General features: G+C 41.3%; 1 protein-coding gene across 3 annotated transcripts; it reads right to left on the reverse strand.

The window, feature by feature from the left end:
• Positions 1-15,547: 15,547 nt before the first annotated feature.
• ZBTB44 (zinc finger and BTB domain containing 44) lies at positions 15,548-79,832 on the reverse strand. 3 transcript variants are annotated; one of them, XM_054579461.1, is made up of 6 exons: positions 79,316-79,832; positions 37,027-38,100; positions 29,257-29,341; positions 26,708-26,820; positions 25,040-25,340; positions 15,548-22,690 (listed from the first exon to the last, which is right to left on the reverse strand). In XM_054579461.1, the coding sequence occupies exons 2-6, from the start codon at positions 38,042-38,044 to the stop codon at positions 22,408-22,410; spliced, it is 1,800 nt and encodes a 599-aa protein (XP_054435436.1). In that variant the 5' UTR covers positions 38,045-38,100; positions 79,316-79,832; the 3' UTR covers positions 15,548-22,407. The 3 variants fall into 3 exon arrangements, with proteins under 3 accessions (XP_054435436.1, XP_054435435.1, XP_054435437.1); XM_054579460.1 differs by having other exon boundaries at positions 26,708-26,871; positions 79,316-79,830; XM_054579462.1 differs by having other exon boundaries at positions 22,547-22,690; positions 25,257-25,340; positions 26,708-26,871; positions 79,316-79,829.
• Positions 79,833-143,688: the final 63,856 nt, after the last annotated feature.

Raw genomic sequence — 143,688 nt, forward strand, 5'->3', positions numbered from 1 at the left:
AGCCTCGCCCGGTGCCCCGCCAGGTGCCCGGAGCTGTGGTTCGCTGGCGTGCCCTGCGGTCCTGTCAGAGGCCTGGAAGCTTCACACACTGGACGACTGGAAGCACAATGAAGGGTCAGTGCCTTTAAAAAAATGGTGGAGCGAAACCCAGTGTTACTTCTGACTAGAGATAAGAACAGGCTAAGAACTGGTACTAGAGGGAAGTCAAACTCATCGCTCTGAGGCTCGACACTGATAGCTCTAATGACGGACGGCAGGAGCACTGGTAACCTTAGCTGACAATGGAGTGACAGCCAGCCTGTGTCCACCCGTCCCTGCTGCAGACAGCGCTGCAGGCTGGGAGTGGTGGTACACGCCGCTGCATTGGCTGGGCTGGGAGCCAAGGGCCAGAGGCCTGCCTGCCTGGGCCAGCTGCTGGCGGGGAGGGGCTCGTGGCCTGAGCCATTTTGCACACATTTGCATTTTAAATTCAAGCAGTCCAGCTCCAAGCTTGGGACAGAAAAGGAAACTTGATTGGTGCAGTCCAGCGTGGCTGTAGCTAGGGCTGCAGTGCAGGCCATGGGAGGAAGGTGCATTTGGAGACCCATTCAGGTCATCGCACTTGGAGTCAGATCGTTGAGAGCAAGACAGAGTCCCTGGCCTGCTTCCAACAGCCAGTCAGGGCTGTCACTGGGCAGGTGCGTAGGCCCAAGGGCCTGGCGCTTGGCCCAATGCTCTGTGTTGCTTTCTATAAAGTCTTAATAAATTTTTTTATCCTGGTTGGAGGATATGCTTATTGATATTAGAGAGAGGGGAAGGGAGGGAGAGAGGGAGAGAAACATCGATCATTGCCTCTCGTACATGCCCTGACTGGGGATGAAACCCACAACCCAGGCTTGTGCCCTGACCAGGAATTGAACCTGTGACCTTTCCATTTATAGGACGATGCTCCAAACAACTGAGCCACACTAGCCAGGGCCAAATTCCTAATGATTTTTTAACAAAGGGCCCTGCGTTTTCATTTTGTAGGGAGCCCCCCCAAATTATATAGCTATTCCCACAGCCTTATGCACAGGGCATCTCTGGGTTCCCTAATGTGGTCTCGGTGTGATCTGGGTGGGGAGCAGGGTCTGGGGAGGTTCTGACGGGGTGGAGTGAGGCCTGGGATCCGCTGGGAGGTAGAAATGACCTCTTCCAACCCCTTCACTGCCTCCCTGTTGCGTGGGTTATGGGAGGGGAGGGGTCTGCAGGCCCCTTCAGCAAACCTGGTGAAAGGGACCCTGGTATCCTTTGCTCCACCTGCAGGTATGGGACTCCGCGGCAAGTCAGGAGCAGCTGAGGTCTGCAGGGTGAGAGGAGGTGGCAGGGGCGGTGCCGACGGGGTGGCATTGCAGCCCACGTGAGCGCCAACGGGAGTGGCCCCGGCTTCCCAGGGAGGCGCCGCACTCTTGGCTGGGTGCCCTCCACAAGCTCAGTGACCCATCGCGGAGTCCTTCCCGGACTGAACAGCTTTTTTTAGTTGTTAGGATCTCGAAACTATCCATCTCTTTGGTCCCACCCCCAAACTACTTGGCAGTATCTTAATTTTTTCCACCACCAGTCAAAAACGTTTCAAGTTTTGTGCTGTTTAACCCTATTGCGTAGATCTAGGTTCTGCAGGAGTAACGGGGATACCTGGGTAGGTTAGGACTGACTTTATTGACCAGCTAAGGGCCCAGCCTGGAAGTCAGGGGCCCAGAACCGTTAGTGCTGAAGGGAAGGTATTCAACCACTAGGGGGCATCACAGAACTTCCCTTCCAGGCTTCAGGCCGTGTAGTGGCAGGTCGCACTCACCTGCAGGCGAGGGGCTGCCCATTGCCTCGTGGGGGCAGGCCGAGGCTGTGAGGTGAGCTGGGACAGGGACGGACCCCAGGTCCAACTGTTCTTGGAAGGCAGGCTGCTGCTTTCTTCTCACTTCGTAGTGCAGTGAAGATGCTGCCCTACCTCTGGGTGAGCACCCAAGGGCTCCCAGCACGAAGCCTTCCCTGTCGGTCCTTTGGCTCTTCACCCCCCTCCCCACGTCTGCAGTGCGGACCTGCTGGCCCTCAGACCTGGAACACAGGTGGCCTGTGGGCAGAAGGCGGGTTTGATCTCGGAGTAGCTAGCACATGTGAACATCCCATTGAACACTCAGCTATCAGTGCACACAGGCAGGCACGTTCTCATATACGCACATGGACACGGGGGGAGTAGGGTGTGCATTTTAGGAATCCAGCTAGATTATGCCGCAGGAGCTGTTTGTGACACCAGGGCTCCTCCTCCTTCCCCAGGGGACCTGAGGGTGCCTGCAGACTAATTTAGTGGGGGCCTCTGCCTTTTTGGGATGGAACGATGCTTTTCACTTTCAGGCTCGGAGTGTGTGTGTGGGATGCGCACCTGCAGTCACGTTTAAGGGACATTGGAGCTCTAAGCCAGTGGTTCTGAGACACTTAATATCTTGGAACTGGAATTATGAGCAAACAAGGGTCTGACTGACACCTGCGACGTTTCACCAGGGCGCCTTCACTGTGTTCGAGGTGCTTTGCAGATTTTACTTTAAATTCCCAGCACCCCCGCGGGCACGTGCATTCTACAGAGAACCAAGGCACCAAGCCTTGAATAACTGTCCCAGATCCCACGTGTAGGAACTGTCGGACCTAGGACTTGTGCGCTGGGGGTCCGGCTCCACGGCCTGCACTTTCGGGCCCTGTCCCACTGAGTGCGTGCAGTATGCGATTCTTGTGCTGTCATTTCAGGTAGAAGGGAAATGGTAACATGTTGGACAAAGGTAGGCCACGCTGTTAGAACACCTGGGGATGACATTTGGGAACTGCTCCTCCGAACCCGCGTCCTATGTTTTGGGAATTCTGACAAACCTGGCCACCACGTGGTCACGAGGCCTTCCTGCCATTAGACCCGGTTTCCTGGCTGTGGGTTGGCTTTCAGCTGCGGCGCACTTACCTTCCATCTGCTCTGCCAGCCTGGTGGGATATTGCTGCATATGGGGTCCCTGGGTCCCTCTAGCGAGCACGGGGGTGGATTTCGGCAGCCACCGGGCCACCCCCATGTGCCCAATGAGGCTGGTCAGGTGGGGGAAGGCGGGGGAGAGAGTGTTGGGAGAGGCAGGGGACAACTGCTCTCTCAGGTGAGGTCTCTGGTCACTGGGCTGGGATTCTGTACGGTGACAATCAGGAAGGAAGCCTGGAAAGCCACCAGAGGACCCCAGAGAATGGTGGGACTCATCCCCAAAGCAGGAACAGGAGTGTTTATCACCTGCTTCCACATGGCGAGATGGCCTGGAAGACGGCTCAGCCTCCTCACACAGGAGGACAAGCGTGGGCGGACGACAGAAGGGAAGGCTCCAGAGAGGTTCGGAGCAGCGGTCGTGTGTCGTCACTCCTCTGCGCCTGTGCGGTGGCGCTGGCTCCTGCCACCCAGCTGGCTCTCCTTGGATCCAGCTGTGGCAGAGGCAGGAGGAGACGGAGCTGCCACCACGGGGCGTCAGGAGTGAGAGCACAGGGCTGGCACCGCGGCTGCGTAGGGGAGGCCTGTCTTTATGTTCAGGCTGCTCCCCACCGCCTCCCCCCATGAAAGCTGCTGAAGAAAGAGCAGCTCTCCGAGTAGTGCTTGTGCATCACGCTCACTGTCTTGTGGCCTCATATGCCTGCAGATGTGACATTATACTGTGACGAAGCCCCAACTCTTCAGGTTTCAAGCAGTTCCATTACCCTTTCCTGTTTCCCTCTTTTTCTCTGCTCCCAAGTTCCATCAACACTCAGTGTCTACAACACCCTTCTATCCGTGCCCCTCACCCCCGATTGTTTCCTAAAAAGCCTCTGTCTGGAGTTGCTTCCAGGTGGAGGCGGAGTCCGTTCCATTGTCTGGCTCTTCCATGGCCTCAGACTCTCCCCAGGGGAGGGATGGAGGGACGGAGGAACGTGCGTATTTTCCTGGGATGGGACCACACTTTCCCCTCCCCTGGCATTCTCTGCTTTCCCTCCAGGCCCGGGCATGTGTCCCTCACCTCGGAGGTGTCACTGTTTCCCTGCCCGCGCCCCTGTAATGGAGAATAACGCAGTCTCTGTGCCAGGCCTCTCCTGGACTCTCACGCGGACTTGTTTAACTCAAGAAGGAAATTCTTCCATCCTTTGCTTGCGCGCTTTTCCCAATGAGCTGCAAGAACATGGTTGGGGGGCGGTGGGGAAATGAGGTCCAGCAGCGAAGCTCTCTCACTTGCTTTCGCTCTCCCCACCTCTCTTCACACAGCAGTACCTTCAGAGAACAGTCCCCAGAATCAAAAGGGCATCAGATACCTCTTTATTTTATTTTTAATTAAAAAATTTTTTTTTATCTTAACCCAAAGGCATGCCTATTGATTTTAGAGAGTGAAGGAGAGAGGGAAAGAGGGAGAGAAACATCAATGTGACAGAGAGACTGCAATCGGTTGCCTCTCGTGTGCACCCCAACCAGGGAATGAACCCACAGCCCAGGCGTGTGCCTGGAGATGGAATAAAACCTGCGACCTTTGGTTTATGGGACGATGTCCCAACCAAGTGAACCACACCGGCTGGGGCACATCAGATACCTCTGTGAATTTTGTAATCTAAGTACTGTCCAAATACTTGACAGGACAAGAAAAAAATGCATAGAAACAGACTAGGAAAAATTGAAATGTATGTTTGACATGTGACTGTTGGGAAAAAGTGCTGACAAATGTATTTATATAAGCCAGAGGAAAGCCTTTTTGTCGCTGCCACTCTGTGCCCTTTGCGAAGGGGGAAGGGCAGTTGATGTCAGGCTCCTCAGGCCCTGGGCCGGGCAGCCGCTTAGAAGGCGGGCCCTGAAGCAGGCGTGGGCCTGGGGGAGAGGTCACATTCTTGGGAGGCGGGAGGTCCCAGGGCCTGGCTACCTGCCTGGGCTGAGTGCCGGTGACAGGTGCCTTTTCCGGTGCGCACGGGCTTCTCCGAGATCCTTCAGTTGCTCTGTGGGAAGCATTTCCTGGGATAACAGCTGCCCGAGGGGCAAGCTTTTAAAACTGGAAGAACACCATCATTTCACCTCACAGTGGCTGGGGTATTTGCACCCCCTCCTCCACGCTGTGTGGGCACAGACAGGCTCCCAGGGGCAGGAACTCACTGCACCGCCAATTGTCTTTGTGCATCTGTGCTGCCAAATGGTGTTCCAAGTTATGCTGGTGCCTGTCCCCCCACTGGGTGTCTGCGCTGGGCAGGATGCTGGAAGGGCACCTGCTCCATGGTTTGTGTCAGGAACAACCTGCAAGGTGTGCCCAGTGCCATCTCATTGCATCCCTGTCACAGTCCTCTGAAGTAGACTTCATCATTCTCATTGCATGAGAGGAAACTGAGGCCCGGCGCTGGCACCGGGTCTTGCTCGAGACTCCTCAGCGAGAGAAGAGGAAGGGTGCAGACCCAGCTGTTGAACTCCAAAGTCCAGGACTGCCTTTTGGAACCTCCACCTAAAGCCTCGAGGTGCTGGGTCCAGGTAATAAACTCACTGGCTTAGCCCACGAGGGAAAGGCCAGAATGAATGTTCATTAGCTGGGCTCTGAAACGGCTCCTTCTGCATTTCAAAATCTTTCCCTCTCCCATTTCCTTGGCTACCCCCAGCAGCCCCTGGGCATTTCCCTTCCTCCGGGGCCAAGCCATCTGCTTTCTCTTATCCCTCTGCCTGGGGCCAGTGCAGACGGAGGGAGAGAATGTTTCCTTGAGGTCTTGGCTGTGAGCAGCGATGACACATTCTGACCTCTGATTCAGAGGGATCAGCGGCGGCCCCTCATCTTCCTCCCTTGAGCCGTTTGTTTCTGCTGACTGCTGGTTGGCCTTGGGCGAAGCTTAAGCAGCGGAACTGAGGCCAAAAGCGATGAGGGTATCTCGGCGTGGAGCAGCGAGTGGAAAGGAGGATAGAAGTCCTGCCAGGGCTACGGAACATGGACCAGGTCCTGCTGAGCCCGAAGAAATCCCCTTCGCTCAGCTTTCCCAGGCCCAAAGGCAGCGCACATAGTGGGGAGAAGGGTGGGGAGGGGGCGAGAAGGACAGAAATCTTTCTCACTCACCAATGATAAGGATTTTCACTGAGACCTGGGGGAATGTACCTATCAGCTGAAAAGACTACTCCATTCTGTTCTAGCTCAAAGGTCTTTGAAAAATAAATAAATGGCTAACCGTTTGAGCTGTTTCACAGTGTTTATTTTAAACAAGAGCCTTTTATTTTGGTTTGAAAAATATTTTGTGCCCTGGCTGATGTGCCTCAGTGGATTGAGTACCAGCATGCGAACGGAAAGGTCAAGGGTTAGATTCCCAGTCAGGTCACATGCCTGAGTTCAGTCCCCAGCTCGGGGTGCGTGAGGGAAAACCGATGGATGTATCCCTCACACATCACATTGATGTTTTTCTCCCTCTTTTTCTCTCTCCCTTCCACCCTCTCTAAAAATAAATAAAGCTTAAAAAATATTTTGTAAGTTTGGGTTTAAAGGCAAAGAAAAGATTGGAGTCGCTCCCTGTCCTGGGGCTCATTCTTGGTGCGAACAGTAGGGGGCGCTCACACACTACCTGTCATACATTAAGCAGCGGGAGGCCGGAGGGAAGTTTCGGGCAGCTCCCCTCTCTGCACAGCCCACTCCCATCAAATTGACGGAGTCCTGGGGGCACAGAGGAAAGGGCCGTGTGCCCCGTGTGGGAACGCCAGGGCTGGACCGGGCTGGAGGCGGCCTGCCTGCCTCGTCCTGACCCCTCGAGGCGCGAGCGCACAGCGGCGACGGCGCCGCACGGCCGTCGCTCGCGGTTGGAGACCGGCCGACCCGGGGGAGGCGGCGGGCGCTGCTAAGTCGCACCTACGCGTGTGCGCTGAGCTCGCGCTCCGGCGGTGGGTCTGGGGCACCAAGCTGGCCTCGTTTGCGACGAAGGGTCGAGCCTCGCAGGGCGGTGGGCAGATCCCTAAGCTGGAGCCGGTCTTAGGGGCCAGGGGCTTTCGGGACCACGGTCACCACCATGGGGGAACCGAGCCTTTTCTTTTCTCTCTCCTTCGGGGTGCACAGCCCCCAAGAAGCGCCTCGGAGCCCCCTTTCCGGTGCTTGGATTTCATCCCGTTTAGATGTCTGGAAACAGTTCACGTCTCGCAGGCTTTTCTTCTCTAAGGGCAAATGACGTTAACCTGTTCGGCCTTCCTGCTGTTTTTTCCTGGCCCCCTAGCCCCGTTCACATCAAGTGCTAGGGAAGCGAGGAAGAGCGTGGCTTCCCCATGACCAGGCGTTTCTTCATTATTGAGGATCAAAATGACGGACGTAGGAGGTGTGTCGAGATTCGTATTATACTCGAAAAAAATTGGCTATAGCTTGATGAACAGGTGTCCTTCCGCGCCTCCCGTTTATTCACGCCCGGGACCCTGCTGACCCCGCTCGGTGCGCCGGCCTCGCCGGCCGCGGCGCTCGCGGGGCGACCCTGAGGCTGCGGCGGGGCAGGGGCCGCTCGCGGGCGGGACTCTGCGGTTCCTGACCCCACACAGCGCCCCGTCCTGTGCCGCTGCCACGGCAGCGCAGACGGGAACCTTAGAGGCGCAGGGAGTAGAGCCGATGTTTCCTGGAAACCACCGATGCCCGGCTGCTAAAGGATGAGTCGGGGGCTCTGGAAAGGTAGGCACATCTGTTGCCACGCGTCCCTGTCACCCTAGACTCACACCACCTTACACCGAGTCTGAGCTACAGTCCGCCTTGGCCTCCCCAGACACTTTTCTTTCTCCTCCGGGTTGGTGACCGTCTCTTCTGTACTTAGATTGGTCATAGGACTGCGTTACCACTTAAGGGAAGCCACCACTGAACTTCCATGTCGGCCCCGGGAACAGGTTGTACAACTTATTTGTATAACCTGCTTCAAGATGGCCTCTCGGGAGGATGCGTGGGGCGAGCTGGCGCGAGGCCCGTCCCGGGGCGCAGGAACCCGGGTGCTGAGCCCTGTGCTGATGGCCGGGCCCGGGCGGGACATCTGGTTCCCGTTGGAGGCTGGGCCTGGCCGGGCTAAGCTGAGCTGCAGGGTTTTTCCTTTGTTCCTGGCTCCGCTCATCACCGCCCGCCCCGCCTCACTTTCTGGTGCGGAAGAACTGGAAAATCCTCTGACGCACAGGGGGACTGACTGATGATCCCCAGAATGAACGCATGGCTGAGAGTGAAAGGGTCCAGGTGAGAGAGTCGGCAGACTGGGGAAAACCTTCCACACCTGGCGCCTGCGGCGGAGCCGGGCACTTGGTCTGGCTCTGGATGGTGGTGCTTGCGACAGCGAGAGCAGGAGTGGGGGAGGGGAATGGCAGGCTCCCCTGGGTGCACACTCAAGCGCTGCACACGAAGGGGCTGTGGGTCCCGGGTGCTGCAGGCTTGGAGGCTCAGGGCCCCACAGCCCCACGCGCCCACGGGGAGGGCCTGGTAGCAGTGCTGGGAGCGGGCACCTGAGCAGGCGTGATGGTTGCAGTAGCCGTGCAGTGACATGGGGAGGAGTAGAGCCACAGATGCACCCTCTGCCTGGAATAGAGAGGGTTTGTTTCTTCAGATGGTCCTACTGTTCACTGAGGGAAGTTGCGCCTATACAGACATCGTCAGCCCTCTGAATCCGCGGGTTCTGCATGGGCAGGGCCAACTGCCTGCAGAGCGAAAATATTCTGAAAAATTGCTGAGGTGTGCTATGCAGGTGGGCCTACAGCGGTTGGATGGTTGCATCTGTACTAAAAATGTACAAGCTTAAAAAAAATCATTATCCAGTAAGCAATATGGCCTATTTACATAGCCTATTTACATTGTATTAGGTATACTCTAGAACTACTTTAAAGTGTTTGGGAGGATGTACCTAGGTTATATGCAAAAAGGACGTTTCTTGTAAGGGGCTTGAACATCCCCAGGTGTCCTGGAACCCGTCCCCTGTGGGCACAGAGGGATGGCCGTATGCGGGAATGAGTGTATGTATGTATATACCTATGCATATTTGAATGTGGGGCACATGCGATGTGCAAGGCAGAGTTAAACTGTTCTCCAAAGCTAATCTCTGCCAGTCCTTCTCCTGGGACCATGGAAACTCCTCTGTGCCTGACAGTAGATTTGAATTTTCACAAGGGCCACAATTGGCACGTGGGAGGCCCGGGAAGATGCGGAACCCCAGCTCTGGACAGAAATTATGCACAAATGTACCTGGCACCCGCTGGGTCCTATTGGGTGAACTGTGCTTAGCTTTTCCATGCGTGTGCACATTTTCCTGTTTAAATCTCACCCTTTTCCTAGGCCCTCCTTGCTCCATTTCTTCAAAAGGCACTTCATAAAAATTTCCAGGGCAGCTCTGTGTACTCCTCACGTGTCAGGAAGTTCTTAGGGGAAAAGAAACTGTCCTGCAAACGGCAGCTCGTGTTCACTGGCCGAGCGCCGATCACGTGCTTAGGGAGCGCTGCCGCGTGCGCGTGCACCTCTGGGCTTGGTGCACACGTGAGGTGGGGGGCGGGGGTGTGGGCAGTCGGTCTCCCAGTGGAAAGGGAGTGCCCGGGGATTTGACACTTGCGGGTCTTTGAAATGGCATTTCAGGGAGAATGAACTTCGCTGTACAAAAAAAATGAAAGCCCGCAGTTGCCGCCAGCCCCTGGCCGGTCAGCAGGGTTTCTAGCTCAGAGCGACCTGCTCCTGGCGTGGGGCGAGCCAACAGTCCTCCTCCGAGTGCGTCCGGGAAAAGCCGCGCGCTGCGCCCAGCCACACCCCTCCGCCAGGCCCAGCTTCTCCGTCTCGCCGTTAGTCTCTCTGGCATTGCCTGTTCTGCTTTGGCTTCTGCCCACAGGCGCCTCGAAACACCCATCTGGGTGGGACCCTGGCCCCCGGCCGGCAGGCACGGCCTCCCGCTCAGCCCGCAGCGCTCCTGCCTTCAGCTCCGTGGGACCTAAACTCTCTGACCTGCCCGCTGACACTATGTGTATCTCGGTTATTGTTGGTCTGGCCTCCTCCCCTGATCCCTTCCCCACCAAGAGCGCAAACCCCACGGGCGCACGGCGGTGCGGCCGAGGCTCGGTGCCTGGTGAAGGACGGAGGGGGTTGTGCCGTGAGCGGCACAGGGGGTCGGGACTCGAGAAACGCGGACCTGGCTGGGCAGCAGCGGGGCTCTGCCAGAGAAGCGCCGCCAAAGGGCTGTGTTTGCACGACGCTTCCCAGGGAGGAGAGGTGTCTCCTCAGCCGCACTCCGGAACCTGGCTCAGACTTTGCCTAATTCTCACCCTAGTTTCGCTGGGACACAGTTTTCCTCCTCAAAAACAAAAGCAGGTTGCCCAAGAATTGTATGAGGTCAAGTCTCCTGACAGGCCTCGGAGGGCAGAGCCCGCCGCTCACAGGCCTCCCGCCGCCGGCCCGCTGTCCCCGCGCGCGCTGCCCTCTCCCGGGCTCTCCCCTCGCGCGCCGAGCCACTCCCCGGGGCCCCGCGCGGCCCGCTCGTCCCCCAGAGCCGGCGCTGGCGCGGCCGCCCCGCGGATGTGCGATGCTGGCTCCCTACTTCCTACCGAACCCAGTGCCTGTCCCGCAGGCCGCCTCTGATGTGGTTCCAGCCCACGTTTCCGGCGTTCCCTCCAGGGACCCGGCAGGGCGCCGCCAAGGACGCTCCTTCCCTGCTGGGCACACTCCGCCTCCCGTGCTCGGCGCGCCCCCCAGGGAGCGCCGGCCTCCCTTTCCCGCGCTTCCGCCCGCACAGCCCCGGCCCCCTCCTCGAGGCGCCCGGCTGCGTGTTCCTCCTTCCGGGGCGCCGTCGCTACCCCTCCTGCAACTCACACTTCGCCGTGTTTCTCTCATGGCAGCCGGTGGTTTCTGTATTAGCGTCCATTCTCTAATTCTTTATTTTACTTCAGAAACCGTAAGCACCCAAGGTCAGAGGCTTTATTCCTTCGACTAAGCCCAGGCCCGAGGACAGCTTGGTACGGTCCGTCCTAATGGCACTTCGTCTCATGGCACTTGGTCCAACTGATGTTAAGTGATCAATGCCAATGCGATAAAAGTATAGGATGTTGCTTGACCCCGATAGGAAATCCCAGCCCAGCGTGGGGAGGCCGTGGGAAATCCTCCTGAGAAGCGATCCGTGGGTCTGGCCTCGGAGGAGGGTGAGCCTCACAAAGGGAAGAGAGTGGCAGGACCAGGGTTCCAGGGAACAATTTGGGGACAAGCTGGCCAGGCTGATGGCAGCTGTTCTGAGGACTGAGTTCTCAATCAATGCCCCGCAGAGCCTTGTATTTCAGACCTTCATTTAAAACTGAGTGAGACTCAGATATATAGGAAGTGAGAATTGAGGCAAATCATCAGGTTACATGACGGAAATAAAAAAACCGAAACACTCCAGGTGCCGTGTCCTAAGGGTCCCTGGCGCGTGACCCTGAGCATTCTGGTCGCTGCGCTGATGACCACCGCTCGGTGACACGTTTTCTGCGGGCTCTGCCAGGCACTGCCAGGGATACACAAATAAGAGAGAGTCTGAGGTCAAGAATTCAGTGGGGTGGGGGGCGGGCAGAGACACACTCGTCACAACAAACTTGCAGTGACTACACACTAGGTGCCACTCCAAGCGTTTTCCGTAGGATTCACTGAATTCTCACAACTACCCTAAGAGGTGGATTTACAAGACAGAGTGACTGAGAAGCGGTTTGGAGCTAAACAAAGTCTGCTCTGAGGACAGACAGGAGGGGCCGTCCGCCCAAGCCACGTGCGCGGGAAGGAGGGCTGAGGGGCCGGCTCCCGCAGAGGCTGATCTCCCGCCCTGCCCCCCCCACCCCCGGAGGCCCCCTGGGAGGCCGGCGGAGGCGGGGCAGGCCAGCAGCCCACGCGGGAGAGACTCTGGTAGCAAGTGGGGGGCAGCCTGGAGGGGGCCCCCTGGAGAGAGGGCAGAGCAGTCAGGAGGCTGCTTCCACTGGGCCCGAAACAACAAAGGTTTCAATGGCGCTCACTGCAGTAGGGATGGAGAAAACGATTAAAAATGTTATCAACAGGGGCGGGAGGGATAACCAAGCGGAGATACTAACCAAGTGAGAGCACATGACCAGCCCACATCTTTAGGACAGGGTCACATACCTTTTTTCTTCCTTAAGAAAAAGGTAACCTCTTACCCTCCTTTAAGAGAACTAGATCCTGGCATAAAAGATAAAAACACTCATCTGCTTTATTTAGTGAATGTGTCCTGCCGGTTATCACCCTCTTCTCTCAAGTGTCCCCCAAAATGCTAGTCCCCCAGAGGATCGCGCTGCCAGAACCGGCGGGATCGGGGCTCCTGGCTTCTCCCCCAGCGGCTGTGGGAGCGCCAGGCCCACTTGGGGGGGGGTGCCGGCCGTTATAACGTGGCCTGACCACGCGACATCTAAGGCCTTTCTTCAATGGGTATAGGAAGGACACTATGTGGACCATTCATTTATTACTTTCCTTATCTCACTGCGTTTCTGAAGGCCTTATCACTAGCAGTGCTAGTAGCATTTTGTGTACTGTAAAACATCTGAAAAAGGCCCCGGCTAGTGTGGCTCATGGGACTGAGTGCTAGTCTGCGAACCAAAGGGTCCGCAGTTGGGGGCGTGAGAAAGGCAGGTGATTGATGCATTTCTCCCACATCAACGTTTCTCCCCTCCTCACCCCCCAAAACAAATATTTACAAATAAAAAAATCTGAAGAATTATGAATCTTGCAGGTAGACTCATATGCGTTCAATAAGGAATTAAGAAATTTTTTAAAAAGATTTTATTTAGACAGAGAGGGAGGGAGGGAGAAAAAAGAGGGAGAGAAATATCAATATGCGGTTGCCTCCCACAGGTCCCCCACCACGGACCTGGCCCACCACCCAGGCACATACCCTGACCGGGAATCGAACCTGCGACCCCTTGGTTCACAGGCCAGTGCACAATCCACTGAGCCACATCAGCCAGGGCAGAAATTTTTTTTTTTTAAATTCTCACCCACCCAAGGACACGCTTATTGATACTAGAGGGAAGAGAGTGGGAAAGAAACATTAATGTGAGACACATCGACTGGTTGCCTCTTGTACGTGCCCTGACCAGGGACTGAACCTACAACCGAGGCATGTGCCCTGACAAGGAATCAAACCCACAACTTTTCGGTTTGCAGGGTGACACTCCAACCGACACATCGGCCAGGGCAAGAATTCTGTTCTTGACAGACTGACAGTTGACAGAGGGGATGGGTGTTGGGGGGCTGGGTGAAAAAGATGGATTAAGCAAAAAACAAAAAAACACCAAAAAAACCCTACCTCGTAGACACGGATAACTGTGCGTGGTGATCACCAGAGGGAAGGTGGGGAAGGTGGGAGAGGGTAAAGGGAGAGTAAAGGTGATGGAAGGAGGATGGACTTTGGGTGGTGAACACAATACATACAGATGGTGTATATTATAGAATTGTACCCCTGAAATCTATAAAATTTTATTCATCAGCTACCCCAATACATTCAATAAACATAAATATTAAAAAAAGGAATCCTGTTCTTGGGTAGTCCTGCCGTATGCACTGCTCCTGCCTGGACAGCCAGGGAGCCTGTCTGCCACAGCCCCTAACTTAGAATGCACTGCAGGACCCGCTTTTGGCTCTGGTCATTTCTTCTTCTGTCTGAAAGCAGCTTTCCCAACAGCCTCCAGCCGGCAGGGATTACGGGAGGCAATGCCTTCAAGGCTGGCCCTCCCCTGGGGGCGGCCTGGGTGAGTGTGCACTGCCTGTGTGGCTAAACCTGTCCACCTTTCCAGCTTCTCTGATGAGACTCACGGATTCACCCAATGACCTTCAGCCAAAGGCAGCCGGCAGTGAGCTGTGGAGAGGAGATGAGACCGGGATCGAGAAGGGGGTGGGGTCCTGGGCCACAGCCTGCACCACGACTCCCGTGCCAACCCTGCCCAGAGCTTCTGCAATGGTTTGTTGCTTACCTATAAAACGGGTAGGTATAGGAACTTCGGATATTCTTTGTAGGAAAGTTCAAGTAAACCAATCAAGTTTAATACTAAAAAAACAGCTTTCCCTTTGTCTCCAAGGCTGTTTAAATTGTAGTTTTAAATCAGTTTGCTGGTAAGAAATTTCTTTGATTGAAATGCCCTTTGTTTTTCCATCTATGTAACACTTCATCAATACATGAAATGAATCGCAGCCCTGGCCAGAGAGGCTCAGTGGACTCAGTGGCAGCCTGCTGACAGGAAAGAGCCAACCAGTCGACCTCTCTCTTGAACATCGATGTTTCTCTCCCTCTTTTCCCCTCCCTTCCCCTCTCTAAAAATAAATAAAATCTTTAAAAAAATTACATTAAATTTGGGAATTTTGTATTTATAAGCAAGTTCTCCCCACTTAAAATTCTTGGCATATTCATAGGTTTTGTTTACTGTCTCAGTTTAGTACTTAGAACATTCCTGTTCAAAAGAACTATTAACTCTTAGCTCTGTCCTGGGCATACTCATCTTTGGTTATTACCATTGGCATTATTCTCTGAAAGGACTTTTTTCTGGTGTGTAATTCACATGCAAGCCAAACTAGGATGTACCTATTTTAAATTCTACATTTTGCGTTTACATATTATCATCTGTGTGTGAGGCTACTGAGGAACCCAACAGTTTGAATGGTTTGGTAGATTGGCATTAAAATCACACACTCATTGAACGAAAGTGAGTGCTGCTAAAAATTTCTCGTCTTCCTTTCTGAACTTCATTCTCAAGTGACCCTGGTAGCTTGGGGTCAATGAAATGATTTTCTTTGGCTGTTGTTCTCATCTATAGGCAAAGTAAATGTGAAGTGAAAAAGCCCTTCCTCGAGCCCCCGCAGGGTCAATGCCCGGTCAGCGAGCTGGTTCTCCCATAGGTGCCTGTTGTCTACTCCCTGGCTGGTTAATACATCGCGTACTGCATAGAAATCTCTAAGACATACGCCAGGGTCGAATGATCAAAATATAATGTAACTGCAATGCTTTATGGGATCGTACAATTATATAGTTTTTTGTAGATTGACCTGCATGGTTTCCACCAATGAGATCGCTTCATTCGATGTGGACAAGACAGTGTGCTGACATCTAAAGTCCGTAACAGATGACGCATGAAAAAGGAGAAAACTCGTGAGCAGTCTTAACAGATGGCACGTGAAACACGAGAAAACCTGTGAGCGGTACGCAATGTGTTAAGACACGATTGAAAGGTCGCCCGCAGGTCTTTAATTAATGAAGAGTAACTTCAGAAAGATTTAGAGCAGTTTCTTAGCGCCCACCACTTAATCAGGATGGAGTTTTGCAGGAGAACCTGGTTCAGCAGCAGCAGGATTTAATGACCCTCTAGCCTCCTTCACATCCTTTTTAGTCTGAGGGCTGGTGTTTGTGCAACCTGCGCACTTTCAGCTCTTCCTCGCGTGCCCCGCACGCTGACAGGCACTGTCTCATGTCACACTCTAGTCTGCACACACTCAGTGAGTGTTTACTTAGGTAATGCATTATGCTGACGACTTTACTTATCCACTTGACCTTAACCAACACCACCAATTCTTCCTTCCAGCCAACAATAAATAACAACAGCAGGAAGTTTTACTCCATAAAGCATTAAAGATATTTTAATGAGGAAAAAACCCATAGCTTAGTCTTATGTTTCTATTCAGACACTCAAAACTAGTTTTTCCCTGCCCATCCCTTCTAACTTTAACTTTATTTGTGACCATGTAATAAAGGCCAGTTTAAAGATTTTTTTTTTAAAAAGTTTAAACCTTTTTTAAAAAGATTAAACAACCAGGCTAGCAAAAAGGTACTCAATACATACTTTCCTTATATCAAACAAGCTAATATTTCAGTACAATGTAACTATACAGAATATATACAATACACGTATGTGCACAAAGCAAACACTATAGGCTCAGAACAGATTTGAAAAAACATAATATTCACATCGATTACAATAACTCTAAAAATGATTGTAACGTTCAAACGGCACTTAGTTTACAAAAAGTCACAAAAATATATATATGTAGTCACCAAGAACTATGGTTCCTGTAAAATACTAATAGCCAGATACTAGTATACAAAATGTAAAGTTCTGACATTGTGTACATTTTTAGGAAATAAAGCAAAATCCAAAACCATTTTTGTTATTGTTGAAAGTCAAACATGCCAAGTAACTTAGCTATGGCCACTGTCACCAAGTAAAGCCATACTTGAATGAGATGACAACTGGATACAAAGCTGGTGAACTGGGGGCTGGTACAGTCAGGAGAGCTGTACTGGTTCTGGGAGAGGGGTAGAAGACATAGAAACACCCATCTACATAATTTAATTTACATTTCCTCCTCAGTGTTAGCCTCCCCCAAGGGTTTCACAAAATGCCAGTGCCCCAGAAGAATCACAATGCTGTGACTAGCAAGTTTCCCCACATCTCCTTGATGCTGGGCTACAGGCAAATATTAAAGCATGCATCAGCTAAATAAAGCAGTCACCCATCCGGAAGACTGTGGTGCAGTTTCCTCTTAGGCTGGTTGTACTAGAAAGTACTCCAGTTTTTAAATGGAGCCAGATTTATATGTTAGCTCTGTAACATACTGAGCTAAGGTAGCAGCAAATATTACAGAAACAAAACCAACTTTATTTAAAAATTCACTTCTGTTACATCAAAACATTTTTTTCTCCTTCACATCTGTCTCCTTTAACCAGACATCAATTTCTTCTATGACTGAGTTATGGTGTATTATCTCAATCTGACTTTCTCATTTTGTTGCTGTGGAAAAAGACATGTCCTAATCCTGGAAGGTTTAAATTTACTTTTAAAAATGGGAATACAGGAATTTTAAAGTAAAAGTCTGTTCTAAAAGTATCTCTCACAAATATATATATTTAAATATTAAAATAGGCTACATAGGATTTTTATAAAATGGCTTTTGAAAAGATAGTAGAGGCACACAGCAGCCACATACTACCCTCCACGCAGACAGATAAGGTGCCATTCGGGGGCCCTGTGAGAGGCAGGCAATCTTCCCCTGGTGCGGGAGCACCAGTAACCACAGAAACACCAACTCTACTATTGGGGCTTGGTTTGAAACCAAAGTTTACCCTTTTAGGGACTGTTGTGTTTCAAAAATATCTTGAAGCAGAGGCATTTGAAGCCATCTCTTTGTACAAGGAAGAAAATGAATAAAGTTTAATGATCTGACGCCTTCCAAACATGTGATGGTGTTCATTCCAGGCACCTGAAAGATGAAAAGCAGTGCAACTTCCCACACCGCCCCCGCTGCCCTCAGCGTGAGACTCCACACAGCACCTGTCAGTGGGGGAGTCAACAGAGAACTGGAAAACACAGTCCGACCACAGAAAAGGTTCTCTCTAGAAAGACGTGTTTCTAGGAGCTGCACAAAAGGCTCCCCATCTTTAAATGAACAGCCTCCACTAATACCAAGGGACTCACGGTGCTGGGAGATGACGGCCCCCCTACAGCAGGAAGATACGGCCTCCCTGGGTGGGTGATGTACTTTGGTAACTTAAACATTCAGGGACAGGAAGAATGTTCTTTTTAACTGAATTGAATAATGAAATCTGAGGATGGTTAGATGGCATTTGGGAAAACAAGGACAACCGAACAAAGTTATGAAACTGCTGCCCCTCAAACCATCAAGGAGAACTTTTATCAACGTTACATCATCACAACTGAGCCCAGGGCTTTAAGCTTAATCAGAAAAATTATTTAATTTCTGAAAAGAGAAAGGTAATAATAAAAAAAATTGATTTTATAAACCAGGCACTTCAAACTGAAATTAAAATAATGAGTTAAAAAAATTTTTTTTTAAAGTTTTTGTTTTCTATCAATGGCCTGAACTCTTTAAGCTCTTTGTAAACTACTATGTAAACAGGAACCTTGGTATTAGTTGGAGCTGCCCGGGGTCCTAGACAGAGGGAGCTGCAGAACTATAAACTACACGAACATGTCAACGCAGCCTCATTTTTCAGATGCCACCAAAATGAGATGCCAACAACACTGTCTTACATTTGTGCAGAGACTATTTGTAAGGACATAAAGACATGGGTCTGTTATTTTTTTTCTATCATAAAAGTATAATCACTATGAAAGAGTGAAAATATCTAACTATAGTTTAGTATGAAGTAAAAAAAAAAATTACAACTATGATGTCACCAGTTTTCATCCCTAATTTGACAGATTTAACTTTCCATTCATAAATCTCAACATACATATAATCTAAAAATGAAATATCCACAGTGTCTGTTTCTAAGCTGAACTTGGAAATTGATTCAATTTTACTTCATTGTTTAATGTGAACCACTATTGCTTTTTGCAAACTGGTCTTGCCGAGGACTTCCTATTGTTACTACATCCCATCAAGCAATTGAAAGATAAAAATAGGTATAGGAAAAATAAGGAATTACTCAATTTAAATTTTGATGATTTTAATTCAAAGACTGTAGGACTATGCTTAGCTATAAATATTCCTCATAGATGTCTCTCGGTAACTTTCAAAATCTAAATATATTATAAAGCATCTTATATCAATAACTTTATAGCAAAAAAACCACATTTACTACCTTTTAGCAACTTTGGGTCCTTTCCAAGAGAACTTAATGTGTCCCCCCCAACCCCCGTTAATATTAACATCTAGAAAACTATTACCCCTCACTTGGATGTATGTTTCAGAGTTATAATTTCACATTTTGCAGGTGAGTGAAAACAGAGTTAAGTGCTGCATGAAAGTTTCTAATTCTCTTCATTAATTCTTCAAATTTCAAACTCCTTTCAATTAAATATTAGAATTTTAGGATTGTTCATTCATCAAGTAATAAGAATAATTCTCTCCATGTTGTACGCTAGTACAAATCACCATACAATAATGCATTTTTCAGGGGCTACAAAGCTAAAAGGGACTACTAAAGCATGATCTGAGAATCTTTAAAATAAAAGCCACTAAACTAGATATTTGGCCTCTATTCAAATTAAGATAAATACAAGAATAAAAAAATAGTAAGAGATAAAAGAAAATACTGAAAAGAGTGATGCAGCGTTCAAAGGCTCCCAGGGAACCATTTATATACACCGGGAGAGACGGGCTCAGTAGTTAGAAGGTAACAATGTTACCAATAGTAAGTACATTAGATGTGCTGACTAGGCCATTCCATTTGGTAAAATACTTTAGCAAATGGAAGTTGTTTTGTTTGTTTTTAAAGTTGAAGGGCATATGTCATAACATGGAATTAAATTATTGTAAGCCAGAATGGTTGCTGAAATGCTAAAAACGTGAGACTGAATGAGGCCACATTTTAGTATACTTTGCCTCACTGAAATCAAGAGCTTCAAAAACTGGCAATGTAACTAAATGTATGACTAATTACTTGAAATAAAAATTAAGATTACTTGAAATTCAAATGAAGAAAAATCCATTTAAATGTATTTGTGGGTAACTCCATTTGCTTTCCTTTACAGAAAACTTACAATTCAAAAAACCCCATCGACACGAATCCCTTTGCTTCTGAACCAGATGCACCTGCTGTTGGGACGAACACGCCGCACGGACGGCCGGGGCCGCAGGCGCTGGGGCGTCCAGCACCACAGCACACATCTTCGCTCCCTTCTCAAGTGCAGCACACCTATTTGGTAGCTTAGAAATGGAAAATAAATGATTTTCTTGTATAAAATACTTGGTTTTAAAAAGGCAATTTATCCCGCATCCTAAAATTTAAGCCCTTTAAATATCACGGTTACCCTCTTGGGCCTTAAGACAGCTATGCTTAAGTGTTCTGAACTGGAATTTTTAATGTTAAGTTATAGTTTCTAATGAATGAGATAATGTAATTGGCTCTCTTCTATTTGCAATGTTTTCCATATATTCTGGTAAAAATTACATATCCAAACACCCCTTAATTAAACGAATTTTAGATAAACCTAATTAACTCTATATACAATTATCTCTTGCAGCTTAGTTTCCTAAAAGGATCCATGAGCTAAATAAATATCACTAAGCTGTGTATCAAGAAAAATGCAGAGCCTCCATGAAATAGAGAAAAGAGGGCCTTTGTTTACATCGTTTTATGTTAAATGCTAATTAACCATATTGCTAAGATTTGGGGAGTAGACATGTAACCAAGTACATATTTTCATAGTACTGTATTTAAATTTTTCATAAAACTTGGAAATCTGTGCAATTTGTAATTACCAATGAAAATCTCAAGTTTCCCTCTGGGGGAGAGCAGCCAGAGGTGGCCTTCCCGCCTCCTGAGAACACGGCACAGCCCGGGGCAGCCTGCACTGCGCAGGGCCGTCCTTGGTTGAGTGCTTCGGCCAGATGTGCTGGAACTCTTTCAACCGACAAATCCCCAAAGGATTCTAATATGTTTCTTTAACCTATTTCTTTCCTTCTTTTTCTTTCTTTTAAAAATAACTCTTAGAACTAACTGAGGGCAACAACTGCTGGTCATAATTTTACCTATTCTTTGTCTTGTCCATTTAAGATTTGAAAATTAACTTTGACATTTATCTAGTGGTAGGCGTAGCAGTTTTCTAATGTATGACATTAAAAATAAAAATTCCAGACCAATTGAGACACAGCAGTACTGTTACTACCAGTCTGTTGCAGAAAGTAATTCAACCCCAGTAGTAAAGAAGTATAAATTGTGGGAAGCCCATCATAACCTGTATATGTTGACTTTCCTGGAGGTCATACACATACGATTGAGAGCAAAGTGGTAAACAGTTTATGAGTGAGATAAGGAGTTGGAAACAAGTTAAAAACAGTGGACTGTGGAAAGGGACTGAAAGAAAATTGGCCTAAAAAAATCTTGGATGAGTTTGCTTTCTCTTCCTTTACATTTGTGGGGGATAAATAACAGAAGTAGCAGATTAAAAAAAAAATAAAACAATTAAATCATTAAAACTTAAAAATACATTTTATTATTAAGGTCTACCATCTGGACAAAATTCAGATCTCATGTGTTGAATAAGAAACTATATTTTATTTTATTTTCTGATCTAATCAGGTGCTTTCATAATTATTAAACTTTGGGTATATACATAGAAAAAGAGTTACTCAAAAGTTCATTGTTCATGAACTCATAAATATTTAGGATCATCAAGGTATAAATGATACTTTAAATGGTGCCATGTGAAAAGGATACTCCAGTCTAGAGTATCATATGAATCAACTATTAATCAGAGAGTTTCCTATCTTTTAGCAGCAAAAGAAGTGATACTAAGATCTTTAGTTTTTCTTTAGTCTTAACAACTTTCCTCCCCAGATTTATGACCATCATTCACAGACTATTATTTTATAGCCTTTTCTCACCTTTTACATTATTGCTTATATTGTGTAAAAACTACACTAACTGATTTTAATAAACTTGGCAATGTCTAAAAATATTTTGGAACAAGGACAATGTATCACTGCCACGTGGGATTTCTGTAAACAATCTTAGCTGGGTTAAGAACGTAGCCTTAACAGAATTCTTCGTTGTCCAAAACAACACAATAAAAAACATCCCCAACAATTCATACACCTACATATAAAATATAGGCTATCTCCAATATTTTTCCTTTATATAGTATCACAGCTGTATGTGCAGGAGCAAGTGGTGTTGATGGGGCAAGAGGAAAACTGATTTAGGTAGAAGACCTAATATTAATCAGAGATTAACATTCAAAGACCAGGTAAACAACAATTCTAGCCAGCAAAGCAGTATTAAAGAGTTCCTATGAAACTGGGATTTACATACTACATTCTCCATGCCCAGTCATTTCATGCATAGCTTGACTATTCTCATCATGGTTCTTTGCCTTCTTTTGAGGAAGAAAGATAAGATTTTTGGGGGGACTGGTAATATAAAGGTACAGGGAATACCTATCCCAGTATCAAATTTGTACCATGAAAAATCAGAATAGAAATGACAAAGCTTAAAAAAAAGAATATTGGATTTCAGAAGTATTTACCCTAATAATTCTTAAGAAAGCTTATCATCAACACTTCCAAAACAACAGGCTTTACAAATATTGTACAATGTCCGGTGTATAGGAGTAAACATCTGCTCAGGCCACCTGTCAAATTCTTTTTCGTACTTTGTTTCTGGTGTACACTTTCATCTCAGCAAGGTCATTGTTCATCTGATTTCTTCTTTACCTAATAATCCTTTGTTAGCCTACTTTTGAAAATGGAAGAAGAAACTGATGTATGTTTTCAGTCAACTGATTCACCTTAAATATCATAGTTTGTATCATGTTTTGACATCATGTTACTGTGCACTTACAGAAGCAATCTCCCAATTATGAAAAAATACACATCATTTGAAGGGTTTACAAAGTAGGAAGGGAAATTCTTTCCCAAACCCTTTTTTGTTTAAAAAAGTAAATTTAAAGGTACAAGACCAAGCACAGGCACTTTCCAAAAACCAAAATGAAGCCAAACCATGAAATTACTCAATAGTTATAGAAGACAGCTCTGATTTGGGGGGATCATCTCTGGTTGCCTCGGCACAAGCACTGGTCTTTGGCTGCTCTGGCATTTCTTCCTCCTTTTCTGCCAGCCCACCAAGAGACCCCAAGGGAAAAGTGCTCTCACAATTCTGGGTTGAGGAGACCTGTGAAATTACAGGCATTTGAACAGAGGAGTTGCTTTCAAAACTGTGTTCTCCAAGATCATACTGAACAAGGGTCTCTTCTTGCTCGTGGTTTAAGTAGTCCGGTACTAGGAAATCACTAGATAAGAGGCAAAGGATGAAATAGAAGTTAATTTTTAACCCAGAAATAAACAAGACACAATATACAGACCTGCTTTGTAAAACAAGATAGGGCTTTTTTTGTTTTTCTAATTCTTGAATGAAGATTAAACTCAGGAATTTTACGTCTAAACTGTCCTAAATATGAACCAAAGTGACCCATTAGAACCAAAGTATGTATCACTCTCCCTCCCAGTAGCAGCAGGTAAGACTCAGTGTCACCTCAGCCACCTAAACACTGTATTTTGCCATGTATAATATGCATCCACATTTTTGGCCGAATTTTCAGGAAAAAAAAAAATCTTCCATTTTAATTTTTTAAATTCAATTACTCATTTACATTTAGAAACAAAACCAATTATTGTATTCTAAGGTATTATTTTGCATACGGATATTGTTATTGCTTTCTAGAGTTATACTTTTAACGCATAAGCATAAATAAAAGAATTAAAAACATTTATATAGAAACAGAATTAGTACTACCCATGTATAACGTGCATCCTTATTTTCCCCGCAAAAATTTGGGCAAAAAGTGCGCATTATACACAGCAAAATATGATAGTCTTTCTTGTTTTATGTAGCAGTTTCTGTTAGGCAAAGAGCACTTGAATAACTTACGCTTAATCTTTTTTGGACTATATATTTATTAAAAGGTATATAAACCTAGTGTATTACTTTCTGAATATAAGGTAGTTAAGAAACTAAATCCTTATGCATAAATGACCTTCTACAAAATTGACTATTTAGAGAAACATAAAAAACTTATGTGCCCTGCTATTAGATTTGGTATGTGAAAACTACTAAATTACATTTGAATCAGAATTTGGAAATATATAACATGAGATTAGTTACATTTTAGTCCTCAGAGACTGTTTACTGATATTGAAAGTATTTAATAGACTATTGATATAAATATTTAATTACTGAATGTAAAATTTATCAGAATTTTAACAGTACTTATTACTCCTGAGTGGCAAGATCAGAAAAGGGCTTTCATTTCTTATACCGTATTTTTTTACATTAACTCAATTTTCTACTATAAGCATTTTCATAGTTAAACATAAGTCTTATCTTAGATCCTTTATTTATATCTTTATTGCTTCATTATACTAGAAATATAATAACTAATACACTTAATAAAGCTGTAATTTAATTGTTCAGTATTAATAAAAATATTAAAATCTCATCTGTAAAGTGATTTAAGGTGTCATGTTATATTTTCTAGAAATTCTTTTGGTGTTAGACAAGATTAAGTGGAGCAGAGAGGGGCTCTGTGCAGGACAGACACAGACAGCAGGAGTGGTTAACTGGGGTACTGTTTCAGTCTCCAACGCTGTTTACTATGACATGTATAATCTAGGTTTAGTAATATGATAACCAGATGCTCAGTGTTAGAAATAATTACATTAAGTAAAGTGAATGTCTGATTTGAAGAGAAAAACAAAATCTATGCAGGGGTATTTGGAATTTACTGAGTAACAAGATTTAAGAAATAAAAAGTGGTTTAAAATTTAAGATTCATTTTATAAGAAACTGAGCATTCCTACAAGGTATATTAAAAATAGACAATTCAATTTTATATCTAAAGGGGACCTTAGAAATCACGTTTAATGCTTACATTTTATCTTTTTCTAATTTTCAAGCTTCTTCATCTGTAAAGTGACACACTGAATCATAACAGCAGTTAGTGGCAGAGCTCTAACTGCAACCTAATCTCCTTGGATAATCTATAAATCAGAAAGGTAATCCTATTATCAACTCTTAATATTAAAAGAATGAAGCTTTAAGTTGAAAGAAAAAAAAGGAAAGCTTCATTTAATCCATTGTAACTGCTACTGAAATTTCTCTCTTATTTTGCATATTTCTTTATATAGAATTAAAAGAGAGAAAAATGGTCAAGAATTTTATTAGCATCCAAAGAGTCCGACGTCATCCAGCATCACTGAGTATCGTCTGACATGGCAAGTTGTCCAATAAGGTCTATTTACGATCCACAGGATTACTTCAATCTTACATTATCAAAAAACAAAACAAAACAAAAAAGCCCCAACAACCCCCCAAAACCCCCAAACAAAACTGCAGAGGATGTCTAGCCTCCTTCTGTAGGAAAAAATTTTTAATTTCAAATAGAATGTTTTTAATTGTATATACTTAGAAGATTCATCAAAATTGTATCAGATGAGGAGGTTGGAGTATGGACAGTGGGAATTTAAAAGGAATGTAACTGATTACCTGGCAGCCTGAAAAAGACAAAGCAGGCTGCCCTAAAAGCAGGAAAAGAGAGTTTAGAAAGCAGTTTTCCTGGTTCCGTTTTCGTTGTGCGCCTCACCTGCTCTGGAAGTAGTTTGCTAGCTCTGACGCTTCATGGTTCAGACTCCTCAGGTGCACGATTAAATTTCCAGAGTTGGTGAACATGGCGCCACATGTTTTGCACTCGTAAATCCGAGGCTTGCGGATAATGTGCCGGGAAACCCTCATGTGGTGTTTATATTCCCCGAAGGAAGTGAAAGTGGCACTACATATCTGGCACCGGAAACAGCGTTTACCTTCATGCTTTAGGCGATGCATCTTTAGCGAGTAAGCCCTGGTGAACTTTTTTCCACAGCGGTCACACTGAAATGGTTTAATTCCTATAAAATAAAGCAAAACCAAAATATTACCTAAAAACAAAATGAAGTGAAAGGTCATAAACCTCACAAATTTCTGAGCTATAATTTTGCAGCAGTAGATATGTTAGAAAATACAGATTTCACCAGCAAAAATGAATTCCAATTCATTATCTCAGAAAAGGTACAGAACACATGATGTCACTACTGTTTTTATGAAAAAGAAAGAAAGGCAAGAGGGGGTGAGGTCAACTCGGCAATATACACTCAGACTGATTTCTGAAAACTTTTCTAGTCGTCTATTTTACAGACTTCAAAACACAATTTAACTGCAGTATTTAAACAGAACTCTTAAACAGAAATCCCCATCTAACATTTGTTTCATTTCATTAGTGAGGTTTATACTGAAAGGATGTGAAAAAAAAATCAGTAGTTACTCTTCATTCCCCATCTCAGAGAGAAATGAGAAGATGGAAGAAAAATTCTAACTTCTCTGAACATAATGATAGAACAACATTTGATGACTTTGGTTTTGGGGTATTTAATGTAACAGTGATAGAAAAAATATGTAGAAATTAACATGTATATTATACATTACATTAATGGTCTCTAAATTCATCATCACAGTTTTGGCAAAAATATTTTGAAACTTTCAAAATATAATCTGCTGATTAACAAAGTCATAGGGAACTGACATTAATCACAGGGACGATTAGGTCTATCTGAAGAAGAGGGAAGTGAGATCGCGCAGCTGAAAACAGCAACAGAGATTTCTTACGTATCAGAGGTCAGTGATTTACCTACGGGAGTTGTGTTGCCTTTACATGATCGCTGAACTTAAGTTTCAAATCTCTTTTATACATCATTTATTTAAAGTCTCTTTCATACTAAAAAGGGACTACAAAGCCAACTAGCCAGGACACAGAGAGATTCAGGATTGCAGAATTAAAATTAAATTATTACAATTACACTTTTCAAATAGTTTTTATTTGTAGGTAATTTCAAACTTAAGAGTTGTAAGAACAGTACAAAGCGCGCACACACACACCCTTTTAATCCCATTTGTTTTACAATCTGTATTCGTGCCTCTCTATCTCACATATACACACACACCTAATATGTCCAGTATCTTTTTTACTTACATATTATATACACACACAGCTCTAAGTTTTAATCAGAATACTTATGCTAATGGAAAATATATTAAGGAAACAGCTTTCTGACACTATCATTTCAGCAACAGACCTAGGCTTATCTGTTCTCATTTGACTGCCCAGAGATACCTATATATTTTTTAACTCAAAACCACCTGGTTTCTATTTTTAACTGGGATTCCAAAATAAAATGTTTCAGAGTACTCATTTATGCCCTAGTAGGGAAGGTGACATTACCTGAGTGGATGAGCATGTGCTGTTTTAGGTTCTGAATACGGGTGAATCGCACCCCACAAGTTGGACACTGAAAAGGTCTGTCTGGACCATTTGGACTTGGTCGTTCTGTACTGCTGGTAGAAGGAGCAATGTAGAGTTGGTAGGGATACTGAACATTTTCCAATCTAAAAAACAGACCAAAGAAGGCAACCAGGCTCCGATTTTTAAGTTGAATAAACATTCCCACACAACTTTAAATGAACAAAAGAAAAAACACTTAAAGACGTTTTGAAACTCTTTAACTGTTGGACGACAAGCTTCATTCACAACAATATGAAAAATGTTATTGTCCAGAATGGTCCGCATCTTAAGCAAGGACATAAAGACACAGAAAATACCATAAACACTTTTACCTCAGGTATCCTTACCCTTTCAAATCCTTTTCTTCCTACCATTGCTTTTATTTAGACCTCATCAATACAAGGCTGAATTAATAATTCCTTCTCTTTTCCCTACAGCCCTCTAATCTATCCTTCTCACTGTTTCACAATGATCTGATTCAATCGGCCCATTGAAACTCCTGCAATGGTTCAGTTATCGTCAGAATAAAGTCTAAATCCTTTCGCAAAGCATTCCTCACGGTCTGGGTTTTGTTTACTTTTCCAGCCTTGTATCTTGTCATGCTCCCCAAACATACACTATACCAAGCAGTTCCTCCTAATAGTTCTCCCAATGCTCTGTTTTGTCCATGTATCTTCCTCTACTAGCCTACCTCCTTTGCCTACATAACGACCAGTCCTCTTATGAAATGTAGCAAAGGCCCCTCTTCCTCTTGGAAGCCTTCTTCATCGGTGTTTTAGAGGTAAGTACCTTCCTATGCAGAGCAACAGAACCCTTTGCAGGTCACTCGAGGATATGTTTATAGGCCTATTCTTAACCTCTCTCCCTCCTCCAAAATTGGTTTGATCTCTTTTCATCAAGGACTACACATTTCACCTCTGATATCTCTACCACTTACCACAGTATCTAGTGTAAAACAGACAACCTCATTAATGTTTGAAATTAAGAAATCTAGGCACATTCCCATTTGTTTACATCTTCATTAATTTTTTTCAAATGACTCTGGTACTAACCTGCTCTGCCACACTTAGCTATTCAAGAATAAACCTTATTTGAGGTCTCTGAATCCTTCAGGTTCTCAAGAAATACAGTTTTTAAGTCTGTCCTAGACTCTGAGGATTTAATTCAGCAGAGTCTATATTAAATGGTCGGAGACAGATAATACTCAAGAAAATTATCAGAACAGAGAATTAAAATGGGGTGAACTAATAGTGATTAGTGCTGTTTTAGACTAGTGTTCAGGAACAGCTCCCTTGAGAACTAACATTTAGACAGTGGTCTGAAGGCTGAGGAGGAGATAATGATGTGAAAATAAGGGGAGGAAACATTTCAGGGAGAATACTGGCCCTAAGTGGCAGAAAGGCCCCAAAGTAGAAACAGATAGAGGCTATTCCATGAGAGGAAAGGAGACCTGGGTGGCTAAAAGGTAGCATGTAGGGAGAACGGTCTGAAGGGAGGCAGGCAGAAGTCCTATCACATAGGGTTTTAAAAAGCATTAGCAAGTTTAGATTTTAAGTGTGAATCTATAGGAAACATTTAAGAATCTATTGCTTACCATACATAACCTGACTTAATTAAAAACAAGATCATTCTAGCTGCTACATGGAGAATGAGTAGAGTAGGGGGAGGATGCGATCAGGGGCCAGTTGAGGCTGCTGCAGTGGTCAAGGCAAAAGACGGTGACTTGGGCTAGGGTGGCTGTAGCAGAGATGGAGGAAAAGGGGGCCGATGTGGGGTATGTGTTGGAGGTAGAGATCTGAGGACTTGCTTAAGGATTAAATGGGGGGAGGGAGGGCGGGGCCCATGGAGAGTAAGGGAAAGACCATTTATAATTTCTGGAGATACTGCTTGAGAAATTGGGGAATGATGTTGTTTACTGAGAGGGGAAACCCTGGAGGAGGAAGCTTTGAAGGGGAGTTCAAAGTTCTGTGTTGGCCAAATTAAGTCTGAAATGCCCCTTATATGTCTATGTGGAAATATGAAGCAGGGAGGGTCAACCTGAAGGTGACTTGGAAATTATGGGTAGACAGATGAGGGTCTGACAAATATTTTCTGTGGCAGGATAGGAACTATTTCTAGCTTTGCACGCTTCATGACCTCTTTCACTCACTCAACTCTGCTGTCCACAGATGATACATAAAAAAATGAGTGCAACTATGTTCCAATAAAACTTGATTAACAAATAAAGGTTGGTGAGGCTGGAATTGGCCTGTGGTCCACAGTTTGCCAACCCCTGATACAAATACTATTTGAAGTGATGGGACTGGGAGTTCTGGAAATGCTAAGAAAACCGCTGTATAGGTGGTTTGATTTATGATAATGATGTTACCTTGTTGCTCTGAAAAATATACTAAAATGAGGTCCCAATAAACTTCTTATATAGTTCCCAGATAAAATACTTAAATTTAAGAGTTGCAAGCACAGCCCTTAAAAGAAAACGACATACTAACCGATCATCATCGTCTGCATGAACATTAGTGCTAGAAGAGCTTTGAAGTGTAGGTAACCCTTCAGTGACGCCTTCGTCTACTGAGCCTGAAAATAAAAGACAGCTGTCAATACTTTGGTGTCAGTACGCCAAGATATTAGCTGCACGCTCTATCTTCAAGCCTTTAAAAGGACTAATGTGTATGTATATGCTGAATTATTAATCCAAAGTGTTTTGTAATATTTTACTTTAAATGTTGATGTGATTTAAAAAGAAGTCCTGGGTGGACTTCTAAAAAGGCTGCAAGACAACAGCCTTTATTACTTAAATTCTTTTAGGAATACTTCTTTGATATCAATTTTAGAAACAAGCAGAGTAATTCAATTTTAAACTAAACAAAATTTTGTATCAAATTACAGGTTAAAACAATTAAGGAACCAATTTTCATTCAGGTTTTTTTGCCAGCACCATTGTAGATGTCCCCCATCCCGCTTTGCCTACCTGCACCCAGCACCTTCTCCCCGACCCTCACCACACTGCTGTCGCTGTCCATGGGCTATGCATTGATGTTCTTCGGCTAATCTCTTCACCTACTTTTTATTCAGTTCCTCCCACCCCACCCCCTTCCCTCTGAGATGTCAGTCTGTTCTGTGTTTCCATGCCCCTGGTTCTCTTTTTTCAGCTTATTTTGTTTAATAGATTCCACATATAAGTGAGATTGTATGGTACTTGTCTTCCTCTGACTGGCTTATTTCAGTCAGCATAATACTCCCCAGGTCCATCTGTGCTGTTGTAAAAGGTAAGATTTCCGTTTTTTATGGCCGAGTAGCATTCCACTGTGTAAAGGTACCAGAGTTTTTTTTATCCCCTTATCTACTGATGGACCCTTGGGCTCTTTCCAGATCCTGGCTATTATAAATAATATTATAAACATAAGGGTGCAAGCATTCTTTCTGATTGGTGCTTTGGGGTTCTTAGAGTATATTCCCAGAAATGGAATTGCTGGGTTAAAAGGCAGGTCCATTTTACATTTCTTGAGGAAATTCCATACTGCTTTCCACAGTGGCTGCACCAATCTGCATTCCAACGAACAGTACACTAGGGTTCCCTTTTCTTCACATCCTTGCCAGCACTTGCTTGTTGACAATTTTTATTTACTTATTTAATATTTTAATCCTCACCTGAGGACATTTTTTCCCCATTGCTTTTTAGAGAGGGGAAGAGAGAAACATTGATGTGAGAAACACCAACTTGTTGCCTCCCATACATGCCTGGACTAGGGACTGAATGAGCCTGGACTGGGTATTGAACCTGCAACCTTTCAGTTATGGGACAACGCTCCAACCGAGCCAAACTGACCAGGGTGACAATTTTCATCTTTAAACATTTTTTATTGTGGCATACAACTTACTTATTGTACATGTAATTTTTACATAGAATTAAAAGATAGCTATAAAGTGAACACCTATGAAACCTCCACACAAGACCCACTAAAATACTGCCAGCATCCTAGAAGTCCCTATTTACCTTTTCCCTGATCACAAACATCTTCCAAGAGGTAACCATTATCCTGACTTTATTTTGGACTTATCTATGTTACAGGTAAGTGAAGTTTAAAAATTGTTGTATGACATTCATAATCAACCTACCTATTTCACTCTGGGTGGACAGTTTCAGGTTATTATGAACGATGCTGCTGTGAATATTCTTGTACAAGTAACTGAATGCATATATGCACGCTTCTTCCTAGGGTATCTAAACTCAGGAATGGAATTGCTGGGTCATAAGATATGTTTATCTTTATCAGAAAAAGCTAAACTCTTTTAGAAAGTGTGATTATACTAAATTTACACTAGTGTTATATTGCTCCATATCCTTAAAATTGGTATTGTCAGATTTAAAAAATTTTGACAATCAAGTGGGTGTGCAGCAATATTCTATTGTGGTTTGAGTTTCATTTCCCTTATTACTAATGAGATTGAGCTCATTTTTGTGTATTTATTGAACCCCCTCTTTTGGGAAATGCTTGTTCAAGTCTTGTTATTGAGTTGCGTGCTTCTCATTATGGGTTCTTTTTTATTTCAAATACAATCCCTTTGTCAGTGATACATGTAACAAATATTTTCCCTCTTCCATGACTTTTCTTTTTATGGTTTCTTTTGATGATCAAAACTTTAAAATTTTAATTTAATTAAATTTATTAGTTTTTTCCTTTATGGTATGGCTTTTTGATCTTGTTTTTCCAAAATCCCTCCCTATCTCAAATTATCTTACAAAAGATTTATATTTTGTCCTTGACATTTAGGTCTTTTCTAAAAAATCCACCTGGAGTTGATTTTGTGATTGAAAACATTTATTGAAAAGCCCGTCTTTTCTTCTCTGCAGTGCACTAAGCACTTGGTCTGTTTCCAGGTTTTCTACTAGTTCCATCTGCTTGGCTGTCTTTGCAGTGTGCCAGTCTTCAGTTACCATAGCTTTATAATAAACTTTGGTATCAGGTAGAGCAAATCTTCTCATCCCATTCATTTTCTTCCTGAACACCTAAGCTACTCTTGGCCCTTTGCATTTCTTTATACATTTCAGAATAAGTCTGTTGAATATACGTGGTTAATAATCATTCTATTTCTCCCCTTTTATTAGTTTGGAAATTACACAACCTTTTCCCATTCTTTTTTATTAGTTATTTTAGAAATTAGACCCATACTTATCAAAGTCGAAAATTAAAACATTTACTTTCTCCCTGGATAATACAGGATGGGAAAAAAGTAGGTTTACAGTTGTTTGTATGAAAACAATACAATAATTAATAATAAAACAAGAATAAACTGTTTTGTATACTCACAACTGTATAAGTATCTTAGAACACTTTAACTCCATTTCCTGCTCACTCTCTGAAATTTATGAATTATTGTGTGATATTTTACTTTGTTTTTGATAAAGCCCCACAAGACATTACACAGCAATGTTTAGCTACATTTGTTCACAAACTTACATTTCTTTGCCCTTCATTCCTACTTGTATATTAGACCTTTCATCTGTGCTCAGTTTACTTCTGCCTGAAGTCTACCCTTAGGAATTTTCTTCTTAAACTTAGAAATTTTTCAGTTACATCTGACATTCAATATTATATAATTAGGTGTACAGCATCATGGTTAGACATTTATGTAACTTATGAAGTGATGTGCCCAATAAGTTTAGTACCCCCTGGTACCATAACACAGTTATTACAGTATTATTGACTGGAATCGCTCCCTATGCTATTTTGTAACTGTTAATTTGTAGTTCTTACTCCATTTTTCACCTGTCCCCCTAATCCACCTCCCATCTGGCAACAATTAGTTTGTTCTATTTATGAGTTTGTTTCTCTTTTGTTCATTTGCTTTTTAGAATCCAATATAATAAAAATCATATGGTATTTGTCTGACTTGTTTCATTTAGCATAATACCCTGTAGGTTCCTCTATGTTGTCACAATGGCAAAGTCTTAATTCTTTTTAATGGTTGAGCAATATTCTATTCTATGTATGTACCACACTTCAGAATTTTCTTTAGTGATGATCTGCCGCATTGTTTTTGTTTCTTTGAAAATGTCTTTATTTTACCTTCATTCTTGAAAGGTACTTTTATTGCACATGTAGACACCTTATGATAATCCTTATCTTTTCCACTGCATTCTTTACCATTGTTCTCTGTGATGGTTAATTTTATAAGTCAACTTGACTGGGCTAAGGGATACTCAGCTGGTAAAACATTACTTCTGGGTGTGTCTGTGAGGGTGTTTCTGGAAGAGATTAGCATTTGAATCCATAGACTGAGTGAAAATCATCCTCACCAATGCAGGTAGGTGTCATCCCATCCCTTGATCAAACAGAACAAAAGGTTGCAAGGAGGTCAAATTTGCTCTCTGCTTGAGCTGGAATATCCATCCATCTTCTCCTGCTCTTGGACATCAGCTCTCCCGGTTCCCAGGCATTTAGGTCTGGATTAGAACCGCATCACTATCTTTCCTGGGCCTCCAGCCAGCAGACATCAAACTGTGGGACTTCTCATCCCCTATATCATGTCAGTGAATCCCTCCTAATAAATCTCTATCTATCTCTCTCTCTCCTTTTGGTTCTGGAGAACGCTGACTAACAGAGTCTCTTCTAATTTATCTTCTGATTCACCAATTCTCTTTTCTGCAAAGTCCGATCTGCTGCCAAAATGTTGACTGATACTTTTATTTTGGTCATTTCCCACCCCCCACCCCTAGAAGTCCTAGTTGGTTTTTCCTCAAATCTTCTACATTACTTTTTAGCTTACTACTCTGCAATTATTGTTTAAGCTTGTTTATTTTGTTAAACATAGTAAGCATATTTGTTTTATATCTGTGTGAAAACTATGCCAACTGGCTATGCCAATTTATTTCTGTTGCCTACTTCCCGCCCGTGTTGGTACTCTGTCTCCCATGTTACCTTGCGTGCCCTGGTTGTTTTTGACAGTGGTTACGGCCCTTGAAAATTCTTTGTAAGAGATTGATTTACGGAAGTTTGGATGCATATGTCCCTCTTCAGAGTAGCTTAATATGTTTCCTTCTGCTAGGTTCCCAGAGGGCGCTACCTACACCAAATTCACTGAGATTCCTTGGCCTACGCCTGCAGGCAACAATCAAGATGTAAATCTGCAAGATGTCTGGGTGGTGGCCACAACCTCAGGGGTGTGCTCCCCTCTTTTGTCTTTCTTATCTTCTACTCTGCCCAATGCCAACAAGCCTGTTTCTACAGTCTCCTGGAGTCTGGAGGTAGGGCAGCAGGTTTAGTCCTACCGGTACAGAACTTTGGGGTTCCTACTTAATGTGTAGAGCAACTGCTCTAAGAATTCACAACTTTCATATCGAGTCTTGACTTCTATTTCTCTCACTTTTTGAGTTGATGAACCAAAGTCCATTTGAGTTTTGGCATATGTCTTTTGGAAAAACTGGTTTTAGTGCTCTGATACCTACTTATCTCTCTGGGGCAGGCTGTCCCCTAAAATTAAACATCTTTTCAAATACTTTAAAGGTACCTTTACAAAATCACATTCTTGTTTTCAGTGGGAGGGTAGATCCAAACAACCTAGATTGTCCTGATCAGGCACTGAACTTTGCCAATGTCTTTAACCATATGCAAATAAGCTGTGGTGCGCCAACTGGATAAATCTTGATCTGCTGAGGCTGTGTAGTTCATTAATAGCAAGGAAGCTTTGGTTGCAATATTTTAATGAAAGCTAAACTGCACTAATTATAACAGTTTGCACAACACCATATAAATGTGTTTTGTTTCAGATCATGTGATCTGGTGCGATGCAGGTGTTCTTCTGTGAGACTATTTTATGTCCTGTGACCATGAGGCCCTGTGTTGGTGTCAGGCCAGTTTCTAAATATTAGGGGGCTGCCTTTTCTCTTCCTCAGTTAAAAAATGAGATATTCTTTTTAAAAAATTTAGAACAGTGGCCCTGGCTGGTGTGGCTCAGTGGTATGAATGGGCACTGGTCTGCAAACCAAAAGGTTGCCAGTTCAATTCCCAGTCAGAGCACATACCTGGGCTGCGGGCCAGGTCCCCAGTTGGGGGCATGCATTAGGCAACTGACTGATATATCTCTCACACATAGATGTTTCCCTCTCTTTCTCCCTCCTTTCCTCTCTCTAAAAATGAATAAAATCTTAAAAAAACTTTTTTATAACAGTGGCTGGCACATGGTAAACGTTCAGTAGTGGATGGCCACTGTAATTATTTTTCACCACCAGAAAAAAGTTTTTTTAAAGTGTACTTAGTACTTAAAAGAATACGTAGCAGCAAAAAATAGTAGTTAGTTTGATGTAACAATCAATGTTCCTTTCTCAAAACATCTGTGTTTCTCTCTCTCCCCCTTCCTCTTTCTCCCTAAAATCAATAAATATATCCTTGGATGAGAATTAAAAAAACAGTAATAATTAAAAAAGGAAATAACACAGTAATACAAAAATAAACTTTTGTGTACTCACAATCGTAAACTTACTTTTGTCCACCCCTGTATAATGTTATCAATATATTTCCTAATCATCCAGAGTACTCTGAACTGTCCTATATCCTCAATCCACCTGTTCAATACCATCAGGCAGTAATGATTCTTACTTTACATTTACAAAGTCTCTTAATACCCACTTGTTTGAATCCTCAACTCAAGAATATTTTTTTCATTGCATTTTTAGAGAGAGAGGAAGGGGGAGGGAGAGAGAGAAAGAGAGAGAGAGAGAGAGAGAGAGAGAAATAGATAGATATCAATGTGAGAGAGAACTATCAATTGACTGCCTTCTCATATGTGCCCATACTGGGGCTCAAACCTGCAACCTGGGTTATGTGCCCTGACAGGAATCGAGCCTGCAACCTCTTGGTCTACAGAGGAATGCTCCAACCAACTGAGCCACACCGGCCAGGGCTGTACCTATTTTCTTTATAGTTTTAGCCTAAGCATCTTCACTGAACCAACGACAACTATATGGTAACTGGTTCATCCAGACAAACTCCCTGCATATCAATACCAAATTAATTTTCCTAAGATATCTGTAAATATTTTATTTTTTATTCCCTCTAAAGTAGACTTCTTATCATCATGAAAATAAAATCTGAGCTTACCTGGCCTAGCTATGGCACACACTGCTAGTTGCACACAATATTCATTCTTCTCTAATTTTGTTTGAGGCAGTTATACACCTAGCTAACTACATGTCTTGTCAGATTCCCTTGCAGCTAGAAAAATCTGTGTGACAAAAATCTGGCAATTTTGAAGGAATTTTTTGGAATGTCTGTGCTTTCCTGATATAGCACTAACCCCCTCTAGAATATAAGGCTAAAGATGAAGCAAGAATTTTCTAACCACAAAGCAGTAAGGATGCAAATGAAACTGATGAAAATGAAATGAAATTAAGGATGGTAAATTATAAATATGCCAGGGGTCTAGGTCACTGATTACATTGTAGAGACACTGTACATGAATGCCTGGAATGCCTATTTCTGAATGTTTCACATGATGAAAAATTAAAATCCTGAAGGGATTCTGTTACATGCAGTTGAATGCAATCCTAACTGAAACCAGTGTTCAAAGCTCTTCACAACTTGCTCTCAACCATTCATTTTGTCTCATCTATTATTTTCCATATCCGCAGGCTTCCATGCTTTATTCCCATCATTTTGCACTGAATTTGCTGTTTACCAAACATACAATATTGTTCCACACCTCTATGCTTTTATACATTTTCAAAGAAATGTCATTTCCTTGCCTGGGCAAACTCCTACTCAACATCCAGCTTAAATACAGTGTTAACTTGTCCTTTCCTTTAGGAACCTGTAACACTTTGTTCATACCTCTAGCCTAGCACAAACCACTAATTCACACATCTACCTCCTCAATTAGACTACTAAATCTTCAGATGCAGTGACTATTTCTTTTTTATCATGTATCCCCAATGTTTGGTGCATGTTAAGTTTTCAATAAATATTTTAATAAAGAATAAAACACTAACTGGATTTTTTTAAACTGGTATTTTTTGCATTGAAAATAATTCACAATTCATTCATACATACCTTTATCTGCCTTTGTCCCATCAAATACTGTTCAACTATTTTCTTTCTTCCCCAATGCATAACTTATAAAAAAAAACTTACAGTATTAGTAGCATATAAAAAAACATCCAGTTATGTTTTATTCTTTCTAATATTTCCTATAGGACCCGGCATAAAACTTTAATCTAGTAAGCACTTATAAAAAATGTTTCAAAAACACAGAAAACATTATACCTATAGAGGAAGACTGTGGACTAATCAGAAGGTCCTCTTGGACTTGTTCACTTCCTGGCACTGTCTGCTGATCACTCAGTGAACTCTGAGATGCACTGACAGGCTGGGATACTTCCTCATGAACCTCCTCATCACTTAACCTTTCTACTTTGACCTGGACATCTTCTTCAGTACCCAGAGGCAAGGTAGTTTTTGTGCTTTCACAAGTCACAAAATCAGCCATTCTTCTGTCTGTCTCAGATGGGCCAGGTAATTCTAAAGTCCGGGTATTTTCTGCCTGTTTCACCTTATCAGGCTGAATCCTTCGATCAATTCCGAAAGGAAAAGTCCAGGGGAAAGCTAAAGAAGAGTCAACAGGTTGATTTCGGTTTTCTGAGTAGGAAGCTGAAGAATTCAATACCTGGGGAGAACTTGTTTGTGTGCTACACTTTACAGGACTTTCAGGAGACATAACAATGTAGCTTTTGCGCTTTCTCCGGGATTCTCGGCAAACAGGAATGGTTCTTTCTACCACACTGCACTCTGAAGATACTGGTGAAAGGCTTCCATCTCGAGAAGTAAAATTGCAGTTAGAGTTATTCTCTTGTCCAGCATCTAGACCCTTTTCTGGTTGGCTGTTGGGTGTATTCCATAAAATGCTTGATTTCATGAACTCTGAGCAGGTGCTTGCAACACTAAACATCTGCATATAGCTGGCTGCAGCAAGAACATCAATGATATTTTCTGTGTTAATTGACAGAGTGGCTGTGTAAGCATATTCTAGAAGGGGTATAAAACCAGTTACTGTAACATGATGCAAATCCAACACATTTTTGTTCTCATCCTCTGCTTGGCCTACAAGTTTGGTGCGAAAAAAATCACTGCAAGCTGCTAGTACCACCTTATGTGCCCGGAAGATTTTGTCCTGGACACGAATAGTGATATCACAAAAATGTCCATCATTTCGCAGCATATTTAGTTTCCCAAGCATTTCCTGGCTGTGAGAAGAAGAACTATGAGTAAATGTTTTCACACCCATCTTTTCCTTCCTCTTCTACAGATGCTCTTCAAGGATGCAAATGAATCAGAAATGACCTAAAAAATACATAAAATAAGCATTAATTGATGGTTTTAGTAGTTGAAATAGGCGATTTAGATAGTTTTCATGTAGCCACTGTGCTAAATCAAAAAGCTGATAGATGGCACATATATGGACACCTAATTTTTGATAAAGAAGCCAAGGATAAGCAATGGAGAAAGGAAAGTTTCTTCAATAAATGATACTGGGAACACTGAACAGTCATATGCAAAAAGACAAAGAAAAAAAAAGAAGAAGAAAGAAACTGGACTCTGACCTTACACTACACACAAAAATTAACTCAAAATGGATTAAAGATTTGAATGTAGGACCTGACAATAAAATACACAGAAGAAAACATATGCACTAAGCTTCTGGATATTGGTCTCAGAGATGTTTTTGTGAACTCGACTCCAAAGGTAAAGGAAACAAAAGCAAAAATAAACAAATGGGATTACATCAAACTAAAGAGCTTCTGTACGGCAAAAGAAGGCATCAATAAACAAAAAGGCAACCAACTGAATGAGAGAAGATATTTGTAAATGATATTTCTCTTTAAGGGGCTAATATCCAAAATATATTAAAACAGTACAATTTCACTTGTGTGGGATATATAACAGAAAAGCAGCAAACTCATAGACACAGATAACAGAATGGTTGGGAAGGGCAAAGAGGGGTAAAAGAGGTCAAGTACATGCTGACGGAAGGAGACTAGAGCACACAAGAGAGTATACAGATGTTGAATTATAATGTTGTACACCTGAAATTTATATATTATTAAACAATGTTATCCAAATACATTAATTAAAAAAAAAGTAAAACTTTTCGTAAAAGCTTCACATACAAAAAAAATTTTTTAAAAAATTTCTTTTATCTATCCTCCAAACTGTCCAATCAGTGGAGTGTATGAGCTAATGTTTTAATGAACTGCAGTTTTAAAATGCTTCACACTTGACAATTTATTCGACTGTCATTATATTTCTATCAGAGCATTATTATCCATTTGACAGAAAAGGGTTAATTACCTTGCTGAAGTAAGAAAGTTATTAAGTGGCAGACCTAGGGTTTAATTCTAGGTAGCCTGGTTACAGAACTTATTTAACTTCAATGCCATACACTGCCTCTTTTAGGACATAAAGTAAGTAAACATAGGGGGTTAAGAGTCCAGGTTTTAGAATGTGATAGGCATGGATTTTCTCCACAACAATTCCTAAGTGGTCGTTATGAGAACTAAATGAAATAATGTATGTCGTAAATGCTTTAGCACAGTATTTGGCACTCTGTAAATCCTCAACAAATAAAAGCAGTTATTGTTGTTGTTTAGATTACTAATACAGTAAAACCTTTTTGGAAGTAAATTTATGTAAAAAAGAAGTTTAGTAATCAATTAACTGACTGGATTTTCCTAAAAAAAAAAAAAAAAAAAAAGACATCTGGTTTGCTATTATCAGATATTATACTTATTTACTAAAAATATAAAAAAACTAAAGTTCTCAAACACTTTTAATTTAGCAATCTAATCATGCTTCAGCTTTTATAGCACTTTCCCCCTAACCTCTTTATACTCTCCATGTGAGGTGAGGGAGGCTTATATTAGGCCTTTGATAAAGACAAGAAAACTAATGCTCAGATAAGTGACTAATGAATGACAACCACAGCTGGACCTGGCTTTTCTGACCCTTAGGTCACAATACTTTTCCAATGCAAAACATACAGCTATGAACATTAATTATTTTACTTAAGTTAAATAACTATTTTAAAAATAAAATAGTTGGTACTGAAATAAATGAAAAACAAAGCAAATTTGGGGAAAATTTTTGTAAATCATTTCTAGATAAAGAAGATATCAGATACTTCAAAAATACAACCACCAATTAAAAATTATGTTAAAGATGAATATTTAATGGACCTGAAAAAACGTTTGGTTCTGCATATTAAATGAATGCACAATTACTGACATACAGTGAACATTCAATAATTGTAGTTATTACTTTTATGTATTTAGTGAAAAATGTGATAAAAGAATATATAAACTATGACCCCATCTTTGGGAAACGTGTGTGGGTGAATGTGTGTACGTATGTGCACGCGCGCCCCCCCCCCGAAGAGATTCATGGATTCCCTAAAGGGTCATGGTCCTTCTGAAACTGTATATATACGGAATGACTGCATGTATGTGCAAGAGTTTCCATCATATTCAAGGGACTCATTGGTAAGAGTATGGGTGTTTATTCTTTTCTTTTTGCACATTAACCAAACTAACCCCGGCCCCCACCAAAAAAACCCCCATTAAAAAACATACTACAAACATGCTACAAAACCCTGGGGTTTCAGGTACTTTTGGTCATACAGAGTAGGCCTACTTTGTCTTTTCCCTTGAAAAGGCTTCCAAAAACTGAAGACGGCAATCACATCCCACTCTTTCCTAAGGGGTTTTTTCTTTAAACTAGATATCCCTTGTCCCTTTAAGTGCTCCCTAAAAATTTGATTAATATCCTTGCTATTCAGATTGCTCAGCTCTGAACAATCTCTACCTCTCAACATTTCATTATGACTAATTCCCAGAACTGTACGCAACAGGCTAGGTATGGTAGGCTTATAACTGAGTATACTTTACTATTTTTATCTCCCTGTTTTGGACACATATATTAGTAAGGCTCAGCCAGGTATTCTAACAGTCAAATCTAACACTAACTGATTTTGTTTACATTATAAAAACTTAATTCAATAACTGACTTACTAGATTCAAAGCATTTTCTTAGGTGAAGGGAGGAAACATTTAAAAAAAAAACAAAAACAAAAAACAAAGGCATTGACCTCAATGAGCCTGCAGTCCTTATGAAGAAGACATAGTACCTGAGACTACAAAAGGCATGCTGCAGCAAAAGGCATGTGAAAGCAAAAAGTGAACACTTAATTCGCAGTGTGCAAGGCTGAAGAGGCATCACAGAGGACAGGACTAATGAAAGTCGAATTCTGCCAGGTGATGAGGCATAAGGGAGTTTCGGATTATCATGGGATCATGCATGATGTCAGTGAATGCTCCACCCTGTACAATGTGTGTACCGGAATGGCAACTTGTTAATGGGCATGCAGATATTCTAAATGTGAGGATGCAGAGGGCAAAGTCAGTTCAAACATCAAACAATCCATTACATAACATCCCTTTGAATGTTCTATGCAGGTAAATGTGTATGTGAAGGGGAAAAGAAAAAAAATAAACACTAAAGCTTTCCAGCTAAATATTCTAATATGGGAAGACAAAGTGATCAATCTGGTCCTCTTCCCTGTCTGAGAACACCATAGAAAGGATAAAAGGCATAAAGCCCTGTGCCAAGACAGCCAGGTAAGGTTACTAAAATAATTATCTTGACCATAAATCAGAGAGTTAACAGTTCAAATATATACTTGCACCACAAGTAATCAAAATGAGACACTAGACAGCTGGGATTGGTTTAAGCAAGCCATCATTTACTCCATTTACTGATTTTCATATGAAGGAGATGAAGAGGAGAAAACAGAGGGCTATATAAAGTTTACTTATTTCCTGCACCCCAGTACACTGGCTTCTTTTTTAAAATCCTGAATATCAAGAGTGCTTTGACTGGGATCATGTGGTTCAGGGAGAAAACATACCTTCAGAACAACTGATACAGTCTTAATCTAGGGACAATATGAACAAAGATATAAGGACAAGAAATTAAATAGCATATCTGGAGAATATATGCAAAAAGGTGTTAAAGTAAAACTTTTTCAATCTTTGGATGGAGGCCCCAAACAACAGATACTGTATTATAAAGTGAGGTGCAAGACCACCCACGCAAGGAGTTAGTGGAAAACTACTTTTCAACATTGAATTACACCTACTTGCAAGGTTCAAAGAGTTAAAGATCAAAAAATGATTTTTGAGGAGAATGATCAGAGTGTTTTGAGTTCCAAACCCTATCCCACTCCCTCCTACTCCTCTGCATGGGTAAGGGGCTGCATGTTAACTGTCTCAGGTCTACAGAAAATGTGTCACACTTGAAAAACATCTAAAGGGTACAAGTCTGATTTAAACTCTGGCCAAAACTGGGAGGTATGCTTACCATCTCCCAACAGTATGTAAAAGCAATGCAGTGGAGCAGTAGAAAGAGGACTCAGGAGCCAGAATGTTGGATTTGCACCCTCGCTCTACCATTTATACCTGTGACCTTAGGCAAGTCACTAACTGTACATTAATGTCTGCAGCAGTAATATAGGGACAAAAGAACATATCTCAGAGAGTTCTTAGTGTTAATTGGCTTAATACATATAAAATGCTTGTAACAGTACCAAGCACAAAATAAATGTAAAGGTTTTGTGTGTTTGTTTGTTTATTTATAAATGAAGGGAGGGAGGGAGGGAGAGAAACATGGATCCACTGCCTCTCACATACTCCCAGTTGGGGACCTGGACTGCAACCCAGGCATGTGCCCTGACCAGAATCAAACTGGTGATCCTTTGGTTCGCAAGCTGGCACTCAATTCACTGAACCACACCAGCCAAGGGCTAAATGCTATATAAACATTGGTTGCAGCTGCTATTACCATTAAAGACCTTATCTTCTTATTCAACTCTTGCCTCTCCCAATCCTGGAAAGGCCAGAAAATATAGTCAGAAAGTGAAGAGTGGCCCTCACTGTGTGGCTCAGTGGATTGAGCATCATCCTGCAAGCTGAAAGGTTGCTGGTTCGATTCCCAGTCAGGTCCCTGGTTTGGGGCATGCAAGAGGCACATCGATGTTTCTTTCTCTCCCTTTCTTTCTCTCTCCCTTCCCTGCTCGCTAACAATAAATAAATAAAATCTTTAGGGAAATAAAAGTGAAAATGAAGAGGAGTAAAAGCACAAAGAGGAGAAAAGACAGAAAGAAAAAGCAAAAAAACCCCTCACTTTTCACTGCAGGCCTGTAAGAGGCCTGAGGTAGGCAAGGAGAGAAACCTTTACCTCTGAATTAAGTTCTTGAAAATAATTATTTTCTGAAAGTGACTAGCAAAGTTATTAAGACTTGCCCTTCAAGAAACTGAAGGGAAAACTAACTCTGCAGAATAAATTAGAATGGACAGTGGAATAGACACTGAAGTAGAAGACACCCCCCCGCCCCGGATTCTGAGTACCTTCCATAACTCAAACTTGTTATCAATATAATGGCTGCACATATATGGTACAAAGTCTGACATAGCTGGAGGTATGACATGAGAGAAAGATGAAGTCAAACTGAAAAATGCCTTGTATGCCATGTGTTTATGACATGAATTTCCCAACACATAGCTATGGAAGCTTAGTCTCATTATATACTCTATAGTAAAAAATTACACAGGCAAATATAACTTGGAAATACTATAATATCATACATTGTGACAAAACTTGGGATGAATTACATTATTTGAAAAAGTCATGTGATACAGACCATTCAGAAGCCAGAAAATATAACCTAAAATTTTCATAAATAAGATAATTCTTTTAAACATATTATTTCTTTCTGTGTAGGTGAGTATGTATATGTATAGTTACATATTTGGTCATTTAAAATTCTTGAGTAAAGATAAATATTACTTAATTCCAATTACTAATATAGAATTTATGCAACATTAATAAAGATCTACTTGTGTAATAGTTTGTAATTTGAACTAGTAGGTAACCCAGAAATAGTTTCCTTTCCAACCCTTTAATTCCAAATTATTTATGGAATAGTGTACATGCCTCTCAAAGTGGTAGTTGCTGAACAATATAGACTTTAAGGAGAAAAAAAATCCTGTGACTTTTTTGGTAGTTCGGTTGAAAAATTTTTGTCAAATACGGTATATAGCCTAGTTGTTAAAAGGGAATGATTTTTGTTACACAAATCATACAGTTTGAATTCCAACTCGTCCATCTACCAGTCAGGCATTACTCTTAGTTAAGAGCATTAAAATATTATAGCACAATTCCTGGCATCAAGTGAGCATTCAATAAATGTTCGCTACCATTATTACCAATAATGTGAATAAAAATAAAATGGGGATCAAATTTCAAAATGCCTATTTCTTATACGACAAAAGCACATCATGATTATGTATATTTTGCTATGAAGATTAGCTCATAAGAATTATCACAGGATCTGATAATTCATCATGTCTTTTACAAAATATTAAGTAGCCAGCGTATAAAGTAAGGTGGTTATCTAAGATGATTTAAAAAAAAAGTTATGAGACTGCTTACCTTAAAAGTAATCTGGATGGGAAAATGTGACATTTAATAAGAATCTGCATGTTTAAATACCCAACCACATTTTAAAACTGGATGTTAACTTTACAAATGATACAAGATTTTAATTAAGCTAAAACTAAACTGAGATAATTTCATTCTTACCATATTTTCTAATTAAAACTAACCAAGGACAGAAAAAGTTTAGAAGAACATAGAGTTTAAGATACCTGTAAGAGATCTATCCAGATAAAAATATTGTTTGTACTAGCTAACTGTCTACTCTGTAGCAGATGTGACATGAGGAGCTTTAGATATTATCTCATAAGAGGTAAGATGACAATATTCTGATTTTGTAGAGGAAATTGAGACTCAGAATTACTATTCTGTCCATGGCCAGTTATGTTTACACCATGCTAAGGACCTAGGACTTCATTCAATAGGTATGGGTAGCCAATGGGGAGTAGTACAGTTATAGCTACACTTTAAAAAGATTATCCTGGTGACAATATAGAGAGTAGATTTAAGGGTAGCTATTATAACAGTATACGATAAATTCGAACCAAGTTGGTGGGGAGTGAGGGTAATTTTGAGTAGAAAAGGCAAGATAAAATACATCTGAGAGCCCTGGCTGGTGTGGCTCAGGTGAGTGGAGTGTTACCCTGTAGCTGAAAGGTCGCAGGTTCGATTCCCAGTCAGGGCACATACCTAGGTTGCTGGTCCAATCCCTGTTTTGGGTACATACGATCCCCAGTCTGGGCACATGGGAAGTAACCAACTGGTATTTCTCTCTCTGCCTCCCCCCATCCCCACCTCTCTAAAAATAATGGGGGAAAAAAATGTCCTGGGGTGAGGACTAAAAAATAATCTGAGAATACATAGGAATTAAAATCACCCCGGCAGGGCTGTGCATTGGGATGGGGTGGGGAAATAGCTGGGAGAGAAGAATCTGACCTTGGGTTTCCAACACAGATGACTGAGTAGATGGTGTTTTCACCAAACAAGATGGAGAATGAGAGGAAGAACCGGTTTTGGTAGGGATTAATGATGTATGGAAAAGAAAAATATCTTTTGATCCTGTCCAATATTGAGCATAATACACACACGAGTCAATGAAATATGTAAATGGATGAATATATGCCATGACATTTCTATCTGGTTTGGTTATTTAAAATGCCATGCCTATACCTATTTATTAGCTGTTGAAAGATGAAGAAAAAGTTGCAATTTAAACTTACAGTCTTTAATTTGAATTAAAAGCATCAGCATGAACTCATAATGTAATCTTCAGCAATAAATATCCTAGCACCCAGACTGGCTTTCAGATTCCATTTTCCACTAAAAGGAACCCATAGTTCCTTAGAAAAATTGCTGAGTACACTTCTGAGCCACTAAGTGTGCACCTGGAACAGCTTAACAGAGAACAAGGTAGCCATCCAAGATTATTAGGGGCGTGTCAAAACTCAAGTCAATTTAAGGAGGTTCTGAATGGCCAAAATGGACCAATAAACTGAAACACATGAAATATGTTTAAAGTCATGAGTTCACATGAGACTAGAAATAAAGACAAAACTAATTTGTCACCTCTAAAAGATGCTACTTGCCAGTGTTGGGGGACTGGGTGAAAAATGTGAAGGGACTGAGAAGTGCAGAATGGTAGTTACAAAACAGTCATGGGGATGTGAAGTACAGTACAGGGAATACAGTCAATAACATAATAACTGTGTATGGTGCCAGTTGAGTACTGGAAATTTCAGGGGGAACACTTTGTAAAGTATATAATTAATTGTCTAACCACTATGCTGTACACCTGAAACTAATATAAAACATTGTGTAAACTGTAATTTAAAAAAATTTTAAAATTAATTTTTTTAATAAAAAAGATGCTACTGAACTAAGTAATTATTTTGAAAACTAGTTTTAAAAAGGGGGAAAACAGAGAACTTATTCTGTCTTTCCAACACAAATGGCCTTTTTTTGGTAATCAGATAAAATATGAAGAAAGTATCTCTTATGGAAATAGTCTAGCAAATAAATGGAGAATCAGAATTAGAAGATTAACATTTTTGCACCCTTCCCCCCATAAACAATGATTTATAACCTCATAAAAAGAGATTAATAAGCCATTTAAGAGATAACAAACTCTGCTTAAGTTTCTAGATCCAACTACCAATTCACAGGAAATACTGACGTTGACAAATTTCCTATGGAATACGTTAAGGTACACCACTGCAATGCAAACAGCAAAATCTAGATTGTGAGAAACTGTGTAGGACAAAAGACTTGGTTATTTCAACTAATAAACAGCAAGGAAAACAAGATAAAGGGGGACTGAAAAAGGAAACTTGTAGATTAAAAGAAACTTAGAAGATTTTATGAATCAGTCATTCTGCATGCATCTCATCTGAAGAAAAACCAATGTATAAAATATAAATTTGTGAATTAATGGAAATTTGTTTTTATTGACCTTTTCATGTTAAGTACTGTTCATTTTTAATGAGGTAATAACATGACTATGTATTTTATAAAGCAGCTTTATTAAGATATAATTCACAAGCCATGCAATTCACCCCTTTAAAATGTTCAATTCAAGGATTGTTAGTACATTCACCAGATGTGCAACAATCATCAATTTTAAGTCATTTTCATCACCTCCAAAAGAAATCCTGTATATATTAGCTATCAACCCCTACCCAACAACACACACATTCAACTTCTAACCCTCTGCTAGCCCTAACCAATCACTAGTCTACTTTTTGTTGTTATAAATTTCTTTATGCAGGACTTTCATATGAATTTATATAATTTGTTAACTTCTGTGGCTGGCTACATCCACTTAGCATGTTTCAAGATTTACCCAGGTTGTAACATGTCATCAGTGCTTCATTCATTAATTTTTATGGATGAATTATATTCCATTGTCTAGACATAACACATTTTCTTTAGCCATTCATCAGCTAACGGACATTTGGGTTATTTCCAACTTTTGGCTATTATGAATAATGCTGCTATTTATATTCATATATAAACTTTTGTGTGGACATATCTGCAGTTTTCTTGAGGATGTATCTAGGAATGAAACTGAGTCTTATGGTAACTATAATTGTTTGAGAAACTGTCAAGACTGTTCTCCTAAGTGGCTACATCTTTACATTTGCTCCAGCAATGTCTGGGGATTCTTATTTCTCCACATCCTCAACACTTCTTATATCTGACTTTTTGATTTTAGCCATCCTATAGAATGTGAAGTGGTATCTCACAGTGGTTTTGATTTGTATTATTTCCCTGATAACAAACATCGTTGCACGTGCTTACTGGCTAGTTGTGTATTTTGCTTAGAGAAATACCTGTCCGGATACCTCATTTTTTAAAATTGCGTAGTGTGTCTTTTTATTATTGAATTGTGTAAGTTCTTAATCTCAACACAAGTTGCTTATCAGATATACATGGTTTACAAATATTCTTCTCCCATTCTGTAGGCTGTAATTCAATTTTCTTGATGGTTTACTTTGAAGTTCAAAAGTTTTACGTTTTGATGAAGCTTAACTTATTTATTGATACTTGTGCTTTTGGTGTCATATCTAAGAACCCATTACCAAATCCAACATAAAGATTTACTTCGTTTTCTTCTAGGGGGTTTTACAGTTTTAGCTCTTATATTTAAATCTTTCATTCATCTTGAGTTATTTTGTGAGGTAAAGGTCCAAACTCATTCTTGCACGTGGGGCTGAACAGTTCTCCCAGCACTATTTGTTAAAACGACTCCTCTTCCCCTTTGGTCTTGGCACCCTGCCCTGCTGGAAATAAATTCGGCATAAATACATGGGCTCATATCTGGACTCTCTTCTATTCCATTGTTTTGTATATCTATCCTTATGCCAGTACCAAGATGCCTTGATTACTGCTGCTATGTAGGAAGTGTGAAGTCGTAGAGTGTGTGTCCTATGAATTTGTTCTTTTCTAGTATTGTTTTGGATATTCTGGGATCCTTGCAACTCCATGATTATTATTGCCAATCTTTACAAAATGTCAGTGGGGATCTTGACAGGGATTGTGCTCAATTTGTACATTAGATTGAGGAGAAATGCTACTTTGCAACGTTGAGTCTTTCAATTCATGAACAAGGGATATTTTTCTATTACTTGAGGCTGTCCTTAATTCCTTTAAACAATGTTTCACAGTATGCCTTTTAAACTTCCTTTGTTAAACTTATTTCTAAGTAATTACTTTTGATACTATTGTGAATGGAACTGTATTCCTAATTTCATTTTTGATGGTTTGGTGTTCCATTATAATATTCCCTTTCTTCTGCTTGCCGCAGGTTTAGATTGCTTTTCTTTCTACAGCATCTTAAGGTAGAATATTGATGATTATTTTGAGGTCTTCCTTTTCAATATAGGTATTTACACCTATAAATTTCCATCTAAGTGGTGCTAAAGTTGGATGCCATAAGTTTTAATATATTATAAATTTATTTGCAATCACCTCCGAATGTTTTCTAATTTCCTCTTTGGCCCACTGGTTATTCAGGAGTATGTTCGTTTTTGAGTTATTTAAATACTTTGGATATTAAACTTTTATTGAATATATTATTTGGAAAGATTTACCAACATTCAGGTTACCTTTTCATTTTTTTTTTGACAGCTTTGCTGTGCAGAAGACTGTTGTAATCCCATTAGTTAATTTTTCTTTGTTGCCTTTGCTTTTGGAATCATATCTCCAAATTTAACGCCTAGACCAATGTCAAAAAGCTTACTGCCTATGTATGTTTTCTTAGGAGTTTTACGGTTTCAGGTCTTACAGTCAAGTCTTTCACCAATTTTCAGTTAATTTTTGTGTATGATATAAGATAGTTGTCTAGTTTAATTCTTTTGCACGTACCTGTCCAGTTTCCCAGCACCAACTTTCAAAAGATTGTCCTTTGCCCATTGTATATTCTTTGTTGTAAAGTAATTGACAACATGAGTTAAGTTTATTTCTGTTGTTTGTTCCATTGGTCAACGTGTCCTTTTTTTGTGCAAGTACTGTTTTGATAATACAGCTTTGTGGTATAGTATAAGATTAGGGAGCATGATACCTCCAACTTTGTTCTTTTTCAAGGTTGCTTTGGCTATTTGTGGTCTTTTGTGTTTCTATACAAATTTTAGGATTATTTGTTCTAGTTCTGTGAAAAATTCCATTGGAGTTTTCAGAGATTTCACTAAATCTGTATATTGCTCTGGGCATTATGGACATTTTAATGATATTCATTATTTCAATCCATGAGTCTGGAATATCTTGCCATTTATTTGTATCTTCAATTTCTTTCATCAATGTGTTCTAGTTTTTAGTGTACATGTCTTTTATCTCCTTGGTTAAATTTATTCCTAGGTATTTCATCCTTTTTAATGTAATTATTTTCTTAATGGTGACAGCTGTACCACCTCCTTTCCAATTTGGATGCTTTTTCTCTCTTTTTTTTTTAATGTGGTATATCATATTGATTGCTTTGTGGGTGTTGAACCATACTTTCTTTCCAGGAATAAATCCCATTTGATCATGTGTATGATCCTTTTAATACTACTGAATTCAGTTTGCTAATATTTTCTTGAGGATTTTTGCATCAGTGTTCATCAGGAATATTGGCCTGTTATGCCCTCTCTTCCTCCCTCCCTCCCTCCCTCCTTTGTTGTGGTATCCCTGTCTAGTTTTGGTATCAGGGTAATACTGAGCTTGTTGAATTCAGAAGCATTCCTCCTCTTCAATTTTTGAGAGTTTTAGAAAGTTGGTATTAAATATTCTTTGAATATTTGGTAGAATTCACTAGTGAATGCATTCTGGTCTTGAATTTGGTTTGTTGGAAGTCTTTTGATTACTGATTCAATCTTTTTACTAGTATGGTTACGATTTAGATTTCTTATTTCATCACAATTCAGTCTTAAAAGATGTTTCTAGGAATTTGTTTCTTCTAGATTGTTCATTTTGTTGGCATGTAATTATTCATAGTAGTCTCTTATACTTCTTTGTACTTCTGTAGTATCAGTTGAAACTTCTTCATATTTGATTTTACTTGAAGGTAATTCTAGCAAAAGGTTCCTCAATTTTGTTTATCTTTTCAAAGAAATAGCCCTAAGTTTCATCAACTTTTTAAAACTGTTTTTCTAATCTCAAGTTTACTTATTTTTGCTCTGATCTTTATTATTTCCTTTCTTTTACTAACTTTGGGTTTCACTTGTCCTTCTTTTGAACAGTTCGTTCTTTTAGGCACAAAGCTAGATTGTTTGAGATTTTTTTGTATGTTCTGAGGTATGCCTGGACCACTAAAAACTTCCCTCTCAGAACTGCTTTTGCTGCATCCTAGAGATCTTGGAATGGTATGTTTCCATTTTTATTTGCACCAAAGCATTTTTAAAAATTTCCCCTTTGATTTCTTGGCTGATCCATTGGTTGTTTAGTAGTATTTTGTTTAACTTTCTTTGAATATTTGTGATTTTTAGTTTTTTTCCTCGTGATTTCTAGTTTCATATTATTGAGGTCAGAAAAGATGCTTGACATGATTTCAATCTTCTTAAATTTATTAGGACTTGTTTTGTGACCTAACATGGGGTCTATCCTAGAGAATGTCCCACATGCTTCTTTTTGATAGAATGTTCTATATATATCTATTAAGTCAATATGGTCTAATATGTAATTTAAGGTCAAAGTTCTCTTTCCTGATTTTTTCTCTAGATGATCCATCCATTGTTGTTAAGTTGTATATTAAAGTCCCCTACTATCTTTGTACTGTTGTCTATTTCTCCCTTGAGGTCTGTTAATATTTGTTTTGTATATCTAGGTGTGCCTATTTTGGGAGCATAAATATTTACAAATGTTATACCTTGTGGATGGAGTGACCCATTTATCATTGTGTAATTCCCCTCTTTATCCTTTATTACAGTCTTTGTTTTAAAGTCTATTTTGTTAATGTAAGTATAGTTATACCTACTGTCTTTTTGTTTTCATTTGCTTGGATTATCTTTTTCCATCTCTTGACTTTAGCCTACGTGTATTCTTAGATCTGAGGTTAGGTGAGTCTCTTATAGATAGATTGTGTGTGTTTGTGTGTGTGTATGTTTAAATCTGTTCAGTTACTCAATATCTTTTGAATGGAGAATTCAGCGTGTTTACATTTAATGTAATTATTGACAGGCATGTACTAACTGAAACTATGTTCCTTATTTTTCTGGCTATTTTTGTAGTTCCTCTGTTCCTTTCTTCTTTTATTATCTTCTGTGATTTGATGACTTTCTTCAGTGCTATGCTGAAAATCTTTTTGCTTTATGGTTACTATGAGGAAACTACTTATCACAGCCTACAGACTCTCCCTCTCTCTCTCTCTCTCTCACACACACACACAATTTTAAGTTGATAGCAATTTAAGTTTGAATGCATTCTAAAAACTAACATTTTGACTCCCACCAATGTTTTAGATGTCATATTTTACACCTTTTAATTTTCTGTATATCTTAACAAATTATTGTAGTTACAATTAATTTTTAGAGTCATGTGCCACCTAATGACACTTCTGTCAATAATGGACCCCATTTACGATGGTAGTTTCATAACATTATATCGGAGATGAAAAAATTCCTATTGCCTAGTGACACTGTAGCCACCGTAACACCATGGCGCAATGTATTACTCATGTTTGTGGTGATCATGGTGTAAAAAAACCTAGTGCACTGACAGTCATATAAAAGTATAGCACATGCAATTATACCAGCAGTCTATATACCACTAGGTTTGCAAAACTGCATTCCATATTTGCACAATGATGAAATTGCCTAATGATGCATTTCTCAGAAGTTACTCTTATCATTAAGCAGTGCATGACTGTACTTTTATCTTTTAACTTTCATAATAGTTTTATACATGGCAAATGCATTACCTTTACTATTTATTTGCCTGACACGTGAACTTTTTACTTTTGTGCTCTCGTTACTAATTTGTGCCTGTTCTTAAAAAGAAAAGAAGTAGCTTAAAGAAGTACTTTTAACATTTCCTCCAAAGCGGTTTAGTGGTGATGAACTCCTTTTAGCTCTTACCTGGAAAACTCTACCTCTCCTTCAATTCTGAATGATAACCGTTTTGGGTAGAATATTAATGATTGTAAGCTTTTTCCTTTCAGCACTGTGATTAAATCGTGTACCTCCCTGCTGGCCTGCAAAAGTTTCTGATGAAGTATCAGCTCATTGTCTTATGGGGGTTCCTTTGAATGTAATTAGTTGTTTTTCTCTTAATATTTTAAGAGAAATCTTTAAAAATTCTTTAACTTTTAACATTTTAATTATAATCTGTCTTCATGTGGATCTTCTTGGGTTCACCTTGTTTGGAAATCTCTGTGCTTCTTAAATCTAGATGTCTGTTTCCTTCTCTAGATTAGGGAAATTTTCAGCCACTGATTTTTCAAGTAAGTTTTCTGCCCCTTTGTATAATGAAAACATTTCTCTGTTCAATGTTGTTGCATAAGTCCCTTAAAACTATTTTCACTTTTTAACTTTTTTTTTCTTTTTGCTGATTTGGTTGGGTGAGTTCCATTGCCCAGTATTCCACGTCACTGATCTGTTCTGCTGCTTCATTTGTCTGCTATTGTAGTCCATTTTCAGTTGAATTATTATATTCAATTCTGAGACTTCTATCAATTTCTTGTATTTTTCTCTCTTTGTTGAAGTTCTCACTCTGTTCAGCCACTTTCCCCAAGTTCAACGAGCATCTTTATGACCATTACTTTATCAGGTAAATAACTTACCTCCATTTCATTAAGGTTTTCTTCCCCCTGGACTTATCATGCTTGTTCTTTTGTTTGGAACACATTCCTTTGTTTTTTCATTATGCTTGTCTACCTGTATCTGTAGTTATATATTAGGTAAAACAACTTGCTCTCCCAGTCTTTAAGGAGTGGATTGAATTGTTAAATCTAGGTTATTTCTGGAATCTTTCTGATTGTCTAAGCAGCCTGATTTTTGTTGTTGTTCTTAAAATTCACCCAAGGACATGCTTATTGATTTTAGGAGGAAAGGAATAGAAAAAAAGAAACATGAACATGAGAGAAATAATGATCAGATGCCTCTTGTACATGCCTCAACCATGGACCGGAGCCACAACCTAGGCATGTGTGCTGACTGGGAATGGAACCTGTGATTTTCTGGTTTACGGGAGGACACTCCAACCAACTGAGCCACAGCAGCCAGGGCTGATTTGTTCTTGATAGGTCCCAGTTGTCAATGTTGTGCCAAACCTTGTCAGTGTTCTAAAGGGAGGGATCTCAACTCAGCAATTAGTTTAAGGCTGAGTGGAAGTAAAATTCTGAGGCTGCAGCTTTTAAAAGTATGCACATTTATACAGTCCTGAGACCTATAGTCCTAACCCATGTTGGTCTCCAGAGCAGCATATTTGAAGGTGTCCTTGCAAGAGTTGCAAAAATTGAGGCTCCAGACAAATGTATAAATTCCTTTCACGGAGGTTCTCGTGAGCTGCTGCATGGCCAAGGGAGGGCACAAAGACAGTGTGCTCTAGTGTATTTTCCCTGAGAGGTCCTCTGTAACCGCTAGATGTGTGATGGACCTGAAGCCTGCCTCTCAGGCCAAAGCTCTAGAATAAAAAGGTCCCCTCCACCCCACAGCTAGACTGGGGTTGTCTTCTAGTCTGCGCCCTGTGCTGTACCCTGTAGTAGCTTGCCAAGAACTGTCTCTTTGCTTGTTTCAGTACCATGAGGCCTAGCAATGAGACCCAATTAGCCACCAGAGACAGGTGCTTAACACAGGTGCATCTCCTGTGTTAACTGTGTGCACCCAATGACTTCAACAGGCTCAATGGAGAGCTCAGAGCCAAGGCAAGCCTGCAGGCCCTAGCAAGGTAGGAGTGCAAAAATGGAACCCACCAGTGTCAGTGTTAGCAAGATGAGGTGAGCACAAAAATGATGCCCACCATCATCGTCATCCCCAGACAAAATCCCAACAGATCTCTCTGCCTCCAGGGGAATCCGCTTTAGGAGTGGCTAATGAATCTCCTTTACCTAGGGTCTAGACACTTTTCAAACCTTTTGTGCTGGGTCCCGGGATAAGTAAGTTTGCACAGTAGCCCCTTAATAGCAGACTTTCCACTCCTCACAGCCTTGTGGGTGTCCTGGATATAAGTCCTGCTGGTTTCCAAAGCCAGACATTTTGAGGACACATCATTCTGGTGCAGGCTCCAAGATTTAGTGTACCCCATGTGGGACACAAACCTCTTGGTCCTCATGGAGAAGCTCTCTATTTGTGAGATCCCTCCCAATTGTGGGTCACTGTGACGGGGCTGGGGTTTTTGTGAGATCATATCTCTGTCTCTGTTAGCCTTGACATGGTCCTTTTATCCTTTGTTGTGGAAGAGCTATTTAGCTAGTTTTAAAGTCTTTTATAGAGGGAGTTGATCCACATGTAGCTCTGTATTTGGTATGTCCAATAGGAGGAGGTGGGTTCAGAATCTTCCTATTCTCCTATATTGAATCCATCCAGTGAATACTTTCTAATGTATCATTTTAATTTAACAATTTTTCCACTTTTTTTACTCTTATAATCAGTGGTTGCTGAAGAGATTACTAAATAAACCACAGCTTATGAGTCAACTTCCAATTTTTTACTAGCTTAATATTAGTAATATACAGAAACATTACTCATATAGAGCTCTATCCCTCCCCACTTTTAGTGTTACATATGTTATATATATTAATGTTACAAGCACAGTAACACATCATTATTACTTCTCTACCATCTGTAGTCATCCATGTAGCCCAATATAGCTTTGCTCCCACCTACTTTATCTGTGGTATTACTGGCAAAGGTATTACACTTATTATGCGTCTACATATTGCATGCTCAACATTACATTATACACATATTTTACAAGTTTTCTTTTTCTTTAAGCGAGAAAGGAAAAAAGGGAGAAAAAGAGGGAGAGAAACTCTGATGTGAGAGGAACATTGATGGGCTGCTTCTTGTATGCGTCCTGACTGGGGATCAAACTGGTGACCTTTCACTTTGAGGGACACCACCACCCAACTGAACCATGCCAGCGAGGGCATAACTTGCTTTTTAAAAAGTTACAAGGAGAAGGAAAAATTTATTTCTACTATTTTGTATAATTATATATTTTCTTACACCAGTGTTCTTTTGTGCAGGTGTAAATCTGAATTACCACCTTAAAAGCTTCTTTTAGTATTTCTTTTAAGATGGATCTACTAACACGAATTTTTTTTGTTTGTTGGGGAAAGAATTTTGCTTTCATTTTAGAAAGATAGTATAGGATTCCTCATTGAAAATTTTTTATTTTTTATTGTTTACACTATTATAGTCATCCCCACTTCCCCCTTTGCCCACCTCCACCCAGACCCTCCGCCACCTGAAGCCATCACCACACTGTTATTTATGTTCACGGGTCATGCATATATGTTCTTTGGCTAATCCCTTTACCTTCCTTCTTCCAATGCCTCCCTACCCCCCGACAACTGTCAGTCTGTTCCATGTATTTATGCCTGTTTCTGTTTTGTTCATTGGTTTATTCTATTCATTAAATTCCGCATATAAGTGAGGTCATACGGTATTTGTCTTTACTGACCGGTTTATTGCACTTAGCATTATACTCTCCAGATCCATCCATGCTGTAGCAAAAGGTCAGACTTCCTTCTTTTTTACCATCACATAGCATTTCACTGTGTGAATGTACCAAGGCTTTTTTATCCACTTATCTACTGATGGGCACTTGGGCTGTTTCCAGATCTTGGTTATTGTAAATAATGCTGCTATGAATATAGGGGTGCATATATTATTTTGAATTGGTATTTTGGGAGACAGCTTTTTTTCTTTGAGCACTTTGAATGTTATCCCACTGCACTTTGGCCTCCCCCATTTCTGGTAGGAATTCAGTTGTTAATCTTATGGCAGAGGAGAGTACACTGTAAGTGATGAGGTGCTTTCAAGATATTTCTCCTTGTCTTTGACTGTGACATTTTTACTATGATGTCTATATGTCTGTAGATTTCTTTGCAATTTTCTTACTTGAAGTTCACAGAACTTCCTGGGTGCATGGGCTATTATTCTGCAAGAAATTTAGGGCACTTCCTCCCATTATTTCTTCTAACATCTTTTCTACTATCTCTTCTCTTTTTCTAGTACTCCCATTACACATATATTGGTGTTCTGGATAGTATCCCACATTTTTCTGAGGCTCTATTCATATTCATTTTGATCCTTCCCACCCACCTCTCTGTTCTTTAGTTTGCTTAATCTCTGGTAAGCTATGATCAAGTCTGCTAAATCTTTCCTCTGCCAGGTCCAACCTACTGTCACATCCTTCTGTGGATTTTGATAATTTGTTACTGTACTTTTCAACTACAGAATTCCCATTTGGTTCTTTTTCACAATTTCTATTTATTACTGTTATTATCTCTAGCTACATAAAATTGTCATAGACCTTTCTTTCTTTGCTAATCATGCTTTCCTTTAGTTCTGTAAACATACTTATAATGGCTATTTTGAAGTCTTTTTTTGTTAAATCTGTCATCTGGTCTGTCTCACAGAGGCAATTTTTGTATTGCCTGCTTTTTTCTGGTGTATGGGCCATACTTTGTTTCTCTGCAGGTTTTGTAATTTTTTGGAAACTGGACGTATTAATATTACACTGTAGCAACTCCAGTTACTGTCAAGCATACTTCCTGATTATTTGTTGTTGATATCTGCTGGCTAATTTTTTAGTGACCAGCTACACCATTTTAGATGAAGTCTGCTCTGTAACACCAATCCCCTCAGTGTTAAGCCTTTTATGTCGTTCCTCAGGGATGAACATCTTTGGGGATGTCCAGTTACCCTGGATTCACAGTGATATGGTAGGGCTCTCTTTCTCTCTTTCCTTAACATGCCCAGGTATTAAATTCCACAAACTGATCCTTTGTTTTTCAACAATGCCCTGAGACATAATTTGTTCCACAAATTAACCAAAGTGTGGGTCCTCTGAAGGGCTAGTTTCTGAGAACCATGTTTGATATCTGTTCTGACCACAGGAGGTCTCTTCCCAGCTGTCTTATTCTCTGGTTCTCCCTGAAGACTAGCCAGCATATAGTCTAGGCTACATATTTATTAAATCCTCAATCTTCTCCCAACTGCCTTGCAACACAGCTGCTGCTGTTCTTGAGAGTACCTGTAACTTGAAGTTCCACAGGCCATGTTATTTTGGAAAAATTTTAGGAGCTGCTTGTTTTCTGGTCTGCTTCTCCCTCTGTGCAAGGTCTCTGAGACAGAGCTCTAGAGTGGAGGATGGAGACAATGGCACGAGCCTTCCTCAGAGACACCCCTGCTCTAGGAACTCAGTGTTTGGTTAAGTGGGGCCAGCGCCTAAAGGTCCTCTAGAGTTGACTTGTCTGATATAAAACCACCACTTCATGAGCTGGGAAAAGAATGATCAAGGTCCCAGTATTCTCAGTGTGTTGTGCCCACAGCTCTTTACCTGGGGGATAAGAGAAAGGAGAGAGCCCCTACCTCTCAACTGTACTGACTGTTACATTCAATGCAAATTGTGTAAACACACCAATTAAAAGAGAGAGACAGTAACAGTGGATTTGAGGGGGCAGGGAGAGAGAAAGACACCGGATCCAAACATACTATGCCTACAAGAAAATCACTTCAAATATAATTTAGGTGGTTTAAAAGGAAAAGGCTAAACAAAACACACCAAGCACTAATCAAAAGAAAAATAGAATTGGTCAATTCATCCAGAAGTAAAGCAATCCTAAATGTGTATATTCTTTAAAAGAGAGCTTATGTATTTCTTCAAAATACACAAAGCAAACTGACAGGAATGAAAGGAAGTAGACAAGTCCCTAGTTTTATTCGGAGATTTCAATACTCCTGTTTCAGCTGTCAATGGAACTAGCAGGCAGAAAATTGAGAAAGATATAGGAACTGAACATTATTAACTAACTGAATAAAATCAACTCACACTGTTTCCAAAGTATGTTCTCTAATCCTAATGGAATTAAACAAACAAAAATCAGTAACAAAAAGATTTAAAAAATCCCTAAACACTTACAAATTTTAAATAATACATGGACCAAAGAGAAAGACTCAAGAAAGTTAGACAATATGTTGAACAGAACAAACATTATCAAAGTTTATGGGATGCAGTTAAAATAAGTGTTTCTGGGGTGTGATATTGTGATTTATAATAAATATTTGGTCTTCATCCCCATTTCTAGCATAGAGCTTGTAAGACTTTTGGAATCTCCTAAGTGATGAGAGTGGCAAAGATTTCTCTTATTTATGTTAAATTAATTCACTTTTGGAACTTCCATAAAGATGGGGGCTGGCTGCCAAGAGCAGGAACCATATGATTGGAGTGTTGAACTTTTCATTCCCAATCCCCTGACCTTCAGGGACGGGAGAGGGAATGAAGTTTGAATCAATCATGCCTATGTATTCAAGCCTGCGTAACACCCCTAAAGAATGGAGTTCTGGGAGCTTCTAGGTAGTTCCATATGTGGAGATCTGGGGAGTGTGGTGCACTCAGAGAAGGCATGGAAGCTTCATGCCCTTTTCCCATCCTTACCATGTCCTATGTATCTCTTCAATCTGGTTGTTTCCCAAGAAAGTAAAAAGTTTCCTTAAATTCTATGAGCTGCTCTAGCAAATTAATTAAACCCAAGGAGGGGGTTGTTGGAACCGCCAATCTATAGCTGGTCTGTCAGAAGCACAGGTGACAACTTGGACATGTAACTGATGTATGAAGTAAGGGTGAGGTGGCAGAACTCTCACAGGACTAACCCCTTAATTGGAGAGGCTGACACTATCTTCAGATATACTGAGATCTTCAGATACATTGAGTTACATTGGAAAACATCCAGCTGGTGTCAAGGAATTGCTTGTTGGTGTGGGGACCCTCTCTTCTGTATTAGAATTGAATGCAGAACCCCTTCAGAGGAAAATTTATACCATTAAAAGGTTGTATCAGAAAATGAGTAAGATCTCAAATCAGTAATTTAGAGCTTCTACCTTAAGAAGCTAGAAAAGAATGAAATAAAACCAAAGTAGAAGGAATTAATAAAGAGCAGAAATTGATAAAAGTTAAACAGAAAAATCAGTAAAACCAAACATTTGGTCTTTAAAAAGATCAATAAAATCGATAAAGCTCTAGCAAGACTGTTGAAGGAAAATAGAAGAAAGAAATTACTGCTATCATGAATGAAAGAGGGGATTGTCAGTCACTAAAGTGTCCAGACTATGTGTAAGATGCAGCCACTTATGCTAAGCTCAGCAAACTGGAACTTAACTAAGTTTCTATGCTTGGTTCTCCCAGAAAAGAAAGGCAACCAGCCAACACTTGCTTGCTCAGTACAAGCTACCTAACTAGTCTGCAAGACATCTTTTCTCTCCATATAAGAAAGGTAACCTAGCTTTACCCAATTAGCAAATGCCTGGTATGACTTCCTTGCTCGTGCTCACTCTGGTCTATAAAACTCTCTCACTTTATACAACTCTCTGGGAGCCCCACTCTATCTCTAGATAAGATACTGTCAGACTCACAAATTGCTGAGTAAAGCCAACCAGATGTTTTCAAAATTTATGATTGTTGGGTTTTTTTCTTTAACACATTACAGATATAAAAAATGTAACACAATACTACAAACAACTGTACACATGTAAATTTAACAAGAAAGATAAAAGGGACCAATTCTTAAGTCACACAAAATTCAATCAAGATGAAATACATAACCTGGATAATGCTACAATTTTTATAAAAATTGAATTCATAATTAAAATCCTTTTAAAGAAGAAATATTCAAGGCCCAGATGGTTTCACTACAGGATTCAACCAAACACTTAAAGATGTAACAGAACTACTGGGTTCTATTGCCCACCGCCAATAAGAACCGTGATTCTCAAAACCAGAGTCTTAGGAAAAGGGACTATTTATTCAAAAGTTATATAGGTTTAGAATAATGGAGGAATTCTGCCATTAAATTTCACTCCCTATAAAAACAAAAGAAACACCTAAAGAGGCACAGTCCTGCCATCCCTTACCAAACCAGGCCAGTCAGAGGTACCGTCTCTCAGGAAAAGAATCGAAAGTCTATAGCTTAGCTGGGTGGATTTCCGTCTGTATTCCAGCTTCTTCCAGTTGTCCATGCTCAGCTAGCTAAGCTCCTGCTCTTAATCCAAAACTGCATTCTCATGGTGGGCTGATGGGGGGATCATTCTGTATCCTTTCAAACCACATAGCCAAGATAGCGCATGGCTGCTATGTGGTCAAAAGCCCCACATGGCTGCTATATCCTCCTCCTTTCTTTCTAGAGGTCAAGAGAGCTCTAGCATGGCTGAGAGAGCGACTGGCTGCCCCCATGCCTGGGTTTAAATCCCACCATGGATCTTCCTCCATAATCCCATTTCTGATTCCTCCCACTGGGTCAAGCCTGGCCCTGTGACGTAGGGCTAACTGCCATCCTGCTCTCTCACAGGCGCAGCAAGCTCCTCTGGCTATATTGCATCACCAGTTAGAATCACACTCATCTCCCTGGCTCTGAGTGCAGGCGCAGCTTTTAACATTATGAAAACACTAGCCAAGTTCTTTAGATGCGCCAAGTTAACTCTCGATGGCCCTGCTCTGCTTGTCCCATCTCCCAAACGATAGCTGTGAGGGCTTTAGGATTTTTGGGCACCTCTAGCTCAGCACCTGTTACAGTAACACCAGTCATACAATAATTTCTAGAAAATAAAAAAAGAACACTTCTCATTTTATGAGGCCAACAATAACAATACTCTGATTATCAAAGCCATACAAAGTCAGTACAAAAGAAAAAACTACACATCAAAGTTCTTTGTGAACATAGGTGTAAAAATCCTGAACAAAATACGAATAACATACTGGTTCAAACTGGATGCTTTTTCCTTAAGATTGGAAAAAAAAGCTGAATACATATTTGAACTGAAAAAGTACATAACTCGTCTTACTTAAAAATCATTATTTACACCCAAGGAATCCTAAAAACAAAAACAAAAAACAAACAAAATAAACTGCCTCCTAGAGCTAGTTAGTAACAGGATACAAAGTCAACATAAAGAAGTCAATTCTATTTTTATATACGAGCAGTGAACAATAGGAAATCTAAGTTTAAAAATTTCAACATCGTTACACTAGCTCCAGAAAAAAACAAAATACTTAAATATAAGTTTAACAAAACGTGTATAGAACCTGTGTGCTGAAAAGTATAAAATACAGATAAAAGAAATCAAATAAAAAGACACAGTCATGTACTGAACATTCAACATAGCAGACATGTCAATTCTACTGTAATTGATCTAAAGGTCAGATAATTACAATTATAGCAAGATTTTTTTTAATAGCTACAGATGAGCCAATTCAAAATTTATATAGAAAAGCAAACAAACTAAAATAGATCTAAGTTTTGGAAAAGAAAAAGTTACAAGAATCACACTAAGTTAAAGATGTACTGTAAAGCTACAGTAATCTAGACAGAGTGGTATGTATTAGCAAAAAGGATACACAGGGATTAAAGAAACAGGATAGAGCCCAAAAATATATCCACACAAATATGGTTAATGTTTGACAAAGGTGCAAAAGCAATTCAATAGAGGGAAAAAAAAGTCATTTCATCGCTACAACTGAATATCCATACCCTCCCCCCAAAAAACCCAAACAAAAACTCCCACCTTGACTGAAACCTCACACCTTATCCAAAAATTAACTCTAAATGGTTCATATCTCTAAATGTAAAGCTAAAACTATAAAACATTTAAAAGGAAAGACAGTAAAAATCTTCATGAACAAGCAGTGGGGTAAAGGTGTAGGCAGAGTTCTCAGACATTAAATCAAAAGCCCCATCAAAAGAAAAAACGAGAAACTGGACTTTATCAAAATTAAAAACTCTTTCTGTGTGAAAACACAGTAAGAAAAATTATTTGCAAATCACACAATGTCAAAGAACTTGTATCCAGAATATGTACAGAACTCTTATAACTCAATGGTAACAATCAACCCAATGATAAAAAGGGCAAGAGACTTTTGATTTTGAGCCAGGATGAAATAGAGACACTTCTCTCCCTATTCCTTCCACTAACTACAGTTAAACACGATGTACACTATATATAAAATAAGCATAAGACAACTCTGAAGGATGGAGGAAACAAGCAGACTAAGTTAGAGACCAAGGAATTGCACCCCTAAGGCCCTGGTAACCACAACTTCTGTTTTCTGTCTCTATGAATTTTACCACTCTAGTGCCTCATGTAAGGGGAATCATCCAGTACTGGTCTCTCTGAGTGACTGGCTTATTCTGTTTAGCATGTCATACATACTATTCATGTTGTAGTATGTATCAGAATGTTCTTCCTTTTAAAAGGCTACATAATATTCCACTGTATGGGTATTTTGTTTAACTATACACCTGTTCCTGGACATTCGGGTTGTTTCTATAGGTTTTCAATCCCCTATTTAACTAATAAAAGCAAGGTTTATTCCCAAATTCAAAGAATCTCCAGGAAGAAAGGATGTCAGAGGTTATCTAGTTCCACTACCTTCTAATAAGTAATTTTTGATGGAAGTTATCACAATCATAAAATTCCAGTATTTCACAATATTGTCTTGATTATAAGTAGCTACCACTTAAACTGTTCACATTTTTTTTAAGCTGGCAACTGTCACCAATATTTTAATTAATTGATTTAGCCCTGATGCATGACAGATGGTGTTCCTATGTATAATACACCTCTCCATGGGGAAGGCCAGATTTTAAAACAAGAACTGGATAATATATATCACATGAAATTTGCCATCCTCACCATTTTTGAGTGCATAGTTCAGTGGCATTAAGTATATTCATACTGTTGTGCAGCCAGCACCATTACTCATTTCCAAAACTTTTAATCTGGCATGGCCAAGTTTTAACAACACTCAGAAGGACTGGAAGGGACAAATGCAAACAACATCAAGGACTTTATTTTGGCATGACATTCCCTAAAGGATTTTACAAAGCAAATAAGATATAAATTCATCCACTTAAACATATCAAAATATTTCATGTTATTAAAAAATGCATTCAATTGCACTTTTAAAAATTAAGCTTTGGACTTTTGGTCAAGATGACATAGGTAAACACGGATTGCCTCCTCGTACAACTACATCAAATTTACAACTAAAATATAGAACAGTCATCCCTCAGAACCATCAGAAATCAAGTAGAATGAAAGTCTGACAACTATACAACTGAAGAAAACACCTCCATCCTACAGGTAGGAAGGGCGGAGACATGGAATGGGTTGGTCCCACACCCACATGTGGTCGATAAAAATCTGGGAGGGATATCTGGGGAGCGAGGACCCCCAGCCCAGGGTTACAGTGCTGGGAAGGTAAGTCCCCACAACTTCTCGCTGCAAAAACCAGTGGGGATTAAGTTGGTGGAAGAAACTTCTGGAGTCCCAAGCAGTTCCCCTTACAAAGCTCACACACGGACTCACTCAGAATCATTCCCTCTGAACTCCAGCACTGGGGTAGCAGCTTGAAAGGCACCAGTGGCATACACGGAGGAAATGAAGTATCTGGAATCAAGGCAGAAGCTAGGGGAAAGCTTTCTCCCAGACAGAAAGGTGGGCAGAGGCCACTGAACCTTTTTTGAGTCCTCCCCCAACAGAGCTACAGAGCCGACAGAGCCACCTTGAGTACCCAGCTTGTGTGATATGGAAGGCTGTGCCACTGGAGCCTACAGGACACCTACTTCATTAGGTCATGCTACCAAGACGATGACTCACAGCAACTCTACCTAATGCATAGAAACAAACACTAGGAGGCTGCCAAAATGAGGAGACAAAGACAGATGGCCCAAATGAAAGAACAGATCAAAACTCTAGGGAAATAACTATACAAAACGAAGATGAGCAATCTATCAGACACAGAGTTCAAAACAGTGGTTGTAAGGACACTCAAGGAACTTAGTGAGGACCTCAAGAGCGTAAAAAAGATCCAGTCCGAATGAAGCCACTAATTGAAGTAAACGATTTACAGGAAAATGACAGTAGAGTGGATGAAGCTGAGAATCAAATCAATGACTTGGAACATAAGGAAGCAAAAACAACCAATCGGAAAACCAAGAAGAAAAAAAGAATAAAAAACCCTCAAAAAACCCAACGACCATAGTGCAAGTATCCTCTGGGACAACTTCAAGTATTCCAATATGTGCATCACAGGGACACCAGAAGAAGAGAGCAAGCAAGAAATTGGAAATCTATTTGAAAAAATAATGAAAGACAAATTCCCTTATTTGGTGAAGGAAATAGACATGCAAGTTCAGGAAGCACAGAATACACCAATCAATATGGATGCAAAGAGGCCTACTCCAAGACACATCATAATGAATATGCAGAAGGTTACAGGTAAAGAGACAATCTTAAAAGCAGCAAGAGAAAAGCAGTCAGTTACCTACAGCAGGGGTTCCCATAACACTGTCAGCTGATTTCTCAAAAGAAGCTTTGCAGGATAGAAGGGACTGGCAAGGAATATTCAAACTCACGAAAAGCAGGGACCTACAGCTAAGACTGCTCCACCCAGCAAAGATATCATTTAGAATTGAAGGACAGACAAAGAGCTTCTCGGACAAGAAAAAAACTAAAGGAGTTCATCATCACCAGACCAGTATTATATGAAATGTTAAAGGGGCTCACTTAATAAAAAAGATCAAAACTATGAACAATAAAATGGCAAATAAATACATATCCATCAATAATTGAAACTAAAAAAACAAACTAAGCAAACAGGAAGGACAGAGACAGAATCATGGCTACAAAGAGCATTTTGATGGCTGCCAGACTGGAGTCGGTGTGGGGGGATGGATGAAGAGGTGAGGGGATTAAGAAGTACAAATAGGTAGTTACAGAATAGCCATGGGGATGTAAAGTACAGTACAGGAAATGGAGTGGCCAAAGAACTGATACGCATGACCCATGGACATAAACAATGGTGTGGGGATTGCCTGAGGGAGTGGGGGGTGCTAGGTAGAGGGAGACAAAGGGTGAAAAAATTGGGACAACTGTAACGCCATAATCAATAAAATATAATTTAAAAAGGAATAAAAATTAAGCTTTGATATTGAGAGGAATCTTGATGGTTTTTTTTCTGGTTCTATACTCCACAGATAACATATAAAAGGCAACAGGTATGCAGGTAAAATGTACAGAATTACATTGTATATTATGTTACTGCAATTTTTTTCATTGTATCATTTTTGTTTTATAGACAATATAAATGTATAATTGATTCTGTTTGCTCATCCTTCTCATTGTAAATGTATTCATGTATAAAATGGAACAAATGCCTATAACAGTGACAAATAGTAATTCGTAATTGTCACAACTATTAATGGTACTGTACATTAGTAATGGTTCTTTACACTAAGTTGTGGCAATTAGGTTATGGAAGCCTTACTCTTTAAGCTTGAGCTTTAACTCACAACTGATAAAAAGATACCAATCATAATATCTCTGGTAAGATCTGCTCCTTTAAGAACCCTGACTAAAGTCTCTCAAGAACAGAACTTTCTATAGCTACTCTGGAAATTTCCAGTCTTTGAAAACATAGACAGCTATGGAAAAACACTGTGTTGATAGTCAATACTATATGAAGTGTCCCCAGAGGAAGTATAGGTCAGACTGCGAGGTGTGACCCTGGGACTGGTGGTGTTCGTTCTCTTATACTGTGGATAGTACTATTCGTGGCCTGAACACTATATTGGAGGTTAAAGAAATAAAGGATGGACAGATTGTAAAGGGGCATTCCCCACCCCTGGGAAAAAACCCCCTCAGAAACAGAATGAAGGCATTTGAATTTTGAAGCTGAAAGAGGTATTAGGAGGTTATTTTATAGTTTAAGAGAAGTTTGTTCAACAAATATTTATCAGGTTTAGCATACTGTGCTAAAAAGCCTAAAAAGATTAATCGGGTCAGTAACTTAATGGAAGATGGGGGTGAATCCCAGATTACTTGATTCTTGGGAGACCACACTGCTTTGTACCAAAATCACAGTTAAAACAGGATCTGGAGCCAGTACTAAATTACAACATACATTCTTTTCACTGACTTGAGATAACAGTGTAAGAATAATTCTGTTTCCATATAGGAACAATTGTTCTCATTAAAATAAAATTTACCTTATTACTTCTAGAACTCATATTCAATCTATTCAGACTAGTACTCAACTAACCTGAAAGTGACAAATTGCTTTTATATAAGTAAAAATAAACAGATTGGAATGGGAAAAGTCATGACTTGTTACAATAAATTGTCAAACTGATAGAAAGGCAAATTCTGTAAGAAAATGTTTGGAAAAAAGAAATTAATATTGAGCCAGAATTTTAAAAGCTGAGTCTTAGTTGTAGTATTTGTTGCAAAACAACCCTACACCACAAGGGAGTATCATACTGCACATCACTAGCCGAGGAAAAGATCAAAATTCCCAGTAGTTTCCACTGAATGTGTACCACATTTAAACCATCATAAAGTCAAAAAAGTTTATGTCAGCCATGTGCATCAGGGGCTACCTGTATATGGGAAATGCCCAGTGCCTAGCACATAGTATATACACAAAAATATGACAGTACTGAGCAATAGGTGAAAATGCTTATTCATAGGTCTCTGACTCTTACCACATCTGGCTGAATTCATTTTGAATCTCTAACACTATCATCCTTCCCGAACTTTAATCCTGGGCCTGTAACGATTAGCTAGAGGGCTAGACAATTCCATCTGAATGTGTTTGCTATCTTTCAAATTCACCATCTGAAAATAAACTCAGATTCTTTCTTCTCAACTGATACCACACCGCAGAATTTCTAACTCTGTTAATGGCTTTCAATTGCTAGGTCACCTAGAGCTTAAAATCTTGTAGTCATTTTTGATTCACCACTTCTCACCTCCTTTCAAAACCTGGAAATCTTCCTTCAGCTACTCTCCCTTCACAGGCAAATTTAGAAAAATTAGGTACTTCCCTATTTATACTTACTGATAAATCAAAGTCATTCTCCAGAGCAAGAGGGTTAATTACGTCCACTACCAAGAAATGATAATAGTGGTCTTGCAGGGTCTTTGCTCCCTGGTGTTCATTAGTTTGCTCTGTGCTTAGCTTTGAGATAATTATGGATATTAAATCCAGCATAATCAATAAGCACAGAAATGGTAAGAGTGCTGGAAGTGTTGAACAGAGGTATGTAATTATGGCAAAAATAAAATGAGCTAAATATGTTAGTAAAACATGAGAAAGCATCCTGCTTTGTTGTGGGTATTTCAGAACACCCACAACAAATCCTGAAACATATGAGTGTTATACCTACATAATTGATAATAATCAGCAAGTGACATGGAAAAACGGTGAAACAAACAAACTTTAGTATGTAGTTAGAGTAGCATCAATACTAGATAGCAAGATTTCAAACTCTTTAGTCTCAGGGCCTCTTTATATTCTTAAAATTACCGAGAATCCCAAACAGCTTTTATGTCAGTTGTATCTACTAATAGCTACCACGTTATGAATTAAAATTTAGAAATATAAAAATTGATTTACTAAAAAATGAGCCCATTACACATTAACACAACACATTTTTTTAAACTACATTTCCTAACATGATACACCACATAAATAAAATGAAAGATAAAAATTATATGATCATATCAATGGATGAAGAAAAGCATGACAAAATATAGCACCCATTTATGATAAAAACTCTCACCAAAGTGGGAACAGAGGAGATATACCTCAACAGAATAAAAACCATGTATGACGAACCCACAGCTAACATCTATTCAACAGGGAAAAACTAAAAGGGTTTCCCTTAAGATCACAAACAAGACAGGGATATCCACTTTCCCCACTCTTATTCAACATAGTACTGGAAATCCTATCCATAGCAATCATATATTACAGTACCAAATATTTAAATTTTGTTCTAAGAAAACCTGTCACTCTGTTATCAATCTAAGCAATACTTCTATTTTTTCATGAAAGAAACCAAACTTTTTAGAATGGATTCACATGAGTACACATTTTTGAGAACATGTTTTTACTTACTCTGAATGCTAATAAAAGTGTATGCGATCTTTATTTGATGATGGTTTATTTCCCAACGGTCTTCCTTAAGTGTTTATTAAGTTTTCAGGAAGAATTCCAAATGGCTTACTGTATCTGAGTTATTAAAAAAAATCATTTAATTTTATAACTAGTTATTTGCTAATCAAATAAAGATTTCAACCAGTTTACTACATAAAGAGATTCTTTCTAGTTTAGAACTTTAAGAGAGGGTGAAGTTTACCTGGAGTTAAACAATAACTCAAACCAATTACATTAAACTATTACAATTTCCTCTCATTGCTGGTAGCTATAGAGTCATGCTGATTGTTAATTTTTTAAAAACATATTTTATTTATTTTATATTTTTAGAGAGGGTAAGGGAAGGATAAAGGGAGAGAAACATCAATGTGTGGTTGCCTCTCAAGTGCCCCCTTCTGGGCACCTGGCCCACAACACAGGCCCCAACTGGGTATTGAACTGGTGACCCTTAGGTTCGCAGGCCAGCACTCAATCCACTGAGCCCCACCAGCCAGGGCTGACTGTTAATTTCTATATCAAGGGAAGACAAGTTAATGTATATTAACTCTCAAGTACCTTTATGTCACTCAGGACTCACAATTCTGAGAAAAAGGTTTTTCTGGATTTTTAAAAATCTAGTTATAAATGAGGAAAAATAAGGTTCATTTGCCACTGTCCTATAAATAATAAAATCTAGATTTTAACAGAGGTCTTATGAAAAATTTCAAATTCCTAGTCCCTTCTCCCACCCCATCATGATGCCACCATTTATAAGAATTTAATCATAGTACTTATGGGGTATCAGCTATTAACATCAAATCATTATTAATAGAAATCTTGAAGAAACAGCTTATCTTATTCACTCTTTTGGATCCTTATGAATATGAACAAGTCAAATTCAAGTCAGTTTTAGTTAGATAGCATTTAAAGAAGTCTTTTTTTCCGTACCGAGTTTTTTTAAGTGTTCACACCATGTACTGAAGAGTTCCACTGTGATTGTTTTAAAGTATGTATACAAGTATACAGAGACTTTACACAACATGCCTTTGCACCGTTGTCAAACTTAAATGTGCCTTGGTACAGACTGAACCGTGTTCTCCTGAAAAGATATGCTGAAGTCCTAATCCCTAGTACTTGAAAATGTTAACTTACTTGAAGGCAGGCTCTTTACTGGGTAATCAAGTTAAACTGAGTTAACTTAGGATATCCTTATATAAAGGGGGCGTTTGGAGACAGACTTGTACACAGGGAGAATGCCACATGAAAACTGGAGTTCTGCGGCCACAAGCCCAGGCACTCCGAGAAGCAAGCAAAGAAACCTAGAACAGATCCTTCTTCCCTCAAGGTTCCTTCCCTCAGGAGGAAACAACTCTTCCAACACCTTGATTTCCTCTTGAACTGTGTGATGCAAGCAAAATTCTCTTTAAGCCATCCAGTTTGAGGTACTTTTTGTCACAGCATCCCTAGCAAACTAATACCTGTCTGCTTTTCAAAGTAATGTAAATGTAAAACATTAAATTTTAATGGACTAAACATTTCAACTAAAAGGCAGAGACTGGGATTAAAAAAGCAACTATATGATCTTTATGAGAAACTCACTTTAAACAAAAAAACAAAAAAACAAAAAAACAAAACACAGGTATTTTAGAAGATACACCATGTAAACATTAAGTAAAAGAAGGCTAGTGTTGGCTATTTTTATTATCAGATAATGTACACTTCAAGCCACAAAGTAGTACCAGAAATACACTGGTGTAGAACAATAAAAAATGTGCATGTACCTAACAACAAAGTTTCAAAATACAAGAAGCAAACACTGACAGCATTAAGGAAAAGGACAATCCAAAATAATAGTTGGAAATGTTAATACTCCTCTGAGTAATGGATAGAACTGGGCAAGAGAAAAAAAATCAGTAATGACTTAAAAGATCTGAACAATACGATCAACCACCTTGACCTGATATTTATAGTGCACAATGCACATTCCTTTCAGGTGCAACATGGTATGTTCCCCGAAGAGACCATATGCTGGGCCCTCAGACAAATCTTAATAAATTTAATGGAATTAATGTACATAGAGTACATTTTCTCATAATAAAAGAATTAAAAATTAATGAGTTATCAAGGAAACTCCAATTATTTGAAACAAAATATACTTCTAAGTAATCCATAGGTTGATGAAGGAATCAACAAGATATTAAGTATTTTTAACTGAGTTGTATTGAAAATACATTATCAGCATTTGTGGAATGCAGCTAAAGCAGTGTTTAGAATAAAATTTATATATATGTGAATAAATGGAAAGAAGTTCTAAAAATCAACTACTTGCCACCCCCCTCACTGGTAGGGATGGCTACCATCAAAAAAGAGAAAATAACAAGTGTTAGCAAGGATGTGGAGAAACGAAATTCTGTGTACTGTTAATGGGAATGTAAGTGTAGAAACTATGGAGAAGAGTACGCTGGTTCCTTTCATAATTAAAAGTAGAACTATCATGATCCAGCAGTTGTACTTCTGGGTATATTTACCAAAGGATTGAAAATAGGCACATGAATGTCTACTGGGTACACAAATGTTCATAGGAGCATTACTCAAAATAGCCACCAACAGATAAATGGATAAACAAAATGTGGTATATACCATACAACGGAATATCATTTAGCTTTAAAATGTAAATTTTGATATGCACTGAGATACGAATGAATTTTGAGAACATTAAGGTAAGTAAAGCAAGCCAATCACAAAAAGACAAATACTGTCTGATTCCAATTATATGATGTTCCTAGAGAGTCAAAATCACAGGGACAGAAAGTGGAAGGGTGGCTGCCAGGGATTAGGGGAAAGGGCCATGATTATTGTTTAATAGGTACAGTATAGTTTTGCAAGATGAAAAAAGTTCTGGAGATGGATGGTAGTGATAGTTGCCTAATCAAGTGAATGTACTTTATGCCACTGAACTGTACACTTAAAAATGGTTAAGGTGGTAAAATTTTAACATGTATTTCCCTACAATTAAGGAAAAAAAATTGTCCTGGTTGGGTGGGTCAGTTTTTTGGAACATCGCACCCTGCACCAAAACAGTTGTGGGTTGGATCTCTGGTCAGGGCGTGTACTGGAGGCAACCTACTGATGTCCCCTCCCTACCCCCCATCACTAAGCATATCCTTGGGTGAGGATTTAAAAAAAAAAAAAAAAAAAAAATCAATGGTCCAATCCACCTCCTGTTTTCACAAAAAAAAAAGTTTTATTAGAACAAAAAAAAAATCAGTGGCCTACTCTTTTACCTTAAGAAACTAGGAAAAAAGAAAAACCCAAAATAAATAGAATAAAAACTTGTTTCTCTCATGAGATAAGCAAAATTGATAAACTTTTAGCTAGATTAAGCAAGGAAAAAAAGAAGGGGGAAAAAAGGGGCTGGCGGGGTGGGGTGGGGAGAAGCAGAAGGAAAACCTGGGAAAAGAGATACACAAAATGACCAGGATGGCAGAATGTTCCAAAAACCAAGGGTGTAAAATATTTCAAGGAGTGGTTGACAGGGTCATATAAGATCATATAAGGTCATATAAGATCTAAACCAAAACCTATTTAATTTAGCTACAAGAGTCGCTGATGACTTTATGATAATAGCACATAAGGAAGAGACAACAGAGTCAGATGCAAGATTGCAACAGGCAAAGCTGAAGAGTATACAGAAATGAGTAAGTGAAAATTGTAAGTACAGACAATTCAACTTCAAGAAGTTTGGTTCTAAAGATAGAGCAAAGGGTAAGCTGGAGGGAAGTAAGGCCTCAAGAGGATCCTGGTATTTTTATAAAATGGGGGCTACTAGACAATTTCCCCCCACCCCGAAATTTTTTTTTAAACTGTGGTAAAATAAATATACAGAGAATGTTTTGATTGTTGTGGGAAAAACTCAAGAAAAGGAGGAAAAGTTAAAAATACAGGAACAGGTGATAACAGATAACATAACGTCTCTGGGGAGGTAAAAATGACCCGGATTCAGTGCACAAGGGAAAGAACTGGCCTTAACAGTGATACACCCAGTGACAGGAAAAAGAGAAAAGAAAGGGTGCAGTTACAGTTAAGTTTATAGATGGGTGGTAAAAAGCAATACTTGTTCTTGCCTAATAGTTTTGGCTTTTATTTCTCTTTTACGTTATAGGTAGCGGAAGGCTGTTGAGAAGAGAGGAGATACAGAATTTTGAGGAAAATGAAACAAGTATGTGTGGAGGAAATACAAAAAAGAATGGCTAGGAGCCACTGAAGACCCAACTGAAACTGAGGACACAAATTTGTAGAGGCAATAATCTATGGTTTTTGAGCTCTATCTCAATAAACTGTCAAAAAAAATCAGTGGCTTTGAATTAGTTTCTAAAAAACTATAATTATTTAATAATATTATATTAGCACTCAGACCTGGCCGAGTAGCTCAATTGTTTAGGGTGTTGTTGCCATACACCAAAGTTGTGGGTTTGATCCTCAATCAGAGCACATACAGGAATCAATCAATGAATGTATAAATAAGTGGACAACAAATAGATGTCTCTTTCTCTCTCTCTCTCTCTCTCTAAAAAAAAAACAACCAATACAACAAATAGTACTTAATATGTACCAGGTATTTTTTTTAAAGTACTTTTTTTTACATATTACATAATTTAATTTTCATACCTTTTGACAAAGGTATTACTTGGTATCTTTATTTTACCAATAAGGAAAATGAAGTGCAGAGAAATTAAGGAACTAACTGAAGTCTGCACAATTAGTAACTATGAGTTAAGATTTGACCTCAGATGGCATGCTCAGCTATACTGTCTCTTAAAGTAAAGCTAAGTAAACCTAGTTCAAGAAACCTAGTTCAAAGAAAAAGAAAACATACAGTACCAGGTGGGCCAAAAAAATCAGAGAGAGGTAGTGATCCTTGTAAAGAGAAATAATTCTGATAGAAGTATGGTTTGTATAGTTTTATATTGCCCAGAAAAGGTACCAAAGATAAAAGAAACTGTCCTCATACAATAATGGAAAGCCACAAAAAGGAAATGAGCAGTGCTGGAAAATCCAAAGCAGAAAGGATGAAAAGCAAAGAGTAGGAAAAGTAAAACTCAAAGGAGTCATCATGTAGAAATGAGAAAAAGGTAAAAGTGGATGATTACAGGTACACAACCAGTAAATACCAATAAGAGAGAGAAATGAAATGGAAGCAAAGTATGCCTGAGTATCCAAAAACCCTTTCATTTTTTTTGTTTGGACCAAAGAATTTCCCAATATTACAAAAGAGCACAAATAAAATATTTAATAGTGGGTAGTATTAAATATACTTACTTAGTAAGAGTAGGCTAAGATCAAATATTTAGCAGGTTAAGAACTGAATTAAAGAAAAAAATCACTTTAAAAAGGGATTATCTGAAGTTGCTTCAGAAGCCAGAAGGTAGTAGTTCTACAAAACCCTGATTCCAGAGATTCATGATCTTGGTTATATTCTATCCCAAGATGTTTGTAGTTATACTGAATACATCACAACTATCAAAAACAAATGAGTAACAAAATGCACCAACATAAATATACAATTTAATAGCTGTAGAAGGATAGCAATAAAGGATATTGAAGTTGCAAACCAGCTGGGTATCAAACATTTGTACCTTTCAGGGTTTTTTTTAAAGCTATGCAAGAAAATTATTAAAATGGAAGAAATTTTAATGTGGAGAAAAGATGTTCTCCAAGAAGAGTGAAATACAAGTTTCATCAACTGTTTTTCACTCTTATAAGACAGAATTATCAATGTGAAATATGACAATGATACAAGTTAGTGATTTATTCCAGGATCATTTATGTAAAAATGTGCTGGCTAAGGTCACCCTTGGCACTAATAATAACGTTAGTGAAGAAATTAATGTAATACTCAATGTGCCCTTCAAGCAGGAATGTAATATAAATCTAATATATCTTTATATTTTTAAAGGCATACATATAATCATTATTTTAGATCCTGTTTAGAGATTTCCTGTTCACTGACAAAAATGGGGAGAAGTATTTCTAATATAAAGAACAAAGCAAATCAATGTCACCCCAATAAATTTAATAATAAAAAAAAGAACAAAGAAAAACTAGTGTAGCTTTTTGCTTAAGGGGATAAATTTCAAGTGATCATTCTGAGGTACATGAAAAACTATCTGTTTCAGTTATGAATGTGCTGGTATTTAAAGTAAAAACAGCCCTTAAAGCTTATCTAAAGAAAATGCTCAACTGCAGTACAAAATAGCAGAAAACGACAGGGTGCGTGTGTGTGTCACACATACATACACAATGTATGTAATATTTATTAAAATAGTTTAAAATTATAATTGCAAAGAACATAATTAATTAGGAAACTTCTAACTAATAAAAGAAACTCTTTTACAATAGTCTTTGATGCTTGGCCATTTTCAGTGATAAAACATTTTTATACTTTACAAGACCAGGAAGACTTACTGAAAGTTTAAGAAGACCATTGTAAACATAGAGGATATAGCATTTTATTGGTTTTCATACAACTGTCAATAATGTATTAAAATAAAAATTATTTTTAATCATGCCAACATTTTATTATAAAAAATTTTACAGTTAAATGTCTAAATAGCCAAATCTAGATTCTACCAGTAACATTCTATTACACTTGTTTTATCATATATTTATCCATCCATCAATCCATCTTGATTTTTGATGTTCTTACTTTTTAAATGCCCATTAAAATGCTATCTAAATGTGGTTTCTGAAGCAAAGTCTGATATAATAGACAGGACAAACATGTGGGGCTCTTGGCAGGCGATCTTCAGTGTTGCTATAGGACAAAAATGAGTCATGTAGTTTAACTCATGGTGAATGAAAATATATTCACTTTTACGACGTGTTATATGTAGTTGTCAGCTGTAGCAAAGTAATTAAGCGCTAACTCTGAAGACCAACAGACTTGAGTTTGAAAGCTGGGTATAAGTATCCTCTTACTTGCTAAATAAGATACTAACAGCAATACCAATGGGTTAACGTGAGATTTAAGTGAGATGATGTATAAAATGTTTAACGTAGCACCGGCTTTTTGAAAGGGCTCAAAAAAAGTTAGTAATCATCATCATCACTGTATTTAGTCCATTCAACCTACCACAAAGGGTCCAGCTGCTCTGTAGTTATACACACCTATGCTCCTGTTTGTGGCCTTTTTTTCATCATCTCTGGGTTCTAATAACCTTAGGTTGTCTATTTTTGCTAAGATTAAAGACAATGAGGGTGAGTGGGTCCAAAGGACGTGTACTCTCCATTTTCCCAGTGGACTTCTTAAAGGAAATTGATGTCCTCTCTCTAACTAAAAGCCATGGTAGCGTAGACAGTGAAATACACATCTTTTCCTTTTCAGCACCCAGTCACAGGCAGCTGACAAACTGCCTAACCGCGCCGTCTACTTTTCGACAACCGTTGCTCTTAAACTCCCATTTGAAGACATAAATATAATTTCTATCAAATTTTGCCCAAACCAAACAGATCCATAAAACTTCTACCACCTACGTGCCTCTTTAAACACATGATTTTCATGAAAAACTTGTAAAAATAGGTTTGAAGTCTACTTCTCTGCTCACCTCTACAGATTAGTCTTAATGTTTTTTCTTTGCCAGAGGAATCAGAATCTAACTGCAATTTTAAAAGTAGTACTCTTATAATGCTTCAATTAAATAACATTTGTCTGGTGCTAATCTTTCTGCAGTTAGGATATATGAGAATATATTAGCTTTTAAAAGGTATGACAGAGGTTAAGAATACTCTATTTTAGAAACTAATTTGGGTGAGGCTTTTTTAGGCATATTTTTATAACCTTATTTTGACTTTTGAACCATGTATATATTTTACATATTCAAAAATAAAATTAAAAACCCTAAAATAAAATAAAACCAATGAACCACAGCATGACTAGAGAAAAATATTTTCAAGTGACTTCTGAACACAGTAAATAATCTGATTATACATCCTTCTTACAGTAATTCTAAGGACAAAAAAATGCAAAAAAAATCTTAAACTTTACTTAGAAGTTTACTGATAGTAATAATGTTGGTATGGTAATTTTAAAGTGATTTTACACAGGATAAAGCAAGTGTGTTAATTTTATTAGGAACCAAGATTTTCATCTAAGAGACAACTGTAGAATCCTAGAAGTTAAGGAGAAGTCTGCAATGCAAAATTTGAATTGGATATATCACTATGAATTTATGACTGTGCAAGCAAGTAAAACACCAATTTTAGTTTTTTTCTCTGAAAGGATCTAAAAGCACTGACACTCTAGCAGCGATGACTATGCCAAAAACCCAGATCTTGGTTTCTACATACCATTTCTCACTAATGAGAACCAAGACTCCTTAGATAAACAGCCCATTCCAGATCTAGAACAAAGAAACTAACAAGGCAAGCCTGGGATAATTTGTGCCAAAAAGCACTCCAAGACTAATGGCAAGGACTATTAAAAAGACACAGGGGCCAGCTTGAAAGGGGTCCTACTGTCCAAGCTTGGGACAGTTTGATCACCAAAAAGAAAAATGACTATGATGGTTACACACAAATTGAATAAATAAGCTGAATCATGAGCCTATAGTGGTATCCCATAAAAAAGAGGGGAAAAAATCTCACTTGCCACCATTGGGGTGCTTGTTTCCTCAGCTCTTTATTCTGAATATTGCTAATGAAAGAGAAGAAATTAAACATTTGCTCTGTATTTCTAAAACTTTAGCTCACTCCAGGTTAATGAAGAAACTCTTTTTTTTTTACAGAAAATCTCCAGTAAAATAACTGATATAGAGTCATCAATGGGTGCTAAAATCACCAAGCAAAAGGTAGAAACAGGACATTTGCTTGGTGTTAAAGTACTACCTTAAGATCACATACAAATCATGAACAAGCAAACTATACCTTTGTAATACTGTATCTCTGTAGTCACCACTTTAAGCAAGTGGTCACATTTAGCATAATTGATAGAGTAGCAAGCTGATATTATGTACCTCCTCTATGATGCAACGCAAGTACATAGCTTCACCAATAAATATTGTTGCCAAAGAAAGTTTAACTTGAAGCTAATGAAGCTTTTCTTTAGACCTAACTTCCAGTAACAGGAAATTCAGGGGGATAGAGGAATAAATTAAATGACACTATGAGGAAACAGACAAGTTCAGAATGTGGGGACATTTCTATAAGACAATTAATTTGGTAAATTGTCAGAAAAAAAGGATGTGTATTATTCTTTTTTAAAAAACGAATAATCACCAAATGCAGTGCATGGATCTTGCCTGAATACAGTTGGGGTGGGGAGGGGGGAAGGGGAGGTTCCCAAAGAGTTTGAAATACTAAAAGATTTACATATGTTCATCATTGGGATTAGTAGGAGAATGTGCTTATTTTTAGTAAATGCAAGCTGCAGTATTTGAGTGTCATGATGTTTGCAACTTGCTCTTAAATGGTAGCACACACAGACACATAGAGAGAGGGAGGAGAGGAAAAATATGGCAAACTGTTTATCACTGAATCTAGGTACTGGAATATTCATTGTATTGTTTTCTCAACTCCCGTAAGACCGAAATTTTTCATAATAAAGTTTAAAATAAAGTGTACCTGTACGGAGACGTACAGTAGAAAACACACCTACACTGGAATTATATCTGAGCACAAATCTCACCTCTATTACTTAACTAGTTGTGTGGCCTAAGGCAAGTTACTTAGTATGATTTAAGTTTGTGTCTCATCTATAAAACTCAAGTGATAATATTTAAATCGTTGGGTTGTTCTCAGAGTTAAGTAAGATCACATATGCAAATACCTAACAGCGTTGCAATAATAAGTAAACCTAGTTTTCATAATTAACGAATGCAATCATCCTAAAGTACAAAACTACAGGAAAACATTCCTTTCATTATATTCACATTATATGATAAGAAACTACATTAGGTAAAATTAAAAATCCATTGGCAGTCAGCATGAGGTAATGGAGGAAACCAAGATTTACATAATATACTTTTTAAATCCAATCACTCCAACTGAAACCCTAGACAACCATAGAAAAAACAAAACAATCTCTACCTATCCCAACTATTTGCCATCAAATTGTGAAGTTTGCTTCTGGTATTAGCCTATATCCGAATAAAACAGTAATAAGATAACTGGAAGTTAAGAGGATTTTTCTCCTGAGCGCAACCGATCTACTTACCTACCTATACACTGAAAAAACAAATTAAGGTTTGCCTTCATGTTTGTAAGTTCCAATAAAGTCCACAATCATTCGGGCTTCATCCTAAATTCTGGTTAAGATTCACATAACTCACAAGGAGGTGACTAATTTCCTTTCGCCAGGTCTAACGTACTTATCGCCTATTTCACTTGGTAGCCCCTGTTCTGGTTAGGCCAGCAGAGAAGGACCAGATGCTGAGTGATCCTCAGGTAGGGAGGAAAAACAGGCGATCGCCTCTTTGCCTTTTTTAAGAAGTGCCATTCCTTTCCTTTCCAGTCCCCGAGAAAGAGCAGCAGGGGACTAGAGGTAAAAAGCAGTCGGGTCCGGGCTCCCGGCCCGCCCAGGTGAGAGGAGGTAACACCTCCGCCTTCCCTGGTTAGGGTGTTGGGCAAATGGGCGTGCGAACGACGTGCACGGCCCGGGAAGAGCGGGGTAATTTCTCCTCAACTGCGGGGCCCAAGGCCAGTCTCCTCCCAGAAGGATTAAATGCCACTGAGGGGACCCTGTGGGGTGTCTCCCGGAGCAGATGGGGTGACCAGCCTAGGCTTTCCTTTCGTCCAGCACCCCGATGGGGGGCGCACAGTGCCCGCCCCTGGGCAGGAGCACCCCGAGGGCATAGGCGACCAGCTGCAGCCGGCCGCGGCCCCCTCGGAGCCCTCCCCTCCCCATTACCTGCGGGCGGCGGCGCGGGGGACCGGAGGCCTGGCGCTCCTCCTCCTCCTCCCCGCCAGGCTGAGGCGGCGAGGTGGCGGTGGCGGCGGCGGCGGCGGCGACAGCCCAGGGGGAGGGGGCGGAGCGCGCGGCTCGCGGCCTCTCTCCTCCCCCGGGAGGCTGAGGGGACCCTATCTCGGGCCGCCGCGCCTAGGCCCGTGAACAGCCCGCGGCTGGGGCATGGCGGCACACAGCGGCAACGTGCCCGCGAGGCGGGAGAGTGCGAAGCGGACGGAGGAAAGCGCCCGTGGCGCTCGGAGGAGCCCAAGGGGAGGAGCGAGGGGACGGCCGTTGGGGGCGGTTGGCCGAAGGCAGGCGGCGGTTTAGGGAGCGCGGCGACGGCTCGCGTTTTCCTGGCTGGGGGGGGAAAGGGGAAGGGGAGTGAGGGGAGGGGAGGGGGAGGTTGGGAGGGAGCCGCCGCCGCGCGCGTGCGGGACGGCGCCGCCGCCGTTGCCGCTCCGCTCACTCCAGCCTGTTTGGGGGCACTTTGTTTGTGTCCCACAATGCTCTGCGCCAGCGGCAGGGCTGGAAAGGGGAGGGGAAGTGGGCGGGGCAGAGCGAGCTCGGGGGCGGGGCGCAGCGGGGATGGGCGGGTGGCCGGGGGGGTAAGGAAACCCCACAATTTTGGCGCAAGCGCAGAAAGAGGCTTGCGGTCCACCGGACTTGAACTGTGGGCGACTCATTCTGCTTACACTTCTGGGTTTTGACACTGTGAGCACCTTTCCGTACGTGCACACGTGCAGTTTTACAGTATATGCTGCATAGGCTCTGCCCAGTTTGTTTTTCCTCTAGTTTTTCCCTCAGCCCGCTTCCCGCGTACACGACAGAAGCATTTCTGGGCATGGCTCACGCTTGCATTTTTTACCCCCCTTTGAACTAAAAACGAAAGGAACTCCTCTGTTTTCTCGAGTGGTTTCTGTAGCGGGGCTGAAACCGGAACACCCTAGACCATTTCGGTGAGCTGGTAATCCGCCCATACTTCACACTTGGAAAGTGGCCTGCCAAGAGGGGCCCCCAGAGAGGTGAGGGTTCCACTTCCTTTGCATCCTTTCCTAGCATCCTTTCAGTGCCCTGTAATTGCTCTAGCATTTCCCTGGACGTCCTGGCGAAACGTGGTGTTCTGAAATAACCGGAGAAATCGAATCCTAATTCTGTCCCTTCCCCCAACACAGGACACAGAGCTGCAGCAAAAAACCACGCCTAATCTTTCCACGGCGTTTAATATCACTTTTTATTACACCAGCACTTCCCTGGCCTTTCGGCGGGGGGAGTGTGTGGGCATCCCGAAGAGGGGGTACTGCCTAGGGGGGTTTTAGAGTTCTTGGTCAACTGCAAAATCGTGTAAAGAGTTAAAACTCCCAGGACCCCCATTCTTAGCTTACCCAAGCCTGGTAGGCGCGCGCTCAGGATCAAGATCAGGTGGTAAAGAAGGGCCCTCAAGGTAGAGGGCGGAAATGCCCCCAGGTGAAGGTGCCTGGAGGTAGAGTGGGGTTTGGGGCCGGGAGGCCCCGGGCGCTTTGTATTTGCATACTTGATTTTCCCACACCTCCAGCTTTTGAACAGAAAGACTTCTCTTCAAAGTCCTTTGGGCAAGGTGAGCTGACTTCCAGTGAAAGAAAAATGGAGTTTTCTGGGTACCATCTGACATTAATCCTCTCCCTGAGACACTATCAGCCCAGGACCCTAGCACCCAAATTCTAACAACTGAAATCACTTTAGAAAAAAAAACGTCTAATTTTATAGTCCTCTGCAGTTTCCAACACATTTTCAAGTGTATATAATATTTAATTCTCACAGCAACTGTAATACATAGGTTTTACTATTTTTCCCACCATCATTTTTATTATTCCCATTTCAAAGTTTAGGAAAACCAGAAAGATGTAAATAGGCCCAGAAAGTTTTGTCCTGAGATTTGAAGAAGGGGAACAAAAGAAGGCAGAACATTTACCCTAGGAGAGCAAGGCTCAGGAAGGGGCTTGAAGCCGTGGGAGGGGGTGTGTTAAAGAGTGTAGGATGCACAAGGTGAACACTGGGGAGGAATCAGGATGGGAACAAAGTAATGACAAAGAACAAAAATTCAGTTAACACGCAGTTAGGAATAGATTCAACATTGATTCGTCGGAGCCCTAGCAGGCCACCCACTCGCCAGTGCCGCTCTTGCCCAGTTCTTCCCTTTGATTTCTTCTTGTCGCCCCCTCTATCCATTCGATGGCTCATAATGAGAGATTCGCTTCCTTCCCTACCTTCGGGATTCCAATTCAATATACAGGCAGTGGTCTGGACTTCTCCGCTGTCTGCGGATGGCTGTCAGTTAATCAAAGAAGTCAACTTAAAAAAAAAAAGAAAAATTCAATCAAGTAAATCTGAAGATCTAATTGGCTTTATGGAGCATTCCATCTAGCAAGGTTTTCCATACAGTATGGAAGTACAGCTTCCATTGACAGAATTGGCCTGAACAAGAAAGTTAGTAGCCAAACAAAAGAAAGGATTGTCTCAGGCAAGGTTACCTTTCCTTAGGTGAAAGCAGGAGGTTTCATCAGGCAGATTACCTCACCTTCCTTTGGGGGAGGGAATAGGCCCAGGTGATAGACTAAGACCGCATTCCTGAAAAAGGTTGAAACTGCTATTGGGTCAGGAATGAAATCTGAGTGTGAAGTCATGGACTTTAGCCCAAATGACTCCACTTTAGACCTGTGGTTTTCTATTTAACAGAGGTCAAGCTAATCCTCTCTGCCTCCCCCAGGGCATTTAATAGGACAGTCAGTAAAAGACCATTAGGCAAGGGACTGAAATGGCATCTCCCTTCCTGTCAAGACTAGCAGTGCTGATACAAAAAAATGGCCTTCCTTAAATCGTTCTCTTGTCTCTTCTCCCTTTTCTCCCTTTTGTGCTTTTCTATTTTTCACGTTATATTTTCAAATGTTATCATCCTCTTACCTGCCCCTACTCCCCACCCCAGGTCCGGAGAATCAAACAAGAAATGGTTGGGCCCTTAGGACACAGTGCTAGATTCTTGGAGCTGGTGTGGGAGGAAAAAAAAAACCCAACAAAGATGAACTATGTAGGAGCCTTCTTCTCTGTTTTGGCTTTGGGCAGGGTCAGTCTATGGCTTCTGTAGCTTCCCACCTTTTTCTTCCTGGGCTAGTAAAGACTTGTCTTTAGGTAAGTGAAATACATGTACATTTCTTTGAAACTAAATTAAATTGTATTGCTGGGAGAATTTTATGAAACCAAATCCTGCACACAGGTAAAACAAACATACACAGTATTAGGAACCTTTAATTACTAACCTGGTGTGGATGATTCTAAAGAATTCAAATTCCAGGCAAATACAGTTTTATTTCAGCCATGAACTTTTGGGGGACCAAATTATAGCAAAAAAAAAAAAAACCAAAAACCAATTATAAAGTCACTTTCTTGTGATAGACTATTAGAGCTGAATGGGAACTTTGCTATTTAGTTCACAACATTTTAGAGCAAGAATGCTTTCTATTCAACAGAAAGATCTCTATCTAGTCTGACTCGAAAAATTCAATGGAAAAGAGCCCCTTACTACACCGATCATCCCTGCTCCCTCATTAGATCATTCCAACTATATTTAAAAAAATTAACCCGGTCCCCCTGCAAAAAAACATTTACACCTCTTCTAGTATTCCCATGTTATCATCCACCCAGGTGAGCAAGTCAGCTTCACTGCTTCATTCTGCTACCTCTCAATTCCAATCCATCAACAAATCCCACTGAGTTTGTCCATTGCTATTGCCACCATCCTAATCGAAGACACCAATGGCTTGTGCCTGGAGAATTGAAATGTCACTTTTCCAGTTTCCCAAATATACTCTCCCTTCTCTTCTCTGTATGTGGTAGCCAGAGCTATAATGCATGGCCATAATGAGACAGACTAGTAAGCCAGGACAAGCAGAACAGGGAAACAGACAGTTAAACAAGCAGGCATCTAGTAATCCTATCTTCCCTAAACCAAGGACACTTAAGAATAAATGGTTTCCACCTCTCTTCCCCAATCAGAGGGTAAATAGCTTAAATCACCTGACTCAGGGAGATGGATAGTGGAAATCCAAATAGTGCCATTTGCTAACCACACCCAAGAAAAGATGAAGTTAAGGGAATAAATTTCACTTCAGAACACCAACATGAAGCTGATAAATATTTTATTGAGATCCTTCCCAAGATCTCCCCTAAACCCAGCCTTTAAAACTCCTCAAAACAAAGGTCCCAGAGCAAGTGCTCCTTCCAGGAGCAAACACCCCTTTCTCTTACCCCTCCCCATCTTCTTCCCCGAAGGGCTTGTGTCTACTAAACCCTAAGGGTCCCCAGGAGACTTGCAACCAGGGCAGCAATGTTCGTCCTGGGCCAACCCCCTGAACCCTTCTCCAAAGCCCCTTTTTCTCTGACTTCTAGTGAGCTAAAGCAGCCCTGCCTAGGCTCACTTTTTTTCTATAACATTTCCAGAGAGCCAAGGCAGTCCCTCTAAGCTTTCCTGTAGTTTCCATTACCCCAAGTTCTTGCCTGTTTCACTGTCCCCAGCTTTAATAATTGTACCTTCAAAAATCATCTGGACTTCTGTTGTTAAACATTTTCTACATGAAGTCAAGAGCCCACACACTACCAGCCTGCCCTAGGCAAACCTGTTCCGGGCCAGGTCCCCTTTCCAGTAACAATGATATCACACAACAATGGCTTCCTATTGTTTTTAAGATAAAGTCCCAAACCTTTAGCATAGCTCTCACAACAGTACACAATCTGGGTCCTTTCCCTAGCTTCAACTTCACCTCTCATTATACTCTTTCAAAGAACATGCCAGTCCCAGGGTGTGCGTGTTTTGTGTTTTTTTTCCACATCTAAAATGCCACTCTTGCCCTGGCTGGTATGGCTAAGTGGATTGAATGCTGGCTTGCGAACCGAAGGGTTCCTGGTTCGATTCCCAGTCAGAGCACACACCTGGGTCTCAGGCCTGGTCCCCAGTTGGGGGCGCGTAAGAGGCAACCCATAGATGTATCTCTCATACATCAATGTTTCTCTTCCTCTCTTTCTCCTCTCTCTAAAAATAAATAAATAAAAATCTAAAAAAAAAAATTCCACTCTCTTTCCTCCAATGCACATATTTCCTGTTAAAAAATAGTTCATTCCTTCGCTAATTCCTCTCAATAGTCAGTATATATTTATAAATATATGAACTTTATTGATACAATTCAAATACCATAGAATTCACTCATTTAAAAAAGTATACAAGTCAATGGCTTTTAGTGTACTCACAGAATTGTGCAACCATCGCCACAAGACGTTTTTGAAAACACTCATCATTCCAAAAAGAAACACACACACATCAGCAGTCCCCTCACCCCCAATTTCTTAGCCCTAGGCAGCCACTAATCTATCTACTTTTTTTGTCACTACAGATTTGCTGATTCTGGGCCTTTCGAATAGATGGAATTCAGATCTCCTCTTGGCCATCTCTCATTCAAGACCACCTTCCCCTGATTCCCCAGATTACGTTAGATCCTGTGTGTATATTCTGAGAGCTCCCTGCAGTTTTCTAACACTCTCCTAATAACCACTGTAATTCTATTGACTCTTTTTCTCAGTCATCACTGTAATTCCAGAGCCTAGCACAGTGTCTAGCACAAAATAGGTATTTGGTGAATGTTTAATGGATGGATGAGTCAATGATGAAATCAATGAAGGTGGAAGCAAATTTCATCAGCTCGTAGAATGGCAGATTCCCAAGACCTGTGACTTCAGGGAAGAAGATTGTACTCCAATAAACTTACCCATTCCTGTGCAAGGTGCTGGAATATCCAAGATTAAAGTTCCTGCTTTGATTTTTGAAAACTCTAGATTTTAAAGATGTAACTATTGAAATACAACTCATTTTCAGAAGGGGAATTGGTGGTTTATTTAATTTAATTTATTTATTTTAGACAGAGAGGAAGGGGAGTGGAGAGAGAGAGAAAGAGAGAAACATTGGTTTGTTGCCCCACCTTGTCCCACTTATTTAGGCCTTCATTGGTTGGGTCTTGTATGTGCCCTGACCAGGGATCAAACTCCTAAACTTGGCATATAAGAACAGTTCTCTAGCCAACTTAGCTACCTAGCAAGAGCATATGCGTATATTTTAATTTAAAGGAAAAGGGCAGCGGTTTGATCTCAGGGATTTGATCTTATTGCTTCTGTCTGCCTTCAGCCCCACCCCCCCACCAGCCACAATGCTATTTTTCTTCCCCTTTATAGGATTTACAGCCAAACTTCTCAAAACTGTTACGTTTCTTTATTTTTGCATCTTCTTTTCAATTCCTCTAATTTGATTTTTCCCTTCGCTCTACCTAAATGTATCTCCTTAAAGTCACCAAATTCTTCTATCTTCTCTTCTAATTTGCTGATCTAAAGAATACGTTTCACCCTTATCCTACTGGACTTCTGAGCAGCATTTGATCTCATTGGGCACTTCCTGCAACTTGAAGCTCAGTGTCACCTGTCAAATTGTTAGAAATGTAAATTTCTACGTCATATCTAGACCCATGAATTAGAAGCTCTGGGGTTGGGGCCTAGTGATTTGCATTTGAATAAGTTCCCCATGTAATTTGGATTCATGCTCAAATTTGAGAACCAATGCCAGGCAATCCCATTGACTCACATGAACTCTGCAAGCTATTGATTCTTAAATGTATACCACTAGCCCAGATGTCTCTACCCAGCTCCAGATCTACCCATATAACTGCCTCTACTTTGCTTGGTTGTCTCCAAATATCTCAGACTCAACAAGGCCGAAATAGATTAATGGCCTTCTTTTGTAAACATGGTTCATGCTTATCATTTTGTAAGTCATGGAAAGGTTCCACTTTAGATCTGGGGTCATCCCTCACCATTATCCTTGCCAGGTATCCAATTTTTTATTAACTTATCTCCATTTTACATTTCAAATTTCTTTTAAAAAACAACCTTTTTACTGTGGAGAATTTCTTTTATAAAAAAATTATATTTTATTTATTATTCTATTACAGTTGTCCTAATTTTTTCCCCTTTGCCCCTCTCCACCCAGCACCCCACACTCCCTCAGGCGATCCCCAACCATTGTTCATGTCCATGGGTCATGCGTATCAGTTCTTTGGCCACTCCATTTCCTGTACTGTACTTTACATCCCCATGGCTATTCTGTAACTACCTATTTGTACTTCTAAATCCCCTCACCTCTTCATCCATCCCCCCACACCCACTCCAGTCTGGCAGCCATCAAATGCTCTCTGTATCCATGATTCTGTCTCTGTCCTTCCTGTTTGCTTAGTTTGTTTTTTTAGATTCAATTATTGATGGATATGGGTTTATTGCCATTTTATTGTTCATAGTTTTGATCTTTTTTATTAAGTGAGCCCCTTTAACATTTCATATAATACTGGTCTGGTGATGATGAACTCCTTTAGTTTTTTTCTTGTCCGAGAAGCTCTTTGTCTGTCCTTCAATTCTAAATGATATCTTTGCTGGGTGGAGCAGTCTTAGCTGTAGGTCCCTGCTTTTCATGAGTTTGAATATTCCTTGCCAGTCTCTTCTATCCTGCAAAGCTTCTTTTGAGAAATCAGCTGACAGTGTTATGGGAACCCCTGCTGTAGGTAACTGACTGCTTTTCTCTTGCTGCTTTTAAGATTGTCTCTTTACCTGTAACCTTCTGCATATTCATAATGATGTGTCTTGGAGTAGGCCTCTTTGCATCCATATTGATTGGTGTATTCTGTGCTTCCTGAACTTGCATGTCTATTTCCTTCACCAAATAAGGGAATTTGTCTTTCATTATTTTTACAAATAGATTTCCAATTTCTTGCTTGCTCTCTTCCCCTTCTGGTACCCCTGTGATGTGCATCTTGGAACAACTCTGGAACATTTTCATTTTTTTGGATTCTTTTTTCTTCTTGCTTTTCTGCTTGGTTGTTTTTTTTGCTTCTTTATGTTCCAAATCATTGATTTGATTCTCAGCTTCATCCATTCTACTGTTGTTTCCCTGTAAATTGTTTTTTAATTTCAAGTAGTCTTTCCTTCATGTCTGATTGGACCTGTTTTATGTTGTTGAGGTCCTCACCAAGTTCCTTGAGCATCCTTACAACCACTGTTTTGAACTCTGCATCTGATAGATTGCTTATCTCCATTTTGTTTAGTTCTTTTTCTGGAGTTTTGATCTGTTCTTTCATTTGGGCCATGTTTCTTTGTCCCCTTATTTTGGTGGTCTTCCTGTTTTTGTTTCTATGTATTAGGTAGAGCTGCCATGACTCCCTGTCTTGGTAGCATGACCTAATGTAGTAGGTGTCCTGTAGGGACCAGTGGTACAGCCTCCCCTCTTACCCAAGCTGGGTACTTGAGGTGTGCTCTCTGTGTGAGCTGAGTACACCCTCCTCTTGTAGTTGAGCCTTGATTGCTGTTGGCAGGTCAATGGGAGAGATTTACACAGGCAAGTCAGCTGCAAGGACTGGCTGTGACTCCTGACCACCACCCTCCACCCTCTACGGAGGATCAGCTGTGCAGGGGCAGAGTGATGGTGCTCTGACGTGGTCTGTAGCTATTTACTGTGTGCACTGGCTCAGGTTTTTTGGGTGGTACAGACCAAGGTCAATCGCCACCCCCGTGCTCTATAAAGTAATCTGAGATGGCTGCTACTTGTGCTTGGCTTGGAGATTTCCAGGCAAAGCCAAGCGATGAATCTAGGCTGGCTGCTGCTAATGGCCGGATCTGGGGCCACTTAGTAAGAGGTATGGGGGTTGGGAGCTTTGAGGCCCCAAACGAGCTGTTGCTTGTTTGTTTGATAGGATTTAGGATGTTGTAAAGCATGAGCCAAGGGCAGCTATTTATATGGAAAAGTTATAGTTAACTGTTTAGGTAGGCCCATAAGTTGGGTGGGACAGAGTATCAGGGGATCTCCAGGGCCAGGCAAATGGTGTTAGCCAGGTTGATGAAGTCTCAGATATGGCACCTGTCTGCTATTTCTGTGGCTCTGTTGAGGGATGGCTCAGAAAAGAGACAATGGCCTCTGTCTCCCTTTCTGTCTGGGAGAAAGCTGTCTTCCAGCTCCCACCTTGATGCTAGACACTTCAGTTCCTCCCCGTGTGCCACTGGTGCCTTTCAAGCTGCTACCAGTGCAGAGAAAGTTAGTCTGAGTAAGTCTGTGTGTGGGTTCTTTAAGGGGAACTGCTTGAGACTCTAGAAGTTCCTTCCACCAACTTAATCCCAGCTGGTTTTAACAGCCAGAAGTTATGGGGACTTATCTTCCTGGCACTGGAACCCTGGGCTGGGGGCCTGGTTTGGGGCTGGGACTTCTTGCTCCCAAGATATCCCTCTCAATTTTTTACCCACCACATGTGGGTGTGGGACCAGCCCATTGTGCATCTGTGCCCCTCCTACTAATCTGGGTGGACATGGTTTGTTTAATTCCATTGTTGTCAGACTTACATTCACTTTGATACATGATGGTTCTGAGTGATGGTTGACCTATGTTTTAGTTGTAATTTTGATGTGGTTAGGCGAAGAGACAAGCCATGTTTACCTATGCTGCCATCTTGACCAGAAGTCTGATGATCATTTTTGATAATTTCAAACATATAATAAATAGAAAGAAGACTTTTTAAAAATGTAAGCATGTACATATCACCTAAATGCCAAAATCCAACCAATGTTCAATGCTGCTTCATCCATCTCCACATTCATTTTCCTCTTCCCATATTATTTTGAGGCAAATCCCAGATATAATATGATTTTATATGTAAACATTTTCTTCTGTCTCTAAAAAAGATAAACATAAAAAACCCCGGAATACCATTATCATAATTTAAAACCAACAATGATTTTTTAATATAAAATAGCCAGTTAGTATGCATAGTTCGAAGACTTGATATTACTTTTTTTTTTTTTTTAACAGTTTGATTCAGTGAGGAGCTATATTGTGTTTGGCTGGTATATCTTTTAAGTTTGCTCTCTATTTTTTCTCTTTGTTTTCTCAGTAATTTTAAATCATTATCTAAGGGACTAGGTTATTTGTCCTGCAGTTTTTGCCACAGTCTCCATGGTGTACTTTAACATGCTCCCTCGTTCTCCTGTGTTTTCTGTAAATTGGTAGTAAGATCTAGAGGCTTTATCATATTAAAACTTAATTTTTGACATGATAGCTTCATAGGTGGCTGTGTATTTTTCCATTAGGAGACATGCAATGTGTGCTTGTCTCTCTTTTTGTAATGTTGGCTGCTAATGATGAATAAGGCCTGGATCCACTCATTCATTAAGACTTAAAATGGTGATACAATTCTCCCATTCTTCATTTATTAGCTGCAATGTTTCTACAAAGGGAAATTGGCCCTCATCAATTATGTGCTTACTTAGTGGTTTAGTTTATGTAAGAAAGCAGAATGAATATTGAATGCTTTCCATTTTATTAAATATCTCTCAACTCTGTCTACTTCTTTCCTATTCAGCCTCTCCCACCGTGATCAAAAACCCTTAAGCTAACCTCCAAGATCTTGAATCTTTAGTAACTGACTCATCTTGCAAGTTTCTGAATAAGCAGGCCCTTCCTGCTTATTCTCCAGTCTCATTTTATGACACTTTCCTCTTCCTTTTCTCACTATTTTCAAGCTACCATGATCTTTTTTTATTTCCTAAGTCATCAGGATCTTTTACATTTCAGAGCCTTTGCCCATGACCCCTCTACCTGAGAAGCTTTCTGCAACTTCCTATTCCCTTACTAAATCTTATGTTTTCTTCTGTTTAAACTTAATTTAATTTTTTAATGTTTATTTTACAATTACAGTTGACATTCAATATGATATTAGTTTTAGGTGTACAGCATAGAGGTCAGACACTTATATACCTTACAAAGTGATTCCCCCAATAAGTCTTGCACCCACCTGACACCATGTGTAGCTATTTATATATATATATATATATTTTTTTTTTTGCCATCAGTAAGAAATTTATTTGTGTTAAAAATGTCCAAATGCTGGCATTGTCTGGAAACATTTAACAGATTTATTTATAATTGTTATAAAGTTTAACTGCTGAGTTTCATTGAAACATTTTGACTTACATTAATGCTTTATGTTATATTAAAAAATTCATACATAAATTAAAACAGAAAAACTGTCAGTACCTGTTTTCTGTCCCCTATTTTCCACTTGCAGTCATACACTTTGGTACGTTTTGACCCCATGGGAAAAATACACCTAACATACAGAACCAACAATAACAGGAAGAAACAATTTTTATTTTAAAGAATGAAACATTTCCCATCACAGTGGATTCTTAAGCATGTTCTCCACATATGCGGTGTGCTAGCTGGATGTTACTTGGTATGATTGTTACACATTTGTCACGGACAGCACACAGGTTTACGTCTTTAAAAAGGTCAGCCAGTCAGGACTCACTTGCCTTCTGCAAAGGACCAAGAGCTGCACTCTGGATGTGTGGATCTGTTTTGAAGTCCTGAGCAATTTCTCACTCCAGACACTAGAGGGGAAGTTAGTGAATCAGACATTGAGAGGATTTCTGATAACACCTAATTTCATGGAGTGCCGTGGTACCAGGCCTGAAACGATGAGGTTTCTTCACCCCTCCAGTAGCGGGTGCTCTCTTGCAAGTGGCTTTGGTAGCCAGTTGCTTCCTCCGTGCCTTTCCACTGGACCACTGGTATGGAGATCTCTTTACCTACCTTGCCTTGGTCTTGGGATGGATCTCAGCCAGCTACAGGTGGTGCTATAGTTAGAGAGACACTATGGCAAAGTTATTGACTATATTCCCTAAATTGTCCTTTATATTCCATGACTATTTTGTAATTACCAATTTGTGCTTCTTAATCTCTTTATCTTTTTCACCCAGCCCCTGAATCCCCTTTCCATCTGGCAACCATCAGTTTGTTCTCCGTATCTATGAGTTTGCCTCTGTTTTCCTGGTTTGCTTTTTTTTTTTTTTTTTTTTTTTTTTTAGATTCCATGTATTAATGGAATCAATGATGTGATAGTTGTCTTTGTTTGTCCAACCTATTTCACTTATTGCAATACCCTCCAGCTCCATCCTGTTGTTGCAAGTGGTAAGACTCCATTCACTTTTTAACTCTGAGTAACGTTTCATTGTTCGTTTAAGTACCAGACCAGTCTTCATTTAACTTTTGATTGGAGCATTTAATCCATTTACATTTAAAGTAATTATTGATAGATATGTAGTTACTGCCTTTTATTATGTTTTGATTGTTTTTGTAGTTATCTGTTTCTTTCTTATTCTCATACTCTCTTCTCTTGTACATTGACGACTGTGTAGTGTTGTTTGGATTCCTTTCTCTCTATTTTTTGTATATTTCCTGTAGATTTTTGGTTTGTGGTTATCATGTGCTTCCTACATACCAAGCTATGTTTATAGTAATCTATTTTAAGTTGATGATTGCTCAGTTTTGAACACATTCTATAATCACTATCATTTTTACTCACCCACTCCATGGTTATTTTTTTGTCAATTTTTATTTTGTGTGTGTGTGTGCCTTTTAGCCTTTGTAATAGCTTTAGTGTTGGTTGATCGACTACTTTTATTATGTGTTTACTTTTGTCAGAGAATATTTTTCTTTGCAATATTTTCTTATTCATATTTTTTATTGATTTCTTTTTCTTTTTAAAAAAGTTCCTTTAACATTTCTTGTAATAGGGTTTGGTAGTGATGAACTCCTTCAGCTTTTTCTCGTCTGGGATCACACCGTTTTCTTAAGAAAGATTAAACTGGTATTCCAATGAGAATATCTCACACCATATTCTCCTTATCCTTTGTAGCGCACCTTGTGGTTTGTACTTATGGTTATTTATGTGATAATTTGTTTAATATTTGCCTTCTCCACTGAACTGTAAGTTCCATGAAGGCAGGGACCATGTCTCTTTTGCATCATTGTTTTTGTCCTAAGATTAACTTAATGTTTGCCATATGGGCATACCTCACTTTTTTGTGCTTTGCTTTATTATGCATCACAGATGTGTTTTTTACAAACTGAAGGCAAGTGCCTGCACCACCAAAAAGATCATGACTTGCTTTATTGTGATACTTGCCTTATTCTGGTGGTCTGGATCAAAACCCACAATATCTCTGAGTATGCCTGTATAATCTGTGCACAAAAAAAAATACTGAGTTGAATAACATTGAATTGAAGTAGGACTGGGAAAAATACAACACTTTGTTCTGATTTGTCAAGAGTAAAGATAACTAACATTTATTGAGTTTAAGCTACAGTTGATTTGTCAAGAGTTAAGATAAATAACATTTATTGAGTTTAAGCTATAGTGAATATTGAATATTCACTATAACAATATGCAGTAGATGTTATAATTCTCTCTCCTTGACAGGTAAGGAAACTGAAGAGAGGTTTAACTATTGCCCAAGCCCACATAGGTAGTAAATGTCAGAGTCAGGATTCAAACCGAAGCAATTTGGCTCTAGAACCCAAGGCAACAGGTTAAAATCCTGGTATATTGCAATCTATAGGAATATACCACACAAATGTCTGCATTGGAGAAGAACTGACCTCAATTCTTTGGGTCCTAAGTTAAAAAATTTCAGAGAAGGGGCTTATTGGTTTAGCTCAGTTGGGTACTTGTCTGTAAACCAATCAACTGCAATCAAGGCAATGGCTGCTTAAGCACACATAGCATCCAATTCAGATATGTCAATACTGAGGAGCAGTTTCTAGGAGAAGGGAGAATGCCAGGCAGACAGTCTTATGGTAGAACACACACGTATGTCTTTCCATACATCAAATTTTATCAGTTCCCTCTAACATAATGCAGTTTCCCCACGGAGAATCACAGATACCTTGCTTCCTCAATGAGAAACTATTAAAAATGTGACTAGCTGCTTCATTCATCTCTGATACCCAGAATCTCTGTTGATCAGGTCTTGATGTGGTTGCGCACAGTTTTGTGACCTATGGACTAAATAACAAATTTAATGACCCTCAAAGTGGTGGAATCATAATCTTTTCTGAAGGTTCTAAATAAAGTCAACTCTAAAATAAAATTTGCCATGTGAGAAATGACTTTGGGACCATGGTAGCCTCCAAGACCCTTACCAGGCAAAGCTATCCCAGAGGCCACGGAAAAGAAAGTTTCACAGACCAAACTAAAAAGCTCAAATCGCAGTTTATTAAAAACAAAACAAAACAAAACAGCAAGCAGTAAGGGGGAAGAGGTTGGACAGAGTAATATATTTTTCATTTTTTATCCTCACCCAAGGACACGCTTATTGATTTTTAGAGAGAGGGGAAGGGAGGGAGAAAGAGAGGGAGAGAAGCATCTATGTGAGAAACACCGATCCATTACCTCTTATGCATGTACCAACTGGGGACTGAACCCTGCAACGAGGCATGTGCCCTGACCAGGAATCGAACCGCAACCTTTTGGTTTATGGGACAATGCTCCAACCAATGGAGCGAGACCAGCCAGGGCACAGTCATACATTTTGAATGAGTGACAAGTCAGGTGGAAGAACCATACTACCTGAATCTGGTTTACACAATGTTCATATTCCTGTTTTTTCACTGCTTGGTCAGCTTTCCCCTCTGGTGGTGGGGCGATGGGCATCAGAGCTGAGGTCTGAGCAGACTGAAGGTGCATGGAGCCAATGCACACACTTGTCTATTGAAAAGATGAAGGGGCAAATGGTTGTATCTCATCAATTAGCTTGGTGAGTAGCAGTGAATTTCATCTACATTTCTTGGGTGTAGGGACAAGTGAGGCCAGAGTGGTGTCATTTATGGGTGGCCAATTTAAGACCTCATAAATGTCAAATGTTTAATATACCTCATGTATATTTAGTGAATCATGGATATTGACAAGTCGTGGTCCTCCCTTCCCTTTTTATCTACTTCAGAGCACGTATGCCCCACTTATTTTTATATCTCTCTAACATACCTCACATGCTATTTGCTTCTATATGCAGTTTTATTTAGCTTCCTCATTTTTTTCTTATTTTCTACAGTAAAATAAACAATTATTAAAAAACAAACAAACAAGTGCTGGCCAGAATGTGGAGAAAGGGGAACGCTTTTGCACTGTTGGCGGGAATGCAGACTGATACAGCCACTGTGGAAAGAAGTATGGAGATACCTCAAAAAATCAAAAATGGATCTTTCTTTTGACCTAGCAATTCTATTTCTGGGAATATATCTGAAGGGACCCAAAACACTAATTCTAAAGAACATAAGCACCCCTATGTTCATTGCAGCGTCATTTACAATTGTCAAGATATGGAAGCAGCCCAATTGTCCATCAATAGATGAGTAAACAACTATGGGACATTCACACAATGGAATTCTACTCAGCTGTAAAAAAGAAGAAAATTTTACCCTTTGCGACAGCATAATGATTGACCTGGAGGACATTATGCTAAGTGAAATAAGCCAGTCAGAAAAGGCAAATACCATATGATTTCACTCATATGTGGAATCTAATGAACAAACTGAACTAACAAGCAAAACACAGACAGACTCATAGATGGAGAGCAGATGACAGCTAGTGTTGATGGGGGGAGGTTAAGGGGTGGAGGGATTGACTAAAGGAAAAAGGACGCGTGGACATGGACAAGAGTGTGGTGATTGCTGGGGGGAGGGGATATAAGGGGACTAAATGGTAATGGAAAAAATATAATAAAGATTAAAAAAGAAAATTATTAAGTAATACAACAAGCACATGTTACCAATTTAAAAATCATGTATAGTGAAAATTACCTTTGAAGATCGCCTAAGTTACCCATGAAGCATAATATGTAGTATCTGTAAACTATGCTGGAGGCTGACATGCTGTCTCTGAATAATTCCAACCCAGTGGGTTTTCCTGCCAGTGTTGGAACGGATTGCTTGTTCTTCTATGGAGGAAGTTGTTGCTTTTCTTTTGGGATTTTAGACTTGCACTCAGACTGCTGGGGATCCACCCAACTCGAAGTGCCCAGAGACTGAGACCAACTGAGGAAATGACAGAGTCAGGTCTTCTATCTCTTGCTTATTATGGGCTGTCACTCACCAAGTAAATTGGTGCTTATATTTCTCTCTCCTGATACCACTTGAATTTGCATGAATTAAATGTGTATATGTTGTTCTTCTAGAGTAGAACTAATAGAAAACGGTGAAAGGCAAATAGGATATCCATAACTTAAAAAAAAAAGCCTTTTTAGAAAAAAAGGAAAATGAAAGCAACATATAGTGGTTAACTGGTACAGATTTTATATCTTGCAGTAGGAGGTGAGTAAAGTAGATCATAGGACCAGCAAATTTCATAGGCTTCTTTTTGTTAACTCACCTCCTTAGCAATGGAATGAGTTCAGTATGTCTGCCCCAGGTTCTGTCCGGAAGGATTTCCCTTGCTTGTACCCCACAGGGCCATCCCTGAGAAAGAGACGGGGGAGAGTCCTCAGCAGTGGGCTGTGCTCCTCTTAAGGGTTGAGCAATAGTCACAGCTCACTTTGCAAGAATTGGCTTTTTGTTTGTTAGTTCTTCTTTAAGACTGGCTCACTTCTATTGTTTTCGTTTGGCAGGGGGACAGTGTTTGTTAATAACCCAATCCAGAAATCATTTGAGGTTGGGAGTGTGATATAATGATTTGCCAAACTTGTAACAGATGATCGTCTTTTTCCCCCCTAATTCCCCTTTATTTATTTATTTATTTATTTATTTAAATTTTTATTAAATTTATTAGGGTGACATTTGTTAATAAAATTATATAGGTTTCAGGTGTATAATTCTTTAACATGTCATCTGTATATTGTATTATGTGTTTATCACCCAAAGTCTAGTCTCCTGTCACCATTTATTCCCCCTTTACCCTCTTCTACCTCTGTCCACTCCCTCTCCCCACTCCCTCTCCCCCTGGAAATCACCATATTGTTGTCTGCGTCTATCAGGTTTTTTTTCTTAATCCCTTCACCTACTTCATTCATCCAGACCCGCACATGCTCGCCTCTGACATCTGTCAGTTTGTTTTCTGTGTCTCTTAGTCTCTGAGTCTGTTTCTGTTTTGTTTATTTTGTTCATTAGATTCTATGTGTAAGTGAGATCATTGGTATTTGTTTTTCTCTGACTGGCTTATTGCACTTAGCATAATACTCTCCAGATCCACCCATGCTGTTGCAAAAGGTAAGATTTCCCTTTCTTTCTTTCTTTCTTTTTTTTTAAATTCTGAGTAGTATTCCATTGTGTAAGTGTACCACAGCTTTTTTATCCGCTCATCTCCTGATGGGCACTTGGGCTGCTTCCAAATCTTGGCTACTGTAAATAGTGCCACAATGAACATAAGGGTGCATGAACCGGGGTGGGCAAAAGTAAGTTTACAGCTATGAGTACATGAAACACTGAGTTTATTCCTTTATTATTATTTATTTTGTATTATATGTTTTTTCCATATGAACAACTGTAAACCTATGTTTGCCCACCCCTGTATGCTATCAAATCAGTGTTTCAGGTCCCTTTGGGTATGTTCCCAGAAGTGGAATTGCAGATGATCATCTTTGGATCAATGAGATGTTGCCCACTGGTGGGTAATAAAGAAATACAACTCCCGCGATAGCCATCTAAGTGGGGGAAAGGGGTTCACAGTTCCCTGAGGTGTGTTCCCCATGCTGGCTGGTAATCATACATTCTCCCAGTTAATTCATTCTTTTGCTTTCCTAATGACTATTTCCCAGCACCTCTTCTGTCAAACCTCCAATATCTTCTCCTCTACTCTCACAATTGACGACGGCCATCACAGTAATTACCACACATGTAATGGCTTAAAACAACACGAATATATTACTGTAGAGTTTGATAGGTCACAATTTGGACACAGGTTTCACTGGGCTAAAAGTCAAGGTGTAAGCAAGGCTGCGGTCCTTTCTGGAAGCTCAAGTGAGAATCCATTTCCTTGCTGTTTCCAGCTTTCTGAGGCCACCTGCATTTCTTGGCTTATGGTCTTTTTCCAAGCGTAAAGTCAACAACTCTGTGACCCTTCCTCCATTGTCGCGTTACTCTGATCCAATCTCCTGTTTCTCCTACATTTGTAGTAACAGGTGCATTGAAGATATACTGCACATACCATACAATTCACCCATTTGAAGTGTACAGTTAGAGAGTTCTCCAAGGAGTGCGGAGGACGGCAAGGGCTGATGTCAAAGCCCAGGTTAAGTGCTCGCAAGGCCACGCTCGACCGCCTGCATCTGCAAAGCAGAGCAGGCCAGCAGCTGACGGCAGTCAGAACCCGCGGGGGTCGAGAAGGGAACAGATAAGAGCAAGCTTCAGCTGAATGCGACTGTACTTAGCAGAAGAAATATTTATCATTTAGATAGCCTGGGAACAGAACAATCTTTGCCCGCAGCATTTCCTTAGGTCTGCAACGCATCCTTGAGTTTTATCTAACCAACCCCTATAAAATAAATGCAGAGACCATGCTCAGGGTCATTGGCTCTCCGTCTGAGGACAATGCTCCACCTGGCCCCGCTTTTCCTTAAACTGTGTTGTGTTGTGTCTTTCTCAATCTCCTATGGCCCCCACTTAGGGACCTCCACCCCACACCGGTCACGGCAAAGGAGGACATACAGAGGGCCCAGGGACATATGAAAAAACGCTCAGCATCACTAGCCATCAGAGAGATGCACATTAAAACCACAATGAGATATCATCTCACACCAGTCAGTTTGGCTATCATCAATAAATCAACAAACATCGAGTGTTGGTGAGATGTGGAGAAAGGGGAACCCTCGCACACTGTTGGTGGCAATGCTGACTGGTACAGCCACTGTGTAAAACAGTATGGAGTTTCCTCAAAAAATTAAAAATGAAACTGCCTTTTGACCCAGCGATTCCACTGTTGGGAATATATCCTAAGAATCCAGAAACACAAATTCAAAAGAATTTATGCACCCCGATGTTCATAGCAGCACTACTTACAGTAGCCAAGATTTGGAAACAGCTTAGCGGCCCATCAGTAGCTGAGTGGATAAAAAAGCGGTGGTATATTTATATAATGGAAGACTATGCAGCAGTACAAAATAAGGAATTCTTACCTGTTGTGACAGCGTGGATAGAACTGGAGACCATTATGCTAAGCAAAATAAGCCGGGGGGTGCAAGACAAATACCGTATTTGGTATGACATCATGATATACGATATATGATCTATACTGAGACTCAGAATGCCCTACACAGTCTGAGCCCTCGTTAGCGCACCGACCTGCCGCCCGCAGTTCTCCCCCTCCCTCGCCCTCCTCAGCCATTGTGGCCTCACTGCTTTTCCCAGACACACCAGGCATATCCGCGCTTCAGGACCTGCACGGTCTATGTCCTCACTCCCTCACCACCTTTTCTCAGATGCCACCTTCCCAGTGGGAACTTTCCCAATGACCTTATTAAAAATTGCAGCCCGTATTCCACTTTCCTCCATTGCATTTATCACTTGTTATAATACAGGCTACTTTACTTATCATTTTTTTTTCTTCTCAGGAGAATGTACACTATTTAGGGCAGGGGTTTATTATTTCTTCTGTTCACTGATGTGTCCATAGGACCTAGAACACTGCCTGGCATACAGTATGTACATACTCAAAATATTTTTGTTAAGACGAAAACCAAATTTGATGCAAGTCACGTGCGGTCAGTAAGACTGATTTCCCTCATTGGTTGCCAAAGCTGATGGTGAAGGCACCTGATACTGTCAGTGTTTTTACTGAAATAGGAAGCAAAGTTACCGGCTGGGAGCAGGGTCAGAGTTTGGTACCCGGCCTGGGGAGGAGGCTACAGTAACAGCTGTGGGAAATAGAAAAGGGAGGATGTAAAAGGTTCCGAAGCCTAGCAGGGGGTCTTGCTGAGGTTGAAGAAAATATATTTGTATCAATCTCAAATTTTTTTCTAGACTCTAACAATAGCTACTTTGCTGAAAGTGTCAAGAGTTGTGCTAAGTGCTTTTCCTTCATTATTTTATTTTATCTTTACAATCACTCTGAGAAAACTGTTACTACTTACATTTTACTGGAGAGACAATAGAGGTTTAGATAAGTTAAATGGAAATCTCCAGCCTTTTTGGCACCAGGGCCCGGTTCTGTGGAAGATGAGAGTGGGGGAAACGACACACGCTGAACTTCGCAGAACTCAGGTGAGTTCCCTGCCCACCCGCTGTGGACGCGGGGCAGGCGGAGGATGGCACTCAGGGGCGAGCTTGCTGGGGGTGGGGGGGTTGGGGACCCCTGAGTTAAATAACTTGTCTAAGGTTACTCAGCTAATAAGTGGCAGAACTGGGATTTAAATGTAGCTCTTTTACTCTGAAGTCTATACTTTCACCGTGTGCTGTGCTTGTCATGGGCATGGTATAAGAAAGGGGCTGTTTAGACAAATCCTGTCTTGAGTGTTTCTGAGGTGGGTGAGGCAGAATAAAAGAGTTCTACAATGTTAGATTGTAGGAGTAGAGGGGTTGAGTGGTGCACTGGGGATTCTGGGCTGAATAAGGATCGTACCAACGCCATGAATGGAGTGAAGTTCCCAGAAGCAAATGGAGAAAAAGGAATTAGAGATACGAATAAAGTAGCAAGGTAGGGAAACTGCCACTTTTAGCATCATGGCAGAATTGGGCCAATGAGGATCTCTGCTTCCCCTTCTCGCTGAAAAGATGTAGACCTAAAATACAGATCTGTAAACCTGATGCATCAGCCAGGGATATAAAGCAGTAAATATATATTCAGGAATCTAGGTGCTGGGCTTCTAGCACCTGGATAAGGATAGGAAATATTGCCTTAATATAGAACCAGACAGGAAGCTGGATCTGAGATCCTTAAATCAAGCCAGGACTCTGGTAGAGTTACCCCTTAGTGAAGTGAGAACTGGCAGCTTTCCAGGAAAGTAACAAGGAAATGTATTTTTGCCCCATATTCACATTTTGAGTATGAATTTACCCTATTCTTATTCATGAGAATCTTATAGAGGAGATATTAGTATAGATGCTGATCCTGGAAAGATTGTTACCCTAGACAGTGAAATTATTTTTGTGCCTGAAAGATGCAAATATAAAGCCATTATGTTGCACACTTCCATAATCCAGAAGGCTCATATGGGAAAACGAATTACCACTGAAGAAGAACTCATAGTCAAAATTCCAAGCTACATGGGAAATAAACCCATTATGCAGAAATTTATCAGCTAGAGTAGAATTAGACCACTGAAACCTTGTTTTCATAGAACAGTCTTGAAAAGATTATAAAATAAGTAGTTTACAATGATAAAAGAGAAGACAGAAGATACAGAAATCATAAGGAAAGAACAGGACTCTGTGAAAATAGACCAGGTATATTTAAGAAGGAACCAAATAGAACTTCTAGAAATAAAAAAAAACCCCATTTTTATTAGAATTAAAACTAGGTAAGTGGGTTAAACTATAGACTAACTCATTAATGCATGATTAGTGAGCTGGGGTATAGCTATAAGGTAACAAACAGAAGAGATGAAGAATATGAAAGAAAAGTTGAGATATGGAGGAGAGTATCCAATACACATGTAATAGTAGTTACTAGGGAAAGAAAGTAGAAAGAAAGAGAAAAAGGCAATATCAAAAAGGGCTGAGAATTTTCTAAGAATTATAAAAGACTTGATTGCTTAAATAGCAGAAAGCTTACTCATGAGTAAAATAAATCAATATTGATCCCTATGCAAGCAAATTGTAGAGAAACTGCAGGACACTAGAGACAAAGACAAAGCTCACCTATAGAGGAAAAAAATTAAACTGATAACTCATCAGTTAGAATAGAGGCAACAAAACATTGGAATAATATCTTTAAAGTTTTGAGAGGAAATAACCAGTAGACTAGGATTTTATACCTAGCTAAACTATCACACAATATTGTACACAGGATAAAACCATTTTCTGGCAGTCAAAAGACTGATACTTATCATTCAGTGCCCCTGAAAGAATTATTAAATGTAGTAATTCAATACAAAGGAAAGGAACTACAAGAAATTAATGGAATGCAAGAAGCAGTGGTGCTCAGGTAAGCAAAGCAGGTCTCCTGGGGAAAAAGAGAGTGAACTAACTGGAGGTTTAGAAAGTGTGGTCAGGGATTGCTATTTTGAGGCTTAATATTTCAGAGGTGGAGGAATTCTGTGTGTTGATAAGTTGCATGTGGCCCTGAGAGCAGTTGAGTAGAGTGAGTGAAGATCAGTTGCTCCTGTAAAGTCAAGAAGCTTCAAAGCTAAGACATTAGAGGGATCATATATTGAGCTGATTATTCTCTTCTACTGCATCCCAGATAGATCCTCTGATTGTCTCCCAGTGCTGCTTTGGACATGGACGGCTGACCCTTATCCATGTGTCATCCAGGTTTTCTTGTCAGCTGGCTTCATGTGGGTTTTGACCACTTGGAGCCCCTGGTTAAAAATCAGAGTGGAAGAAAGATCAGAGTCTTCCCCACTCTTTCTGTTTCAGCATTGCTTCCCTAGTATCAGCCATGTCTCTCTATGACTGAAGTTCCCACTGGTGGCCCCTTTTCCATAACCCTAGTTCTCACTGGGCTCAGGTGATTCTATTTCTTCTTGCATTTTGGTTTTATGAATGATAATTTTTTTTCTTTTCTTTCTTTCTTTCTTTCTTTCTTTCTTTCTTTCTTTCTTTCTTTCTTTCTTTCTTTATTTCTTTCTTTTTTCTTTCTTTCTCTCTCTCTCTCTCTCTTTCTTTCTCTCTCTCTTTCTCTCTCTTTCTTTTTCTCTCTCTCTTTCTCCCTCTCTCTTTCTCTCTGTCTCTCTCTGTCTCTCTCTCTCTCTTTCCACCATTGGTTTCCAGGTACTGTCAGGGGAGAATTCTTCATGAATCTTTCACATTTTTGCACAACTTGAGGGCAAGGTACTAACTGCCTTTTGTTTCTGATAATCTTTTCAAGGATGTTTGCATACTAAATATCTTGGAAAGAAATCGTAGTGTCTCCTCTTAGAGCAAAAGCAGTCATACTTACTGTTCAGTATAATAAAGATAATGTCTGCCTCTGAAGCAAAGGCCAAACATGCTTACTGCCTATTATAAAAGATTGGGTTTCCTAAGCTCAGGGTTTCCTGGCCTGTAATTCAACCCATTGCCTGTGCAGATGTTATCTGGCCATGCCCTTGTCACTCTGGGAATTAGGACTTGGGAAACCAGGACAGAAGTGCTGATTCCTGGCTACTGTTATTGCTATCAGTCATAACCTGTCCTTCTGAGTCCTGCTAAGCCCCTGCTTAACATATCTGGATAGTTTGAAATCTCAAAGGAAATGTGATACTTAATTTTGTATGACAATTTAGCTAGGTTATGGTGCCCAGTTGTTTGGTAAAACACTAGTCTAGATATTGCTGTGAAGGTATTTTCTTAGATGTGCTTAACATCTAATACACACACATATGCATACTTTGATTACAGCAGATTACTACACCCCACAATGTTGATGGACCACATCAAATCAACTGATGGCCTTAAGACCAAAGTGAGATTTCCCTGAAGAAGAAGCAACTCTACTTCAAAACATAGAAACCCTACCTGAGTTTTCTGCATGCTGGCCTGCTCTACAGATTGTCAGCCCTCACAATTGTGTGAGTTAATTCCTAAAAATAAATATCTCTCATGAACATATATATCTTGTTGATTCTTTTTCTCTTGAGAACCCCAAGTAATATAGGATGCTACAGAATTTAGGCAGGAGCCTATGAACATAATGTCAAAGCCCCCAAATAATGGATGAGAGCTTCCAAGGCAGAGACTAGGAGATAGCAATACTATGAAAAAGCATTACTTACTCCAAAGGACGGCATTTCCTGAGTCTATGTGGAAAGAGAGGAGGCTGCCTCAAGGGTGGCTTCAGGCCACAAGGCAAAATGTACATGATGTGGCCCCCTTGTAGGGGTCAACCTTTATCACCTTTTTTTTTTTTATCACTCATGTACCGACCACACTTTCCAACTATAAAAAATGACTTGGAACTTCTGAAATACAACTTTATTCTAGTTAATGCCTCCTTGACTTTAGTCTTGTAGTACCTTCAACCAGGCATCCCCTCTGTTTCCCATCTCTCCAGAGCCCTTTACTCTCTTACACTTCTTAACACCTTTCCTACCTGGCAGACACCTTTTCCTTTTTTCAAGCCTCCTTCTTAAAATGCAGAGTTGCGTGCAACTACTTCCCCAATTTCCTAGCATTTACATTGCTCTGTAATTCTGTGTTTGTGTATCTGCCTCATCACTGGTCTATGAGCAAGAATTCCATTTTTAACTCAGTATTTTATGCAATAGGGCAGGTTCTGTGATATAGAATGCACCTATACAAATTTGTTGCATGAATGAGAGAGTGAATAAATAAATTTGTCCATAATCACATAAGTGGCAGAACGAAATTCAATCTCAGGGTTTTTTTTTGTTTTGTTTTGTTTGTTTTGCTCTAAACCAGTCTTCCTTTCCCATATATGATGTGATGCAGTTCCTTAGAAATTCTGCAGATAGAACCTATCTGCGAAAAAGATCAATTTCTGTCAGCAGTGGAAGGAAAGAAGAACAGATATGGGGAAAATTGACGAATGCTTATTACAAAAAAGACGAGTGCATGCTAACACGTGTTTTATTTTTATTTTATTTTGATTTTGTTTGTTAGCTACTGTTTTCCGATTGTTGACAAGATTTCCAAAGGATTTATCTCAAGTATAAAAAGTGATTTAGGATTTTGATTTGCCATAGGCAAGATACATATTAGAAGTCTTTCCTTGCTTCAATATAAAAACCAGTTTGAAAGCTTCCAGATTTATCCATAACAGGTTTGTTCTCCTAAGCCTTATTACATGCAAGGTTGAGTGGGCAACTGCCCATATGGTCTGATTTTGATGTCATATGGAGGAGCTGCTCCATTTCTTAAATTATCCTGTGTGGAAAGAATAAACTTCCTTCTATGGTGAAATTGTACATTTAGACACCAATTCCTTTAACTTCAGGCAAATCCTCCCTTAAATTCAGTGGGCTCTTCAGTCTTTATCTGTACATGAAGCACTTTCCCCAAACTCTATACCTAAATTGTCATCTATTTCTGCCCTATCCTCACCTCAAATGCAACATTTCCAAACGGAATTGATCTCCTCATCCAAGACCTATTTCTTCATCTGAGTTCCTCTTGCAGTGAGTTATACTACCATTCACCAAATTTCCCAAACTAGAAACCCAAGAGTCTTCCTGAGACCCACATCTAACCAGTCATTGCTTTTCCGAGTCATTATCATGAACATTCTCTTGACTCTACTAGTCTCTGGGGCCATCGCCAGGGCCTTAATTCAGGCCCTGTGTCAGTTCTCACTTGCATGTGTGGAGAGGCAAGCCTCTCATCTGTCCATTCTCCACAGTGGAGCCAGGGAGGCCTATTTTAAAGACAGAGCCGATCGCATGATTCCTGTGCTGAAATCTTATATAATGGCTATTTATAGGATAAAGTGCAAACTCCCATATTACATGAAGTATCCATTTTCTGAACCTCCTTTAGCTCTCCAATAGTCACCTCCCTCTATCTACACTACCCACACCAATTTATCATATTTTCCCAATCTGCTCATATTGTCTTTACTGTGTCTTTTGCCTGAGAAGGCTTTTTCCATTTTCCTCTGGCTAACTCCTATCTGTTGAGACTCAGCTTAGTCACTAACACCCTGTGGAAAGTATTTCCAGATATTTGATGTCTGAGTGAAATGCTCTTACCCATGTGCTTCCTTAATTCTTTATGCTTAACCAATATCATGACACTTACCGCATGGTTGCCTGTTAATCTTACTTCCATGCCTTCCTAAGCAGCTTATAAGTCCTTTATGACAGAGAACTGACATTTGGTTAGCATTCAGTAAATTTTGGTTGAATAAAGGGAAAAAAATGAAATGATACATAATGGGTGGTTTGAGAGGGCTATGAAAATATTTTACGTTCAATACAGTTAAATTTTTTTTGTGGTAAAATATACGCAACACAAAATTGACCATTTTGGTGATTTTTAAGTGTACAATTTAGTGATACTAACTATATTCAAATCGTTGTGCAAACATTTTCACTGACCCTTTCCAGAATTTTTTCATTTTCTCAAACAGAAACTCAATATCTATTAATCAATAACTCCTCATTCCTCCTCCCCACAGCCCTTGGTGACCTCTATTCTACTTATTTCTATGGATTTGCCTGTTGTTGTTAACTCAAGTAAGCAGAATCATACCGTATTTGTCTTTCTGTGACTGACTTCATTAACTTAGCATGTTTTCAAGATTCATGTATGTTGTAGTGTGTACCAGGATTTCATTCATTTTTGAGGCTAAAAATATTCCTTTATATGTATATACTACATTTAGTTTATCTATTCATCTGGTGATGGACACTTGAATTATTTCCACCTTTTGCTATTATGAATAATACTGAATATTGGTATGCAGGTATTTGTTTGAACACCTGCTTTCAACTTTTTTTGGATATGTACCTTAAGTGGAATAGCTGAATCATGTGGATATTCTGTGTTTACCCTTTTGAGGATTCATCATACTGTTTTTCACAGTGGTCCCAACATTTTGTAGTCCCACCAGTAATGAACAAGACTTCCAACTTCTCCACATCCTCATGAACAGTTCTTTTCTTTTTTAAATAGTAGGCATCCTTTTGAGTATGATGTGTCATCTCCTTATGTTTTTTTTTTCCTTATGGTTTCGATTTTAAATGTTTTATTTATTTATTTTTAGAGAGAATGGGAGAGAAGGAGAATGAAGGAGAGAAACATCAATGTGAGAGAGAAACATTCATTGGTTGCCTCCCAAACGCATCCTGACTGGGAATCCAATCTGCAAACTAGGTATGTGCCCTGACTGGGAATTGAACCCGCAACACTTTTGTGTATGGGACGACACTTCAACCAACTGAGCCACCTGGCCAAGGCTGCTGATGGCTTCTTCAACAAAGCTTTGCCTTCATTAGACTTTCACCAAAGGGCATCAGAGTTCTTGGCATATAACCTACCATATTTTGCTGTGTGTAATGCATACTTTTTTGCCGACATTTTTGAGGGAAAAATGAGAATGTGCATTCTACATGGGTAGTACCTGAAATACCTTGTATCTGTTCTTGTGTTCTGTAATTATTCATTACATAAAATTTCTTGTACCATAATATGTTAAAAAAATAAATGCTAAAATTCTTTTCTAACACAAAAAACATGTATCTAAATATATATGAATAAAAAATTAAATTAAAAAATTAAAAAATTAAAATGAAATTTTTTCCTAAAAGTTTGGGCCAAAAACATGGGTGTGCATTATACATGACAAAATATGGTAAACAAAGGTGTGTACAGTCACAAACACACACAAAAATAATGGGAACAAAGAGACACTCTTAGCCACCAGAAAGAGGCCCAGAATAGGAAGTTGTTAGTGAAATTACACTTCTCTAGATGAGGAATCCACAAGGATACCGGACGATGGTTGAGAACGGATAAGCTTATGCCATGAGTTCTGCCGAGGCAGTGTGAATCGCTTGGGGAGCTGGTAACTGCTGACAGTATGGGACAGCTGTCATTACGCGCTACGAATGGTTGGGTCTGATTTCTGGATGCAAATTACCTCCAGCTTATGGGGAGTCTTGAGCCATGCCAAAAATGACCAAGTAGAAGAATATGTGACAAGAATGAGATGGCTGGTTCCAGCATTCAATTAGAGCCTCCCCTCAGAGCTCAGAAAATCTGTAAAATTCAATTCATTCCTAACGGTAGCTGTCATATTAACCTGTCTCACCTTCGCTGTGGTTCACAGCTCTATCTCCAAAGTGACTTAGGAAGTGTGCTTTTTGTAAGTGTCTTCAATTCTCTATTTCCACACTCTCTCCCTCTTACCTTCAGTAGTGCCCTCTGTCTCTCTCAGTCTTCCTCTATTTATCCTCCTTTGCCTCCTGCTCCCTCAATGAAAATATACTCCAAGAAAGTAATATGCTAAATGAATTCACAAGAAGGCGCACATTGTCAATAAGACTTGAATGTAAACCCTCCCAAGGGTTATTTGCATTTTAAGAGAAGTCTATATTTCAAGGTAGAGAAAATTTCTAATTCTGAAGCTCTGTTAGCTATTCCATAGAAAAGAGTATTTTAAGAGGATCTGGTTCCAACTCAGAATGTTTTTCTGTTTTCCAGGTACACTCGACTTCAGGTCGTATGAAGAGACTCCAAATCATATGATAAAAGGGCTTCAGAAAACCAAATTTCTCCTCTCAGTGTGGAGAGAAGCTCTGGGGCTGATCTGAGTGTGACATCACTGAATAATGACCTTTTATACCCTGCCAGCCAGACATTAGGGACAAAGCCAAGACCTTGACCACGCTGACCAGTCAGGTCAGGGAGATTTTCACCTTGCTCAGGAAAAGGCAGGCTGATGAGCAGAAATAGAACAGATCTAATTCAGGATCTTGACTATTTTAGAGGATAATAAGCAGCCTCCTTGCCTTTATATGGCCCTTCTTCCTTGTCCTCGGTGGGAAATCTTCTGTGATATGCAAGTGGGGGCTGCCCGTGCTCAAAGGATGAGCACCAGGAAATAAGAGCTGAGAGTGGGGAATGCATTACCGCTGTAATTGAAGTTAACCTTTCCCAGCCTCAGTTTCTTTTTCTATAATGTGGGAACCATAATATCTGTCAAAGAGAGTTAGAACTCTTCTGATTGCAAATTACAGAAAGGCATATTAAACTAGGTTAAGTAAAAAAAAAAAAAAAAGAAAGGATGAATTTAGAGGCTTTTATTTCTGGATGGGACACTGTCTTTTGGGCAAGGCTGGATCCAGAGACACCTTCAGAACTTTCTTCTGCTCCCTTTCTTAGCTCTGCTTGTTTTTATTTAGTTTTATCTTCAGACAGTTTTAATGTATATGTCAGTTAAGGAGGTCTAAAAAAATTATCTTGCACCCTGACCAGTGTGGCTCAGTTGGTTGGGCGTCATCCCGCAAAGCAAAAGGTGGCTGGTTCAGCTCCCAGTCAGGGCACATGCCTCTCTTGTGGGTTCAGTGCCTGGACGGGGCATGTACTGTGAGAGGCAACTGATCGATGTTTCTCTCCCTCTCTTTCTTCCTCCTTCCCCCTCTCTCTAAAGAAAAAAACAAAATAAAATATTTTTAAAAACCTTATCTTGCAGCTTAACAATTCAACAGAAAATTTTATTCAAATAGCACTCCCAAGAAAGATTGTATTGCCTTGATCAGACCAGATGCGTGGTGGGATGTTTTTGATTGACCAGCCTTGGTCACATGTATATATGGTGCTATGATTTTGCCAAAAGGAAGGAATGGGAAAGTATTCTGGGCATAAAAATAGTATAGCTCTTATAACCTACCAAACCTACCAGTACAGGTTCAAAAAAATCAAATGAGCAGACACAGGGAAGCTATTTATAAACTACAGTTACAATGGAAACTTATTAGTTAAATAATTATAAACCCCATGACCATTAAAATGAAGAAAGCTGTATCATACAAAGATGGCGTTAGTAATACTAAGAATATTCAAATTGGTCAGGGGAAAAAGATGGACTATTCGACAGCTGCTGCGGGGTAACTGGATAGGCGTCTAGAAAGAAGTGAAAGTAGGAGCCACACCTCCCACTTCAAAACTCTGAACTCACAAAGAATATGACTGATAAATAAAAGTACATGAGAGTCAAACATTTCTATGGTGAAAAACATCCTTTGAGAAGAAGTAAAAAGCAAAAACAAACAGAATGGAGAGCAATGATGCGCTGGCGGTGGCCAGCACTATCTCATGGGCTGACCACTAAATTTTTAGGGATTTTGTGGGCTGGTTGTCCAACACAGCCATGGCCTAAAATTAAATTATATAGACTTATAGTTAAATAAGTTATGTTATACACAGAGGCAATAATGAATCCAACCTCATCGTTCTCTAATTGTTTGACTGCATTTTACTGTCATGCACGCTCTTTTACGTCTATTTTTTTTATGTCTATTTTTTTTTTACGTCTATGACTGCTGCATAATGGAGACGTTACAAAATGCTCTGCCACACGGTGCTGCACACCTCCGCTTGGCTTTGCACTTGGAGGTGTCATGGTGGCAGTTTGAATAGACTGTGGTGGGGATATTTACATCATGGGAGTGGGCAAATGCTATAAACAAGAGTTTATTTTCCCCGGAGACTATTGTTAAACATTAACCAACACACCACTGGAAAAGAGTGTTTGCAATCACATTACAGAGAAAGGGTTAATAATCTCCCTATGTATAATGTATTCCTATAAACTGTGCCTATAGAAACTACCTAATAGAAACCTAAGAAAGGTACAAAGTGTCCATTCATAGAAATAAAGAGGTGCTCTGTGTCACAAGAGAAATGCAAATCAAAACCATATTGAGATTGTTTTTTACCTATTAGATTAGCATAAATCTAAGTTTGAAAAAACTGTTGGCAAGCTGAGGGGAAATGGGCATTCTCATACATTACTGGTGAGGATATGAATTTATATAACCCTTTGGAAGGCAGTTTGACTATATATATAAAAGCACCAGTACTTAGATTGTTTGATCTAGCATCCTGTCTCTGGGAATTGATACTATTTTTATTATATTATAGAGAGTGCTTTAGTTTTTTAATAGCAAAATGTTGGAAACAACACAAATATCCATCCACATGGGCTGGTTTAATAAATTGTGAAAAATTTATATAATGGAATTGACCTGAAATATTAAAAAAAAAAAGACACTATCCAAGTTGAATATGAAAGGCTCTCAAAGTTACATTCCCCACCCCTACCCCCATTTTACTGAGATATAAGTGGCATACAACATTATATTAGTTTAAGGTGTAAAACATAATGATCCAATATATGTAAATATTGCAAAGTGATCATAACAATAGGTTTAGTTAACATCCATCACCTCATATAGTTACAATTTCTTTTTCTTGTGATAAAAACTTCTAAGATTTACTCTCTTAGCAACCTTTAAATATACAATGCAACATTGTTAAGTATAGTCACTACGCTGTAGATTAGATCCCCGGATATTTGTACTTTTGGACCACCTTCACCCATTTCTGCCACCCCCACTCCCTGCCTCTGGCAACCACCAATCTGTTCGTTGCTTGTATGAGTTAATTTTTTTAAAAAGATTCCATGTAGAAGTGAGACTATACAGTATTTGCTCTCAAGGTCTGCCCATGTTGTTGAAAAATGGTAGGATTTCCTTCTTTTTAATGGCTGAATAATGTTCAATTGTATATATACCACATTTTCTCTATTGATTCTTCAAGTTACATTATTAAGTGAAAAAAAAAAACAACAAGGTTAATATCAGAGCGTAGAGTATGTTATCTTTTGCACAACCAAATAAAATACAGTTGTATTTGATTTGCATGGACAGAGTCTGGAAGGCTAAGTAAGAAACTAATGGAAATGGCTGGGGGAGGAGGTCGCTGTACAGGATGTGGGGACTGAATCGTCAGGGAGGGGGTGAGAACAAGACTTTGCATTATCTTCTTACCCTACTATAAATGTTGCACTGTGTCAGCATAGTACCCTTTTATAAGATTAAATGAGAAGAAATAAATGAAATTTTCATTGAAGAGCATTTGATTGTTTAATTCACTACTTATTCAATAGTTATTGAGCATGTGGCAGGCACTGTTCTAGGAAGTAGCATATGATTCTTTAAGAGTTGTCTTCTGTCCCATAAACCGCCCTTCCAATGCCACGTCTTCCATTATGCCTGTCCAACCGCTTTCTCCCATCCCATTTAGTATTATAATCATGACCTCAACGTGGGAACAGTACCTCCCAGGCCGTGTAGGTCTCATAACAATTCAATGTTTGTGTTTTTTTCTGTTCATGTTCTCTCTGTGTGTTTCCACGTCTTTGTTGTCTTTAATTTTGAGTAAGTTGTTTAATGTAATAGGTAGGATATGATATTTTAAAAGTTCAGGGCTTTAGTTTAATGGATAGGAAGTAAAAAGACAAACATCTCCGTGAGTGTTCATTCAAGGGATATGAAAGACACGATGGAGCGTGCCCCTTGGAGGGATTATGCTCATAGTTTCATAGTGATTATTATGTCTGCTCTCCTCAAGGACATTGCAAAACATCACACATGCAACGTGTGTGCACACATACCCATGTATACCCTTATTTATGAATATCACGCTGCTGTCAAACTACCCAGAGGCAGTGTCCTCCTGATGGCATATCTGATGATAGGTTTGAATGAAGTAAATTATCTATGGTCTCTTGCTCAAAGGACACAGTAGACATTTGCTAGGCCTCTGGCTCAGATTGATGGGTAAACCTCTGGACACTGGGGCTTTGTTCTCATTGAAGATGAAGCTAAATGGCCCATAAAATTGAAGCCCTGAGTTTTAAATATCATATTCTACCAACCGGAGTAAACAACACACTCAAAAAGAAAGACAATCAAGATGTGAAAACATGTATAGGGAACATACACAGAGAAGAACACAACATTAAACTATTGCTAGACCTTAACAGCCAGGGGAGATAGTTTTACCTTGTTGAGGTCATGGATAGGAGACTGGATGGGGTAAGAGAAAAACTGTTGTGCGGGTGTAATGTTGGGCGGCATTTGAAGAGCGGCTCACATGTGTTTGAAGGTAGGCATTCTTTCGCTTTAGAACACAGCCTACATGAGCTATGGCATTTTTCCTTTTTTGTAATTGTTTACTAAGTGGGGCTTCCTTAGGAGGAAGTACACAGAACAAGACAAAACAAAACAAGGAAGTACCATATTTTGCCATATATAACACGCACCCATGTTTTGGTGTACATTATACATGGGATTATTATATGCTAATTATTATACCCATGGTACGTAATCATTATACCCATGTGTAATGTGCATCCTTATTTTTCCCTCAAAAATTTGGGCGAAAAGGGCACATTATACACAGCAAAATACGGTACATATTTCCTCCATGTTCCCAGCCCTTAGCACAGTCCTGACATTTAGAAGGCTCTTAATCAGGGTTTGTTGAAAGACTGGTGGAGACATGCCCTAGAAAGGAAGGAACTGGATGATATTGTACATATCTCTTTGGGTGGGAGATTTGGAGTCCAAAAGGCGTGTCTTGTGTTCTAGTTGGGTGGGCTGAGGGATGGATGGCTGGGTGTTTTTGGTGACTGTTAAGGTTGTCTCCTCCCACTTACCCTGCACCGTGCACACACAAGACAGCTGGCTCAGCATAGTCGACTGTGACGGTTCTCAGCTCCTTGCCAGCCAGTTCGACCCTCCCATCAATCTGTCCCAATCTGTTCCACTCCCTGCGATCTGACGGTAACCCAATCCCCTTCCTTAGATTTCTCTGACCACCTGCCCGGTGTTCTCCTCACCTCTGTCTGTTGCTGTCTGAGCTGCTCAGGCTTGGGCAGCCACGAGGGACTAAAGAACAGTGAGTTCATCCACAGAGCATGTATGCAGGCAGCCAAGTCCTCCAGGTTTGAGTAAAATGACCCAATCTATTTGGTATTTACTGGGCAGTCACACAGGGACATGTCCATTCTGGGACGTCCCTCAGCAGGACAGATGCTGCCTCAGCCAGATTTGCCAGAGGTCCTTGAATGGGGTTCCTAGTGTGGGTCACGGGAGGTCAAAGTCTACTCTCTCTTCCCCTCCCCCATTCTCCCAGCCGCTAGTTTTGTTTGAATAAGGAATTCCAATAGGAATTTCCATTCCTAATTCCATTTAGATGTTTACCAAATTGAAATCCCTCACCTGGCCTATAGCTGCAAAGTTAAAAGACTCAAAATTGTGGTTGTTGAAGACAATGGACTGTTTTGTTTCTAGGGTGTAAAGAACTGGCACTGGCTAATGAGTGATATTCCAGTGTACAATGCCCTCTGATTGTGTATTATATATTAGCACTCTGGACTTGAAAGAGACAATTGTGTAATGTTTGCCTATTAATTGAGAATAATCATCTCAGCTGCACAGTATTGCATACCAGCCAAGCTTGTCATTCTCATATCCAACAGCTTTTAATTGTTGTTGCCCTTTAATGGCAACCTTTCTCAGAGTTTGGAGAACAAAAATAGAGACTTACCTAAATATCAGCTCCTTCTCACCCCAAGAGAAAAGAATCCATTTAGATGGAAAGGACTTGAGTTTTCTAATTCCCAGAGAGTGATCATGCCTTAGAAATTTCCATTATCCATTAAATCTAAACGCGAAGGCCATGGGATTGTTTCCTCCTAATAAAGTTAGGAAGTATACCAGGCAAGAAAAAAAAGGGCTTGCATGATTACACAGTAAAGCTGGAGACTAAAATGGAAGAAACACCATAAAGATCAATGTCAAGATGCCTTTGGGTGCAAGTAACAGAAAATGTAACACAAAATATCTCCAGTAAAAATTATTATTGTTTTACTTAACTGAAAAGTCCCAGGATGGAATAGCTTCAGCATGTCTAAGTTCCAGAGTTGAAAAATATCTTCAAGATTTGGTCCTGTGTTTGCCACAGCTCAGCTCTTCTTTCTTCTCTTGCTGCCTTCTCAGGTGGGTCCCCCTCGCTCTGGCAAGATGGCAGCCGGCAACTCAGCTCCAGGCCCACAGCTCTGGTGAAAGTCCCAAGATTGAATGTCATTGGACCAACTTGGTTAACGGTCCTCATTCAGAACCAATAATGATGGCCAGGAGGAATGCAGTATGCTGACTGGCCAGGCCTTGATCATGCTTACCCTGGAGGAGAAAGGCAGGGTCAAATCCATCAACTGAATCATGTCAGCTAATAACAATGGTGATATTCCAGGGAAAAAACAGGCAGCGTTACCAGAAAAATGAGACTGGATGCTGAACGAACAAACAAAAAAACTGAGACACTGTCCTTTCATCCCAATTTCAAGAACGAATGTCTTCGTTGGTTGGTAATTTAAGCCTCACATCTTCTTCAAGAGCCTGTCTTCAATAAAGATGGCCATTTACTGAGGGCCGGACATGTGTAAAGTGTTACACACACATTCTCTCATTTAATCCTTTCGACTACCCTACCAGGGAGGTACGAGTATTCCACTTTTCTAAATAAGAAGATGGGGGCACGGAGAGATTAAATGACACACTCTAAGTCACACATTGAAGAGTGAGTCATTATTCAATCCTGGCCCAACTCCAAAGCCCATGTTTATCCTCCTTTCGTGTGTTTCCCAAGCTAGTCCATTTACGAGCCTTTCTGGAGTGTTTATTAAAAATACCTGTTCTCAGGCCCCCTCCTCCTGAGATTATGATTCAAGGAGTCTGGGCTACAATCTGGGAATACCTTTGGTTAACAAGTGTGCTCATTGGTTTTTATGACCAAGGCCATCTGAAAATACACACTATCGTGTGGCCTCCCCCGGGTTAAAAAACCTGCGAATGGCCACTGCCAGATGCAAGCCCCTCTCCCTGTCCTCGTCCTTTCTACACAGGTGGTCTGATGGGATTGTTCTAGCTGCTGATCATACTCAGTTCCCTCTCGTGGTCTCCAAAGACAGGATGCACAATAGGTTTTCCACTGGAGTATAAAGAGGCATTTCTTCAGTATCTGTTTACCTTTTTGTTAAAAAAAAAAGAGGAATCTAGCCTTACTAAAATTGGATGTCCAAACTGACAATGGCTTTCTCCCTCAACCATGAATCCAGGGACATCTATGGTGTGTTAGGTGTCCTAAGAGGAGAGTGAGTGTCCCACAAAACAGAGGGGTCGTGACGCCCCATCCTTTGCCAGCTCCCAGGCTGCTGAGTCCTCTTCTGTACCAAAGGGGAATTACAGATTATATTATCCCGTCTCCCAAGGCTCAGATGGTTTCAGAGACAAATTTTACAACATCCACAAACATATGATCCTTATATTAATACCTGTTTCAGATGATGGAAAAGGGGAAAAGCTATCCAGAGCTTTTTATGAAATTAGTATAATTTTGATACCAAAGCTGACAGGAACAAAGCAAGAAATTTATCTATTAGTCACATGAGAATGTAGGTGCAAGATTCCTAGATAAAATATTAGCTGATTGAATTCAGCTAATGTACAAAAGTAGTACATTACATTTGTACAATGTAGTACAAATAATAGGCATCTGATATCTCACACGAACAGGATTCATGCGTAGGACATAATCATGCTCTGTCATCCTTTGCCTCTTGCTATTGTCCTTGTAAGCTGAGTTGTGGGGCTAGTTCTTCCTTGCCCCTGAATAAATGAAAAATCATTGACTTTTTTTGGCCACATCAAGCAAAAACCCTTCGACGTAAAGTCCCAGGTGATAGTCAAAACTTTCAATATCATAAAAGTAAAGTTTACCCTCATGCCTTACCTGAGGCTGCAGCAGGTGGGATAGACAGCAGGGAGTGTCTCCTGTTGCCCTCCATTAGATTTTTTCCTCCCCATGCACTCATTAGGCAGTCTCTGACGGTTCAGGGTTGAACTAGGGGGAGGGAAAAGAGAAATAGGAAAAGTTCTATTTACTCAATGCTATTATAAGCTGGTATCAGAACACCCTGGGCCAGGTGGAATGGTAAAGCTGACCTTTTATATAATGAAACTCTTCTGTGGGCTCTTTTTGAGTCCTCCTATATCTGGGAATCTGTCATCTGCAATTTCATTCATGCAGGAGAATCTTTTCTACCCGGTCGCTTGGATCCCTTCCATAGCAACTTTAGTTCTTTATAGAAGCTGGCCTTTTTAAATGGAGCTAAGAGGATTCCACAAAAGGAAATACTTTTTTGTATGGCCCATATTGGCCCATGGGAAATCTCTCCATACTTTGCTCAGACAAATTCCAGGAATGTGGGAATGCCTTCCCTTGCTCTGCAGCAGAGCAGCTACTAGCCGGAGGGGCAGCCTTGTCTTAGCCAGTCTCTCACTGTTTAGATTTCTCAGATATTAGGCACTATCTACATTGTTCTACAAACTCTGAAAGACTACATGAAAAGCAAGGAGCCAAAAACCCAGATTTGTTTTAAAAAAGAAAATGTGGGACTTGTTCCATGAGATATGAAGACTTATTTTTAAATGCCTTAGAAATCAGGAGGTGGGATGTTGCAAGAATTGGAAAATAAATCCATGGAACAAAATAGGAAGCCCAGAAACACACTCACATGTATCTGGACGTTAGATATATGATAAAGGTAGAATTATGTATCATTGTCAAAGTAATGACTATTCAGTAAATGGTGCTTGAAAAATTAATTATCCTTATGGAAAACCATCACAGGTGGGCTAAAATCCTGCAAATAAGAGTAAGAATAAATTGTTATTACATTATATTAACATTAGATGTTCTGCAATAACAAAAGATACCATAATACAAAGTAAAAAGACAAATCGCAGACACTCCCGGAAAGATACTTAAAATGTAAATGCTGACAAAGGAATAGTATCCAGAATATAGAAAGAAACCCTACAAACCAGTAATGATGGTGATGATAGCCAGGCTGTGTCCTAAATACTTGAGACGTATGAACTCATTTAATCTTTATTGTGCCCCTATGAGATAAGTGTTTGTTATCCCCATGTTACAGATGAAGAAACAGGCACAGAAAGGGTTAGATAACTTGTTTCCAGTCACGCAACTAGGAAGTGGTGGAGCTGCACTTGAGCCTAGGAGTCTGGCTCCAGTTCCTAATGGTCTTAACCACTGTGTTTGCTCTCAAACTCAATAGAAGCATAAATCCGAGCAGTTATAAGAGGAATCTCAATTTATCTATCAATCAAAGAAGTGCCGATTAAAGTACCAAGGCAAAATCATCTCATACCCATGAATTGAAAACAAATTTTAGAAGTCTGATAATACCAAGTTTGAGCTAGGATGCAGGAAAAAAATGGGAACTTTTGTATATTGTTGGTGGAAATATAAACTTGCACAACCATTTTGAAGAGCAATTTGGCAATATCTGGTAAACTTGAAGGCGCTCATACCCTATGACCCAACACAGGGAGGTGTGTTCAAGGGTATTCATTGCAGTACTGTTTGTAACAGCAAAATTTGAAAACCTAAGAATTCATCAGCAAGAAAAAAATTGTTGTGTATTTAAACCATAAAGTAATATGCAGAAGTTAAAATGAACCAACAGTATATCTACCAATATGGGTAAATATGAGAAATATGGTACTGTGTGGGGAAAACCTGGTTGAAATCAGATACATGTAGTCTGGCGATTCCTGTCACGACGGCAGTGTACGTAAATGCAACACTCTAACTCTCCCACAGTCCCATAAAAATGGAACCATCTGAGCAACGACCATTCAGAACCACTTGAAATCCAGCTGAACGTAAGCCCTACAACTAAAGACAGAAAGATGAAGCCACATTGAGACTGGTAGGCGAGATGGAGACGCTATATGAGCGGGTCTCACACCCACATGTGGTAGATAAAATTCAGGAGGGATATCTCAGCCCCAGCCCCACACCAAGCCCCCCAGCCCAGGGTTCCAATGCCAGGAAGAGAAGTCCTCATAACTTCTGGCTATAAAAACCAGGGAGGACTCTGGCTGAGTGTGGCTGACCGAGGCTTCTGGAGTGCCAGGGATTCCTGGTAAATGGCCCATGCGTGGACTTACTTGGATTCACTTGTCTGAGCTCCAGCGCTGGGGCACCAGGGACATACTGGGAGGAATTGAACTGTCTGGCTTCAGGACAAGGGCTGGAGGGGCAGCTTTGTCCTAGACAGAAGTGCTAGAAGAGGGCACTGTTTCTTTTCTGAGCGTTCCCCCAACAAAGTCGGCAGGCAGGTTGCCATATCTGAGTCTCCATCAACCTGGCTAACACTGTTCGCCCCTTTCTGGTTGTAACCTGAGACCCCACCTCACCCAACTTGGGGTTCACCCAAGCTGTTTCCAGTGCCTTTTCTATACAAATGACTTGTCTTATGCTTCAGACTTTCCTAGAATTTCTCAAACAAGCAGCACCTAGTCTCAGCATGCCGTATACCTCTTTTACTAAGCGGCCCCGGGCCCAGCACGAGCATCAGCTGGCCTCGGTTCACAGCTTGGCCTCTCTTAGGTACCTCCAAGCCTAGCAAAAGTAGTAGGCATCTGCAGATCACTTTGTAACTCATGCTTACGTGTAACTCATGGCCCCTGGCAGGGCACGGGTAGAGGCTGACCTTAGCTTGCACTTCCTGGGAGTACCCAGAGCTAGCACACACAGTGGACAGCTTTGAGATCATGCCTGGGCACCACCTAAACGCCTCCACAAGGGGCATACTCAAGGGGATGACTCAGCAGGCGCCAGAGCCCTGCTGAAATAAATCCTGCTCTGTGGGGTCAACTCTTGCTCAGCTGATTCTCCATGGTAGTTGAAGCCATTTCTTTGCAGCCAATCAATCTGGGGGTAAATTCCTCCCATTGGGGTGCTAACTGTAGTCAAAGCTCAATTAGAGGAGGGTGTACACAGCCTACACAGGGTGAGGGGAAATGTACCTGGAGTGCTCAGCTTAGGTAATCAGAGGCTGTGCCACTGGACACTACAGGGCACTGGACTACCTAAGGCCACTCTACCAAGCAGCTCTGCCAGGAGACATAGCAGCTCTACCTAATAAAAAGAAACAAACACAGGGAGACAGCTAAAATGAGGAGACAAAGAAATGTGTTTCAAATGAAAGAACAGAAAAAAGCTCCAGAAAAATAATGAAACAAAATCGTGGAGACACACGATCAACCAGATGCAGAGTTAAAAAACACACACACACAAAACACTGGTTATAAGGATGTTCAATGACCTTAGGGGAAGAGTAGATAAACTTAGTGAGAACTTCAACAAAGAGATAGGAAACATAAAAACAGGTAGAAACCACACACACACACAAAAAAAACAGTCAGAAATAAAGAATACACTAATTGAAATGAAGAATACCTTACAGGGAATCAACAGTGGAATAGATGAAGCAGAGGATCACATCAGAGACTGAGAAGATAAGGAAGCAGAAAGCACCCAATCAGAACAGCAATAGGAAAATGGAATAAAAAAATTAGGATATTATAAGGAGCCTCAGGCACACTAACATGTCCACCACGGGGCTGCCAGAAGGAGAAGAGGGAGAACAAGGAATTAAAAACTTATGTGAAAAAATAATGATGGAAAACTTTCCTAATCTTGTGAAGGAAATAGATATACAAGTCCAGGAAGTGCAAAGTATCCCAAACAAGATGAACCAGTGGAGGCATACACCAAGACACACAGGGTGGGGCAAAATAGGTTTACAGGTGTTAATATGGAAAATAATACAATAAATAATAATACAAGAATAAACTCATGTTTCACGGTCTCACAACTGTAAACCTACTTTTGCTCCACCCTGTATAATTAAAATTCTAAAGGTTAAAGGCAGAGAGAGAATCTTAAAAGCAGCAAGAGAAAAGCAGTTAATTATCTGTAAGGGAGCTCCCATAAGACTGTAAGCTGATTCCTCAACAGAAACTTTACAGGCCAGAAGGGATTGGCAAGAAATATTCAAAGTGACAGAAAGCAAGGACCTACAACCAAAATAACTCTACCTAGTAAAGCTATCATTTAGAATCAAAGGCCAGATAAAGAGCTTCCCAGACAAGAAAAACCTAAAAGAGTTTATTACCATTAAACCAATATTACAAGAAATGTTAAAGTGTCTTCTTTAATAAGAGGAAGAAGAAGAAGTATAAAAAATTAACAACAAAATGGCAATAAGTACATATTTATCAACAATTTAAATGCAAATGGACTTAAATGTTTCAGTCAAAAGACATAAGGAGGCTGAGTGGATAAAGAAAAAGACTCTTATATACGCTGTTTACAGGAGACTCCAGATTAAAAGACAAATACAAACTGAAAGTAAAGGGATGAAAAAAATATTTCATGAAAAAGGAAACAACCAACCAACCAACCAACCAACCAACCAAATAAACAAAAGCTGTGGCAGCAATACTTATACCAGACAAAATAAACTTAAAAACAAAGTCTATATAACAAGAGACAGAAAAGGACCCAGCAATTCCACTTCTGGGTATTTATCCAAAGAAACCCAAAACACTAAATCAAAAAGACATATACATCCATATGCTCATTGCAACATTATTTACAATAGTCAAGACCCTAAGTGTCCATCAATAGATACATGAATAAAGAAGAAGTGGTACATATATGCAATGAAATGTGACTCGGTCATAAAAAAAAATCTTGCCATCTGTAATAATATGGATGGACCTAGATGGCATTGTTCTGACTAAAATAAGTCTGAGAGAGGAAGGCGAATGTCATATGATTTCACTTATATATGGAATCTTAAAAAAAAACAAAATAAACAAACAGAACAGAAGCAAACTCATACAGAAAACAAACTGATGATTACCAGATGGGAGGGGCGTTTGGGGGACACGTGAAAAAGGTGAAGGGATTAAGAGGTACAAATGGGTAGTTACAGAATAGTCATGGAATGTCAAGTACAGCACAGGGAATATAGTCAATAATATTGTAATAACTATGTATGGTGTCAGATAGGTACTAGACTTCTTGGGATGATCACTTAGTTAGTTACATATGTCCAATCACTGAGTTGTTCACCTGAAACTAAAATAATATTGTATGTCAACTGTAACTGAAAACTAAAAACATTACTTAAAGTAAAAAAAGATATATACAGTTTAATAACATTATATAAGATTTAAACATCTGCCAAATGGTGTTTATATATACACAAAATATGTAGTAAAAGGATAGAAATTTGAAAAAAGTGATCAATGATATCCTCACGGTAGTGTTTACCTACAACAAAAAAAGAAGAGTAATGAGAATGGGGAGGTGTCCGCACAGGACATCTCAATTATATTCATAATGCTTAATTTTTAAAAGACCCTGAAGTAGGTCTCTAAATATTATTTCCCTTGGTGAAATGGCGGATTCCAGATCTGGGGCAAGAAATCTATATGAGGAGCCACGAAAAACCTGTTTTGCAAGGCCGCTCTCCCTGACTATTGGAGGTCATGTCAAAGCAACAGACGAACCACTTTGAAGGGGTTCCCCCTGGCCAAAGTGGGGCAATCTCTGCATCAGGAAGAATGACCCCTACAGTGGATTAAAACCTGGCAGATACATAAAAGCCATGAACTCACAGTGACACCTAAAAAGAGTTAAAAATAAGACAATCTAAGAGCTTGCTATTGGATGTTGTTAGGGTAATACTTTATTATTCTGAAAATGAATAATAAGAAAGTATTTATTTTATCTTTTCTATGCCAACTATATTTTTTCAAGGTAACTAAATATTTGATAAAAGTAGATCTTATAACAGAAAAATTCCACCTAATAAAGAAGGAATCACAGAATTTGTTAAAAAAAAATATGCACCATTTCAGCCTCTAATGAAATAATTGATCTAGGCAGTATTAATGAACGAGTCTTACCTGAAATGTCAATGGGGAACATTATAATGGATGGTCGGGCTGATACCACCTACGGCCTGTGATCAACCTTAGCCTCCACTGAAGTGAGGCAGCCCAAATGTTATGTGCCTCATAAGGTGATGCAACAGGAGGTATCTCTTATGATGTTCCTTGCCTAAAAAATTGAACCTAATTCTAATCAAGTCTTTAGAACTGCTACTACTTTTCAGGAAATATGAGAGAGAGAAAAACTACTTAAATGCCAAGGATATGATTGGCAAAATCCAAAAGGTAGAACATTGTATAGGAAAAATGACCCCATTTTGTCAACAAATCCTCATTATGCTCCAACAAAAATCATGTTAGAGAAAAAGGGAGGATGAGCCATTATAGAATAAAACAGAATGAGAGGTGATAACAACCAAATGCACTGTAAGGCCCTTGTTTGGATCCTGATTTGAGCTAATCTACAATAAAGAGATGTATTTGAGGCTCCAGCCAGTGTGGCTCAGTTGGTTGGACATCATCCCGCAAAGTGAGAAGTCTCTGGTTTGATTCTTGGTCGGGGCACATGCCTGCTTTGCGGGCCAGGTTTCTGGTAGGGGGATGTGTGAGAGGCAGCCAATTGATGTTTCTTCCAAACATTGATGTTTCTCTCTTTCTCCTTCTCTCTTTATTCCCCCTCTCTCAAATAAATAAGTAAGTAAATAACAAATAAATGGTATATTTGAGAAAATCAAGGAAAGATGCATGGGGATTGGCAGGAAAGGACATTAAGTTATTATTGTTATTTTTGGTGTGTGATGAAGGCATGGTGATTATGTGTTAAAAATCTCAACATTAAGATAAGGACATTTTAGACAGAATGTAATGCAGTGACATGCCTTTCAAATGGCGTTTGACCCCAACCCTTTAGAGAACATCAGTGACCCAGCAGGCACTTTGCTCAGGGGTCTGTATGACACAGAGCTGAGGAGCTCAGGGGTCTACGTGGTGCAGAGCCGAGGAAGAGAACGGGATACAAACTGAGAGAAGAGAAGCAGAGTTCTTGCCCTTTGGTGAGACCAGTGTTGGGGTGAACACTAGGGGGTCACACCAGTGTTTGTGGGGACAGTGCAGTCCCTTAGTCCAGAATAGGGGCACCCATGGGGTCAGTGCAGCCGGGAGAAGGGCGCTGTGTTCTGGGGTCATTGGGCAAGTTTGGGAGTTGTGCGGAGGAAGCTGTGCTCTACCTACCGGTGAGAACTGGGCCTGGAATGACTGTTTGGTGAGGGCTCCCACTCCAGGCAGATGTGGCTTGAGCCCATTTGGTTGACAGTCATAGAGTGTAGACTCAGTGTTTTACATAAATGCATGGCATCCTAATCAAGGAGCAAACCCATTTTACAGTTAGGGAAACAGGCACATCTTGTTTTAAAAAATGTTTTTATTGTTGGTGCTATTACAGGTATCCCCTATTTCCCCCAGCCCTTTCTCCCCTCCCTTGCCTTCACCACATTGTGTCCATGGGCTATGCATACAAGTTCTATCCAGAAAATGTCCAGCCATTGTTAATACAATGAGAATGGTTTATGCAGTATGGATGTAACATGGCAGCCAAGAAGAGTGGACTGGAATGCACACACTTGAAAAATGACAACTTCACTGTACTAGTCAGTGGGGGTGGCAGATGCCATTGAGTGATCATGTGTACTGTGTGGCCATCACATTCAAAATGACTGAGTAAGTAAAGCAAAAAATCTGCATCAAATTTTGCATTAAGCTTGCACATCCGTCTGCTATTTGGATGAAACTATTTGGATGACTCAGAAGGCCACAGCTATGGGCAACTGGTGATTGGCAGCTTCATTATGACAACGTGCCTGCTCATGCATCACATCTTGTGCAGAGTTTTTCTGTGACACATCAAATCGTGCAGGTGACTCAGCCCCACTACAGCTCAGATTTGGCACCCTGCGACTTCTGACTTTTTCAAAACTAAAATCACCTTTGAAAGAGAAGAGATTTCAGACTGTTGGTGAGATTCTGGAAAATATGGTGGGCAGCTGATGGTGATTGAGAGAACTGTGTGAAGTCTCATGGTGCCTCCTTTCAAGGGTACTGAGGCATTATTGTCCTATGTACAATGTTTCTTATATCTTGTATCTTCTTCAGTAAATGTCTCTATTTTTCATATTATGTGGCTGGATACTTTCTGGAAAAATCTTGTATATGCATATATGTTCTTTGCCTAATCTCTTCTAGTCCCGCCTACTCCCCTACCCTCTAAGATCTATCAGTTTGTTCCATGTGTCCATGTCTCTGGTTTTATTTTGTGTGTCATTTTATTTTTTTCCTTAGATTTCCATATGAATGAAATCTTGTGGCATTTGTTTTTCTCTGATTGGCTTATTTTGTTTAGCATAATATCTTCCAAGTTCACCCATGGTGCCACAAAGGCCAAAAGTTCCTTCTTTTTAATAGACGCTTAGAATTCCATTGTATAAATGCACCACAGCTTTTTTATCCACTCATCTGCTGATGGACACTTGGGCTGCTTCCAGACCTTGGCCATTATTAATAACACCGCTATGAACATAAGGGTGCACATATCCTTTCTGATTAGTGTTTCAGGAATCTTAGGATATATTCCCAGAAGTGGGATCGCTGAGTCAAAAGGCAGTTCTGTTTTTAATTTTTTGAGAAACCTCCATACTGTTGTCCACAGTGGCTGCACCAGGCCGGGGGCCTGGCTGGGCAGCTCAGTTGATGGGAGTGACATCCTGCTATGCCACGGTGGTGGGTTGGACCTTGCAGTCAGGGAACATACAACAGCTGACGAATGACCGCATGCCTAAGTGGAACAACAAATCAGTCTCTCTCTGTCTCTCTCTCCCTTCTGCTCTCTCTCTCTCTCTCTCTCTGAAGTCAATGCACTAAAAAAAAAAAGAAAAGAAAAAAGAAAAGCAAAGGCTGGGTGAGAACAACCTCCCGATTCCAGGCGCTGCTCTAACAGCCACCTGCTAGTAAATCTTTTTGATCTCCTGCACACCTTTTCTGAAATGCAGGAAGACTGTCAGAAGAGTAGCAGGCCTCAGCCCAGGGTGTTAATAGCTTCTATCTTCTTTCTGAGCTTTTATCAGGAACTGCTGTTCTCACTAACCAAACTGTGTGAACATTGGCCAGCGATTTCCCAGGAGCAGGCTTAACTCTTCCTGCTAGATCAGAATTGGCCTCTTCATGGTCTTCACCTGCCTCGGGGCCTTGAGCCACTACCAGGCAGGGGCCATTCTGTCCCTATTGGTGGGTGCGCTGCTCTCCGGATTTGCTGCCTGCTCCAGGGGGCCCTGAGGGTGGCAGTGCTTCTCTGGCAGTTTGCCAGCAGCCCGAAGGCTACGTCTGCCTTGAGAATTTCCACTCGCGGGCTCTGAACTGTCCAGCAGTCCTCTACCAAAGAGAGCCTGGTGGGGTCGTGGGGAGGGAAGATGACCCTTGCAGACGCTGCGTCCCCGACCCTGCCCGCTGGCAGAGGCCCCTGTGGTTGGACGATTTCTCACGTGCTCACCGTTAGGCAGTTTCTTTGGATAAATTCCTTTTCTCACCATTCCCCAGGCTCTAATCTGGGCATTATTTTTTATCTTGAAAGACTTTTGCTTTTTGGACGTATCTAAACCATGTTTGCCTTGTTTACAGTAAGTAGGGCATCTTCCTAGGAAGGCATAAGGTGTTAATGAGAAGAGGCAGAAAGAAAAGTAGGATGTCTTTTCTGGACTTCAGGAAGGTAATCCCATGATACACAGGCCAAATATTGGAAAAACGGAGACTAATACTGAACAGAAAGCTGTAGAATAAAGATGTCTACATTGAACGTTAAGATTTTTACAAGGCATTTCACATACATCAGCGTCAGTTGCCTCATCTGTAAGATAAAACTAACAATAACTAATGTAAGTAAAAGCAAGAGGTTTAACTTGATGGTTATCTTGAGTGACTTTTCATTTCCTTAAATCTGGGAAATACTGGCAATTTATCCTGTTCATACAGTTATTTATTATTGCTTTATATATTCATTCATCCATGCATTCTTTCACTCAATAAATATTTATTGAGGACATAGCATATGAAATTAATAATGCATGATACAATGGGGGATAAGATAAAATTTTCTGCCCTCAGGAATTACCACTTTATTTTATTAATTTTTTTAAAAAATTTACTGAGTTTAGAAGAGAGAGGAAGTGGTTGGTGGGGAGAGAGAGACAGGAACAATTGATTTGTTCTACTTATTTATGCATTCACTGGTTGATTCTTATATGTGCCCTGACTGGGGACTGAACCCACAGCCTTAATGCGTGGGGTGGATGCTCTAAGCAACTGAGCTTCCTGGCCAGGGCCAAGGAATTACCACTTTAATTGGAGAGAGAGGACATGCATGGAAAACTGTAATACAGAGTGTGCTAAATACAGTAAAAAAAGGTGGCAAGTGCCATGAGAGCTCAGAAAAAGAGGAATTGCTTCCAGGAGAGAATTTCATGGAAGACTCAGGGAAGGATGAAGTGGTCGAATTAAGGTTTGAAGAATAAGTAAATAAAATTTGGATAGGCAGATGTGGAGTGGGGGCGGGGTGTGACAATTCTGCAGCCACCGCAAAGGCCTGAGCAGAGACATGGAGATAGGAACGTATGAGATGTGTTTGAGGAAACTATAAATCATCTAGAAACCACCTGGAAACTGTGCAAGACATATGTATGGAAGACTAATTAGGACATGACCATCACAATTCAAGGGTTAGATAGTGAGCGCCTGTGCTCAAGGGTTGGGGGACAGACAGAGGTGTGAGGACTGTCCAGGGAAAGTATTTTGGGTGCTAATCCCCAAATCTTTTCTTTTTTTTTTTTTCACCGAAAGAGCTGAGGGGCACTGGAGGCAGTAAGAATCCTCACATTTGCTTCCTTTCTTCAAGGATGGTGGTCACTTCTCCAAATTTGTCTCGCCACTTTGTTATTTGAATAGCAAGTCAGAGTTTGACCAAAGAGTGATTACTATTTGCATCATGATCTTCATTGTGGAAGATATTTGTGTTTTGCTTAAATGTGCCACTTTGCTCTAAAAGTAAATGAATGGTCAGAAACATTTATTGAGGCCCTGCTCCTTCTCTCCCCCGCCCCTTGAGTTCAGATGCTCACTAATTGTCCCTTGAACTGTGGCATTTCTCTCCTACTTGGTCTTCCACTCATACCTTGGACAGTTTCCATTTTCTTCTAGATTATTCATAGTTTATCAATTGTATAAAATGTTTGTGTATGTTTTCCATAAGAGTTTATTGACTATCTCCGATGTTTAAGCCAGTGTGGGCGGAAAGGGAGGTGGTTCCTTGCCTAGTGGAGTTTACAAACTAGTGGGGGAAAGCAGTGTATGAAAATACTTAGGTAAAATGAGATATGTGAAAAGTGCTATGAGATTAGAGCAAGTTCAGAAGAGGAAGCATTCCATTCTAGTAATCTGGAAAAGTATCAGGGAGGGGGTAGCCAATAAAATAAAATATGTGTCTGGTCATAAATACTCAAGGGCGGGGAAGCAGAAAGGAATGGGAGGCTGGTGGCTTGGAACTAAAGGTCAATGTAGAAGTGGATTTTGTCAGGATAAGCCGCCTGCGGTTGTGCCTCCAGGGCCCTTTAAACTCAATTCAGCCAGTTTGCACACAACCAACCACGCTGACTTCTGCAATCTGCTTTCCTCGGGGTTGAAATGGGTTTAGCCTCTAGGACTGTTGCCGGATATGCCTGATGAATCAGGGAATGAGGTTACTGCAAACTACATGGCTCCCCCCCCCGCCGCCCCCCCCCCGCCCCCCGGCAGGATTTTGACAAGACTGGAGTTTGAGAGCAGAGCTCCTGGGAACGGGCCTGATGCGCCGCCGCCCCCGCCCCCTCCGCCCCCGACCCGTGCCCCTCACCTCGCCCTCCCATCTTTCCAAATTGGCCTGGTTTGTTCAAATCTCGTCCACCGCCTTCACCAACACCAGCTTTCCACACTCCGAGAATGGATTTCTCTTTGTGGCCTGTGAGGCCACTGTGCGGTTTCCCTACCGGATTCCTTTTTGTGGTTGGAGGTCAAACCCTCTCTCGCCTGCTGCTTCCAGGAATGCGTGGTGTGTCTCAGCGTGCTACACGGAGGGTTTTATTTTACCTCCCTTGAATGGAATGGCAGTCCTCCAGCAGGCCTGTGTGCATGTATAAATAGAGGGACACGTAGTCTGCATTTAATATCCAGCATATAAACCAGCCACCACTGCGCGCTACACCGTCCTGTTTTGATGAAAGGCTGCTGACAGCCCCACAGACCACGCTGTGGGGCCCAGCGAACCACCTAATCCCACTGCTTTATCCCAGGCATAGATGGGGCCGTTTCACTGCCAGGAACAATTTCTTTCCAGCCACCAGCAGCTCTGAGTTTCTTTGGCTTTTCCTGCTCCAGCTGCCCATTATTTATGACCCCTGGTCAGAGAGGCTAGGGTGAACATGGGAGACTGAAATGTACAGCTAATCCCCCAATTTTTTTCTTTTTTTTTAAGGCAGAAGACTTAGACTCGTTTGCCTGTGAATCCCTTTGACTCCGCAGCTAACGTCAAAACGGCCTATTGAAAGTGCGTCGCTTCCGTACCTGCAGCCCGGCTTTCTACAATGCCCCACATTCTACTGCCTTTAGGATGACGTATGAATTCCTGCCATTCAGATTCCTTATGGAATGGTCCCAAATGACCTTTCCCATCTTATAATTACTGCACCCTTGCTTCGGCTTCCACTGAAGCAGATTGGTCTACTCTCTGCTTTCCAAGGGTGCTTGTACCACTCTGCCATTATTTTAGTGGTCTCCTCCCCTAGAGTGGTTCCCCTTCTCTCTACCTATCAAGGGCTTTTCTATCCACGAAGGCTGTTTAATTCCAGAGCTCCCATGACCATTCCTATCCACAGGTCTCTTTCTCTCCATAGCATGTATTGTTTCTACAATTTACTCAATGAGTAATTAAATTACCTATGATATATTCCTTATAGTCTTACGTACTGATTAGAATGGACAGATTTTAAGTGGGAGTTCTAGATTCCAGTCTGCCATTAAGTGGAAACCCTCATGAAGCCAGAGCTCGTGCTTATCTTCCGTGTAACTCCTGTCGTGTTAAGCACTTCTTATTCTACGTAGAGGAGCCAGAAGGTGCTTATTGATGGAATGAATAATAACCCACTCTTGAAAAAGCAGAGCGTTGGCAGCATAAATTAGTGAATCCTGTGGCCTTTCAAGGATGTTCTCTGGTTAAGCACTGGAAAATTAGAATGTGAGGTAATAATAAACGTTATTCTAAGGTCCAGAAGGGAGCGGAAAAACCATAATGCTCGTGGAATTCCCTGGAGCCATCTAAAATGCCAGCTTAACTAGACCCTGACCAGTGCAGCTTACTTGGTTGGACTTTGCTCCAAAAGGCCAAAGGACGTTGGTTCTATTCCCGGATGGGGATATGCCTGGAAAACAGGTCTGGTCCCCTGTTGGGGGCACATGCGAGAACCAATCAATTCTTCTCTTGCACATCAAATGTTTCTCTCCCTCTCTTTCTCCCTCACTCGACTTTCTAAAAAAAATAAAAATAAAAAAATAAATAAAAATAAAACATCAGCTTAACTCTAACGGTGGGTCACTTCCACAGTTTTAGGCTTCTTGAGATTCTGTGATGTGACTCAGAAAGCCTCTTTTTCAAAATTGTCATCCCTCAATAGCCTTCATATTGATATTCAATAAATACTTGATTATTTAAATTAGGTAAAGGAAGCATCAGTCTAAACTTTTACTGGTATTGTGGAGAATGTCTGGGGTGTTTGTATAAGATGTAGATGCTTTCTTTCTTTCTTTTTCTTTCTTTCTTTTTTTTTTTTAGAAAACTTAAGTTTTGAAGAATGCCATTGGAATTCCTTAAGTTCCTGAAACACATAGTCAATGGGTACAAAACTTTTTCTTTAAACAGTGAGTCTGACTCTCGTAAATCTCTAAATGTAATTTTTAGATAAACCTGATTAATACAATGGAGAATCAAATATAATATTTTTTTACAAAATACAGAATGTGAAAATAAGAAAAAAATCCTATCATTTTTGCATGCGGCTTATAAAAGGGCTTTGAAAGTAGTTCTAAGGGAGAACTTCCAGAAATGTATCAGAGTACAGAAGCATTACTGTAATAATAACAGTTTTTACATCCTGAGTATTTATTCTGATTCATTAAGTACTTGATATTCAAATTTTCTTTTCATCATAAAGCAACTGTGTAAAGAGGAGTTTTATTAGCTCCAGCTTAGAGATATGGAAACTAAAGATTAGAATGGCTAATCGGATTTAAAATCAAATTTGTCAGACTCCAAAGTTCACGAGCAGTTATGCTGACCGCCTTGAAGGACAGACCCTGACTGGACATGTTCAACTTCACGTTCAGGGCCACTTAGTTCCATTCAGTGCGCACCTCTTGCTCACAGCATATTTATTAAGAGATAGTGTTTATGACACATTTCTGGCAGATGGCAGTATAGTGCTTGGAGCAACAGGGAGTGGTTCCTAATTCACAATTGCTCAAAACTTGTTCTCCATGCTCTATGGTCACATGTGGAAGGCAGAGTCCCTAAACTGGAGACAGTCCACATCTTGAGCAGCTTCTACACGAGCCACCTTGGAACTGACAAGAGTTCTTATTACTTAGGCTCTGAAGTGGCATCTCACTTGCCTATTATCATGGTACTGCCTTTCTTCTGTCTTTGGAGTGAACTGTATTCTCCCCTAACCCTCTCAGTTACTAACTGAATGTAACAGACCCAACAATGTGTTGAAAATCTACACGGCAGATGCCAGGATGGGCCGTTTGCAGGAGGAATGGGCATGGGGGATGGGGCAGGGATGGGGTGACATTGTGCGCGTGGGATTGGGGGGCGGAGGCAAAAATGAAGATGTGGCTTGCTCTCAATTTATCACCTACAGAGGAGCCGGGTCGAGGAGGACTATCCATAGGTATTACATTGGGGGGTGGCAGGAGGACAGAAATGGCCCCCTTTGGGAACAGGGGAGAGGGGAGTTCATTCTGTCTGGGACGCTTGAGGTGCTTCGTGGAGGACGGGCCATCTGAGCTACCTCTTGGAGGGTGGGCAGCCCCCTTAGACGGGGGTGGGGGGGCGGGGTGGAGGAAGGAACAGCAGCAGGGAAAGCAGGAGGTGAAAGTGGTCGAACAGCTAAAGTGAGAGTGAGGTGCGGGCGCAGGTGTGAGGTAAGGAAGAGGTAAGGGGTGTGGCAGGAGAGGTCAAGAAACTTGAATGTCCTCTTCAGGGCTTTCGGTTTTATATGGGCAATGGGGAGTCACTGAAGAATTCTGAACACCGAAGATCTTTCAGTCTACTGAATTTCCAGAGATGGCTTCTTCGGCACGTGCCCTTATTGGGCAGTGTGGGCTATTTACTTATTTATTTATTTTTAAGGGAGCACTTTTATTTATTTATTTTTCAGAGGAGGCGTCTCCAGGAAAAAGACCTTATCGTGCTTTTTAGCCCCTTTGGTCCAGACTTGATATCCTTTGTGCTATTAACCTCACTTTTTCCTTGGATGCTTTTGGTTCTGGGACAGGGATTCGTTTCACATTACCTCATGCCTTATTTTAGGTGACTTAGATGGGTCAGACAGTAAGCCGTTATGACTGTCCATGGGTCAAAGCTCAAGAGTTTAGGAATAAAAGAGTTGGTGACAGAATCGTATGGACCAAGAGGTGGGATGTGCATCAAAGCACAGGATGACAGCATGCCATGGATTGAGGGAGGTCCCAGAATAGAAGGTGCTTCTCTTGGGATTCACACCACAGGCCTTCGCAGGCGGCCTCCCTTTATCACCATTAGTTTCAGAGTTTGGAATTGGGCGCCACACCCTGGTGTTAAGCTGTTAACCTCCAGCATCAAGGCCACAGCTGCTGGGAAGAATTCCTCTCTCAGGCTGTGGCCTCATCAGAGTTCTTCATCTGGACATGCCACAAAGGGTAAATGTTCCTAAATCCAGTCCCATGATGCCGGGGTTCTATATATACTCAGGCACCTCTACCCCTTTACTCTGGACACACACATGGAGCAGAGACTTTCCAGAGCGTATCATGGCACCAGAGGAACAGCGTGCGTGCGTGCGTGCGTGCGTGTGTGTGTGTGTGTCTCCATGCAGAGAATGAGAACCCCCTTTCAGATATTTTTTCTTCTGTTTCCTGAAAGAGTAAAACCCGAAAAAAAATGTGGATACTTTGAGGAAACTAAGGACATTTCTAGAGCATGGCTTTTCACAGTGAAATCTGCTCTAGGTCGAGACAGGTTGCAGTTTTTGGATATGGGAGTTCCTTCAACTTCGCCCAGTTCCCCTTGCTGCGTGTTATGAAGTTACACCCTGGCCATCAGCAGAGGGCTCCCTCAACCCTAGGAGCTGGTATCGATGCTTGGAAGGCGGCGTGGTGGAAACGAGAGGAGAAATACACATCTGACGGTGAGTTCAAAAGCCAATGCCCCCAATTACTTCAGTAGCAAAGAAACCCTAACCCATCCTGGGAACAGACCACTTCAGCAAGAAGGTATTTGCTAGCGTTTATATTCAATGACACTGTTTAAATTCCTGGATCAAGGTCAGCATAATGTTTATGCTCAGAGTAGCACACAGCTAAGTTACCCTTCAGAGAACCTAAAAGGCAGAGCAACTCCCTGCCCAATGGTTTAATTGTTCCTCAACTGGCGGCTCGACAGTTCTTAAATATTCAGCCATAGGACCATTAATCACCACCAGTCCCAGATCTGGACCAAAACTATGCAGATGCCAAATCCCTGTGTCGTGTTTGCCCAGATTCACGCTGGCTAAACACAGAGGGCCTGACTGACACACCATGTCAGGGTATTTAATGACCGTTATCTGTTAGGGCGACTGGAGCTGGCCAGCTGCTCTCAGTGACAATGGGATTGGGAGAGGGCAAGTGGACACCGCCAACACATCATCTGTCTGAGGTTAACATCTCAGTTCTGATTTTCCACGCTGAAGACATGGCAGCCAGAGATCCAATAGCAGGTGTTAGTTAGAATGAGGAGTTCTCTTACTTGGAATTCGCTAGACAACCTCTGTCAAGGTTTTACTATCTAAGTCTTTCTCCTCAGCTCTAGACAAATGATCACATTCCTTGATTATAACCTCATCTGAGATACGTTACAGTGAATGATGTCACCGCTTGTTTGATGTCAGGTCTTCTCCTCTGAAGGAAATTACAGGAGAGCGTCCCAAATTCTTTGACTATGTTTGGGAGGTATCTTGGTCTTTTATTTGGGTGTGGTAGGGACATATCTAGTCAGTGGGTGAGGTTTTCTGAACTTTTCAAATTCCAGGGAAAAGGAAGCATCACAGTGTGAACACAATCCACCTCCACCTGCCTCCTATAAAAATGTATCAAACATGGCAACGAGGGCAAACAGCCACTGGCCAGCTCCAGCACAGAGTGCTCAGTGAACGTGAGGGAAAGCGGGGTCTGTGAGGTCAGCGCGCATCAGCATGATCTGCAGACGTTTCCAAGAAGAAGCGTGTGTCTGCCTTGTGCTAGAAAGGCAAACACATATGAGTAGGAACTTTGGGGAAGCCACTCCAGGCTACTGAGGTGGGAAACTCAACGGTTTCTGTTTGTACTGGCTTCTTTCTCATTCAGATGTTTCTCATCAGCCACATTCAGATTGATTCCATTTGCAAAACTCTCCTGGCAGTCGTGCTTGGTGGATGAGGCTCGGTGGCAAAATCTCTGGCATTTTCTGATCCTGCCCAGACCCTGCTCTTGTTGTGTAGTTTCTTGGTGCTTTGGCTCCTAAGCAGAAATTGGCTAAGCATAGGCTGCTGTTGAACAAAACCAAATGTAAAACAGAACACTGGAACACTGAACGAAGAGATTTTTCTAAATGTGGGGGATGGGAACGCAGGGGAGGACAGTGGGGGATCAGGAAAGGGAGGGACTTCCTGAGAACCAGACTGAATCATGCTCTGGGGAGCGTTTGTCATGGTCTCATCTTGTCAGCATCCTCGCTAATCGTGCCAGAGCAAAGGTTACATTCCCTTTACTCTTTGATGGCACTAACGGAGGCAATAGAGAACACTCGGGCCCCTCCAGGGCTGTCTCCTCATTTACTGTCCCTCATGAAAGTTGGTGACCCGTGACTCCCTGACATCGCTTATTTTTTTTCTCCTACTCCTTCAGCTCAGCCTTGACGTCTCACATCGGCTTCCTGCTTGGCACTCACCTGCCCAGCCCGCTGTGCCGCACGTGGCCCGTCCTGTATTCCGCCGCTTGACGCCGACTTTTCCCGTGCTGTCAGGGAGCACGCTTGTCCTCTCACTCTCACACGGCCGCAGCAGGAAGAGGGCACCCTGTCTGAGAAACTTCTAATCCTTCTCTTTCCTTCCCACTCTGGAAACTGAGGAAAGGTCTGCAGCCCCTCGGCTGCCTTTCCCGGGGATTGACAGGCAGCATGTGCTCTGGAGCCCTTGTCCTTCATGTTGCTGTCGGGATACGGTTTCCCCGGGTGTGGGTCACGGGGTCTGAATGGGGTGGTGCCCTAAGTATGAGGAAGCAGAGAGCCCGTAGACTTCTGGTCCAAGATGATCATCCAGTCCAATAAAGCTGACACACACACACACACATCCATGTGCACACACAGCCGTGTCATAGCCACACAGTTCAAAATCCAAAAGGCACAAAAGGACACGTAGTAAAAAGTCATCCTGCAGTCCCGTCTCCAGCTTCTTAGTCTGCTCTGTAGAAGCAATTGGTGCTTACAATGTCTCATGTATTCTTCTGTTTTATACGTACGTGAGCAAATAAATACATGTATACACCGTACCTTTTCCCACAACTGGTGGCATACTATATATTTTGATCAACATCTTTCTTTTCTTTCTTTTTTTTCCCCTTACCTTTCAAATGGCTGCATAGTATTTCATTGAGTAAATTTCCATGATTTGTTTAACTAGTCTCATATGAATGGGGTTTTGGTGGCTTCCAATCTTCTGCTGCAATGAAAAAATATGGTTGATATTTGATCCTCAGATTTTGTGTTTATTTCCCAAAGGCTCGGCCCTGAGAGAGGAGAGCTGTGTGGTCCGCACACACATCGGTCAAGACTGGCATTCCAGTCTTGAGGTTCCAGATCAGAGATTCAAACACATCTGAGTTTGTTCTTTTGTTCGCCTGAATTATCTTCAACCTGCCCTCATGCAGAGAATTTATGCTATGAATGCTGGTGTTCACTAAATTAGGTAATTTTATGCTTTTCTTTTCCCTCTTCTACCTCCATCCTTCTCCCATTTAGGGATTTGTTTGTAACCAAAACACTTTTCCAGCAAGTGATGCCCCCAATATCCTAAGACGTAGGGTATTGAATTCCATGAATTTTTATAGCATGTTATAATTTGCAAAGCACTTTCAAATAACATTCTTTCATTTAATCCTTACACAAATTCTCTGATGTTGGCAGGACATTTTCTAGATGAAGGATCTGAGGCTCAGAGGGACTATGTGGCTTGCTCAAGGTCACCTAAATGACAGACAAGACTTGAGGCCAGATCATCTAATTCCATCTTCTGCTTTCCCAATACACATGCTAACCCTTTACCATTTAGGTGACATTAAAGTCAGCTCTCAATTTGGAAGATGGCGGGAGGCTGAAGTTCAACAAATTCTTCACTTCTTATCAGCAGACAGATAGAGGCGATTCGGACAGGAGGAACTGTGGGTCAGTTTATCCACACTGGTCCACCGCGACGGTGCATGAATGTGATGAGGCCATGCTAGCTGTCTAGGGGGCAGGAGAAAGTTGGGCGAGAGGAGTGGCAGGGTGGGATGCCTTTGACCTTGGAGCACATGTGTCACGTGGAAGTGAGGGGATAGGCTTGCAAGCAGGGGAACAGGAAGAACGGAAAAGATCATAGACATACTGCTATACGCAACGCTCACCTGTCCACCACAAAGCTTGGGAAGGATAAGTGCACAGGTACATCAAGGCCGTGATAGTTCACTCAAGATGGGGTGGGTAGTGGTGGAGTTGCTGGTGTGGTGCGGTCCCCTCTGCTCTGCCCCCCAGGTAAGGGTGAGGGTGGCAAGGGGCTGTGGAACTGGCGACACTCGGTGCCAGGCGGAGGGACTCAGGTCAAACTCACGTGTGCAGCTTTCCTCCACAGATGTGTTCTCTCTCCAGCAGCTCCTCCACTCTTAGGAGAACAGATTTCTGGCTGTTTTGCTGCATCCATTCACCAGGCATCCGCCAATGCGCTGCCCTTGTGGTGACGATTGTGTGGTGACAAGGACGCAAGCAAGGTCCAGTGCCATCACCAAGGGCAGAGCTGTCCCCTGGGTGGCAGGGATAGGCAAGAGGACAGGAGCACTGGGCATGCTCCTGCAGGGGAAAGGGGAGTTTTGCGAGGGGCCCTGCTGGGACAGACACCGGACAGAGAGGCAGGGCTGGGGGTTCTGGGCTCAGAGCCTGTGCTATGAACTAGAGGAAGCGTCCTCTAGGCAGTGGGAATTATGGAGGGACTTTGGGGAAAGGAGGACAAGATTCAATATGAATTTTAGAAATCCCGCTCTACCAGAAATTCACTTATTTGTTTTCTAAACACTGAGTACTTGCTATGGATGGAACGTCGTGTCTCACAGCCGCCCCCCTAACTCCTATGTTGAAACCCTAACCTCCGGCACGATGGCATTTGAAGATGGGCCTTTGGGAGGTAAGTAGGTTCAGGCAGGGTCATGAGGGTGGGGCCCTCATGATGGGTTAGTGTCCATATGAGTAGGGACTCCATAGATTGTGTGCTCTCCCTCCCTCCCCTCCGCGCCCCGCCCCCCCGCCGCCCCGCACACAGCAAGGAAGGCCATGTGAGGACACAGTGAATAGGGAGCTGTCGGCAAGCCAGGAGAGGGCCCTTACCAGGAACCCCGACCTCAGACATGCAGCCTCCAGAACTGCGAGAAAGACATTTCTGTTGTTTAAGCCACTTTGTATGGCAGCCCAGGCTGATGAAGACCACACACACCACGCAGCCAGCACTAGCTTGGCTCCAGATACCCAACGGTGAACAAAGAATCCTTGTCTTCATGTGCTTGCAGTCTAGTGGAGAGGAGAGGGGGTCCCAAAGTGAACCATCCCTACCAGGTCTGTATAGTTACTAACTGTGAACGATGGTAAAGGGACTTGTTTAGACTGGGGAGGACTTGTTTAGGATGGGGAGGACTTAGTGAGGGCATGACCTTCAACCTGAGATCCCAAGGATGGGTCAAGAGGAGCCAGACATGAGCAGAGGAGGGCATCCCGGCCTTGGGAAAGGCATACGTGAAGCCCTGGGATGAGAAAAAGCTCGGTAAAAAACTGACAAGACACCGACGTCACCAGAGGGGGAGAGAGTGACGTAAAATAAGACTGGGAGGTGTTACAGAACGGTTCACTGAGGAACTTGTAGTTCTTGTGAAGAGGTTTAGATTTATGCTCTTAGTGCACCAGGGAGCTCTTAAAGGGTTTAAGTGGAGAAATGAAATGATCCAATTTTCTTGTTTAAAAGATAACTGAATAACGTGAGAATCAGATTGGAGGGATGTCAAATGGAATGAGAGAGGCTTCTTCTGGGGCTGACGTGGCCATGCTGGAATGAGGTCGCCCTGAGCAGCAGTAAGGATACAGAGAAGTGGGTGCATGTGAGGACCGGCGGACAGGATGGGCGGGGAAGGCGGGGGAACAGAAGACAGGTCATAGGTACAGCAGCTGGGAGGAAGAGGGTGAGCCTGAGGACACGGAGTCTGGTGGGATGTTGGAAACACGTGAGCCTGTGGATCAGGAGACAGATCCTGCCTGTGCAGAAAGGCGTAAACACAGCATGCCTGCCACTGCTGTCTTTAGAAAGTCCTGATTGCATTTGGCCCTTTGCCGGTGTCTGGGAACTTGGCTCTCAGAGTGTCCTCAGTCAACAGTCAACTGATAAGGCTGGTTCCCTGCGGCTGGACTGTTTGTGCAGACAACATGATTTATGCTGGACACCTGCTTTTCTTCTGGGAGCCTGGAACTTGGGTACATGCTATGGAGAGGAAGCCTGTGTGACAAGCCCCCACTTGAAACCATGGGCACTGAGTCTTTCATGGGCGTCTCTGGGCAGAAACATCACCCACATGTTTCTGGGGGAGGAGTGAGCTCTGCGTGACCCTTCACGTGAGGGAGAGAGCTCGTAGAGGCCTTGTACAGAGGCTGCCAGATTTTACCTGTGCCTGGGCCCCTTACAATTCAGCTGCCTGGCTTTACTGCTGCTCTGTAATAGCCTCAGCCGTGAGTACAGCTGTATGCTGAGTCGTGTGAGCTCTAGTGAATCTCTGGCTGATGGGTGTTCTTGGCCCCTCTGTGAGGGGGCCCCTCTCACAGCCTCAGGACTTCAATTTGGGAGTGATCGGCATATAGGAAAACCTGAAGCCATACGAGTATCCAAGATCACCCAGGAAGAGCGAGTAAAACCCTGAAGATGTCTGCAACTTAGGGGTGGCCAGGGGGACAGAAACTGTACAGGAGGCCAGAACACAGGCAATAGGAGGCAGGACTGCCTGCTGGATTTAGCTCAAGGTCACTAACCACTTTGGCAAGAGAGTCCCCGGGGACAGTTGGGGAGAGCTGGCTTGCTAGGAGGTGAGGAGGGGAGAGATTCTCTCAAGGGTGACTGTGGAAGGAGCAGACAAGAATGTGGGTAGAAGTAAACATTGGGTTTTTTTTTTTAAGATTTTATTTTTAGAGAGAAGGGAAGAGAGGGAGAAAGAGAGAGGAAGAGAGAGAGACATGGATGTGAGAGAAACATCAATCAAAGCCTCTTGTACACTCCCCAGCTGGGAACCAAACCTGCAACCCAGGCACGTGCCCTGACAGGGAATCAAACCGGCGACCTCCCCCTTTATGATATGATGCCCAGCCAACTAAGCCACACTGGTCAAGGCTACACATATCATTTTTAGGGTGGAAAAAAACTTCATCATTTTTTTTCCTCATTTATCAAGTGGCTGCTGTGTGACGAGCTCATGCTAGATGAGAGTGACAAGATGTGGCCTTGCCTCAGGGAGGGTGTGGTCCAGCAGTGAAGACAGGAGGGGCCACCCCTATGCTGCGTCTGGGACGTGTGAAGTGCACAGCGCCATGGGGGCGCTTAGCCTAACTGCCGAGTTCCTTTGAGGAGATGACCTTGAGCCTGGGGCTTGGTGAAGAAGCAGGAGTTGGTTGAAGTGGGGAGAGGGGGAGAAGGAAATTCCAGGAAGAGGGAAGACTAAATACTGATGTGGAGGAGCCAGCAGAGAGGGAAGCTCAACCCACAGGGGAGAAAGGGATCGTTGATTGGCTGTGTGCGGACCTGGCGGAGGTGCAGGACTGTGGTCTTTAGAAAGCGTTGATTCTGATAGTAGGAAACGCTTCACCATGCAACAGAAACAGGAAAAGAAGGTAGATACAGTGACAGATAAGACGTTAAGATTGGTGGCAAGAAATGGTGCATTCTTATATAATGACTTTCATTTCCTTGCAGGCAGATTTTTTTTCCCACCCCAACCCCCTTCCTGAGATTGAGATCGAACACATCTGAAGGCTAGGAAAACAGAGGAAACATTACATTTGGTAATGTAACTCGAGATGCAACAGAGAGACGTTCTTTCAGCACTTGCAACGCACAGGAGAACGGCCTCCAGGAGGCCAAGGTTAGCTTGGTGGGAAATCTATTGTCTTGAAGACATGTTGTCCTTGGTCCTGTCCCTGTGAGGGCTTTTTCCATCTCTCCTCACTCTACCCTTGAAATCTGGAGACCCCACTTCGTGGAGCGGTGAAACTAGACAGAACCTAGTGACGGGTAAATCGTACCAGGGGCCAAGACCAAGAAAAGCATTGCTCTGGGTAGGCGGTGGGGGAATAAAGGGGTTCACAAGGGTGATGGGGATGGGAAGCCTAGCCACGGGCGAGTCCTGGATGTCTCGGCCTGATGCGCCATGCCCTTTAGAGAAGCTGGGAGATCAATTTAACGAAGTCGAGAAGTTATCTTCTAAATCTTCACTTTTCTGTGGACTTCATAACTATTGGAATATGCTTCTTGAATCCAAAATAAGGTAGAATTTGGATGTTCCTCTAGTTTGGTGCCTACACCTTGATCTGCTAACAGTGGGATTGTCTCCCTTCTCTCTCTTCTGTCATGGGAGAGGCAGTGTTGGTTCCTGCTCAGTAGAAGGCGGAGAGGTCACCTATTCATAGTAAGAGGAAATGTGGCAGAATCGTGAACTTGAAGAAAAGGGAGGAAGTTTAAAATAATTTTGTAGAGAAGTGTTGTAGCAATGGAGCTGAGTGGGGAAGCCTGCTGAGGTGGCTGGTCAGTTTCCATTGGCGACTCTAAGGTTCACAGTGGCAACTATGTGTTCAGTGGTGATTCCCTCAGGGGCATGGAGCCTGGTTGTTAGCATCATGACAAGGGGTCTGAGGCAGAGACCTCACCCATCTAGCCTGGGGCTCTGCTCGCAAAGCACCACAGACGGTCGATGGGACCAGCAAGTTGACGATGTTGGCAAGATTGAGGTTGACATGCTGAAACTTGGCCTTTGGAAGCACAGGAGAGACAGAAGAGAAATAAAGACAGGGATATGTGCATATGGGGGTGGCCAAGGATTTGGGGGTCCCTAGAACGCGTGCAGTGGGAGCGAGTGAGGGATCTGGAAGGACAGGAAGCTGTGGTCACAGAGTTGGATATTTAAATACATGACTTCAGAGGTGGAGAAGGTCTGAGTAATCGGCAAGCTCAGGATGTGGCCTTGGGAGGGCCCGCATTGACCCTTGTCATCACCGGACCCTGTCTTTGATCCCGCATTCGCACGGCTTCTCTCGCTCCTTTCGGTGTCTGGTGCACCTCCCACCTCCACTGCCCTTTTCCCGCTTTCTGGTCCAGCAAGACGCACTCCCAGCATCTTTTTTACTTCCGGAGAAATTCATTCCACATGTGTCTGATTCATTTGCGTTTATAGAAACTCAAAATCTCTAGTGTCCAAAAACCCTTTCAACTATTTTTTTTCCCCTTTCTTAGAAACAGGAAGTTGTGTTTGGCTGAAGACAAATTCTTCAGTGTGCCTGGGATTTACACGGTATTTGGAATGAGGAACGGTGAGGTCTGAAAAAGGCTTCTTCACTCTCTCCCTTCCTGGGCCAGTTGCGCATCTTCCAGGGGTGGGCTGGCCAGCTTGCAGAGATAGGCGACTAGCCAGAACTTTCCTGCCTCTCATCGCTGAGCCCAGCCCAAGGTCTGAGGGGAAGTATGTTCTCAAAGAGACAGGTGTCTTAGAAGCCTCCTCTATGTCTTTCTCCCTGTGGCGCGTTACTGTGCAGGGCCCCATCTTTGCCACCCCAGCCCTTGCGCTGTGTCTGTGAGGAGCCCCTCTGCTAGGCAGTATTTTAGGAAAGGGGTGTGGGTTGGCTGCCACTCAATTTTAAGCAAGGAAGGCCAACTACCCCCCGAACGGAGTACCAGAGAAGCTGCACATCTGAAGAAGAACGAGGCAAGCTGGGAAGGGGAACACCCGTTTTGATGAGTCCTGCCAGGTCGTTGGGAAGTTTTAGCCTAGAAAGTGGGCAGGAGCCTGGGAAGGGCTGACGTGGTGCCCGCGGCGGGGAGTCAGCGAGCAGGGAGGTCGTAGCCCAACTGCTCTGCTCCCTCCGCATTCCCCGTCTTCGTTCCCCTCAGTGTGCTCTTCAGAGTTCTCTTTAGAGTTTTTCCAACTGGAAGATCGACATGGCCACAACATGTCACTCGAGTGATTGCGCTGACCGAACCAGCAAAACACCAGGTTACGCTGGCGACCTCTTTCTCTTTTGCGTTCCACGTGCAGCTTTCTCGAAGCTGCCAGCTCAGCCGGGAACCACGGGGAAACGTGCCACGCTAGAAGAGAGCTTTCTCATAAAGACGTACAATCCTTCAGCCAAGGGCCACCCAAAGCGAGCGAGTCCCTGTTCATGTTCCTCACGGGCAGGGGTGCTCCCTTCCTCTGCCTTCCATCCCAGCCCCCATGGGCAGTGCCTGCTCAAGGCCTCGGGTGGCCTGTGCCTAACTGATGGCGGAACTACAGGCGGGAGTGCTCATGGCAGCATGCTTCTCCTCACTTAGGGGTCCCCTCCCACTCAGCACAGAGCAGAGCAGGGCTGGAGGAGGACAGGGGTCAGAGACAGGCACTCACACTTCCCTAAAACGCTGCCTTTGTTGTCTTCACCATGCCCACCCCGTCTCATGCTTCATTTTGGCCGTGTGTTCAGTAATTTAGCTTTAACTCGCCATAGAGGCAAAAGGAAGTAATCAGGCAGTGGCAGCAGAAATCTGGAGACTCGGGGATAATATTACATCTGATTTTCTTGAGTAGATTCCAGATTTCTGTTCACTCTATGGACAAACAATTCCTGGTTTCCAAACAGCAAAGGGGACACCGCTGCTTCCGGCAGGGACTGGGATGTGAGGCCAAGCACGTGGAGTAGAGATGGCTCTGGGCTCACGAGCCTCCCTCCCTGCCATCGGGGGAGACTTGGGCTGGGGGTCTGCGCGGCAGGGGAAACCCTGGCAGCGAGCAGCGGCCTGCCCTGCCGCTTTACAGGCTCAGGAACGCAGTAGTGACAAAGCCTCTCTCTTTATTGTCCCTGGACCACAAGTTGAAAATATCAGGCCCAAGCAAATGCCAACATACTCTTAAGAACTTTCCTATTGCTCTTGTTATCTTTTTCCCCCCCTAGGAGGGAGAGGCTTGGAAAAAAAGAAGAGGGTTCAGTAGAAAGAAGCAGCACTGCATGTTGGGGTGCTGGGGAGGAGGGCCAGCCCCCATGAAAAGGGCCCGCTTGGTTAGAAAGCCCAACACGAGGAGCCCAGAATCTAGCGGACACCATCAGAAATCAAGATGCAGAGCTGGTGGGAAGGTGACCCATCGCCCCTGGCAAATGCTCCTGGGAGGGGTGGTTTGCTGAGGTGCATTGGGGGCCAGTCGTGTTGCATTGTTTTGTAAATTCGCAAGACCCTCTGGTCAGCTACAGGGGAATAAGGGCAGAGAATAAACCCCAAGCAAGGATTCACTTATTTACCTATGAAAACTTTGGAAAAGAACTTTGATACTCATGTACCACCTTTGAAATATTTCTGGCAGGTACTCGGAGGATACAGATGAATGAGCAAATAACCTGCTGAGTCAGGGCCATAGGGACTTCCATTCCGAGGCACCAGGAGCGGGCTCCTTTAGGAGCACTAACTGGGAAATGCGAATTCTCAGCAAAGGAAAGGCAGCCTTTTCTTCTCTGGGCAAAAGGGTGGTCGTGGTTGGCTGTGGGAAATAATGATGTGGTCTCTCTCTGCAGCTCTGTTTTCTGGGTCCCTGAGCTGCAGCTGTTGAATTTCCAGACACAAACAAGTATGTATTCTGTGAGCCTTGCCGAGCCCACACAGCGAGGAAGAGCCAAGCTGGATTCCATTCTGCTTTGCACATCAGCAGCTCTGCCGCCAGCTGAACTCCAGGGCGAAAGCTGCGCCTGGTAACGAGGCAGGCGGCAGGGATGGCACAGCTGGGCTGGCGTGGGCAGTGAGTGGGGGACACACATGGCCTTGAGTGTTTTGGGGAGAATAGGAAATGAAAGGAGATGAAGGGCTGCAGAAAGACATTTATCAGCCTCAGCAAAGCTGGTGCACAGCAAGGAGAAATCTGGTTTTACTAGCCCTCCTCAACCACATGCCTGTGCGTGTGCTTGTTTATGTTTAGGTGCGCCCCGGCCCCCACTCACTGAAGAGCCGGCAGACAGGAAGGGGAAGCAGGAAGAGCGGTCAGCTCTTAGTCAACAGCCACTGTGCACCACACAGATGTGGCCGGCGAAGGGCACGGCAGGGGCTGAAATCCGG

This window comes from Pteronotus mesoamericanus, unplaced genomic scaffold, assembly GCF_021234165.1.
Source record: "Pteronotus mesoamericanus isolate MK-2021 breed Mesoamerican mustached bat unplaced genomic scaffold, CSHL_Meso_final contig_53, whole genome shotgun sequence".
NCBI classification, from domain to species: Eukaryota; Metazoa; Chordata; class Mammalia; order Chiroptera; family Mormoopidae; genus Pteronotus; species Pteronotus mesoamericanus.

Bases quoted from the DNA above. Each gene is read 5' to 3' on its own strand.
- ZBTB44 (XM_054579460.1), bottom strand. From the start codon at position 38,044: ATGGGTGTGAAAACATTTACTCATAGTTCTTCTTCTCACAGCCAGGAA. The intron at 26,872-29,256 runs GTTAGTATGTCG...TCTGTTTTTTAG, and splicing joins CATGCAGACGATGATGATCG to ATTGGAAAATGTTCAGTATC. The intron at 25,341-26,707 runs GTAATGTCACCT...TTTATTTTATAG, and splicing joins GCACATGCTCATCCACTCAG to GAATTAAACCATTTCAGTGT.